At 51.4% G+C, this 120,962-nt stretch overlaps 1 protein-coding gene across 3 annotated transcripts; it reads right to left on the bottom strand.

Annotated features, from left to right (window-relative positions):
* Positions 1-1,016: 1,016 nt before the first annotated feature.
* On the bottom strand, positions 1,017-54,009 carry RBM19 (RNA binding motif protein 19). Of its 3 annotated transcripts, none has more exons than XM_066562408.1 (25): positions 53,912-54,009; positions 53,090-53,272; positions 52,572-52,694; positions 52,321-52,359; positions 51,566-51,770; positions 50,156-50,412; positions 49,623-49,697; positions 49,306-49,384; positions 48,577-48,648; positions 47,433-47,633; positions 46,758-46,888; positions 46,291-46,412; positions 45,483-45,579; positions 44,956-45,066; positions 43,904-44,104; positions 43,189-43,306; positions 42,825-42,961; positions 41,771-41,831; positions 39,838-39,917; positions 39,400-39,455; positions 38,001-38,117; positions 19,744-19,849; positions 14,114-14,234; positions 8,195-8,308; positions 1,017-1,380 (listed from the first exon to the last, which is right to left on the bottom strand). In XM_066562408.1, the coding sequence occupies exons 1-24, from the start codon at positions 53,945-53,947 to the stop codon at positions 8,217-8,219; spliced, it is 2,820 nt and encodes a 939-aa protein (XP_066418505.1). In that variant the 5' UTR covers positions 53,948-54,009; the 3' UTR covers positions 1,017-1,380; positions 8,195-8,216. The 3 variants fall into 3 exon arrangements, with proteins under 3 accessions (XP_066418505.1, XP_066418504.1, XP_066418503.1); XM_066562407.1 differs by having other exon boundaries at positions 8,200-8,308; positions 51,560-51,770; XM_066562406.1 differs by having other exon boundaries at positions 51,560-51,770.
* Between the last annotated feature and the right edge of the window lie 66,953 nt (positions 54,010-120,962).

A 120,962-nucleotide genomic window follows, 5' to 3' on the forward strand; every position in this document is an offset into this window, starting at 1 on the left:
TGGAGCTTGGCTCTCAGCATCATCACTCTGAGTCCCCCTGACCTCCAGGGATGCTGCATTTTTGGATGCTGAGGGCTCCTAAAATCTCCCCCCTCCCAAACCCTGAGCCAGCCCATCTGATGTGCTCAGCCCTGATGGAATCAGTGACATTTTCATGGATTCAGGCTCAAATTAACCTCAGTGAGAAAACCAATCTGGCCAGAGGCACCACCCAGAGGAGTCTGATGCCACCAGCAGATCCCAGCACCGGGCTGCTCCTGGGGGCTGGAGGCAAAAGGCAGAGCTCCTCCTGGCACTGCAGAGATAGAGATTTTTTTTTTTTTTTAAGAAAAAAAAAAGGGGGGGGGAAGGGGGTAAAAAAAGGCCCCGTGTTTGCAGCCAACACGTGTAATCTGTTGCAGCCCTTGTCAGACAAAACAGTTTTGCCGTAAGACAGCGATTCCCAGAGGGGAAAGGGGCGAAGTGAAAATACTTTATCAGCTGCCTACATATGTAAAGCAGTACCCTGGTTGAAAAGCAAAGCCTCTTTCCCTTTGAAAGCTGGGAAGGGAGAGACGGGAGGCGACTGCCTGGGAGCGGGGACAGAAATGACACAGGCACAAAGCCCAGCACAGCAGAGCCCAGGCCTCCCTCCTAAACTGCTCTTATCTCCCTATCGGCCCCAAAAACTACCTGGCTGTGGAGAAGAAACAAAGGCAAACAAAACCCAGATGTGGCTCAGCTGGGGAAATTAAAAATATGGTTTGTAATGTACAGGAATTATTGCTCTTATTTCCCTATCGGCCCCAAAACTGCTCTTATCTCTCTATCGGCCCCAAAACCTACCTGGCTGTGGGGAAGAAACAAAGCCAACCAAAACTCTGACGTGGCTCAGTTTGGGTAATTAAAAATATGGATTTTAATGTACAGAATGTGGTTTTTAATGTACAGGAATTATTGCTCTTATCTCTCTATCGGTCCCAAAAAATGACCTGGCTGTGGGGAAGAAACAAAGCCAACCAAAACTCTGACGTGGCTCAGTTTGGGTAATTAAAAATATGGTTTTTAATGTACAGAATGTGGTTTTTAATGTACAGGAATTATTTAATTCAGATATTAAGAGAAGGTTCTGTCAGTCCCCAGGTCAGCAGGGAAGTGTCCATTGCTCCAGGTTCCTCTTCCCCCAGGTTGGGCTGAGATGAAGGGAATCAATCCCTGCCTGATTTAAGAAGTGATGCTCAGGAGCTGCCAGCAGACAAGGGTTTTCTTTCCTCTCTGAATTTCAAAGGCTGGGAATCCCAGGACCTGGACACAGGGCATAAATCAGCCCTGGATTCCACTGGCAACAAGTGGGCTGGCTCCTCACGGAGGCTTCTCCTGCTCCATCCATCAGCCACAGACCTGAGAAGGTGAGGAAAAAAAAAAAAGAATTCCATGTAGCAGCTCCCTCAGCAGGACAGAGAGGGGACAGGGGGGACACTGAGCTGGGCTGGAGAGCCCAGGAGGGGCTGAGATCCCGGGGCACTTCATGGATGGGGATGCACAGAGGCAGGAGGGAGATAAGGAATGGGACTGGGGGAGGAAGGAGGGCAAAGGAAGGAGGGAAGCAGGAGAAGGGCAGGCAGGGAGGCAGAGGGGGGAGAGGGAAGGAGCCTGCACTGCCCATCTGGGCCATGCATCACATTGAAATTGTCCCGCATTAAAAATTCACCAGCCAGTGAATTTTCAAGGGATTTGTAGTAATTAGATGACAAAATGCTGGCAAATCTCAGGCTTGCCAAAGATGTTACTCAGGGGTCAAAGACTCGACACTTTTGGCTGGGTAATTTGTAAGTGTCAATCACACTCAGGCATCAGAGGGAAAGGAGAGCTCCAAGGGCTGAATCCTAACGAAGCCCAAGGCTCCTGCCTGCTGAGCCCCCTCCTGCTGCCACCCAGGCCTCAGACCCCCAGCTGAAACCACACTGGGCTGGTTTGGCTTCTTCATTTTTTTAAATTAAAAGAAGAAACTTGCCAGGTTTTGCTTTTCTGCAGCTGCCTGGGGTGATGTGCCTGTCCTGTTCATCTTGCTGGGGGCAGGATGGGCTGTGACTGCCCCTCTGCAGCCCTGCACCAGCTCTCCTGCCACCTGGCTGGAATTGCTCCTGGGCCACTCCAGCCTGCTGCTTCCTGGGGCTGACACACTGTGCTGAGCTGGGCTGGAAATGGAATTAAAGCATCTCCTGCCTTGTTCCCAGGGTGTCACAGAGACTTTGGGGCCACCAGAGCAGCCCCATGGGCTGTGTGTGCCTGTGCTGGCCCTGCTGGAAAACCCAGGCTCATTCAGATCCTCCCAGCCCTGGGCTGGAGGGGGGGCCCATCTCAGGCTGAGCCCATGGCAGCAGCTCATCCCACACACCCACCCAGAGCCTGGGGGAACAATTTAAAAGTTTTCTACATCATCAGCTTAAAACCAAACCACAAAATGCAAAAATGAATGCTTTGTCCAAAACACCAGGGGAGACCCCTGTCCCAGCCAGGTGTGAAGCTCCAGTGTGGGCTCAGCCTTGCTGGGGCTGAGGTTAAGCCTGGGCTTTGCTGCTGGGTTTTGGGGGCAGAGGATGGCTCAGAGGGGTGGCTGCCTAGCCCCAGATCTCTCCTGGAGAGATTTTTGCCTTTTGTGGTCTGCTTTCTAAGCTGATGAAGTAGAAAAACCCTGGATTTCTCAGCCCCACCAGCACCAGGGGAATGGCTGTTACCAGGGGCTACACTTACCTCCAAAAAAGATTTGGGATCAGCACACGTGGGAGAGGCAGGACCCTGCTTTAGTCTCCATCTCTCCTCGCTTACAAAGCTGTCCTTGTTTACCCCTGCCAAAGCCCACCTCCAGTTCCGGGTGTGAGGGATGACTGAATCTCTAAGGGAGGCATGGGGAGCTCCTGGCCATCAGCTCTGAGGTGCTGAGGCATCACACAGCACCCATCACCCCAAAGGAGAAGCACTGCACACCCCAAACCCCCTTGCAGAGGAAAGGAAGTCCCAGAGCAAAGGAAGCTGAAGGAGGTTTGTTGGCTCCATCCCTCCCAGTGTGCTGGATTTGGGGAATGCTCTTAATCCAGTGTGTGAGGAGGGAGAGATGGGAAAGGGAGGGAAAGGGCAGGAGGGAAATCCCCTCTGGACAGAGCTGCTGTGGGTTAGGTGGTGGATGCAGAGCCATTCTTGCTGCAGGCCAGCAGCACTGGGACAGCTGGAAAAGGAGGCAAGCAGGGTGGTGTGCCCCAGACAGGGGAGCTGAGGGGACTGGGAACGTGGCTGGAGGCTCCTCCTCAGTTTCAAAAGTCACTCAGCAGCTGCAAAACACCTTGCAGGGGCAGCCTTCCTCCAGCTCCTCATCAGCTGCACTTCCAGCTCCTACTCCACGTATTTAAATAGCCCAAATCATGGGCTGAGGTCTGCAGGGAGGCTGGGCTGAGGGGTTTTTCCATGGTTTTATCTTCACTTGATCTAAGAGTGCCTTCAGATGCTGCTGGAAGGGTATTTGCAGGGAAGGACTCTGCCTGTCCCTGCTCTGTCCAGTGTCAGGAGCCATTCCCTGCTCACAGGGGGTGTCCCTGGGATGTTTCCTGCCTGTCAGAGCCTGCTGCTGGCAGTTGGAGACCCCCCAGGCCCACCCCACTGCAGCTGAACACAGCTCCTACCACTACCCTGCTTGCTCCTGTAGGAGAAAACGAACCAGAAAATGCCAAATTTTAGTTGAGGGAACACGAAGAAAACCTTTTCCCCCCCCAGATCACCTCTCCTGACACACTCCACAGCCCTTAGTGCCCTCCCACCACTCTGTCCCAGCAGCTTTGCTGTACCCTGAGCTGGGGATGATGTCACATGTGGGGACATGGTGACACTGGTTCTGTACCCCCCTGGTCCACAGCAGCCCACCATGGTCCCGGGGCTTGAACAGAGAGACAAACCTAATTACCAGGCACTAATTACAGCCTGTGGAACGCAGGGACTGTGCTCCTGCAGCTCCCAGGGAGGTGAGACCCTCCCTTCTCCAGGATCCTGCCCACCTCCCTGCTCCTGTGCTGCCATCACTTCCTGCACACCCCCAGCTCTGCTCTGCTCTGCCTCCCTCCCCAGCTCCAGTTTGGGGTGAAAGCCTCCCTGATTAGCCAATTTGGATCCCTATTTACTGTGAATTACTGAGCCTGATTATTATTCATGGCTGGCGAAGGCTGAGCTCTCAAGCCCGGCCATGCGGTTTCTCTTCCTCTCCAATGCACACATTTAGGGAAAACAGGAGGCAGAGTGCCTCACTCAGGGAAGCTGCCTCCTCCTCCTCCTCCTCCTGCTGTTTTTTCCTGCTGAGGAAGGTGCTGGTGGAAGCTGGGATGTGATGCCAAACACTGGTGGTGCTGTGACCCAGGGTGAAGTCCAGATGTGTTGGAATATTGGTCCCTTCCAACTCGGCTTCTCCTGGGACTCTGGGATTAAGGAGAAGCTCCCCAAATCTTCCAGCCAGCATCCAAGTCAACTCTCTCAATCTGCATTTGCAAATTCTTCCTGAAGTCCAACCTGAACCTCCCCCTGGAGATTCCAGAGCTCCAGGAGGCAGCAGCTGGGCTGGAAGGCAGCAGGCAGGACCCATCTTCCTGCAAAGGGTGAGTGAGTGGCACTTACTGTGCCTGCTTGGCCTTGAAGTGCTCCCCAGACCTCATTCCATGGGACACACCTGGGAGGAAGGCCAGGGAAGATGGGCCTGAAGGGCTGAGAAGAGCTGGAATTCCTGACTTACTGCAGGAGCAGAGCAGTGGTGATGACAAGAAACCACCAAGAGCTCACAGATGCTGCCTGCCTGTCCCTGACAGCTCTCCTGTGGCACAGAGAGGAAAACACAGATGGTGGTCAGGAGTTTTCCAAAGGAGGGGGTCACTTTGGGCACTCCCAGGGCACTGTGGCACAACTGAGGGGCTGGCAGTGCCCAGCAGAGCCAGGCTCCCTGGCTCTCTCTGTTCCTTGCCTTGCTTTGCTGCCTGTCCCCATAAGGAGATAAAAGCCCACACAGGCCTCTGGCAACAGGCAGCAATGAGGGAGAGCTGCTTCTATTAAAACCCCTTAACCCTCTCATTCAGTAAAAAAGCTGCATTTGAATAATATCCTAATCCAATTGCAGAGCTGCCCTGGGGAGGGGGATCTGCAGCGTGCCTGGGGAGCAGCTGCAGCCAGCACAGCTCCTGCTCCTGTCCAGCTCGCCAGGGTCTCACCCTGGATGAAGCTGTCACAACCTGACACACACCCACTGGCCAAGGCACAGGGCTTCAAGCCCCCAGGGACCCTGCAGTGCATCCCAGCAGCCAGAACTGAGTGTCAAGCACTCTTTTGGGTTCTCTGATGGGAGAGCAGAGGCTGAGCACAGCCCAGAGAGCCCATGTGGGGTGGCTGTACCCAGCTCTCACCTGCACAGCCAGGGCTGATGGGTGAGCTGGAGCTTGGAGCTGCTCATCTTCTCTGCCACCAGCACAGCCTGGCTCCAGCCCTCACACCCCAACAAGGAGCACCACACCCCCCCTGTGCCCAGCTGTGCCCAGGGAGCACAGGGCAGCTGAGGGGTGACAGGCACACACGGTGACACTGACCCTGGGCTGTCAAGAGCCAGCAGAACGAGGGGGACAGGGCTGCAGCTCATCCCAGCCCAGTCACAACCGTCAGTGTGCAGTCATTTGGTACAGACAAAACCTTCCTGAATAATAGAACAGGAACTGTTCCCCCTCCCAAAGCAAACAAGAGCATTGCAGCAGCACTGCTGAGGTTAAGGACCAGGGGGAGGCTGTTGCCTGCTTTAGCTCCGTGGACAGGTAACAGAGTTTGCATTATTTTATCATTAGGATTGCTTCAGATCAGGGGGAAAAAAGAAAAACAGTCAGTGGGGAGTGCTGAATTTCTGCAGACCTACTTAAGTGATCATTTTAATTCAGGTGTAGGCTCGTTTTTAGAAAATTCCTGCTGTAATTTTAGGGGTGCAACGTGTGGGATTCTCAGTACGTAACAAAGAAGTGGAGCAGGAATTAACTCCAACTGTTCTCCAGAGCTGTGATCAGCACTTCCATAATTAATGTCCAGGCACATATATATCTGTGTACACATACACAGCCCCCCCCTGCTCACATCAAACAGATTTCCTTGATACCAAATTGCCTGAAAAATTAACTAATGTCAAACTGCTCCACAAGATAAGTATCATTAAGGGAAAAAGAAAATCTTCATTATGTTTGAAGGTACAGGGGAAAAAAAAAACCCTCATGAATGTTTTCCAGCCTGTTCCCAGCCTGGGAAATAACATGTTTTAAAACATATCAAAGGGTTAAATTAATTTTCATTAAAATTTAAATTTGAGAAGGCTCCCTCTCTTCTTTCCTCCCTCCTCCCCCTTTGAACGTTTGACTGGCAACCATTTCATATTTCAATCTCGGCAGAACAAATTGAATTAGATGTTGAAACCAAACTCTGCTCTGTTCTCTAAAGCCTACATGCTCTGCTTGTGCTAATCCTTTTCGTCGCTGCTGCAGACCTCAGAGACACTCAGCAAGAAACCTGCCCTGCCACAAAAGACAATGAAGGGAAAGAGGGAAAAAAAAAAAAAGAAAAAACAGGAAAAAAAAACCCCACAGGAAAATCCAAGCCCAACCTGCAATGCTGCAGAGCTTTGGGAAATCATGTGCTGGGTGATGCATGTGCCTGGAGAGGAGCCTGCCCAGCTTCTCTGTCCTCTGTGCTGGACTTGGGCTGGTCCTGCCCAGGCAGGATGGTCAAACATCCCTGCTGGACTGAAATTAAACTTAGCTAGGGCTGAGATTTCACTGCAGTGACCCCCTGGTGCAGAGCTGTGCCAGTGCTGGGGCAGGTGCTGCAGGCAGTGGGGAACAGGGACAGGAATGCCACTCATCAATGCCAAGCAAAAAAAGGGGAATCAAGCTTGTCACCACTTCAGGTGACACTGCCACCCCCTCTGACAGCACTGCTTCCACACCTGTGCCTCAGTTTCCCCACTTGCTGTTCCAGAATGAGGTTTCACACCACAGCCCTGAGACATCCCAAGGGGCTATTCCTGAATTTTGGTCTGTCCCTTGAGCCAGGTCCTGGCAGGGGTGGCTGCTGTGAGGTTTGGGAAGCTCTCAGTGGCAGCAGCAGGGCTCTGGAGCTGCAGCACAGTTTGGGGGACCAGCAAGGGGTGTCACAGCACTGGAGCTCAACCTGGGACTGCAGCTCAGCAATGAGCCCTGTTCTGGGAATTTTGCAGAAAAGCTGGGACAGGACATGTCTGTAAGCACAGAGCTGGGCTCTGAGCAGCACAGCACACACACCTGGAGGCACCCAAAATCAGAGCTGGACAGATGTCACCCCAAAGCCCTACAGATGTCACCCCAAAGCCCTGGCACTCCTGCAGTGGCCCTGCATGGAGCAGGCAGTGTGGTTTAACCCAGCTCAGCTGCTGTGAACAGGCTCCCATCAGATACTCAGGGTTTCCACTGTGGCCACACACACACAGAGGACACCACGAGCCCACCTTACCTCTCCTGAGCCCACACAGGGTGAGCCTGGGGGTCTCAGAAGGATCAGAGGGGCTGGCAGGACTGCAGGGTTTGACCTCAGGGAGCCATTTCATCCTGACTCCCTCCTGCCATCCCTAATTTTCCAGCCTTGAGACGCTGCCCCAAGACACACCAAGGAGGAGTGATGGCAGCCAGGACTCACTTGGGGTGTGCTGCTTTTGGAGGGAGAGAAGTTGTGGAGATTTTTGTGCTGGCAGGGAAAAGGCCTTTGCCAAACTGTCTGTGCCATGGTGGCAGCTGCAGGTTGGTGTCCAAACAGGGATTTTGATTTTTTGGCAGCCCATCTGTTCTCCCCCAGCCACAGGGAGGGACAATTCACACTCTGACAGCAGAAATTCTGCTGCCTTTCCCTGGAGGATGCCAACAGCCAGGGGAGCACACAGAACACACCCAGGGCATGCACTCACTTCAACACTGGGTTCAAACTGAGCCAAATCTGGGCTGTAACCCCTGGGACCACAGACAGGAGCCTCTGGGGTTGCAGAGGGACAGGCAAAGGGTGGGATTCCTGCTTGGAGGCTGCCGAGCCTTTGGAATTCCACCTTCTCCTGCTCCTGGTGCTACTGACCCTGCAGCAAGGACACTGTGACTTTTAGGGCCAGCTGTGCCCACCCTGCCCCAGTACCCACCTCACCAGAGCCCAGGCAGCTGTTAGATATCCTCATCCTTGTTAGTGTCCTCCTCTTCCAGGTGCTCCATGATTTCATTCAAAAGCTCCGATCGTTTTTTCTTCTTTGGGGAGTCTGTCCAGGCCAGGGTGGGAGCAAAGGGGGGGGAGAGAAAAGCAAAAATTACAACCTGGACCCACCTTAGGAGGGGCTGAGGGGGCAGGATATCCTTCCAGGTGAAGGTCATCATCACCTACTTCTCCTCCCCAGGCAGGTCCTGGAAGGAGCTGGGATTCCAAAACCTTCCACCCGTGCTTTAGTTCACTGGCTGGGAGCAAACAGCACCCAAACAGATGATGGTGATGCCAACCCTTCCTGCTGACCCCAATTCACTGTGAAATTCACCATCTCCCTGTGGAAAAGTGGCTGCAAGCCTCAGCAGGAGCTCATCAGGGCTCTTGGCAGGACACAGCCCCACCAACACCCTGGCTGAGACCACCCCATCCCAGCAGCACATCCCTCACCTGGGGGGGACCATGTCCCTGCTCTGCCCCTCCTGCCCTGGCACTGCCTGTGGCACACAGCGCCCTGCACACATCCCTCCCAATGCCTGCAGCACAGGGGGGAACCCTGGGGGGCTGCTAGCACCTGAGGGAACAGCCCAGCCCTGGCTCTGAGGTGACAAAGCCATTTGGTCCCTGATGTGAGGCTGACAGCCTCCTTTCTGCTGGGCAGGCAGTGCCCTCCCGGCAGGAGCTGTGGTACAGCCCCCTCTCCCCCCCTGGCTCCCCAGCTCGCTCGCAGCACATGGAGAACAGCTGTTTAAATCCTGCTTTCAGACATCAAAAGCCTCGCTGGGTTTCTCAAACAAACAAACATACCATAGGACTAAAGAAAAGGTGTAAAATAAATAAATGGAACAAGCTGTGCATTTTCTTTTAGTATTACAGCTGCTGCGGGAGATAAACAACAAGTAAATGTCACAAAACATCAATACAGAAGAAATTAACCTGACAAAAGCTCACATCCCCCCCCCGCCTCCCCCCAACTCCCAACAATTTTTGCATTTCTGGAGTTCCCATCTAATGATTTTATTTTTCAATTAATTCTTTGACAGAGAGCCAGAACCTGCCTCCCTTCTCCCTGGGGGCTGTGGGGACAGGAGGGGGACGAGGGTGCTGATGGACCCCGCTGCCCTCCCAGCATCCACCTCAGGGGAGCCATGGGGGCCACAAGGTGCCACCCCCAGACCCTCCAGCAGCTCTTCCCAGTGCAATCACCCAAAGGCACCAGGGATAACCCACCCTGGAGGAAGGTGCCAGCTCAGTAGTTCTCCCTCTCTACTCTGCTCCCAGCTCTCCTCCTTTGGAATGGCATCAAATGTGGTCTCATCTCCCAAATCCGCTGTAGGAGCATGTCCTGTACCTGCCACCCCTTCCCAACCAGAGCCTCATGGAGATCCCACAATGCTGAGGCTGCACAGCAGAGGAAAAGCTGGATATGGGATGCTGGGGGCCCAGGGAACATCCCTCAGCAGAGCAGCACCTGGCAGGGCTCGGGCAGGGCAATCCCCCACTGCACCCCCCAGATTCACCAGCTCAGCCACGGGCAGCACCAGCAGCATCCCCCTCTTGCCTAACAAGGGGAAAATAAAAACCCAGGAGGGTGGGGGAGCGAATTGGTTGGGCTTCCTTCCGTTCTGCTGCTCCAAGCTGGTTAAGGTTTGCCCGCTAACGATCCCATTTGCTTCCTTTAAACAATGGGCAAAGCCGGCGGGGGTGGGCCAGGAGGGGGATTACCACGGGATTAGAACGTGGCAGGGTTGTGGATGCCACGCTAATCCTGCAGGGTTTTACTCCCCGGCTCCGGCATGTGTTTGCATTAGTTACAGATGCTCTCGAGAAAAAAAAAATTAAGGAAAAAAAAAAGAAATAGGAAAGGACAAAGGAGAAAAAAAGGGAGCCCAGCGGTTGGGAGGTGAGGGAAAAGGAAACCTGGGGGATGGAGGCCAAAGGAGGAGCGATCTGGCACAGGGGATGGAGGCAGGAAGACTTTCCCAGCCCAGCAGGAGGATCAGGACCGTGCCTTCCCTGGCTACCCCTGCATCCAGGCACAGCTGTAAATAACCAGGGATGAGCCACAGCGGGGCTCGGCTGCTCTACAGCCACCCCAGCTGAACCCCCGCCTCACACACCATCGTAACCCCCCCACAAGTCATTGCTTCCCCTCCCGGCGTGGTGAAATTCCCCATCTGTCAATTTAATGCTTTGATCGATGGCAAGGAGCAGGAAAGCGGCCCGGCACAGCTGGCTGCCCCCGTTAGGCCTGGCGGGAGAGCGGCGGGGCGGGCTCAGGAGCAGAGATTGGCCTTTGGTGGGATTGGGAACAGAGCCCTCCTTGCACCAGGAGCACCAGGAATTGGCCTTTAGTGGGATTGGGAACAGAGCCCTCCCTGCACCAGGAATTGGCCTTTAGTGGGATTGGGAACTGAGCCCTCCCTGCACCAGGAATTGGCCTTTGGTGGGATTGGGAACTGAGCCCTCCCTGCACCAGGAGCACCAGGAATTGGCCTTTAGTGGGATTGGCAACAGAGCCCTCCCTGCACAGCCCGGGTTGAAGGATTGGTGTTTAGTGGGATTGGGAACAGAGCCTTCCCTGGGCTGAGGGAGGGATTATAATTTAGTGGGATTGGGAGCCAGAGCCTTCCCTGCACAGCTGGGATTGGCATTCCCTGCACAGGAGCAGAGGGATTGCCATTTAGCGGGATTGGGAACAGAGCCTTCCCCACGTGGCCTGGGCCGAGGAGCTCGAGGCATTAGGAGCCAGAGCCTTCCCTGCATGGCCTGGGCTGAGGAATTCTCACTTATTGGGACTGGGAGCCAGAGCCTTCCCTTCCATGCATGCTTGGTCTGAGGAGCACAAGGAATGGGCATTTAGTGGGACTGGGAGCCAGAGCCCTCCCTGCACAGCCCTGGGAGAGAGCAGAGCACACTGAGGGGTGGGCAGTGCTTGCCAAGCTCCCCTCAGGATGGAGCTGGGGGAGGAAGGGGTTGGAGCTGCTCCCAGCCCTTTGGAGCGGTGGCTCCGTCATTTGGGGATGCAGGGATGAGTCTGGAGTGTTCCCCCTGCACAGGGCACACATCCATGGCTGCCCCTTGCCCCAGTGAGATCCCTTGGTCCCAGAGCCAGGACAGCCACCCTGCTGGTTTCCAAAGCTTCAGTGATCCTTCTTTTCCAAAGGGAAGATCCCCCTGCCCAAGCTAGGCCGAGCTGCTGCTGCTGGCAGTGTTTGTCACCTGTCCCTGCCCTGCTGCGGCATTTGTCACAGCCCTGCTGCAGGTTATGGCTGCACTAGAGGGTCCAGGGATAACTGTTGGCCAAGCTTTCCCTAGCTGCTCCTTCCCACGTTAAGAGTCACTGATTTTATCCACACAGCCTGTCCCTGGCCAGGCCCTCAGGCCCTCCAGCCACCTTACAACAATTAAAATTGCCCCCAGATTAATAGTGGGGTGCAAACAAAACTCAGTGTCTTTTTTTTTTCTCTAAGTGCCTTCTGCCCCAGGATGAAGAGCAGATCCTCAGAAATGAGCAAAAAGCCTGAAGCCCCTCCCAGACTGTGCTGGGAGCCAGCAGGGCTAAGGTGCCAGGCCTCAGGGCTGGGCTGTGGCTTCACTCCTGACAGAACCACTGAAACCACCCGTGGCAGTCAGTGACCACTCCTGGGCTCCTCACTTTCTCCTGGAACATTACAAAGCCTCAGAACAAGCCATAAAGAATGACCTGAAAACTACACAAAATGGGAAGGAAGCCTATTCCATTTTATTGCATCTATTAGACCTATTGAAAAGTCGGCTCAGAAGTGGTTTGATTGCCATGACAAATGCCTGCATGGAGAAAAGATTTGGGAGACCAGACCTCTCCTTCACAAATAACAGCAGAGACCTGGAACTGGAAGCCCAATCTCTCTAAATGATCTCTAGAAATAAGGTGTGTAATGGTAGCAGGGAGCAGAGTGGTAGGACACGTCTGTCACAGCCCAGGTCAGGACCTTGAAATACTAAGACAAAGATGATGAGGGTGACATTAGAGCTGGGGACACCACAGACCTCAGTCCTGATCGTTTCCTGAGGCTTGAGGACCTGAAAGGATCTTTTCTTTCCTATTCCCAGCTCGGGATGGGGACCTGGCCACTGCAGCTGTGGGAAGACCCTCACAGTTCACCCACACTGTGCTGGCAGAGGAAAACTCATGGGACACACAGCACAGGAATGTCTGAGCTGCTCCTGTGCCCTATGGGGAGAGGAGGAGGCTTGGGGAAATGGGGATCAGTAGGAAAAATCCTGGTTTCTGGGCTGAACCACCAGTGAAAAGAGATGCACGGTGTCAGCCTGGCTGTTGGGTGCTGTGTGTGCTCTGCATCCTCTCCATCCCTGCTCCATGTGGGAAAAGCAGCCTCTAGCCCCACCAGGGAGGAAAGCTGAAGGAGCATCCCCGTTCCAGAGGGGTGCAGGCAGAGTGGGGCCAGCCTTTTTTCCCCTCTTTATCACCCACAGAGGGACAGGGTGTAGCTTCCTCCTCACCTCAGAGCCACTGGGCACCCCACAGTGCCTTGAAATCAGGAGCAGGCACTTCCCAAGGGAATAAAATCCCACCCCTGACCCTCCAGTGTGTCACAGAGAGGTTGAGACCTGGTCCCGGGCACCAGCCAGACCCTGGTGCCTATGGGTGTGCCCCAGCCTGGCTTTCCTGGCACAGATCCCTCCTGGCACACCCTGCTCTGCCACAGCATTAGCCACTGGCAGTTTGGAGTCACTGGATGTTCCTGAGACAGGCTGGAGCACAGCAGGGATTGTGCTGCCATCCTGTTTCCCATCCCTAAAGATGGGGAGTGGCAGCCTTGCTCCTGTTTCTCAGCTGAGACCCTGGAACCACTTCAGCTCCAAGGCTGCATTCCTGCTGGGATGTGAAAATGCTCTTCCTGCTGCCCTCCCCAGGGCCCCAGCTCGGTGAGGAAGAGCCCAGACAAGGAGGCTGGAGCAAAGACAGGCAAAAACTGGGGATAAGCAGAGCTTGGGGGAGGTGGCAGAGCTCACAGCCACATCTGCTGAGAGTCTGCAAGGATCCTAAAGCCAAGACTGCTTATTTCCCCTTACACTGAGCAGAGTGGAAAGGGGGGAAGGAGATCCTGAAGATAAAACTGGGTGCTTGAAACATCTCACCTGCTGTTTTCTCCACATGCACAACATGTCCCCACTCCACTGCTGGGTTCTGGGTGGGCACATCCACCCCTCAGCCCTGCCACCACCAAACTGCAGCTTGCCCAGCCTGGAATGAGCAGCCCTGAACCATTTCAACATGGGGATCACTGGATCAGTCAGGATCACTGAATAACTGAGGTGTGCTGCTCTCCCCTCAGCAGGGATGTGCAGCCCCACAGCTGCTGCCAAACCCCCGGGCCATGGGCATGTGGTGATGGAGAGGGGAAGCAGGGAGGGGATGCAGGAGGAGGAGCATTGATCTCCAGCTTAGCCCTGCAGCCCAGGGGAGCCCTTCCTACATAAATATTTGCCAAGCAATGCATTTGTGCCTGTCGATGGCTGTCAATAGGAGCCTGCAGTGCTGTCATCTGCAGAGCTGTCACTCCCAGCAGCCTGAGCCAAGCAGCCCCTTCTGCATCCCATCACCACACAGTTTTCCCTTTTAACTCCACGTGCTGCATGCACAGAGCCTGTCCCCACCTCGGGAGCAGCCAGGGGAGGGAGCAAAGGCGCTGTGGCTGCCAGGTGGCACCGCGGTGCCCGGGCACACGCAGAGTTAACAGCTCACAGGCAGAGCTGCCAGACAAAGGCCTGGCCTGGCTGCCTCCCCCAGCGTGCTGAGGCTGCAGCAGGGAGCTGGCAGCCCCCAGCAGGGTGGCAGTGGCAGCAGAGCAGGGGTTACCGTGGAAGTGCTGGGCGGTTTTGCGGCGCAGGGCTTCCAGCGTCTCCTCCGTGTCCGCCCACTCCAGCACCAGCCTGCGGCCGTACAGATGGGTGCTGTGGCACAGGGCCTGGAAGGCTTTCTGCACAATTCAAAGAGAGAGAGAGAAAAAAAAAGAAATTAAAGGAGAAAATAAGAACAGGCTCACAGGAGGGAAAGGCAGAAATGTTGCTCCCTCTGCCCCGGGGTGGAAAGGCCACCAGAGAACATCGTACTGGGAGTGCTTTGCTCTGATGGGGCAGGATCCATCTCCATCAGAGGCTCTGACTTGGTCATTTATCTTCCCTGCACTTGCAGCAGAGCACATTCCCATCACCACTGCTGCTGGCTCTGCTCCTGGGGGGCAGGCTGGAACCCAGCACAGGGTGGGACCCCCCTGAGCCGGGAATGCTGCAGCCTCTGCAGCTCTGGGTGGGACCCTGTGACTGCCCAGCACCCTGTTCTCTGCTGGAACACAGGGAAGCACAGCTCAGCTGTGACAGAGGAGTTCCTTTCTGCTCTGGAAGCAAGATGGAAAACTGCCTTTCTCCTGCCAACCATTTGGTGACTTGGCCGTGGTGGCAGCACATGTGGCAGAGCAGAAGCCAGCACAGAAGCCCTCTGCTCTTTATGCCTGTGGTGGTTTGCTCTGATGCAGAAATCCAGAGGTTTCCTGGTGTTAGGTCCTGTTTGGTAACACCCATACAGCTGGAATCTCTTGCTGATGTTGAATACAAACATGCCAGCCAGCCCAGAGCTCAGATGGCTTTCTCTGCCCCTAGCCAACCAGCAGAGACACCCAGAAAGCACTGACTCAGTCTAGGGAAGTTTGATTTTGTCTTTATTTCCCACAGAATTTCAAGGAAATTCAGGACTGAGCAGGACTGGGCCCACAATGCAAATACACAAACACACTGGCCAAATATTTTTATCCCCAGGGGCCCACAAAGTGCTCCACAGTAAAGGCTGGGCACGGAGGGAGAGAAATGCCCCAAATGCTTTTTCAAAAACTCCAGCTAAGGCTGAGATTAGCTCAGGTTTTGAGCTCTGCAAATCTCTGGAACAAAAATGGCATCTGTAGGATCAGACAGACATCCTGCTGTCCAGCAGGGCCTTGCGCTCCCATCTGGAGGCCCCAAACCAGCCCCCAAGCTGTCCTGTAGAAGTCCACACCTCCCCTCTGAGCCACCTGCTAAAAGCAGCTCTGAACCACTGCAGCTGTCCCCAAATGCCACATCTCTGGGCAGAGGGGCTTGTCCTGCTTTGCTGCCCACAGGGTCCTCAGGACCCTCCTTGAGCTGCTGGGTTATGAAACTCATTTAAAAAATCCCATTTTCCAGTAATCTGAGCTTTCCTCTCTTTCCACAGTCCTTTCACTCATATAACCCTCATGTGCTGTAAAGCAGTGATGAAGAGCACCAGCTCCACCATGGCATGGGTGAATCTCCCATTGTCCCAGCACCCCCAGGGTGATCCTGGCAGGGCAGAGTGCCCCCTTTTCCAGGGGCACATTCCTCCTGGAAGAGCTGCAAGCTCCAGCTGTTTTTATTTGCTGCTGCTGTGTTTTCAAGGCCTGTCTCCCAATTAGCAGAGCAATGTGTTGGCTTAAACAAACATTGTGGGGAGGTGGTGGGAGGGAGTTGTGAGGGCTGTTTGTGTTGGCACCAGGAGCCTTTTCCAAAGCCTGGCACACAACCCATGGCTCTAAACACTGCATTTCCTTTGTTAATTCCTATTTTTGGATTGCTCCTTCCCACAGCACAAGGAAGAGGGAAGTTGGGTGACAGCACACAGCCCATCTGTGCTCCACAGGTCATGGAGGAGGGCAGGCCATGATGAACGTGGCATGTGGTGGGCTCTGCTCCACTGAGCCACTTCTCTGCCCCCACCTCCTCCTCCTCCTCCTCCTCCTCATGGGATTGCCATCCTCTAGTTTTGCTGGGAAAGGTCATGGAGCAACACAGAAGGCAGATGCTGCCATCAGGTTGTGTTATGTGCAGGAAATCCGCTGCAGACGAGACACATCTGCCACCAGCCTGGTGACATGGGCCCTTCCTGGCCAAACACATCCCCAAAATGAGTTGGTTTGCACCCATGATGAAGAAAGCTCCAGCCTGTACTGGGGTCTCTGCTCCCTGTCTTCCAGATGGGCTCCAGGAGCTGGGAATGCAGAAGAGAAGCTGCACATTTCAGGTGACAAACACACGGATGTCACTTCTTTGGAAATGAGCTAAAAGACAAAACTAGCTGTTCAGTGCTCTGAGAGGAATTAAGACTTTTTCAGGGAAAAAAAAAGAGAAGGCACTGATGATTTAAAAGACAAAGGGATGAAGGGGAGAAATGCCATCCCCATACATCCACACTGCTGGAAATCTTCCAGGGAGAGGAGGAAATCTGCCACTGCTGCTATTCCAAATGAAGAGATAGGTAGGAAAAAAATATATTTTAATTAGGTGACAAGTATGAAAGGAGAAGCAGGCTGGCTTTCAGAGAAAGCAGGAGCTATTTTAGGGGTGCAGCTCCTCTGTGTGAGCATCTGCCTTCCCAGGACAGCTCTCTGGAGGAACAAAGAAGGGCCAGAGGTTTGTGGAGTTGTATCCAAATGAGGGAAAAAGGCAGGTGTGGTGACTGCTCATCCAAGAGAGAGACTCACCAAAAAAGCCCTCTAATTCTCAGGGCTTTGTATCTTCCTACAGCTTTAAGGAGAGCCTTTGCCACAAAAAGCTCCTTTGGAAATGCCCAAACCCGATTCTGCTGCATTTGGTAACACACCCTCTGCCAGGCCACCCAAAGCCTGCAGATCCCTGGCAAACCTTTTCCCAGGCCTCATTTGCTTTCCAGATGCTTTAGGGTTGCATGGAAACACTATGGGCTTCTCCTCCTTGAGAATAGGATGTGAGCATGATTTAAAATGCCATTTCTGAGCATTTTTTGCAAAGTTTGGTTCAAGCTTAACATTATGGCTCAGCATGGCGGGAAAAAGCAGGGAGAGGAAAGGGAGAGGCTGGAACAGCAGCTTAAAAACGTCTGTGGGATTCAGAAAGAGAATTTCCAAGTGAAGAGGTGGCTGCTAACCCCCCAGGAAGGGCAGGCTGCTGGGATGAGGCAGGCAGAGCTCTGGAGCAGAGCCTGCTGTGCTGGGAGGGCCGGGAGCAGAGGCAGGAGCGCAGCGTCTGTCACCCACGGGTGTGACAGCGCCAGCCCTGACTGCTGCACTCATTTGGAGGACAGTGCTGCTCTGCCTCCAGATTCCCCCTTGCCCTATTAAATACTCAAGCCAAAGAGCCTCCAGGCTGGAATCATTAGAGGGACAAAGGGTCAACAACATTAGGAGATTGATAAATATCCCTCCCTTGCAAGAGCCGGTCCCAACTGAGGATGCTCTCCGCGATGCCAGCTGCACACAAGGATTTTTCCTTCCGTGTGTGTGCATTTTGAAAGCATTGGCTGTCTCTCCCAAATGGGCAATTTCTATTTGGAGACCAGATGTATTTTTATATCAACAGGGGAGAAAAGTGGGAACTCGGCTTCCCAGTTAATAGTTCAAAAATAAAAACAATTCTGCAACGATTCTGCACAGGGAACGTCAGGAAATGTTTAGTGCTTCCTTAACTGGAGTTAATTTGGTATTGCCAGCGCATCAGAGTTGCAGGGGAGGCTGAGGAGATCAAGCCAAGCCTGATGGGGCAGAGCTGCAGGCACAGCATCGGGGAGCTGGGAGGAGGAGCCCCCGTGTCTGCGCTGGCTGTGGAAAATCTCCATGTGCGCTCCCACAGCAGCCGTGCTTGTTCAGAGAAAAAGACAAACACGGGAGGTCACAGGCTTTAAATGCCCAACAAAGGCAGCCTAACTATTCTATTACAAACCCATCATGTTTTAGAAGATGCTTATAAGCAATTTCCAGATTACCACTCTGAGCAAAAGCGTCACTGACAGTCAGAGCTATTCAGCTCAGAGGTCTCCAGGCCCACTCCCCTCCTCTCTCATTTCACTCAGCAATAAACTCTAAGCCAATTATGAGCATGTTTACAATATTCAGGATCCTATTCATCAATACACTGTGCATCCTCTTCCAGACGGCCAATGGAGTGTACTTGATGTGCCACTTGTGAGACAATTAAATCCCTCAAAGAGATGAGGGTGGAAAAAAAATATGAAGAAGGAAGAAGAGCTGCTTTGCTGGGAAAGAAGAAAACCCTGCTGAGAGTTGTTCCACAGGGCAGCTCTCTCCCTGCATGCTCCCCTCCATGAGCTTTGGGAGCTGTGCCCTGGGCCAGAGCCTGCCTGGCTCTCTCCCCTCACCATAGATGGGCTGCCTATCACTGAGATGCCCATTTGTCCAGTGCAGCTGGAATCAGCCCCTGAGAGGATGAAAAGGGATGGGAAGCAAACACTGAGCTGTGCCTGCTTCCCCCAGAGAGCAGCAGTAAAGAACCAGTCAGGTCTCTCTCTGTACCTTTCCATCCAAAGCCTAAAGTTTCCCTGGGAAAAAGATTAATTCAAACCCCAGGAACAAAGCCTGAGTGACTGTGCAGTGAAGCAGAGGTGAAAGCAAAGCTGCTTTGAGCAGAGCCACAGGCACAGCTCAAGGTGCAGGGAGAGGAACCAGGCTCCTGGGGGGATCCCCTGCACCCCCAGCTGACCCCCAAGGGGAGGAGGGAAGCTGAGCAGAGGGAAGTTTGAGTTAGGATCAATACAGGACTAACAAAGAAACTCCATGTACTGTGTTATACAGGAGGTCAGGCTGGAAGGGATGATCTAATAGTCCCTTGTGATCCTGGATCAATGAATGCTGTCTAAAAACATAAACACAGGCTCTGGCTGGCTCCCCCCTCCTCTCTCCTTCATCTGCACTCACAGTCTGGAAAATCTGGAGTTTTGGGGGCTCATGTGGTCCCTTCCCTCCAGCAATAACATCCCGTGGGTTGTGCTTACAGCCACTCCCTTCCAGACCCTGCCCAAACCACCAGGAATCAGCAGCAGGATGAAATCCACCCTGCTCCAGAACCTCTGGCAAATGATGAGAGCAGGATACCATCATCAGACAGGCTGCAATCCCCTTGTTTCTGCTAAAAGCATGGAACTTAAAGATACAGGAAAGCTTTCAAAAAATAAATGAACTAGGCCAATTCATAACTACTGATCCTCTGGCACAGTCACTGGGAAAGCAGCAGGGTAAGGCTGCTCACAGGGGGCTCTCAAAACACACAGAAGAACTGGTGAACACAAGCCTTGCATGGGTTACAAATTAGGGAACAGCCACAATATCCAAAACTCCCCTAAAATCAAGGTGGTGCTGGAGGTGGGACATGTGCAGAAGTTTCCTGATGTGTTAATGTTGGGTTAAAACCATCCTGTCTCACCTTGCTGCTGGCAAACCTGAAAAATAAGCTCCTGTCCTTCCATATTACAAGAATTTTGAGTTATTTTATCAGTTGCACCAAAATTATTCCTTTTAGGGGTTGGCTTGTAGGTTTTGTTGCTGCCCGCATGGGGGTTTCAGCCTGAGTGCAGCTTTCCTGGGCAATGCTACCAGCCCAAACCTGGGCAGTGGGACAGAGCCTCCAGGCTGCCCTCCCCACCTGGGGCAGTGCCAGAAGGGCACAGCTCACCTTGGCATCCTGCTTGGTGACGAAATCCACAAAGCCAAAGCCCCGGTGGGATCCTGTTCCTGCCATTTTCTTGGGCAGCCGGACGGTCTTGAGCTCTCCAAAGGTGCTGGCAATGCAAGGAAAAGCAGGGACAGCATGAGATGAAGGCAAGAGTCACCCCTTCCCCACAAACCCTGGCAGTGCCAGCTGCACACCCACACTGAGTGGTGTCCTGCAGCCACTCTGCTGCCCTGCAAGCCCCATTTCCAAAGCAAATACCAGTTAAAAAACTCAGCTTGCATTTGAAGGATAATTCTGGATATAAAACTTAACAATACAAAAAACTTCTTTAATGTAACTGCTTTGTTCCTCCTTCCCTCAGGAGATCCAGCCAGAATGCCATGCCCTGCTCAGGGTGGGCAAAGCATCTCCAGGTCAGCAGGGCTGCTCCAGATGCCACCAAAACAGATTTATTTGCACCTTTAAAGAGGGGCTGGAGTGCACAGGATACAGGCAGGACACAGAGCATGGCCCCACAGGGAATTATTCTGTTTCCAGAACAGCTCCTCCATCCCCAGAGGTGTCATCCCTCCAACTCCAGGGATCCTGGGCATTTTTTATGATTGGATTTCCTCGCTCTAACCCTTCAGCCTCTGCCATCCTGCAGCTTCTGTGCTGGAAAAAACTGGTTTTATCTAAGCTTTCTGGATGTAGAAAGGGAAACAGGCGAATCCAGCAGACCACAACAACCTCCATATCCAACAGCATTTCAGACAAGTTTTGCAGTGTCAATGGAAAGCCAAGAATGGGAGATAAGGGGGTTCCTGTCCCACAGAAGGAACCTGTGGCTTGAGCAGCAAAGCATGCAGCCATCCCACTTTGTCCAAAAACCCTAAAAAAGTTTTTTAGCCCCAAAGGCAGCACGTGCTGGACACCCCTCTCCAGTGCCATCCCCTGGAGAAATTCCAGGACAAAGCCAATGCTTTCCCTGCTGCCAAGCTCCCTCTTCCCCTTCTCCTCCCCTCCCCTCACACCCATTTATATCAAACACATATGCACAAACTGCAGGCAATAAATATTTAATGTGGCCCAGGTCTGAAGAGATGTGTTATTTTATTTGAAAATCTCCACACAGGCGTGCATACACAAAAGGAGCCTGGGATACAGCAGTGCCAAAGAGCACCTGGGAATAAACACAGTAAAGGCCATAAACGCTCTCGTGAAATGATATAAGCTAAATCCTGGGAGTTAACCTGCTGCACTGGCAGCATGACCAGGCATTCATCCACCCAATTTCCTTAGGCAACGTGGTGTGTAAATGCACCATTATGAAGCTTCAAAATGAATCCGCACGTCTCGCGCTCGGTGCTTTCCCTCCCTCTCCCTGCTGCCCCCTCTGAGCTGGAGCCATGCAAACAAACAAACAAACCCCAGCACAGCAGAGGGAGCAGCCTCAGCTGCCGGAGGGCTCGGATCCTGGGGGTTCCAGAGGTCCTCCTGCAACGGGGTGGGGGTGACAGGGACTCCCAGGATGCCTGGAGCAACTCAAATGCTGCAGTTGGGTGAAGGGAGAGGCAAGGGGACAGCTCCTGAGCCATGGAAATGCCCATCTAGCTAGGAAAAATGGGAGGCAAAGCCCATGGGCACGCTCTAGTCTCTCTCTCTCTCCATGAAAAATATCAAGGACATTGCCTGGGGGCAGCAGAATATTTGCTGAAGGAACAGGAGCAGAGTATTTGCTCAAAGGGAGGTCTCAGACAATGTTCAGTCTGTGCACTGAAACACCAACGTGTCCTTTGGACACCAAAACCCAGCACTCAGGGTGGCCAGGGGGTACCCACAGGAGCAGGATGGCTCTGGATTCAGGGTGCCAGCTATGCTGACCCACATCAGCCTGGGCAGAAATTGGCCCTTCCTTCCTCCCCAGCTCAGAGCAGTCCAGGCCACCCACACGTGGAGAGGAGCGGAGGGGACACCCGCTCCAGATCCACAGCAGGGCTGGCCAGGAGCTTTCCCTGGGCACTGGGAGCCAGCAGGGGCTTCCAGGGAGATGGATCCAGGGAACAGGCGAGGTGCAGGGGTGAGGGAAGCCGAGGGGACAGGGCTGACCCCAGTGGGGCCGTGCAGGGGAGCAGCATCCCCCCCACTGCGGCGCTAATTAGAAAACACAACACAGCAATTACCGGCGGGAGCTGCGAATGAGGCACAGCTCCGGCCTTTAATGTTCTCCTCTCTGGTGCCAGGCACAGACTCACACCTCTCCTTTCCAATTATTTCTGCTGGATTTGGGGGGAGAGAGAGGCAGAGGCAGAAGGAAACCCAATTACCCCCTGCAGTGGCAGGCTCCCTGCCCAGGGAAGCCAGAGGGAAGCCAGGTGCTGATGGGTTTGCTCCCACTGCGGCTCATCCAGGATGGCCAGGCAGGGACTGTGCCATGGGCAGAGGCATGGGGATGGGCATGGGAGGAGGAAAAGCATGGAGCACATCACCCAAGTGACAGCAGAGCATAATGGCAAGGGAAGGAAGAAACCTTTTCCATTAGATGTCATGGAGCTGTTTGAAAATGTGCTCCCAGGGGCTGGGATGGCTGTGGAGTCACAGCAAATCAGACACGGTGGCACTGCCAGCTCCTTCCCCTTCCAGCACAGATGGAGTGAAAAAACCCACAGGCAGCCCAGGGTGGGGGTTCCTCTGGGTGCTGGTGCCTCTCTCCTCTCCAGGTGGGCAGAGATCAGCAATCCTGCTGCCAGCACAGACCACAGCACCAGGCCAGGCTCCTTCCCTCGAGCAGCATGGTTTACAGGGAGGTTTCCAGCATCAGTGAGTGTGAAACCAGAGCAGTTTCTGGATTTATACTCACCCAGCCATCCATGCCTTCTCCAAGTGCTGCTGAGCCCCCAAGTGCTCCAGGGCTGGTGGTTGTGGGAGCAAAGCCCTTTCAGGCTTGAGACATTGCCTTGTTTGCAGTCAGCCGGGCTTAACTCTGCACAAGACTTGAACCTCAGTCCTGAAGAGCCCACCAGCCCCCCGTGCCTGGCCTGGAGCTGGATTTCTGACAGGACACTGGGGTGTGTGGCCAAGGTGTGCAGCAATCCCCAATCTCTTGTGAAACCTCCATGGAGCTGCTCACAATTAATACAGAGAGGTTTGGGGGCCAAAAGCAAAGAGTTTTTGCTGCAGAGGCAGCAGGATGGCAGAGCCTCTGGTGACCAGCCATGCACACTGCCGGTCCTGGCTTCCTTTCCACAGGTCTATAGACAATAGTGTCCAACAGCTACTCTCTGAAATCCCAAGTGGAATCAGGAGCAGGAGGGGAGGGCAGAGGTGGGGAGGATGTGGCTCTGCCTGGGCTCCCCTGTCCCTGCAGGCCCTGCCAGCCAGGCTGGCAGATCTGGCCTCACACCTCGCTCTCCCAGGCTTGGCACATTTTCCTGCTGCTGGCTGGGAGGGATGACAGCCTCCACAAACACTGCAACTCCTATTTCCTAAATGAGAACCTTTGTTTTGTGCCCATCCAGATTTGTGGGAAACCAGAAAAAGCCTGTGCTGGCCCTGGCTGAGCCTCAATCCACAGGGCTGCAGAACAGAGACAGCCACGAGCTCTCCTGTGACAAGTCACCCCTTCCAAGCTCAGCAGGAACACAGGGTGCATCCCAGGGATGCCAGCAGGGACATCCCCTCCCTCCCACCCACAAGAGGTGCAGCATTTCTCCATGGCAGTGCTGGCTATCAGCTGCTCTCCTGCTGCTTTGGCAGCTCTTCCAGCTGCCATCCTGCTTCCCTGGCTGAACACAGGCAGGAAAAGGAGATTTCTCCTCCTCACTGCAAGCTGGCTGCAGGTCAGAGGAACATCACTCCTTGGGATTGTAATTATATCCTTCTGGCACAGGCCAGCTGGGAGGCAAGTCCTTTGCCTGCTAATTATAGGACATTATATTGCTATTAACCAGCACATTGCAGCTCAGGAGACAACCCACAGCTCACCTGGCTTTGCCTGGTCACCACAAGGAGCCTGCACATCCTTCACCAACACAGCCCAGAGGCCATGGGACAGAGGAGAATGGGCAGGTGAGCTCCTCTTCCCTCCCCTTCCTCACTCCCTGCTCTCCAGAAAACCCCACAGCTTCAGGCAGCAGTGAAGGCTGCTCGTTCATGGGACAGGTACCTGCAGATCAGGGTGAACCTGGAATCAGAGTGGTTTACCTTAAAGCCCATTCTGTTCCACCCCCTGCCATGGGCAGGGACTCCTTCCACTGTCCCAGGTGGCTCCAAGCCCTGTCCAGCCTGGCTTTGGGCACTGCCAGGGATCCAGGGGCAGCCACAGCTGCTCTGGGCACCTGTGCCAGGGCCTGCCCACCTGCCCAGGGAACAGCTTCTTCCAAAGGAATTATAAACATCTCTCCAGCTGGGAAGTTTTCCCTCCATTTCAACCCCTTCCCTGTCTAAAAGAGCAGCACTTAAACTGCAAAATCCTTGGGACAGGCCAGACTGTCCATCCCTGATGGGCATTTTCAAGTCCCAGACACAGAGATGTGTTCATCTGACTTGATCTTGGTGCACCCCAAGCCATGAGCTGGTCAAGGACTCTTGGGTTGCCAAGTACAACAGACACCATGAATCTGTCCACTGCCAAAACCACAGAACATCTTGGAAAACAACCACAAAAATCACCCTGAGTCTTCTGCAGATGTGTACAGACGTCCCACTGCACAGAGCAGTCCTAAATCCCCCTCTCTGGTTTATACCCCTTCAAGAAAAACAAAACAGCAAAACCACACTGAAAAACTGATTAGGAAAACCTTTCTCAAGGCTGCCAACCTTCTCCTGGGTTGCCACCATCTCCTCCTCCTGTCCTCTCGCTGCCTTGCTCTCGCCAGCCCTGCCCATCTCCCCCTGGTGACTGCTGGCAGCCCCAGGCCGGAGCTCAGGCAGGCAGCGTGACCGCTCATCCCAAACAGCTCTGGGCAGGGATGAGGAGTCCAAAAGAGACACAAGTCCTTCCCTCCCCTCCCTGCACAGCCTCAGTCCCAGGAGCAGGCTGCAGCCACATGGAATTCACTCAATCCCTTCTTTTTTTCTCCCCCCAAACAGGACCTTCCCCCTCCGGAAGGCCCTGCCACACTCTGCCTCTGCATTTGCTGATTAAAAGGGGAAGAGAAAAAAAAATACAGTAATGGTCCTTTTTTTCTTTCTTCCTCCTGGAGGAAGGCAGGACCCTGGCAAATGGTTTTGCCCCTGGGCTGAGCCATGGCCAGTTGCACCCCCTGCATGAGGGAGTTAATGGAATACGCAGCAGAAGGGCCCTCCCGCCTCCCGCTCCAGGACTTCAGCTGACTCCAGGATGGCTAATCCCATTACAAGAAAATAACGTGGATAATTCAAGCTAATGAAATCGTTACAAGAATGTGGACAGCCAGGGGTGGACATTCAGAGCCAATTTAACACTCCTTGGTGTTGTTATCCCCGGCACAGGAAATATCTGAAAAGGAGGAAAGGAAAGGGAAGGAGGGAAGAAAAAAGCCTTCCTCTCTTGTTAGCTTAAATCCTGTTAGAGAGTTCAGGAATTATCTGGCACCCATCTCCCCTATTACCATTATCAGCAGCAGCATCAATAATGTCTCCTTCACCTCTGGAAGCCAGCAAATGAAGGCACAGGAAGACAAGGTGGGAGGGAACCTCTGGGTGCTGGAGCTCAGTCAAACTGTGGCTCCCTCCAGCTCTGGTGGAGGGGTTTGGCAGCAGAGCAGGGGAGCAGTGTCCCCCTGGCCCACAGCAGGAAGCAGGTCCCCAGTGCAAAGCTGATCCTTCATTCATGTCCTGCTGGATAATCAAAGCTCCTGCAAAATCCGTGTGAAAAGCCAGCGGGACAGGGGACAGCCACGTCTGCACCTTGCTCTTTACCATGGATCATCAGTTTTTCCAGCTTCCTCTTTGCCCAGGAGCATCATCTTTGTTTGGAGGCCCTTGATCTGCTGCTGCAGCACAACTGGGTTTTGCTTTATGTGATTCCTCTTCTTTCTTGTGCTGCTGCCTGTCCAGGCTCAGCTGCTCCATGGATCCCTTCCTGAGCCCGGTGTTTTGGGCAGACCTGTCCTTGAGGCTCCTGGGGCAGGGCCAAAGCCAGGCTCCCCTCACTGCAGCATCTCACACACTCCCTGGAATAACACTGCTGCTGGTCCCACCTCTGGACTTCCCTCCTCATGGAGGAAGTCCATGAGATCCACTAAAAAACAGTCCTGGGGAAGCTGCTGCAGCTTTTGGATTGCCTTCACTCCCTTGGTGCCTGTGGAAAGCTCCAAGTTTAGTTCTTCCTGGATTTATCTAGTTTTGGCACAGATCTTCAAGAATTATTTAGAAGCCCAACACCACAACTACTGCAAGTGCCAGGGACCATGTGGCTTCTTCCAAGGAGCTGGGAATTGACCCACAAATCCCATTTTTAGTGGACAGTGGCAGCAGCCTCTCTTGGAGCTCATGGCAAAGCAGGATCAGGAACACAACAGCTTTGGCCCAGAGCAGGAGGCAGCCAGGGGATGGATCTTCCCTCTCCTCAAGATGCTGGATCAAGAGGCAGTAGCTGCTTCTGTGGCTTAACTGGCTTGTTTAAAACCACAGCAAAACATTTTATCCCTTCTCGATTTATTTTCCTTAACAGTTGCTTATGAGGGACCTTATCAAAAGCGTTCTGAAATTCCAAGCAAATTAGTCATTAGGCAGGTTTTCAGAACAGTAATTAGGCCACTCCATGCCCCTGATGTATTATTTACCTGAGAAGATCTACATAATTAGGGCTCTTCTTTATAACTGGTATTACACACACTAAATTCTACTCCAGTCTATCGTGTAATTACGCAATTAGGCCGCACGCTAAACAGAAACCAATCCTGAAAACCAAGCAGAAGGAAAAAAAAAAAAACCACCCAACAGTAATTATTATTTTTTTTTAAATCCTCCATCAGCAGCACAGCAGCAAGTCTTAAAATTTTAATATCCCTTCACTTAAGTCATTTCTAAGCAGGTGCTGCAACCAGGTTTGGTTTCTTAATTTTGCTGTGTTTAATCCGACTTTGGGAGGTTTTAACATCGGGAGAGATCGGCTTTAAAGGCTGTGGGAAAAGGGGCCTTTCCCTTGCCTGGATTTGCTGTGCTGGTGGCAGCAGCATCATGTCCCTGCAGCCTCCCTTTGCAGCTCCTCAGCCCCCTGCTCCTCCCAATGCAGGCTGATTTTCCAGGTCCAGCTGCTCTGGTGTGACTGTCACAGTCGTTCTGCCCTCCAGAGCTGGCTCCCACGCTGGAATTTTAGTGTGGAAAAAAGGAATGAGAGCCCTGGAGCCCCTGCAGCAGGAGCTGGGACGTGCAGAGCCTCACCCAGCAGCCTCACACACCTTTAGGATGCAGGGATGGACGTGGGCATCTCCTCTGATTTCTTCCCCTCTTTCTGACTGCAAAGCAAGATCCCAAGATGTCCCTTCCCAACCTGTGCCTGCCCATGGGGTACTGCACATGTCCTGCTTTGTTTCCTGCTCCTTGCTGATGGAAAAGCCTGCACCACTGGGGTGGGAAGTAGTTTTTAAATCCACTTCTTGCCATAAATCTATTTTAGACTTGGTGACATCAAGGAGAAGCAGCCAGGACTCACTGACACCTCCAGGAGAAGACACCTGCCTATTCTCCACATTTATTTCTGTGCTTTAAAGACAATGATGATTCACTGTCTGATGAAAGCAGAACAGATTTCCTCCTGAAATTTCACACCTCAATGCCTACAATTCCAGTTCCTAAGGGCCAGGGGAAGGGGCAGAGCTGGCACAGGGAACACCACAAGCTTTAGGAAGCCCTGGGTTCAAGCAGCACTGCTCAATTTGAACACTGACAAGAGTTGGGGAGTTCAAAGCCACCCCAAAAGAGTTTGAAGATTTTAAGATAACTGGTGGGTGTGTGATGGAAGAGGTCACCCCAAACCAGGATGGAGGTGGAAAATCCCACTTTAATATTATTCGGGTTTTGTTGTTGCTTCTCTTCTCTTGGGCAATCTTACAGAGCTCTGAGCTGGTTCTGGTCACAGCAGGGCTCTTGTCCCCTCTGCTGTCACTCTCAAATTCCCTCATTTCACCTATCCAACATCTTCCTTCTTAATCCTACTAGTAATACTAGTAATTCCTAATACTAATTACTTTTTTTTATTTTAATTTTTTGCTGGGGGAGACAAAAATATTCAAGCCTGGTGGAGAAAGGACCTGCTCTATCAGGACATCTTCCCCCACATCACCTCCCTGGAGCACACCAGGGCCAAACCCTGCTCCCCTGGCAGCTGAGATGTACAAATGCAGCAGTCACCTATAGACCCCTCTATCCCAGCCCTCAGGGAATCTCAATCCCTGCACAGCCTCCAACAAGAGCCTCCAATGCCTGCAAAGCCTTTCTCAGAGCTCACACTCCTAAGCCACAATTCTCCCAGCACGCAGCACCTTGCAGGACCAGGGCTTAGGAGCCACCAAGTCACTGCCCTAATCACCAGAGGGTCAGGATTTCAAAGGAACCTGCAGCTCCCACAGAGCTAAGATTTGGGGATTTATCTCTCCTGGGCTCTTTTGAAAATCCTGATCAGAGTGCAGCTCTGGTCAAAAAAAAAAAAAAAAAAGTTATGCTAAAAATAGTGCTCACAGGAGGGTCTGGTGCAAATCTCTGCTCCTGGAGGATTCTTATGAGTCAGCTCCTTTCAAAGACAAGAGGAAATTTGTACAACTAGCAACTAGGAAACACAGAAGAAACCCAAAGGTGTACCCAGGGCATCCTTTGGAGAAGGCAGCCTCGCTGTTAAGGTACCAGCTACATCAACAATCCAAAAAATAAAGAAATATCTTATATTCAGCTGTAGAACCTCCTGCACTGAGCTGGGGAATAAATATAGAAGCAATGAGATATTTATAGACACACAGCTATTTTAACACAGCTCTGCTTTAAAGAGAATCCTTATTTAAGTCTCATCCCTGTAAAGCTGCAGGATGACTTAGAAAAATAACCTGATTAATTATTTTCATCGAGGGAACAGAGAAACACAGAGGGGAGATCAAATGCACGCAGGCGCCGTGGGAACGCGGAGCTGAGCTGGAGGCTCAAACACAACCAGGCTGTGAGGTCTCCCGAGCTCAGGATTGTCCCCAGAGCCCAGGCTGGCCACATGTGACACCTGCCAGGGCTCAGAACAAGGCAAAGCATTAAAAGCAGGCACAGAGCAGCTCCTTGGTGAGGCAGGCTGGGAGCCACCACGCTCCAGACACAGCACATCCCATTTTCTGCTCCCTGGGAGCAGAGGTGGCTTTTCACTGCAAACAGTCCAATTTACCCATCCTGTGCCCAAAACTGGAGGTGTGGCTCCTGCCCAAGCTACAATGGTGGCTCTCCTCCTGCTCCAGGACTTTGGTCACCCCTTGCCAACCTGCCATGGCCACAGCAAAGCTCAGAGGCCACTTTGCACAGTGGGATTTGTCTTTACAGGTCACCTGGAAAAGTCCCAAAAGACAGGGAGTGATTGGTGCAAGCACTACCTGAGCCACCATGGGGTTCAGTGATGATGTTCCCACTCCATTTCATGGAAAGCTCATTGCTCTCCACCCATCTCAGAAAGTGCAGGATGAAGAGGACACAGATATCCCTGGATAGTTTGGGTTGGAGATCATCTAAGTCCAATCCCCCTGCCAAGAGCTCCAAGAAGTGTGGCCATAATGAGAGAAAAGGGGAAGGGATCATCCTTCAACCACAACCACAACCACAACAAAAATGCAAGCACACACGTGGAACAAAGGTAAGAACAATCCAAATGGCAGGGACAGAGCAGAATGTCTGCCATGGAGAGTGAGCTTCAGCTAGGATGGGCTCAGCAATGCTGAGCTTGTGTGGGAGCTGTCAGAGGCCCTGCTGATGGCAGTAAGTCCTTGCAGAGGTGACAGCTCTGGCAGATGCACTGAGCAAACAGCAGAAGAGGGGGAGAAATCAGACAGGAGGCAAAGGCAGCTCCATCTTTACAGGCAGAGCTGGGCTGTGCTCGCTGGCGTTAGGAAAGGGAGGCAAGCGGTTAAAAAGCAACTTTTAAGCAGCATCCTTGCTGAGCACAGGTAGGGCAGGGCAGACTGGCAGCTCCCCTCCCTCCCTCCCTCCCTCCTCCAGACCTCCCTGCTGCAGCAGACCCAATTTCATGGGGTTTTTGCACAAGCAGCGGGGTGGAAAATGATCATCGGGAGGCAGCGCACGGCGCTCCCCACATCCCCCTGCAAGGTGAGCGGCCCCAGCCCCACCTGGGCGGGCACCTGGGTGAGGAAAGAGGCACCAGAGAGCTCCCAGAAAGGCAGCCATGGTGGGGATGAGGGGCAGCCACGCTCCCCCCAGCCCTGTCACCCTCCTGGCTGCTGCCGGCAGAGACAGCGCAGTCCTGCGTGACAGCGTGAAATTAATATGATTTTGGGGGAAGCTGGCAGTGAGTAATGAGCAGCTGAAACACCTCATCCCCACCCCCTCACCCCCCCCCCCAGACTCTTTTAACCCCTCAGCTGCTGGCATGGCATCAAAGAGTGGGAAGAGCAAGAGCTGGGTTAAAGAGGAGTAGAGAAGGGCCATGGAGAACACCTGAAATGGGATTTGCAGGGTGGATTTTGGCACAAATCTCAGTGGTGCTGCCTGTGAGAAGCCCCAGCCTGTTGAGATGCTGAGATTGGCACTCCTGGGTTTGGAAAAGTCAATATCGCTGCTTTTTCAATTGAGGTTTCACAAAGAGATTTCCAAAAAAATGAGGGGCTGAAGGAGACCCAAGGCTGTCCTTCAAACAGCCCTGGGCAAGGGCCAGAGTCCACCCACGAGGGGACAGCCTGATGTGCAGAGATCACTGATGGGGAGCAGAACAAAAAGTGGTTTTCCAGGCTCCCCTGGTACCTAATAAATGGGAATATGGGCAGAAAAACCATCCCATCTTCACAGGCAGCTGATGTGAATCCCTGGATGCCTGGTAAGGGTCAGTCCCACAACAGCACCTTCCTCAGAGGATGAGGCTCAGCAGCTTCTCCCTGGACTTAATTGTAGCAAATTTAAGATCTCCTGTCCTGTGCCAGATGCCTGGAAGTGCTCAGGACACTGCTGGGGGAGGAGGAAAGAGAGGTGAGAAGACAGATGGTCATCCTGATCTGCCTTAACTTGATTTCTTCAGGAAAAACAAGGTGCAGACAGAAATGCTGCTGGTGCCAGCAGCTGCAGAAGCCAGCAGAGTTCAAAGGCCTTGGGCACAGGCACTGCCCCAGGGGAGGTGAGAGACTCTGGAATGGAAGGGCTTTAATTGCAATCACATCCCAAGGCTGAAAATCTCCCAGATTGGGAGAGGGAGAAAGGCTGCAGCAGGCATGAGGTTAAAAAAATAATGATGCAAACAGAGATGCAAATAAAGGACACGATGTCATCGTGAGGAGAAAGCTGTGATTCATTAGAGGCTTGTTCAGGACCTTCTCGTGAAGTGAGACTGAAAAATACCCACACAAGTGAAAGGCAGGGGGGGATGGATGGATCAGCATCACCAGCAAAGAACTGCAGTTAACAAATCCAACAGGCAGAGGAATTTTAAGAGCAAGGAGATAATCATCTTGACTGTACCTTGATGAAAGGCTGAGACACAAGCTCAAAAGTCAGTCCAGTGGAATTTCAATGGTATAGATTGTGCAGTGCCCCAGCTGCCAGCCCCCAAAGGGCCAACTCTGAGAATGAACAAGAACTGGCCACAATATAAGGCAAAAAAAGAGAAATCCAGTGTTTTTCCTTTCTTAGACACACACATACTCTTCTTAAGTCAGACAAAAAGACACCTTGTAACCCTAAGAACCCTGAGTGGGTTATTTCCAGGACACAGCACAAGCAAGCTTTAGTTTTCTTCCTATGGAGAACCACCTGCCCACATCTGAAATTTTTTTGCACTGCAAAAATGGCAAAAAGCCCAAAGCAGAACCCCAGAGTGGCATTTGAACAAGACATTCCAAAAGCAGCCCCTTCCCCAGCTCACTCCACCTCCCTGAGCCCCTCCACGCTGCTGAGCTGAGGAATTTGTGTGGAAAACTAATTAAAGTTCCCTTGGGAAGCTCGGCTGGATGCCCTGGAAAGAGGTGGCAGGAGTCAGGAGAGAGCAGCCCAGAAATTCCCTTCATTTGCACAGGACAAAATCCAGGTGTTGGGTGGGCAGAAAACGGACCTGGAGTATGTGGAGAGCAGAAAAGGGGGAAAAATAAATATAAAAATCAAATATGTAATGAATATTCAAACCCGGGAAAGGGATGTGCTGAAAAAAGAAAATCTTCCTTCTGCTCTTGGGAAGAGCCACCTTTTAAAGCAACTTTGCCAAGATAACACAGAGTTAAACATTTCCTTATCTATGTTAAACACCTTTATGATTCAAACTGAAAAACAGCACTGCAAACCCATTTCCCTCTCCCCCACCCCATGGCTCTCTTTGGAGAGTGGCCAAATTAAAGTGGCCACTTCCATTTCTGGGCTCTGAATATCAGCCCAATTCTGCTGTGTTTGGGTTTCCAGCACACAAGGAGAAGATTTGAAGAAGAGGGAGGGGAAAAAAAAATAAAATAAAAGAGTTTAATTTATGCTGTTTGAAACAGAGAAATAAAGCAGCCCAGCAGATCCCTGCATTCCTGGTGCACATTCCTGCAAGCTGCCTCCCAAAAAGCTCCTGCACTCTGTAATTTCCTGTGCAACACATCCAGGGCACACAGCCCACGGGGCTGGAAGAGCAGAGGGTGGCTCAGGGGCAGCCTGTGCCAGGGGATTCTCACCCTCATGGGGGAATTCTTTCCCAAGATCCCATCCAGCCCTGCCCTCTGGCAGTGGGAGCCATTCCCTGGGTCCTGTCCCTGTGTCCCTTGTCCCAAATCCCTCTCCGGCTCTCCTGGAGCCCCTTCAGGCACTGCAAGGGGCTCTGAGGTGTCACTGAACCTTCTCTCCTGCATCTCCCAGCCTGGCTCCAGCCCCTCCATCAGCTCTGGGGCCTCCTCTGGACTCTCTCCAACAGCCCCACATGTGCTGTGTTCCCCTGGCAGAGCAAAGACAGACTGACAGCCAACAGTGGGGCTGAGCCCTTCAGCCAGGACACAGGGAGCCATCAACCAGGCTCCTTTTATCCAAAACTAAACTCAAACACATCCAAAGGTGCAATCCTTGTGAGAACCTTCACACAGCAAGGGTGGGACCCCACAGCCCATGGGTGACAGAGGAGGAAAAGCCCCAGTCCAGGGGAGCATCCTGCACCCCCAGAGGCACCAGGCAGACACTGAGCAGCCCAGCACAGCCCTGGCATTCCAAGGAGGAGCTGGATGTGAACACAGGCACCACATCCCCTGTGCCAGCAGCCTCAGGAGCAGCCCTGGCCCAGAGCTCCCAGCATGGGCAGCCCTGAAACGTTGCTATCCCCAAAGGACAGGCCAAAACAAGGCTTGGGAACTCAGCCCTGTGCTGGAAACCCCAGAGCACATCCCAGGTGTGCTGGGATGCCAAGCAGCACATGGTGACCCCTGGCATTGGAGCAGGGGCCTGGGGAGGCTTTGGAGAGCTCATGGCCCCACCAATTTCCTGGAGAACATGATGTGGTGACCCACTCAGCACCACATCAAACTCAGAGGCACCTTCCAGCTGCCACTACACCTCTGAAACACCTTCTGCTCCCTGCTGCCAGTGCTGTTTGTGCAGGTTTCCAGCTCAGCCCGTGCCCTCCAATTCCTCCTGCAATTCCAGAGCCCTTCCAGTCCTCAGGGGAGGCCAGCAAGGAGGGACCCAAGCCCTGGTCTGCTTCCCCAGGGGTTTCTGCTTCTCCAAAGTTCATTTCTGGGCACTCCCTTCTGGCAAGCAGAGCACCCTGGGACAAGCAGAGGTGTCAGCACTGCAGGGGAGCTCAGGGATTCATTCCCCTGCTCCTTCTGCCACAGCAGCAGCTCTGTCCTGCCCCAGATGTGCCAGCACCAACCACCTGCAGCCCCTCACAGCCCCCAGGGACTTCTGCAGCTGTCCCCAAGCCCTTGGGCCACTGCCTGCAGGGGACAGCGTGGAGACAAAATTCAAGCAGCTAAGAAGCAGCAGCAATCAGTTTTGAGCCATTTCTAGCACAACATTTGAGGTTTTAAAAGTGAAACCCAGCAATCCTGGCAGCACTGGACATTCTGTTTGCATGGAATGCTCTAATTAACTCTGCCCAACACTTGCTTAACAAACTCACATGTTTTTCCTCAATTTTTTTTTTCCTCTTATGTCTTTCACCAGCACAGATTTTCCACATCTTCAACAGGGGAAGGAGAAATTGTCTCCAGTCATGTAGACTCCATTACTGGGAGAAAGGTGTGAACAGCAAGCATGTCTGGCAGAAGGATTCATTATCCCACCGTGTCCTTTATAATGGGAAATGAAAAGCCCATTCTGGTAACTACACTTTATTATAATAGGTCAGAAGAAGTGAAAGGCATCATCTTATAAAATTAACTTCATAAAGACTGCCTTAAAAAAAATAATAAAAAAAACCTCTCTGCCAGTTTATCCACTGCATCTCCCTGCAGAGACTTTTTCCTTCTCTCAGAAGGGGCTGACTCCCAAGTCTTGTCCCACTTCACTTTTCCCCTCCATCAGAAGGAATAGTTCTTTTTCCTCCTCATCAGGCCCAGACATTTGCTTTGCCAGATGCAATAAATGCCATGTCTTTGTCAAAACAAAGAAAACAGTCAGCAAAGGAATTAAAATTAAAAGAGACACCCACCCCCAAGGTCTTTGCAAGAAGCAGTGTTACTTTCTGTGTAGGAAAGTCAGGCTGTGCAGATGAGTGCCCCTGATAACCTGTTCTTTGCCCTGCAATACCTTTCAATTGCTCTTCTGCTCACTGCTTCTTTAGGCAAACTAAAGCCCAGCCTCCCAGATGATGAGAATTTTGTGATTTAACAGCTTTGTGCAATGTGTTTGACTGCAGTTCCTGCAGGTGCAGGCAAGGGATGGCCAGAGGGATGATAAACTACCTTCCACACTGAGTCCTGATCTCCTCAGCTAACTGGCAGGGCAGGGCTGGAACTCACAATTGCTGCAAATTCCAGAGAAATCAAAGATAAAACCAAAATTCTAAGTTCTCAAATATATCCTGCAAAAAAAAAAGAAGAAACAACTTCATCCCCCAAACACACAACTCCAAAAACTCCATCCTTTGGTGGGATGAGCAGCAGCTCTGCCAAATTCCAAGCACACCCTGGACTGAGTCCATCCCCCAGCTTGCCTTGGATTGGGCAGGAATCCTTTAAGAAGTGTTTTTCTACATTTTATCATTCCCTTTTGGAGGAAAATGAAACCCCCATCTCCTAAAACATTATAAACCACTTGCAAAACAGCCTGATTTTCCATTTTCATGGAGTTGGTGCAGCCAGAGGGGAGGAGGGTGCAAGGGGATGCTCTGAAACAAAGAGTTAATTGGAACTCCCAATGAAGGCTGCATGGATCTCATGTGATAGATTCTTAAAGGAGCCCAATTTTCAGAAATTGCCAGGGCTCCAATCTGTGAAAATGTGGCCTTTCACAGATCTCCAATTCAGCTTGCCACGTCTAGAGTTCCTTTTGAAAAAAAAAAAAAAAAAGTCTTGCCATAAAAGCCCCACAGTTTGGTAGGAAAAATTAGAATTAGCAGCCTTCATGGGATAGCAATCCCTTTGTCTCTCCTCCCCTAACTGTGGCTCTTTGCAAAGAACTAAGCACCATTTACCTTTTGTTATTTTTCCAGGTAGTAAAGAGAAGAGTAGGATCTAATCAAGAACAAAAATGGGTGAAAAAAACACACCCACAAAAGCTAAATCTTCACACCTCGCCCAAAAGCAGCCCCTATAATTGAACAGCAGTTCTCCCTCTGAAGAAGATAGGTGTTATCTTAAAAAAAAAAAAAAAGATAAATAAATCCCTTGAGGGTGCAAAGAAGCCAGAACCTCCAGGAGAACGTGGCAGGACATGCTCTGAGCCAGTGTCACCCCCCAGCAAAGCCACGGGGCTGAGCAGGGAGCAGGGAGCACCTGAGGCCTGTGGAACTGCTAAAATAGGATTATTTTGCAGGCAGAGGATCTGAGACGTTGATCAGAGCATTCCTGGCTCCCCTCAAACACCCTAATTAAGCACCACCTTCCTCCAGTCCAGGGAACAGAGCCTGCTGTCCCCAGATTCCAGAATGAAGTTCCTCCAGGCTGCTGTAGGAACACGGGCAGTGGTGCAGGGCAAGGCTGAAAATTTCAGTGATGGATTCATAAAAAAACAAGATCCAAAAGTGTAAAACCAGCCAGGGCAGGGATCCCTGAACTGCCAGAGCTGGGCAGGTACAGCAGCTTGAAAAATCCACTCTCCAGAACACCCAGCTCGCTTGGGTTGCTGTTCCAGTGCCACCTAAACCTCCTGTGGGGCTGTTTGAGAATGGGGACTGAGCTCCTTGAAAAAGCTCAAAACATGGAAATATTTGTTTTGGGGGGAAAATAAATATATCTAACCACATATAATGTGTTATAGATATTTTTTGAACAATATTGGCATGATCTGTGTATTTTTCTGGGGTAATGCATACATATATATAGATTCTGTGTGGATATAGATAATGTGTGTGTACAGAAAATAAAACCACACACTTATAAATTAATATTTATTCCTAATTTAATATTTATTTTAAAATTAATATTTATTTATTTTGAAATTAATATTTCTTGATGTTTCTCCTGCTGCGGGGCTGGAAGGTGGCTCTGGAGCAGGGGAAGCAATAGGGAAGGTGCTCATCCTGTAAAACCTGGGGCCTGGGGCTGTCACCCTGTGTGGTGATGCCTGGCTGAGTGGCCTGGTGGTCCCCAGGCTGGCTTTCCTGGGCAGGCTAAGAGTGCCCCCTGCAGCCCTGCCAGCCCTTCCACTGCCAAAGGACTGCTTGCCATTGCCAATCAATCCCTAACAAAAGCCAAACTGAGGCAGGTTCCTAAATGCAGAGCAAGCCCAAAGCTCCAGAGCAAAGGCAGCTGATTGAAGGGCACAAACAAAGCAATCCAGGAGGGTGAAGTGCTGGGCACTGCTCTGGTGTGCCTGGTTTGGGCTGCTCCAGAGGACAGGAGGGATGGCAGGAGAGAAAGGAATGTCCCCCCCAAGCTGCAGGTTTTTGTTTTGAGGATAAACCCAGCTCTGAACATCCCAGGTGAATGAAAGGGATGCTCTGAGAGCGCTGTCACCAGCTGGAAGCTGCAAAATCAATCAGATGTTCCCCTGCCCCTCCTCTCCACAGCTCTGAGGTGCCAGACAAGACAGGAGGGAAAAATCCCACACCAAAAACCCCCCACAGGCTCTGTGCTTGTGATGTACAAACCCTCCCAGTGCCTTGAACTTCACCTCAGCCCCGGCTTTGCTGGCTCCAGCTTTACGAGGGTCACAGCTCTGGCTGGGAGTGTTGGGATTTAAATTAGCAGAGCTCCACGTGCTGAGGAAACTCAGCATGGCACTGGCAGCCCAGGGGCTCTGCCTGAATCTCTCAGGGCAGAATTGAAGCAAAATGCTTCAAGAGAAACCTTTTGCTCTTCTAGAGGCATCTCGTCGTTGTGACCATCATCACACCCCTGTCCAACAGCCAAGTCATGCTTTGCCTTTAGTGAAATCCCTGGAATTCATCCCAAATGAATCCCTGGAATTCATCCCTCACAGCCTGCAAGGGAGCAGCCTCCCAGCCACACAGGAGCCACATCTTCACACAAATAAAGGAGGTGCAATTCCATCAACACAGGGAAACACAAAAATCCCTGCCAGGGGCTTTGTATGCATGGTCTGAGCAGGTTTTAAAGGGTTAAGGAAAGAAATGCCCCAGAAATGTGACAAAAGCACCCAACTTCTGCTAAGACAAGCCCACAGAGGCCACCTCCCACCCAACACAGCACCCTGTGGCAGAAGAATCAACAATTCCTGCACACCAAGAGCAGAGCAGGGACCATGGCCTGGGGCAGTGAGCAAAACATTCTTGTCCTGGGAGCAGCAAAGATGATTTTCCTTTTACAAAGTTCCACTTATTTTTCAGGATAGAACAAGGCTTAAATCACAGCACAAAAGGCTGAGGACACAGAGAACACAGAGGGGATCCCAAAATCCCCGTTTTCTTCCACAAAGACAAGAAAAAGTTCACAATATTCACAAAGTGAGAAATTCCCCGTATATGAAAATCCCAGCAGCTCCACCCCAGAGTGACCCACAGACCCAACAAAGCACTTTCCTACCTGAAGAGCTCCCTGATTTCCTTGACAGTGGCCTGGAAGGGGATGTTTCTGACCAGGATCTTGGAAGTTTTCTGCTTCTTGGCAGTCTGTTTCTTCCTGGCTGATTTCACAGCAGGCCTGGAAGCCAACAGGAAGGGCAGGTGAAGAGCAGGGAGCAGCAAAGCCCCTTTGAACTGTGGCTCCCTCAGGATTTGGAACGTGGAAAATTGAGAAACCAGCTCACATTGGCATCCTGGGTTGTGCCAGTGGCAATGCCACACAGGACACCAAGAAGGATCAAATTTCAAACACCCTAAAATCCTACATCCGGAAATGAAATAGCGCATCTTGCTCCAGTTGAAGTCCTCATCTCACATTTGCCACTAACTTGGGTTTTGTCACCAAATCTTACCCTTTAATTGTTAGGAGAATGCACTAATGAATATATTTTAAAAAATTAGCTTAATGTAAGCTAATTTTGATTATTTTTCTTCCTTGCTTATAAAACAGTACATTAAATTTTGTAGCAGACTATTAATTTTTTTTTTTTACCTCTGGAATTGTATTCAATTTGGACAAGGTCAGAATTTACCTAACACAAAACACAGCAGCTTATTCCATAAAGCAAAGCACTTCCCATTGTGGCCTGGATACCTGCTGAAGGGATTTTCAAAATCAAACTGGATAAAAATGGTTTATGAAAGAATTGAAATACAAAGTGCAGACACAGGAGCTGTCACACTGCCTATGGTCCCCAGGAACCAGATTTTCAAACAAATTTTGATGTCTAACAGATGTCACTTCCAGTAGGGTTTCCAGAGTGTCTGAAGCACAGGGTTTAGGTGCCAACATTCAAATACCTGGATTAATTTGCAGCTTTACAGTTAGAATATTCTGTGCTGAGTAAGAACTAGGAAGGAATCCCTAAGAACTGAGGCTAATTCCAAGTAAATTCACCCACAGGTAACCTTCTCCTCTGTGCCTGATTGCCCAGAGCAAAGGAGCTAAATCCAAACTTTTATTTCAAGCAAGAAACTTGGTTTTGTCTTGATTTGATCAGAATATTATTCTTAAGCTTTTTTTCTCAGATGAGCAGATAGAATACTTCAAAGATTTCTTTCCAAGAACTTTTTAAACGCTTTGGAAATCACAGTGCTGCCTGAACTGCCACCAAAGCAGAGGATTTTTCCTTGAGCAGGGAAGAAAACTCTGCCTGGTTCTCACTTTGGACTCATTTTTGGGGCCCCACTTCAGCTCAGTCCCCTTTTTATTTTTTCCTTTCAAGCAAAACTGAGTCAGTAAAGCAGAGCAAAGGCTGATGTGTTCAACAGCTGGAGCCCTCCTGGATGCAGGTGCTGGGGAAGAAGCTCCCAAGGATTATTGCAGCTGAAATGTCACTGAGGGGAGAGGTGAGCCTCACCTGACAGCTCTCTCTGACAGCTTCACTTCCAGCTTATGGCCATCCACAGTGCAGCCCTGGGAGTGCAAACAAAGAAACAGCAGGAAAAAAATTATATATAATTAATAGAAATAAATATATAGAAGAATTAGAAGTCAAAGCAGCACTAAATTAATATTAATCAGTATTTGTTCTGTGAAGGGATATCTGGGTCTGCACCTGACAGGAAAACTCATGAAAATTCAATTCTTGTACATTTTCTGAATTTCCACCTTGGATCAGCATTAAGAAACACACTTCTCTTTTTACAAAGCTTCTTCCCTCCAAACCCTGGCCCATTTTAGAGGCTCCTCCACCTGTGCAGTGCAGCCCTCAGCCCTGACATCCCCAGGTGCATTTGGCAGTGCCAGGCTGAAGCAAATCTCTGGAGAGAACTGCAGGGGGGCAGCTCAGGCTCACCTGGAGCTGGCGCAGGGCTCTCTGGGCACTCTCTGGCTTCTTGTACTCCACAAAGCCAAAGCCCATGGAAAGCAAGGTGCCTGGCAGGAGAGACAGGGGGCTTGGTAAGAAAGCAGTGATGATATAAGATATAAAAACAAACCAGGAGCAAGCACTGATTGCCAAAACTGGGGGGGACAAAAGCTTAACATCCCATGCAAAGGGCCAGCCTGTCCATGGCTGGTCTCATCAGCACCCCTGGCTGAGTTTTTTAGCAAGGCTCTGCTCTGGACTATCATCAGCTGGGGTCTGTGTACAGATCACAAACGGGACAGGACTGCCAGGAACTGCCTTGAGCTGTTTTATTTTCCAGCATCACTCTCATTCCATGGTTATGACAATGGGAAGATGCCAGCAGCTCACATCCCAGGCAGCAGACCAAGAGCTTAATGTTACCACTCACTTTATAAGTTTTTTGCCCAATCACACAAAGCAAAAGCACATTGACAGTAGTTCCATCCAAACACTATAAGCACAGGTACCTTTGGTTAAAACAATTCTTGCTTATTTCAAATACAATACCTGCTTGTAAGCCTTAAAACACAATGCACAGAGCTCCATTATTAAGCTTAAAACTTCCTAATATATCTCTAGATAAACTTTTCTGTAGCTTAGGGAGTTATTCAGACAAGAATTAATACACAGGCCATTGTTCTATTTGTCCTTACTTTTCTACTTTTTAAATCATTTTTCTGCTGCCCAATCTCATGGCTACTGCTTAGCTCCAATCACAGTTCTGCTGTCTCTGAGGGCTGCCTTCTGCAGCTTTCCCAAAACCCTCTGATTTTGTGGATTCCCACACTGGACCAGCTGGTTTTGGTGCTGATGCAAAGAGGGGATAACAGATACTGCACACAAAACCAACGTTTTGCTTTGCATCATTTCAGTGCAACTTCCTTAAACAAAAGACTGCAAAGCAACTGCTGGTCACAATCAGGGGAAGAGATCCTGTTGTGGGACAGACATCCCATTAACTGGAGTGAGTGGGCAGCTGCCACTTGCACAACAAAGGAGAACCATCCTTCCCCATCCTTCCCCTGCCCAGCAAAGGTCTGCAGTCCCACCACACCCCTGAGCAACATGCTGCCCAACACAGCAGCCATAATTAAGGGACAATTAATAATGAGGAGAGAAAACAACACCCCATTTTCCATTTCAGAGCCTCAGCAGTGGCAGAGCGTAGAGATGACCCCCAGTGCCTGAAGGGATCAGGTGCTACAAGATCAGCACACACTTGGTGCTGCCTGCTCAGACCCATGAGCAGAACTCAGAAGAATTCACTTCATTTTTTTATCTCCCAGCAGATCTGAGTTTTTAAATATCACATCAAGGAAGCTCTGTCAAGGGGAAATGCCACAAAGCTCCCAGGGAGAAGCCCCAGCCCCTCCAGCCAGTGCTTGCTTCAATCCAACTCCTTGGGAAGGGAGAGCAGCCAACAACAGGCACAGCCACTCATCCCTGCAGCCTGGGGGGGCTCAGGGCTGGCAGGGAGAAGGCAAACCCAGCCCACTCAGCACAGCTCTCAGCCAGGCATCCTTGAGGATCTGGCCATTTGCAGGATAATGCAGGACTTAATCGTCACAGGGCACTGGCTCCTGTCAGCCTGCATCCCACTCTCCTCTGTGATCCTGAAGGAGTTTGGCTTCTCCCATCTCAAGATCTCAAGAGAAGGCCACATCTCCACAAATCCCACAATGGAGTTTAACCTTCTAGACCCAAGCCTGGGGGAAGCTTTGGCTGCTGCTTGCAGCCATTTCCACAGGAACACTTCTGGAAGCACTGAGGATTTGCCAGCAGGAACACAAATGCTCAGCCAGATGAGTGCTGAAGCAATGCCACACCTGAGCCCTCAGCTCAGCAGAGGGAAGGAATTGAACAGCAACATCTAGAGTACCTGCTTTGTCTTTCTTCTTGGATATTGTGCAGCTCTTCAGGGCTCCCACTTTGGAGAATGTCTGCAAGGAATTTGGACACGTGATTCAGTTCCCTTTGTCACAGGCTTGTAACTCAACTGCCAGCGTGGCACTCTGCCACACAGCCCCACCTCCCCCAGCACTGCAGCTGAGCCTTTCCCCATCAAATTATTCCTGTACAAATACACACACACACAGAGTTTGAAAGGTATCAAGATAGGTGTTCCCAGAACTCCTCCACAGCCCCTCAGAAAGTGCAGAGATCTGAGGGGGCTCTGGAGGAACACTCTGGATTACAAGATGCCCTCAGCCAAATAGAGCCCTTAAGGGTGGGTGCTGCCTGTGATGTCCCTAGAACACAGCTCTTCCCAAAAATGGGGGCTAGAGGGTAGCAAACTATTTGTTTGACTCCCTTGTAAAGCCAGAAAAAGAAAAGGGGACAAGTCCCAGCCCTGCTCTGGGTATTTATTTGTCCACAGCTGGAGCAGAGTCTCCACACACACTCACAGGTCCAGGATGCTTGGCCATGGAATGTGGCATTTTACACAGCTACAAGAAGTGCCAGAGATGGGAAATTCCAGCTGCTTTTCCGTATTTTGGTATTACCACCCCACATAACTCCAGGAATGCCACTCTCTCTCCCAAGTGCTTATTGAGGTGAAGCAGCACAAGGCAGCACTGTCAGCAGAAGCTGAGAGGAAAAGCACATTCAGAAATCATCATTTATTTATTCATTCACTGCCTCTCACACACCAAGCAGTGGCAGAGCTGCAGCAGTGCCTGTCCCAAGGAGGAGCATTACAGAAAACATGGCAAATCAGAAAATTCAGTAGATTTCTGTTAGAAGATTTCCTACTGCCTCCACCTGTCTCTAGGTGGAATTAAACCCCACAAAACCAGCTCCAGATGCATTTGTCTTATCTGACACCTGGAGTGATGTTCCCAGTCCCAGTAGAACCCAGTGCTCTCTCATCTCCCACCAGATCACACTGGCTGCAGCTGAAATCCTTTAAACACTGTGTCCTTATTGCTCACCTCATTCAGTGTGTCTTCTGTGGTGGCAAAGTTCAGGTTTTTGATGAACAAGGTACACCCAGGAATATTTTCTTCTTCTTCCTCCTCCTCCTCTTCTTCCTCTGCTGCTGCTTCCTCTGAGTCTTTTATAGCTTCACCTGAACCAAGAAGAATAAACCCAACTTTGTAAGATGCGACAAAGCCAAATTTTGGGGGACCTTACCACTCAAACTGTGGGGGAGTTTTGGGATGGGGAGAAAGGTGGTGTATTTAGGGAGGAAAGATCAGCCCTCACAGTGGAAGGTCACCCAGACAAAACATTCCTGGGGCTTGACACAACCCCAGAGAAACACAGAGACCCCAGCAAGTCAGTCAGAGTTCTTACCTGGTACCAGCCCTGCTTCACCCTCCTTTCCTGGAACCACAGCTTTTTTTTTCTGAGGGGTTGGGCTGAGGAAAACCCCCATTGGAGCCCACTCCAGATACAAGGGCACAGAATGAAACTGTGAAAGGAAGACAGGAGAGAAATGAGGAGTGGAGGGCAAGGCCTGAAGGAAAAACTCTGCTTTAACAGCAGTGGAAAAGCTGAGTAACCTTTGCAAGTGGCTAAACTCTGTCAGAAAAGGATCCAGCCTTACAAGATGCAGCCTAAACTCTCTGCCACAGAAGGATCCAGCCTTACAGGGACAGAGCCTAAACCCTCTATCACAAAAGGATCCAGCCTTACAGGACCAGAGCCTAAACTCTCTGTCAGGTAAGGATCCAGCCTAAACTCTCTGTCACAAAAGGATCCAGCCTTAGAGGACCAGAGCCTAAACCCTCTGTTACAAAAGGACCCAGCCTTATATGGGTCACTCCTGGATTGCAAAAGGGAAAAGAAACCCTCCAGCTGTATGACAGCCCCCTTCTCCAGCATCCTCTGCAGGCTGAGCCCTGCTCTGCTGTACCAGGCACCTCCCTAAATCCAAAGGGTACAGCTTGGAAGGTGAGTCCCTCTGGGATAACACCTTTTCACACTCCCTGAGCCCCTCACACTCATAGAGAGCCCTCCTGCAGCTCCCCAGCTCACCAAACCCCCCTTCCCCAGGCAGTGCTCCCACCTTGGAGTAGGCCAGCCTGGTGAAGGCTTGCTTGGCCTCTGTAGGCTCCAGGAACTCCACGATGGCTGTGATGCCTCCCTCTGGCAGCAGCACCCGGCCCAGGTCCCCATGCTGGCCAAAGAGCTCCTCCAGCTCCAGGGCACTGGTGCCAGCTGGCAGGTTCTTCACCAGGATCACTGTCCTGCTCCTCTCACCAGCAGCCTGACACAGCCAGCAGGGAAAGAAAGGAAGAATATGGCATGGAAGAGAGAAAATCCAGCAGTTTTCCAACTGGAGATTTTCAGATCTCCAAAGCTCTGCTCTCCCTCTCTCTGTGTCACTCCTCTCCCCAGTGCAAAAGGACTGACAGACATTTAGGGAACACTCCCTGGAAAATCCACACCTCATGGATGGAGGTGTCAGCTGCAGATCCACAGGGCTCCTTCCCTGCCCACCATCCTAATGCCATCATATTATGAATTTCACTCATCCTGAGAGCCACTGCCTTTTCAAATGGATACATTTCCTGTCACATTCAAATTTTCTGAAAAATCCCTTTGCCCAGGATTTTTCTCCTGGGAAGCTGAGAAGCCTCAGAGAAAAGGAAAACAATTCTAATCTCATTTGCTTCTCCTGTGTTGTGCTCACATGTGGAATGTGTTTGGAGATTGTTTAACCACAGGTGATTGTTCCACTGGTTTCTGGTGTGAGTTGTTTTCATTCTTTGGCCAATTGGGGCCAAGCTGTGTTGGGACTCTGGAAAGAGTCAGGAGTTTTCATTATTATCTTTTTAGCCTTCTGTAAGTATCCTTTCTGTATTCTTTAGTTAGTTAGTTTAGTATTCCTTAATATAATATTATAAAATAATAAATTAGCCTTCTGAGAACATGGAGTCACATTCATCATTCCTGCCTGCCATGGGGCACCCCGCAAATACAATAATTTCCTAACTCATCAGGGAGGGTTCAATCCTGCAAGATGCTGAGGATTTAATTACCAATTTCCAAGAGAGCTGAGAACACCAGGACTAGAAGAGGTGGATCCCCATTGGTGCCTCCAGCTGGGCCTCTCACCTGGCTGAAGGAATCCAGGCTGACTCCATTTTCCACGAGGAACCGGCGGATTTCCTGGACCAGCTCCGTTTCTCCCAGAGCCACTCTCACTGCCACGCTGTCTTTGCTCTCCTGCAGGCAAGAATTCAGTCACCTGCTGCTCTCAGAAGCACATGCAAAGGGAATGTGGCAGGCAGCTGGAGGGTAAAATGCTCCAGCTCCTCTGCAGCTGTTGGAAATTGTGCTGCTGGAATTCAAACACGTCCCAGAGTAAAATGAAATTTCCAGGAAGGATCTGAGCTTTAGGGTGTAAATTCCCACCAAGTTCTAGTTATGTAGAAATGCAAAATTCAGCCACAGGAAAGCAGAGTGGGAAGGAAGGGATCAATAGGCTCAGACCCCACAGAATGCCATGGAATGTGGCCTCAGCCTGTGTGGTACCCATGGATGCATGGAGGCTTTTCCTGTGCAAGACAAGGCCCTGGCCACAAAGAAACAGGCAGGAAAGTGATGTCCCACCCCAGCTGATCCATCCCAACCCAACTCACAGCATCCAGCACTTGGCTTTTGGTAGCATTGTACTTGTGGGCCATGGCATCAGCCACAGCGTTTGTCCCCACGAACAGAGCATTCCAGTTGTGGGAGCTGGCAAGAGAAAACACAGCCAGGGTCAGTCATGGGCCCTCCAGCCAATAATCCTGGGAAAAAAACAGCTCTGAGCACCAGCACGAGCAGGCAGGGTGAAGGGAGAGGGAAAGAAGGGTGGAAATTCCCTAGGGAAGGGACAGGATGAGGGAGATGTGACTGGAGAGCAAACAGAAGCAGTGCAGGCAGTGAGCTCTGCTTCCCCAGACCTCACTGGTCACAGCTCTGCAGCTGAAGCTCAGGTACTGCCTCAGAGGAACACACCTTTCCAACTGGTTTCCTAAACCCACAAACCCCATACAAGCAAGGTTGCACCCTTTTCTCTTCAAGACAGAAAGTATCAGCCATTTCTTTTTTATTTTTCTTTTGAAACTGATTTGTCACACAGCAAGAAAAAGCCTCTACAAGCTCTAGAATTACAGGTGGCCAATCAGAGGAGAAGAAAGGCCCAATTGATCTGAAACCACCCCTCTGAAGAACTACATAACCAGACTAACTCTTATTAGAGAAGGAACTCACACCAAAGCCATTCAAACCTCTCAATTTCTGCTGCTCACTGAGCTACTGCAGCTACTTGAGCAGAGGAGCTGGGGAGGTGAGAGATAAAGGAAACAGAGCTGCACAGCAAATGCTTCATCAGCTCTGGGAATCTCCACAGCCCCTGTGAAGATCCCACATGCATTCCTGGGAATCTGGCAGCTTGTGTTGTACCTGGCACTGTTGGCTTTGTCCTTGGCCTCTTTGTTCTTTTTGTAGGAAGAAGATTCTTCTGCATCTCCATCTTCCACTTTTTCCTTTTTGATGGTGGAGGGTAAAAGATGCATCATTCTGCCCTACAAGACAGGAAGGAGAGATCCAGCAGCTCTGGAATAATCCACATGGAGGAAATTTCCTGGCACCTTTCCCAGTCAATGAAAGGAGGGAATTTTCCTTCCCAAAGGAGCCACAACTGCAAGTCAAAGTGGGACACAGCATGAGACACTCAGAGCTCCTTCCCCAGCTCCACCAGGATTCTGGTGTCTGCAAAGCTGCTCAAACCAAGCTACTCTACCAAAAGAACCTGCAGAAAACCCTCAAAGCCTTTTTAACAAAGCCCAGAAGCAAACTCTCAGCCCCATTCCCACCAAGCATTCCCAGCAGCTGCAGTCCAATGCAGAGGAAAAGCATCAGAGCTGTACCTGGAACACCTGCCCATCCAGCTCTGCCAGGGCCTTCACAGCATGCTCAGGGATCATGTAGGTGATGAAAGCAAATCCTTTGGGTTTCTTGGTGAGTTTGTCAATGGGGAAGTGGATCTCTGAGAGGGGTCCTGCAGGAGGCAAGGCTCAGTGGTCACAGATGTCCCTGAACTGGCACCTCCCAGACACAATCAAGGATGAGGGGAGCAGCTCTGGATGGGTGGGGAGACACCATCCTGGGCCAGGAGTTGCAGAGGGACAAGGAGGGCCCAACACAAGCAGCCCAAAGGCTCTGACAGGTGACACAAACCAGGCAAGCTCTGAGCAGCTGCCTTCACCTTCAGTCAGGGATAAACACATCCAAGCCTCACCCTTTCTGCCCCAGGATGCCAAGAGAACCTTTAATGTGTTTAATTTGGAGGTAAAAGAGGGAAACTTCAAATTTACACCCCAAGTTTGGGATGTCAAGTGGATCTGAAGGGTTCACCTCTAACCTGCAGGGAGCCTCCTGCCAAGCAGGCTCACATAATCACACCAGAAAATAAAGATGTGGGAGCTGGGCCATGTCCAAGAGATGTGGGACACAGAGCTTTGACCATTCCCACCCAGCAGGAACACCTCTGGACAAAGGAAAGACATTGCCCTGCAAGTTCCAGTCCCGTGGCAAACACTCACCATACTTTGAAAAGATCTTCTCCAAGTCCTCCTCAGTGCTGGTGAAAGGCAGATTCCTGACAAAGAGTCTCCCTGATTCAGACAAGTCCTCTTCCTCCTCATCATCTCTCAGTGTCCTTTGCCAGGGCTGGTGCTCAGGTTTTGCTGGAACTGTTTCTTTTGGGGTGTTCCTGCATTGGGACACCTCCACACAGCGTCCACCTGACCCCAAAGAACACAGAGGGATGTTCAAGGCCATGAGCAAACAACACCCACGTGCAAATGACACCTTGAGAGGCTGCCCAAAACACAGGCTAGGCAGTGTTAAAGGAATAAAGCAGGTATTTATTTAAAAGGCCTTCAAAGGATACACCTTGGGCTGTGCAAGAGCTTGGCCAAGGCTCCAAGCTCAGGTCATGAGGTTTCACACTTTTATAGGTTTTGGTGCATTTACATATTGGGGTTAATTGGCCATTTACAGCTTCAGGTTATGAAATCCCATCCTCCCAGATTGTTCTCCTCAATTTGCTGCTGTTTATACTTTTTGGGCCTGAACTGGAAAAGGATTGTTTTGTCTGACTAAACTGTGAGGAGAACTTGTTAACACTTGATATGAAGTTCAGAGTTATATACTAATGCAGTACAGAATTTAAATAATGTGAAAGCTAAAACTTAAGGCATCCCAGAGAGCCCAGGGTTAGACACAATTACAGCCCCACAGGCTCTGAGCAGGACTCAAAAATAAGGGGGAGGTGGGAGCTGTAAGAGTCAGTCTTCATAAAAATCAGGGTATCAACCCCAGCCCCCCTTTCCTTTCAGAGAGCCCCAGCTGTCTGTGCCAGCCCACACAATATTTGCAAACAGAATTTCAGGAGTTACTCCAAGGGTTAGGTCAAGCCAAGGGCTCCAGCCCAGCCTTGCATCACTGTCTGTACAAAGCTGGACTCCAGCACTGTTATTTTTACCCCAACAAGAGCCGCCTCAAGCACACGGCAAAACACGAGGGCCCCAAAACCCCACTCCTGTCACAGCACCTGGTTTATCACAAGGAACAACCCCCCCATGTGCCTGGGAAAAACTCCAATCACAGGAGCTACTTGTGCAGGGAACACTTGAGCAGCTGAGCTCCCAGGCTGGAACAAGGAGAAGAACAAACAGCCCTTACCCAGGAATTCTTTTTTCCGCTTCAAGGCCCTTTGCATTTCTGCTTCACTCTTCAAGTCAACAAAGATGTAACCTTGGAGGAAGGGAAGGTTGAACTGAGCATCATGTGGGGAACACACACAGCCACTAATTGGGTAATTAAGGGTGAATTGGGTTTGCTTTAATATAGATTCCTATAGGTAGAGCATTCAGCTGCCATGGAAAGTTTCAGCCTGGAGATGATGATGTCAGACTGGAAAGCTGCCTTTTCAAAGCTTATTCTTTAAATACAAATCACAAAAACTTTACTTAGCAGCTGGAGAAGGCTTTCACAGGTGCCTCTGAGAGCAAATAAAAGGTGAATGTTGGACTATTAAAGGAAAAGAGCACAGAGCAAAGCTCCAAGGACCTGCTCCCACAAATCAGCACAGTGCCCTGGGCTGCCGCAGCTATCCCAGGGGAACAGGCTTTTCCTTGGCATGGTTTGGGGTGTTTAGAATAAAGTTCTGGATGCAGCTCAATAAAAAAAAAAAGATCCTGCTGCTACTCCAAAGGGAGCACAGCCAACATTACCCTGCCCACGGCATCCTGTGGCCAGCAAGTAGGGCAGGAGAGCTGCAAAGTCACAGAAAGGTCTCCAAGAATCAGGCCATGAGCCAGGGATGTGGAAATGCAGGCTAAAAGAGCAGAGGGGTGACCAAGAGGTCCCCTAACTCACAGATCCCACCCCCCTTTCACACACAGTTCTTACCTGAATTCTTCCCCTGGCCCTTTTTCCCCATCCGGATTGCCACTGGCTTCAGAGGGAAGAAAAATTCCCGAATTTTTTGCTGTGGGAAGAATCAGAATTGTTTGAATAATTCTCAGATACAGGAAGCAGCAAGTTGTAGGCTTAGATTTTTATAACTAAAACACCCAGATCTCTGCACAAAGACAGTTCAGAAGTTGCCCTGATCACCCACAAAGCCCTCAAAGGAGTGAGAAGTGAAAGGTCTCTGCAAACATCTTGCAGAGGAACACTCTGGGACAACCCTGAGCCTCCCTTCCCAGCTGGGAAACCAAACTCGCCTCAGTGATGTTGGAGGGAGCCCCACGAAGTTTCACTGTGAATGGAGTGCTGGCTTCCCCTGAGCTGGCCTGGCTCTGCACAGAGGAGGGGGAAAAAGGGAGAAAAAGCTGAATGAAAGAACAGAAATCACAGCACAACCAGCTGGGCTCGGCCAACAAACAGGAGGCTGAAGAGTGGGAGGGAATATCAGGAGATTCCCACAGCTGCAGCAGCCTGGGGCAGGAGGTGCCATCTGAAGGTGCACTGCCATGAAAAACTGAGTGCTGCTGTTGCCAGGACAGCATTTCCTGGAAAAAAGCCTCTGAGAAGGGCACCAGCAGCACTTATCTGGAAGCCCCATCTTTGGGAATTTAGTCAGCCCTGAGGGGATTCAGTGAAATTTGTAAATGGGTCACACCAAGGAGGCCAAGAGAGCTGGTACCCAGTGGGGCCTGCAGCCTTGCCAGGCTGTCAGCTCATTCTGCAGGACTGACAGACACCTGCTATCCACAAAGCTGCTGCTTCAAAGAAGACAAATCTAGTCCAGCTGTACCTCTAGTGTGGATCCTTTTTTCTTCTTCCCCACTGGTGTTTTTTGCTCTGTTTGTTTGGCTTTTGGCTTCCCCTTTTTCTCCGGGTGAGTTTCTGCAATGCCTGAATCCTCCTCAGTCTCACTTTCCTCCTCTTCTTCAGTCTCTGTTTCTTCCTCTGTACTGGATGAGGAGGAAGAATCCTTCACCACTTTAGATTTCAGGTAATCCATATCTGAGAGGTCTTTGCTGGTAGCTGCCTTCTTCCCTTCTTTCTTTCCTGGCAGAGAGGAGAGAACAGAGAAGATTTTTTCACACAGATGCTGCTGCTCTCCCCCCAAGCCAGGAAAAAGCTGAGAACTGACACAATCATGGCCATCACCTCCTTATTCTCTACCTCTTCCATGGGAAAACAGCAGAGCAATTTGATCTTGGCACGCCTAGACTGACAGCCTGGATTTCAAAGCAACAGTTCATGTATAAAAAGGGTTTGAAGTACTCCAGGATGAAGTATTTTGTCACAATTTTAACTAAATACCCCGAGCAGGCCTCAGAGAAGGGTTTGTAGTGTTTAGTTTTAGAGGGAAAAGGACACAAGCACACCTGGATTTGAGTTACCCAAGGAGAGATGAGGAGCAGCAGGGAAAACACCACTCACTCCACCAGAACAGATAAGAAAATCCCATGTAGAGATGGAGGGAGAGAGATAAAAAAATCTTTATTTTCTGGTGTGATTATGTGAGCCTCCTTGGCAAGAGGCTTCCTGCAGGTTAGAGGTGAACCCTACAGATCCACTTGACATCCCAAACTTGGGGTGTAAATTTGAAGTTTCCCTCTTCTGCCTCCAAATTAAACACATTTAAGGTTCTCTTTCTCCCTCTGTGGGAGGGAGAAAAGCTCCAAACCCACACTCATCCCTACTGCAGGGACATTGCATCCTAAATTACACACACCAGGCTGTGAGTCTTCAGAGTGAAGCCACTACTCCAGATTTGCTCTCAGGAGCCAAGGCACTGAACCTTGCCCCTTTTCCCCAACCCTGGCAGGCCCAATTTCCAGAAACATCCATCAAAGGCACACCAGATGAGTTCCCAGCCACCCACAGGTGCCTAAAGCACAGAAACCACATCCAGCCCCGGAAATCCTGGAGATGAAAGGGGTGCCAGAAGGAAAGCACTTCAAGGAAAGCTGCAACTGTTTGTCCTGTTACTCCTCTCTAATGACACAGGGGAAGCACAATGGCAGCCCCAGATATCAGACACTCCATCTGCCACAGTTCCCCAAATCTGGGGAAACAACCAGGCATTCCCAGCACACAGAAAGGTGACAGCCCACCCTCCTGGTGACACTGAGTCCAATGCTGTCACTCCCTGTGACAGGAGCCACTGTGACTGACACAAGCAAAGGGTGACAGCTCCCTCAGGTACCTTTACCCTCCTCCTCATCTTCAGAGGGTTCATCCCCACCCTCACTCAGCTCCTCAGACTCATCTGAATCAAAGTTCAGGTAATCAGATGCTGCTGTGGCTGATTTTCCCTTCTTGGGCTCCTCTGCCAAAGTGTCATTAGCCCAAGTGGCCACCTGGGACCTCTTCTGGTGAACCACCAAGAACTCCTGGAATGTTTTATCTTCCTTCAGCTGTGGGGAAAAAAAAAGACAAACTGTGGAGAGAGACTCATAGTGAATCTAAGATATCACCTCATTTCCAGCAGTGTGAAACCAAAATTCCCTTAAGGGGAGCTCAATTTACAAACTTACACTGACAAGGTGATTAAAGTCTTCTCAAGGTGTTTCATTCCTATTCTTTTTTTTAATTGGTGTTTAGAAAGTACTTTAAAGAATAAAACAAAGCTGAAAAAAGAGGGGAAAAATAGGGGGGAAAAAAGGAAAAAAGAGAGAAAAAAAAGAGAAAAAAAAAAGAGGGAAAAAAAAAAAGAGGAAAAAAAAGAAAGTTAAATGTGACACAACTCAGCTATGGTTAAACCCCAGAACTGCTGAAACAGAGCAGACCTGGGTGCAGTGTGTGCTCACAGGAGAAGCTGACCATAAAATCCCATGTTGGAGTTGTTAAAATAATTTTTACAACAGAACTGGCCTGTCCCAGCCTGAATTAACAGCATGGGAAGCAGGACAGAAAGGAACCATTCAGCAGCAAGAATGCAGGGACAGCAATCCAACCTCAACTCACCTCCTTTAAGTTATCCACTGGATCTTTCTTCTTTTTATCCTTGGGGGAAAAAACCCAGAAGGGTTTATTAGAAGCACAGGCAATTCCAGATAACCCAGCAGCACAGGGAACAGAGACCCTGAGGCAGAAAACACCAGCACCAGGACTCCAGAATCTGGTGGCCCAGCTGCTCTGTGCCCTTCCCCACAGCCCAGGCCCCCCTTCTGTGGCACTGATACAGAGCAGAGCCCCAGGAATCAGGCAGGACTCACCTTCTTTGTGGCTGCACTTGCCAAGGGCTCCTTGCTCTGCTTTTCTGGGGCAGGGCCCTTCTGAGAGTGCTTGCTCCAGGCTTTGGGTTTTGTAGGGTCACCAAAAGACTTGCACAGCTCCACCTGGAATGAGCCAGGTCTGTAATTAAGCACAGGGCTGTAACTGCTGGGTGATTTCACTCAGGAGTTACTGAAACCCTGGTGGGATGGAGGGAGGGTGCAGGAACAGCTTTTAAAAGCACAGAGCCACACATTCAGCCACCATGGGAGAGTCAGGAGTGCACAGGCACACAAACCCAGGATGGCAAGGGGCCTTAAAATGCCACCCCCTGCCATGGGCAGGGACACCTTCCACCATCCCAGGCTGCTCCCACCCCCATCCAGCCTGACCTTGGGCACTGCCAGGGATCCAGAGGCAAGCCCAGCTGCTCTGGGCACCCTGTGCCAGGGCCTGCCCACCCTCCCTGAGATCCCATTCCTTAGGAATTTCAGGGAGATATTTCTGGAGATCAGCTCACTGTGACTCTGGAAGTGTCTATGAAGCTTTTGTTGAAGTGGTTCAGGGCTGTTTGAGCCTCATCCTCAGACTTGTAGCCAATGAAGCCAAATTTCCGGAACCTTCCATCCTTGGTGTACTTGAGGCAGCAGTCAGTGAGCGTGCCAAATGCAGCAAAGAGCTTCCTGAAACGCTCCTCCTTCATCTGGGAAAGGAGGGAGGGCAGCAGAAGGGAAATCAGCCCCAGGGAGCCTCTGAGGACAAGTCCAACCCAACATATTCTGTCTCAAAGAGCTTCTGGAAGGCTGCAGGAAGCACATCGTGAACCAAATCCCCACTTCAGCCACCACACCCATTCATGTTCCCCCCGAGTCCACGCGTGGGGATGGGGAGCACGCGGGATCCTGCCGGGCACAGCAGCACCGAGGGCACCGGCATCCAACCCCGGACACGAGAGGGGCAGAGTGACCACAGCGATCCACTGCCCACCCTGAGGGGGTGTCACCTGCCAGGCCATGCCCCTCACGCTGCTTCCTGCCCCTTCCTGGCTGCTCCAGGAGCTCTCCCACCATTCTCCCCCCGAAGTGTCCGCATGTTCCACATCCCAGTACTGACCGCGACCCCTCATAGCCCCTTCCCCCGGGACACCTCACCGCTCCCCGTCCAAAACCTCCTCTTCCCACCACTTGAAACCTCTCCCGGGAGTGGTGTCCCCGCTCTCCCCCATCCCCACCATACGCTCCCCCCTCCCGATGCCTCTCCCTGCCCCGCATCCCGCTCTCCCCGCAGCGCCCTCAGACCCATCCTAGGCCCAGCACGCCCCCTGCACCGCACAGAGCCTCACCCCGTTGGGGAGATTCTTCACGATAAGTCGCGACATGGCAGCGACAGAGGCCAAGCAAAGAGCGCTCAGCGCCGCGCACGCCGCCCCATGGGCGCCGCCATATTACCCGGGTCACGTGGTCCGAGGGCGGCATCGCGCATGCGCAGGGCGGGACCCGGATGTTGGTCCTTAGCAACGGCCCCTTAGCAACGGGGCCTGCGGGGCTGGGGGCGGCGGGAGCATCCATGGGGCACCGGGGACAGGGACTGGCGGGGAGGAGAGGCGGGCAGGGTAGGCGGGCAGGGTGAGGAGGGGGTGAGCACCCCCGGGTTTCCCCGCAGAGCCGGCTGCAGCCTCCCGGCCCGCCCGCGCTGCTCGGTCGGGGCCGCAGGAGGGAGCTCCGCGCCCGCCGCTCCCGGCTCCAGGCGGCCGCTGAGCCAAAGGCTCTCCAGAGGTGTCGAGTTTGTGGGGGGATGGCGCAGAGAGCATCGATGTCACACCTAAAAGTCATGCGGAAGGGGGACAGAGGGTCTAGTCCAGGGAAACTCTGGATCCCTGGATGTATTCAAGGTGCCAGGTTGGACGGGCTTGGAGCAACCTGGGATAGTGAAAGGTGTCCCTGTCATGGCAGGGAATGGAGTGAGATGAGCTTTAAGGTCCCTTCAAATTCAAACCATTCTGTGATTCTGTGAATAAAGATTCCCTCCAAGGAACAGCTAAATAAACCCACAGCTAGAGGAGGCTGGGCTGTGAGAGCTCCAAAGGTTCAAAGAGAGCAAAAGTCACGGCATAAAACAATCCCTGCAAGGTTACTGAACACTGCAGGATGAACAACACCCAGAGCTTCCTCATGAGGGACAGCTCCAATGTCTGCTGTGCCCGAGGGAACAGCTGCAGCTATGCCAGGGGAAAATCAGGTTGGATGTTGGGATGTTGTTCTTCCCCTCAGAGAGGGACCAGCAGATGGACTCTGTGATCCTTGTAGATCCCTTCCAACTCAGTATTTTATGCTTCTACGATCCATTGCTGGAGGCTGAGCATATCAGGGAGGGGAGCAGAACTGTTGTTCTTCAAGCATCTTCTCCTGCTCACAGCCCTCAGCCCCTCAGCCCTTACACCAGCTGGAAATCCAAATTACACCCTTATTCCCAGAGGAAGATGCTGGGGACAGCTCTAAGCTCCAGCACCAGCCCTCAGCCTCTCTCCCCACGGTCTGGAGCTACCCCAGGGATAACTGGAGCAATCCCAGCCTCTCCTGACGCCCTTGGAGGCTGCTCTGGCTGGCTGAGCCCATCCCAAAGGCTGAAGGCAGCAGAGATTCAGGGCAGGAACAGTCTGGGGGAGGACACACAGTGTCCTGGCAGGACTGGGGTGCAGCCCCTGCTCTTCTGGGTGAACAGCAAGGGAAATGCATTTTCCAGGAGGCAGAGCAGAGCCGAGGCCAGGCTCGGGGTAGGGGGAGCAGGAGGCGGCATGTCACTGTGATATTTTATCAAAAATCCCTTCACCAGGATTTCTTCTCCTGGGAAGCTGGGAAGCTTCAGCTTCTCCATGTTTTCCTGCTCTGGAATGTGATTTGGAGAATTGTTTACCCATCATGCGAATTGTTTTAACATAATGACCAATCCCAGTCCGGCTGTGTGGGGACTCTGGTCAGTCACAGGTTTTTATTATTCATTCTTTGCCAGCCTTTTGATGTCTCCTTCCTCTTTCTTTAGTATAGTTGTATATAATTTCATATAGTATAATATAATAAATATAATATAGTATAATTAATATATAATATAATATAATATAATATAATATAATATAATATAATATAATATAATATAATATAATATAATATAATATAATATAATATAATATAATATAATATAATATAATATAATATAATATACCAGCCTTCTGAGAACTTGGAGTCAAATTCTCATCTCTCACCTCGTCCTGGGGACCTCACAACACCACAGCAGTGGGAATGCCATCAGTACCCTGCTCAGAGTGCACCCCACAGCCCTGATGGGGGCTGGCAGGGGAGCTGCTCCTTTGTCCCCTCACAGGGCTGTCCCTGAGGTGTCACAGCACAGGGACACAGGTCCCTCCCCCCTTGCCCTCTGCTCCTGCCTCGTCCTTGGCCATCAGGGCTGTCAGGGCTGTCACTTGCCACGAAGGCTGGCACTGACAGGACCCTCACGCCATCACGAACGCATCCAGACCTTGCCCTTGTCACTGCTGTCCTCTCTGAGACACTTGTCCCCTGTCACCCTGCCCGTGTCCTGTTCACCTGCTGTGTGCAGCTGGCAGCAGTGCCCACACTGCCCAGACAGGGCTGCCCTTGCCTGTTCTGCCTCCTGAGGGGCTGGGCAGGGATGGATCCTGCCTGTGTGTGACCCCTCTGCTCTGGGCAGGTCCCCACCTCCCACCACAGCTGCACCTGCAGCCCCCTTGTTGCCCTTTCTGCCATCAGGGGTGATTTTGCCCACGTGGAATTTTGCCCACAGTTGCTGCATCTGTGAGCCCTAAGGATGCCTGGGATCAGAAAGAGATCTCTCTCTCCTCTCAGGGAGTTTGGGGGAGCAGTGCTTACCTGAGACCAGGCCAGCTACCCACTGACTCCTGATTCCAGTGGCTATGCAGGAATGTGGCCAATCCTGGTCTCACTTAATTGAAAACAACTGATTTTATCCCTCCCCTGTACATGCAAAGCTGCAGTACAGAAGCGCAAGATTTACACATGCCAAATTCATTTTTGATTTCCTTTGTGGGTTCTGCTCTTCAGGGTGGGTCAAGATTTTAAGTTTGCAAATTTAAGAGTGGGAACATCCTTTTTCTGGAGAGCTGGGGATTTTAAGGGGATCAGAGAGATCTGCCCCTTCAGCAGGTGGTTGTGCTGCACCATGGAAGGTCCTTCCCCAAGGCAGGCTCAGTTCCAGCCTGAGATCCCAGCCCTGGGAATGAGGGAAACTGAGGCCCTGTCCTGAGAAAGCTCAAAGGGGATTTTGGAAAATTCCCATTGCTTGAATGGCTGCTCTGAAAATCATCCTTAACCCTTCTGCTGCTGGCACAGAAGGGGGCCAGACCAGGCACTATAGAGCCTGTGTGCATGGTTCACTGGGGCACGTCACCCACACGTGCTCTGAAACAGAGGCAGGGAAGAGTCCAAATCAGTTATTTGGGATGTTTTTCCCCATGGGAACGATTGTCTTTGATGGTGGCAGTGTGAGACACTGTGTCCCAGTGTGTCACCTGTCCCCACAGCAGTGCTGGGGTGGCTGCAGGTGGCACCTGGGTGGGCAGGGAAGGAAAGAGCTGTGCCAGGCTTTTTTCCCTGGAGCTCCTGAGAGCAGCAAGAGGCAGAGGGTGACTGGGAGGTGACAGGCCCAGCAAAGGTGACACATCCCCCACAGCTGGGTGCTGTCCAGAGAGAGCCCCACGTCTGTCTGCTGTCCCCCTCTCCATGCTGGGGTGCCCACAGACTGGTGGCAGGATCCAGGTGACAAATGTCCCCTCTCCCTCGCTCTGCAAACCCACGCTGAGCACAGAGGGGCACCAGGGCAGTATCAGACAGGGCCTTGACACATTCCCCCTGCCAAAGAGCAGGGGTCAGCTGGCTGTGAGGGGCTATTATGGGCTGCCTGCAGCCAAGGAACTGAACTTTGCAAAGCAGGGCACCACGGGGTCAGGGCCATCTCTCTGTGGGGAGAGGGACAAAGGGACCTTGTGCTCCGGGTTTGAGGGCACCAGGGGGAAAACTGCTACTGAGGAGGAGAGGAAGAAGAGAAAGGAGCTGCTGCAGAGCCTTTCTACCCCTGGGTGGGAGAAGACAGAGGTCAGATGGAAAGGCTGCTGTGGTGTTTGGAGAGCTTCTCTCGCTCTGCGCCCAAAGGGGCACCGGAGGTTCCCTCTGTGCCACTCATGCCATGGCAGGCAGCAGAGCTGTGACCCCAAGCCAGAGCAGCCCCTGTGCTGTGCTGTGGTGTCCTGCCCTGGCCACCCTGGCACTGCCAGCCCTGTGAGAAGGACGAGCACAGCCCCGGGGTGCCCTTCATGCCTGTCGGATCGGGAGCGCCTCGGCCACCGCTGGACGCGTCTGGAGGTGGACAGGGAAGGTAAAAATGCCTCTGAGCTGGGGTCACCTTGGCTGTGACAGACTCCCCCACGCCAGGCAGCCTCTCTGGTGCTCACAGGATGCAGCTGAGCAGCTCTGGGGGCTCTGGGGGGTACCCACACCCCTCCGTGGCAGAAAGCACGGGAGGTGCTCGGTTTCCTTGGCACACGGACCTTGAGTCCTCTTTTCTTTGAGATGGGGGAAATGAGTGAAATTCTGCCTTGGGGGTTACTGCAGAGGGCTGTCACCTGGCTGAGGACCTCCTACTGACTAAATTCACCCACAGACAGCAGCAAGGACAGGGATGAATGGGATCAGCAACACTCACAGCCTGCTTTTGGTGTGCTGGCCCTGCTTCAGTGGGTAACATTATTTTAATAACAGCATCCTAGGAAATGCTGCCTGAACCTCCTCAGTTTTGCTGCTGGAGACATTAAATTTTGAGAAGGGAGATGGCCAGAGCCTCCTTCTTTGAGCAAATTGTCCTGACAGTCCTGAAGGAGATAAAAAGCTGCTTTTAAAGATGGAGCTGGTGCTTGGAAAGGCAGTGCCTGGGACACTTGTCCCTGCTGTGTGCTGCACAATGGGATGGAGCCAAGGGAGGAGGAGGAGAAATTGCCCTTCTGAAGGGCTTCATCCCTGGGAGTTTGTCCAGCCTGGCCTGCCAGACCCTCTGCTAGAGGGACAGGATGCTGCAAGGATGCTGTCCTTGCCTGGGGGTGTGACTGCTGCAGTGTCACTGTGGGCAGCGCAATTTGGCTTCCAAGCGCACCTGCACTCACCTGAACCTGCAGCCAAGGGGACAGGCTGGGAGTGTGTCCATGCTCCTGCTCTCTGCCCTCCTTTTACCTGCAGGTTTTTGGTGGAGATTGTGCCAATCTCTCTTTGCAAAGCCTTGCAGCCAAACTGCAATGCTGAGATCAGCAGATGGGGGAGAGGATGAGGAAGGGCAAGAGGGATCTTCCCCCTCACATCAGGCACAAACAAGCTGCTGATGCCACCTCCATGGAGGAGCATTCACAAAGGACTTGGAAATGCAGATAATCCAAGTGCTTTGCCTTACAGCAGCTGGGGAGCAGAGGTTAAACCCTGTCCATGAGCAATAATTAATTCATCTGCCAGAACAGCTAATGGGACCACACCTGCCTGGGAGAGGAGCCACCAGCAGAGCAGGTCTTGGACCTTCCTCCTCTCCCTCTGGAGCAGTGGGTGGTGGTGGCTGGCAGAGCTGAAGGAGGTGATCCACGAGGTCAAATCCCTCCTGGCATCACTCTCCCCATCACGTCTTCCAGCAAAGCCTCCATGGTTCTCCAGAGGGGATGGGCTGGATTTGGCACTGAGCACACACAAACTGCCAAGATTGGGGTGGGATTACAGCAGAGCTCGATCCAGGCTCTCTCCTGACCCCTAAAGCTGGGGAGATGTTGGCTGTGCTCTGCCACAGCTGCAGCTGGCCCAGGCTGCTGCTGTCACCCACCCAGCACAGTTTTCTCCAGCTGACAGATAAGGTCCAGCTCATTTTCCAAGCTGCCCCAAGCAGGAGTTCCCTTCAGACCTTGACAGACTCCCCACCAGCCTTGCTGAGGGGTGTGGATGGGACCCTCCATGAGGAGCCCAGGGAGAGGGATCTTCCTGCTGCTGCCCTTGCCTGCTTTCTCCTTCATCCATCACCCCTTCCACCGCCCTGAGTCTCCTTTATTTCTGTATTTTCGGGTGTGTGTGTGTGCAAATGGGCTCAGGGGAGGGTCCAGGCAACAGCTGCCTTTGATCAGCACAACATGTGGGAGATGGAGCACTCCAGGAATGCCGACTCCTGATCAAAGGTGGGAATGCGGTGACAGCCGGGACTTGGCAAAAACCCATCCCAGCTAATCCCTGCTGGGGAGCTGGGGGTGGCCCAGGGACCCCCACAGGCAGAGCCCCCAGCCCAGCAGAGGGATGGAGAGGGGAGCAGGGCTGCTCCCTCAGCCCCAGGGCTCTGTCCCGAGCAGGGCATTATCCTCTCTGCAACAAGAAATGGGATTCCCTTCTCTTCCTTGGTTCCCCATTGTGGAAGGGGTTTTACAGCAAGTTCTGTGAGCCAGAGAGAAGTTTGAGAGGAGGATCCATGTTTACTCCTGAAGGAATTTTCTACCAAGGCTGTTGACATAGAAACCAAGAAAAAAAGAAGGATAAATAAGAGAAACCTGCAACTGTCTATTCCAATCAGCACTTTGTCTTTAGTGACCAGTGAGTCAAGTGTAAACTTAGGAGTTTTGTAAGAATGTATAAAAAGCTGCAGGTGATTTTCTCCAAGGATGCTCCACACAGGTGGATCAGCCCACAGGGAGAAGCTCCTGTGGTCCCTGAGCTCCTGCCTAGAAAGTGTTTGGATGCATGCTATAATAAAAATGGGTCTGAAGCCTTCTGAAAATGGAGAGTTGCTTTGTATTGTCTCCATCCCAACTACAACACTCCATCATCCCTGCTCCCACAAACCCTGCAGCTCCTCCCTGGAGAGGCAGCTGAAGGAAAAGAAGGGCAGTCTCAGTGACTGAGACTTTTATCACCTCCAAAAAGATGGATGGAAGGGTCATTTGCTCTAAAAACAGCTGGGAGGAAAAGAGACGACAAATCGGCCCCTCCTGTCAGACAGGAAGGCTGTGGGGACAGCAGGGACAGAGCTCCCAGCCCTGCTCCGTGCCAGGTGGGTGGGTGGCAGTGCAGGACACACACACAGGAGAGTGGGGACACAGCTCCCAGCCCTGCTCCATGCCAGGTGGGTGGGTGGCAGTGCAGGACACACACATAGGAGAGTGGGGACACAGCTCCCAGCCCTGCTCCGTGCTAGGTGTGGGGTGGCAGTGCAGGACACACACACACACACACACACACACACACACACACACACAGGACAGGGGGACACAGCTCCCAGCCCTGCTCCATGCTAGGTGTGGGGTGGCAGTGCAGGACACGCACACACACACACACACACACACACACACAGGACAGGGGGACACAGCTCCCAGCCCTGCTCCGTGCCAGGTGGGTGGGTGGCAGTGCAGGACACACACATAGGAGAGTGGGGACACAGCTCCCAGCCCTGCTCTGTGCCAAGTGTGGGGTGGCAGTGCAGGACACACACACACACACACACACAGGACAGGGGGACACAGCTCCCAGCCCTGCTCCGTGCCAGGTGGGTGGGTGGCAGTGCAGGACAGCCCCGATGTGTGGGCTGTGCCCCGGTGCCAAGGATGTCCCGTGTCACCTTCCCCCGCGGCCGCTCTTATCTCCCTCTGATAACACCGGTGGGATCCCTGTCTGGAGGAGCAGGTGGACTCAGGCAAGGCGTTTGTCAGACCCAGCCCCTGTCCACTGCAGCACTCAGCTCTTCCCAAGCCCAGGAACACTCTCCATCCCCAGCAGGAATAATCCCACCCCGTGCCTGATGCTTCCTGCATCCCTCATCCTGCCTGCTCACACCTTCCTCCTCCCTCCCCGTGGCTATTGGGGCTCGGCCGGGGCTCCTGTGTCATGTTAAAAAGGGAAGAAAGGGAAGCTTTTCCCCAGGGCCGATAAGGGCGGCTCCCTCGGGCTCACCCCGTGTCCCCGGGCGGGGTCACAGGTCGCTTCCTCGCCGGGCAGTGCCTGATAATGAGTCCATCACAGCCGGGGCCACGGAGACAGCATTTATCAGCAAAGCCTGGGAAAATAAAGACATGAAAATGCTCCTGCACCAGGCTGGGAATCTGGCAGGGATGAGGCTTTTTTTGGGTGGATGGAGAGTTTGGGGTTTGAGAGTTGATGGAGGTGGCTCAGAGGAATTGGGGAGCAGGGAGCAGTGGAGGGTTGGGATCCCCCATGACCTGAGGGCTCCTGAGAGGCTGCCAGGGTGAGAGGGGGTGCCTGAGCTCATGGGGTCGTTCAGATTGGAAAAACCCTGCAAGATTATCAGGCCCAACCACATCCTTCAGTGCCACATTCACCCATTTTTTAAATTCCTCCAGCTTTGGGACTCCACCACTGCCCTGAACCAGTGCTTGGCAACTCTTCCCAGGAAGAAATTTTCCTTAATATCCAAACTAAATCTCCTCCAGTGCAACTTCAGGCTGTTTCCTCTCTGTCAGTCATTACCTGGGAGAAAAGACCAACCTCCACCTGGCTCCAGGCTCTGCTCAGGGAGCTGTGGAGAGCAGGAAGCTCCTCCTGAGGCTCCTTTTCCCCAGGATGAGTCCCCCCAGCTGCAGGTGGCCCATTCCAGACCAGGATAAGCAGCAGGCAGGGAATGAATAGGGTGCCCCCGTGCCAGACCCACTGAATATGGGGCTGAGGAGGTGCTGGGTCTTTTCAAGTGAACCTGAAGGCTCCTTGGAAAGATTTGCCAGAAAAAAATGAGGTTCAATAAGGCAGGAGGGATGGTGTGATCAGCACTGCCATGTCCCCACAGTCAAGTCCCAGCTCAAAGGGTTCACCTGCCAAAATATCCCCCACAAACCAAGATCCACAGCCCCCACCACGGCCACATCCTGCACCAAAGAGCAGGGAAGGAAACTGAGGCACAGAGAAAAGCCTGGTGACACTGCCAGGTGACACAGCCAGGGTGCCACCACAGCCTCCCCTTGCCACACCTGCACTATTTGTGCTCCAGCACTAGGGACAACCCAAGGACCCTCACTTTTGTGGGGCTTCTGGAAGTGGCCAGAGGCTTCCCAAGCTGTGAAATCAACCCTTGGCACAGGGATGCAGCTGCTCCATCCCCATCCCAATCCCATCTCCATCCCAATCCCATCGATGGAGGGGAGGTTTGGAGAGGCAGCAGTGAGGGACAGACAGCTGTGGCAGGGGAGGGGACAGCACAGGGCACTGCTCTGAGGCAGCACAGGGTGACAGGCCACCACTGACACCTCAGGAGGGCCACCCTCAGTGACAGCAGCATGGGGAGGGCCCAATGTGACAGGGACAGCTGTGACATGAGGCCACGGGGCAGCCCCCACCAAGGACTTGTCACCTACCCCAGCTGAGCTCCCTCCTCCTCCAGATGAATCTCACAAATGCTTTTCCCTCTCAGAGAGGCTGGGCAGGGGAATATTGGCAGCACCTGCCTGCCTTGGCTGGGAATCAAAGCCTGTGCTGGCATCCCTGCACAGAGCAGTGATCCTGGGAAGTGCCACGTGAGGGAATGCAGGGCACTCTCTCTCCTCAGTGACCCTCCCTGGGAGCAGCACACAATTAAAACAAGCAAGGCCAGATGGTTTGTTAGCAATTACAGAGCTGGGAGCTGCCACTTCTCTGGTTCCAGCCCCAAGGGATCAGGAATGGCCCCATCTCAGAGTGTTTCACACACAGTCCCTGGCACTGGGGTGGGAGAGGTTGGATTTATTTGGGAATGCAGCACTCTGATACCACAGCAGTGAGTTTGGAGAGTGGACAGATGGGACTGGAGCAGATTGTGGCATTTAGGAGGCAGATAAGGGAGAAATAGAAATTGTCACCTGGCTTAACAGTCATTTGTTTGGAATTATGGAATCATTAAGGTGGGAAAAGGCCTCCAAGATCATCAAATCCAGCCTTCAAGCAAGCCAGCCCTGGAATTCCAGCAGTTTTGGGGGCTCTGTTCTCTTTGTCCAGACCAGCATGGTCAGGTACCACATTGCATCTCCCTTAGCATGGGTTTGGTGAGAGCAAAGAGGACTTAGCAGCAAGTACCCCAGGGGAGGAGAAACCTTCATTGGTGCCTCAAAACATGCAAACCTAGGGCTGCCATGTCACCTGGAAGATGATGATGATGAAGTCCAGCTCTGCAGAGGGATTTGCCAGGCCCCCACGTTTGCAAACAGAGCTGAATTCTCTGCATTTTTGTGCCTGTTCCTCTCAGATCTCTGCACCAGCACTGGGAGGTGACCTTGGACTTGATAGGACCCACACAGGGACACCCTCCAAGCTGGAGAGCCCAGCAGGACCCATAGGGGACTCCCAGTCTCCAGCTCATCCCTGTCAGCACCCATGTGAGCCCCCAGTCCCTCCTGGGGAGGGTGCTGCCCCCTGGGCACGGGGCAGGGTCCGGGGGAGCAGCAGCCATCACCTCCTCTGCTGTGCCACACACACCTGCAGGGACATTGTGGTGGAAGAGGAGCTGATATCACCTCTGGGCAGAGTGGAACAGCACTGTTCTCCCTCTCTTTCCCTTTACCTTCATGCCCCCACACCAGAGCACCCACCTGAGCTGGCAGGGCTGCCCCCACAGTGTTCCATCCTCCCCATGAGCCTCTCCCTGGACACCTCTGGCCCTTTATATCCATGCTGGAATTCCTCACCGCTGGCAGGGGGAATTTGAGTGTCCTTTTGTGTTGGGTGAAGCATTGCAGCAGAACAAGCTGTTCCAGCAGTAGGGAGAGCTCCAGCCCTCCTCCTCCTCCTCCTGGGCTTGGCAGGCTCCTGCTCCATCCCCAGATGGTGACAGGTGGCACCAAGCTCCCTGCCAAGCCCAGCATCCCTCTGGGGGCTGCAGAGGAGGCTCCCCACCCTGCCCTGGGCAGAACAAAGGCGTTGATTTGGTGAGGTTTGCTCCAAGGATGCTCCACACGGGTGGATCAGCCCATAGGGAGAAGCTCCTGTGGTCCCTGAGCTCCTGCCTAGAAAGGGTTTGGAATTCCTGGAAGCAAGTGCTGGATTTGGGAGAGCACTGTGTGTTCTGTGCCCTCAGGCTGTTCTCTCTAAACAAATCCCTTGGTTCCAGCAGTGGTGCTCAGTTGCTCCTCACTTCCATGTGTCTGGCAGGAGCAAAGAGCCTTCCCCAAGCCCAGATTCCCCACTGCAGGAGGAGCCTCTGAGCCTGCAGCAAAGCCTGGCCAGGAAACGAGCAGAGCCACCAAACCTCACTTTTAAAGTTCTTTTCTATTTTATTTTACTTAAGGGTGGTGCTGCAACTGCAGCTTTGCCTCCTGCAAAGTTTATTTTTCTGCTGGCAAGGCTGGGTGCTGGAAGCTGCCAGGCAAAGGGGCTCTCCAAGCAAGGAACTACAAAGCAGGCTGACACCTCTAATGAATTACAGTAATACCAGCTCGGGGTGAACTCTGAAGTGCCTGTTTACACAATCACTGACCTCTCCTCACCCCCTCCCTGGGGCCAGGCCCCCCCTCCTTGATGGATCACAGCTGAATGGAGGCAGCCCCCGGTGTTTATCATCTCCCAGCTCTGGGAAGGGAAGGAATAGCAGCGTTTCCTGGCCACCACTGACAATTCAATACCCAACCAACACTTGCTCTGAAATACCCCTGCATCTTCCTTTGAAAATCCCAATGTTGGTGGGAGGGCTCTGCCACAGGGATGAGGCTTTGGCAGCATCAGGCACTGGGACACACAGGCAAGGACACTCATGGAGCAGGGACAACCCCTGTGCCCTGCAGGGATGCTGCTCTTGGCCAGGAGATCCTATTCAGGGTGTTATTCTGATTTTTTGCCATTTTGGCACAGGAATTTTTTCCATTTTTCCCGGTCTCCTGGTGCTCAAAAGCTGCCACCTCCTGGGTCCCATGGGATTGCTCCCTGTGACAGGAGGGATCTGGCAGGAGCAGTGCCAAGCTGGAGGGAACAGGTTCCTCAGGGAGCCCTGGGTTCCTGAGGTGTTTAGATCAAGTGGGGTGAGACAAAAAACACCAAAAAAGCCAAAAAAGCAGCAGGTTCCTCCTGTCCCACCTGCAGCACTTCCAGCCAGAGCTCCCCATGGCCACCACAGGCATCTCCTTCTGTCCAAACAAAATCTGATCTGTGAGGGGCTGGAGATGTGTCCCCAGCCCTTGGGTGTCCCCAGCTCTGCTCAGATCTGAGCCTGGTGAACACCACAGCCCTTCCCAGCCTTGGGGAATGCCACCCTTCATCTCCAGGACACACCCATGGGCAAGGAGCAGCACATCCGTGGATAAGGGACCACATCCATGGATAAGGGACACAAGATGCGACCACATCCCTGGATAAGGGACACAAAAACCCCTCAGTGCCCTCTCCTGCCCTGTGCCAGGGTCACAGCAGTGTTGGGGGTGGGAAGCAGCTGCAGCATCACCAGAGACAAGGCAAGGACAGGGGCCATGGCTGTCACAGACACATTTTATGAAAAATCCTTTTGCTAGGATTTTTTCTCCTGAGAAGCTGAGAAGCCTCAGAGGAAAAGAAAACCAATAATTCTCTGCTGCTGTGGAATGCAACAGGTGCATCTGTGATTGGTCCATGTTGGTTGTTTCTAATTAATGGCCAATCACAGTCAGCTGGCTTGGACTCTCAGAAAGTCAGAGCTTTTGTTATCATTCCATTCTTTCCTTTCCTTGCTAGCCTTCTGATGAATCCTTTCTCTATTCTTTTAGTATAGTTTTAATATATCATTTACTTTTAATACAATATATGTCATAAAATAATAAATCAGCTCTCTGAAACATAGAGTCAGATCCTCATCTCTTCCCCCATCCTGATTCCCCTGTGCACCCCACCACACCATGGCCACATCCCAGCGTGTCCCAGCCCTGAGCAGCTGGAAAAGAAGAGTTTGTTGGGAGGATGCTGAGCTTGGAACATGCAGTGGAGGAAGGGCAGCGCTGTGCCCTGTGCCACCATCCCCTGCTGCTCTCACACATGCCTGTTTTAGCTCTGCAGCTGGGGACTGGCTTTAATACAGCCAAGCTTTCCTGCTAGGAGGGTGAGAACTCCAGGGCTGCTCCCTGGAGAAGGCACTTCTCCCTTTCCCTGCTTGCCCTCTGCCCTCTTCATTTTGTTCCAGAGTTATTTTTGGATGTAAAAGCTTTTTTCCTTGCCCTTCCTCTGGCCCCCATCTCTCTGCCAGCCAAAGTGGCATTTTAAGCCTCCTGCCCACCCAAGCAGAAAAATGGTGGCTGAGGCAGGGTAGAGTTAAACCTTTCCATCCTTCTCGAATCATTAACTGCCCATCAACTCAGCTGCCCAGAGAGGAGCTCTCAAAAGCCTCTGTGGGGACAACCTGCCCCCCACCAGGGGTTCATGAGGCCAAGGAGAACCACAACCCCCAAAGTGGGGTCTCACTCTACATCTCCTTCTCTCCAGCACTACAAAATCCACTTGACTGATTCAGCACTGAAGTACCTACAGCTGTAATCCCCCATCAAATATAAAATCCCAGCTGCACTCCAAGTCCTGCTCCCACCCAGAGCTGGGTGAACCAAGAAGGTCCCACCACAAAAAGTGACACAAACCAGGGACTTTGTGTCACCAAACTCACACACACAGAGCAGGAGAGGGTCCTGCTGGTAGCCAGGCAGCCAAAGAGCAGGAGCCCAGTGACCTCCAGGCACCAAACCCCCCAGGCCTCTTTATTCCTTGATTGCTGCTGGAATTCTCTGCAGCTGGAGGGATGGACAGCAGGAATTGCTGGCTGCTGCCTCAGCATCCCAGAGGAGGCAGGTCCCTGTCACTCACGGGGACCAGGACAGTGGCAGGAGGGTGCTGGGAGCCAGGAGCCAAACCACACTCAAGGGGAATAAGAAAATCCCAGTCCCAAGCAGGGATGAGCCTTTTCCTGCACAGGACAGGCCATCCACTTCCAAACCTCCCCATTTCCCAGGAAAGCAGGGTGCCTGTCTGTCACAGACATCTTTTATGAAAAATCCTTTCCTCAGGATTTTTCCTCCTGAGAAGCTGAGAGGCCTCAGGAACAAAATGTAACCAATGGTTATCTGCTGCTGTGGAATGCAACAGGTGCATCTGGGATGGGTCTCATGTGGTTGTTTCTAATTAATGGCCAATCACAGCCCAGCTGGCTTGGACTCTCTGTCTGAGCCACAAGCCTTTGTTATCATTCCTTCTTTTTCTATTTGTAGCTAGCCTTCTGATGAAATCCTTTCCTCTATTCTTTTAGCATAGTTTTAATATAATATATATCATAAAATAATAAATCAGCCTTCTGAAACATGGAGTCAGATCCATGTCTCTTCCCTCATCCTCGGACCCCTGTGAACACGGTCACACCCGTCCCTCCTCTCCATGATGGAGCACAGGGAAGGAACTGCCTGCAGTTTGAGGAATTTTCAGAGCTCTAATGGTTTATCTCAGCATCTGGGAGTGAAACAGATTCCCAAAAGACACAAAGCCCATAAAAACCAGCAGGAAGAGGTGAGCACCCAGAGAGCTGAGCACCCTCCTCACACCAGCCAGCATCAGGAAACAACACACACCCAGAGTTATTCCAGAGTTATTGCTGCTGCTGACCCAGGGACACCTCCTCCCCATTACCTCCAAGCCCTGGTGTTTAACATCCCCTGGCAGACTGCCCTCTGCCTCCTGAGGGTTTCCAGAGCCTGATATTGCTGCCTTCCCTGGCATCCCACAGCAGTGATTCCCACTGGGTCCCAGAGCCACCCCAGGTTTGTACCCAGTGTGTAGGAACAGGACGGGCCAAACTGAGCACCCCGTGTTCCCAGCCAGGCAGGACCCCAGGAAAACCCATCCACAGCCCTGCTGTTTAGGGGGGCTGACATTTTCACTCGCTGGCACAGATCCCAACTGGCACAAAGGGGAGAAAAAATGGCTTTTAGCCTCCTGCAGGACCCCGGGGCTTCCTGCCTTAGCTCCATCCCGAGCTGTGCGGGCTCTTCAGGCAGGGAAGCTCCCAGGCAACGTCTCCCCATGGCTGCCGCCGGGATTGGAGCAGAACGGCCCGGCAGGCTCTGCTCTGGTGGCACAGCCCCGGCCAGGAGCCGCCACCACAAGGTGTCACCCGCCCCCTTCGCCCCGCGGCCGCCGCTCCGGAGGGGCTGGGGCAGCGCCCCGAGGGGTCCCCGGCCGCTCTGGGGGTCCCCGGCCACGTCCCCTCCTCCCCGCAAACATCGGTGGCCACCAAATCGCATCCCGGGCTCGCTGTTGTCCCGTTTCCATGGCGACCCCCGGCTGCAGCATCCCTCAGTGACCAGCGCTGGACCGCGGGATGCTCGGCACAGCCCAGCCCTGAACCCCATAACGAACGGGAATTATTCCTCCCTAAACACAGAGAACTGCGACCCAGAATCTTTAGATAAAAATTAAGTTGTTTTCAGAGCCATAATTTTAAGCTTTCTACCTCAGGAATGCAATAGAGTCATGGAATGGTTTAGGTTGGAAGGGACCTTAAATATCTCATTCCAATTCCTGCCATGGACAGGGACCTTCCACTATCCCAGGGTGCTCCAAGCCCTGTCCAACCTGGCTTTGGACACTGCCAGGGATGGGACAATAGCAGGTACCTGTACAGGAAAATATGCAGCTGAATTATCACAATTTACACCAGAACATACTAGCCTTGCAAGTAAATAAATCAGAAATGAATTTAAAGTACAGACTCAAGCTGTTTTGCTCTGAAGTAATTAAATTGGTTTAAACAAAACCCCTCAAAATCAAATGACAAGGTTGCTCCAAAGCAGACAAATGACAGGACAATTCTGCAAACACTAGAGGTGAACAGCTGGAATTCAAGCAGAAATTTACTTTTCTCCAGCAATATGCTACAGCCTGGAGCTCCCACAGCATGCTCAGGTTGTCAGATCTCTATTTTTTCCTACTAAAAACACTGATGAAAACTGCAACCCAGCCTTGGTGTTAGCCCACAGTCCTTGGGCATTGTCTAACAACTCCTTTCCCTCCCCCAGCCTTGGCAGGCAGAAAAGGAGCTGCCAACAGGTAAAAGCCTCCAAGTGAAACACTGAAAGCGCTGGGGAAGGACAAGAAGACACAGGTCCTCTCAGATGACATGAAGATGTTCAGCTCAAGTGACAGCAGCTGAGAACCAAGGGCAGCCCCTGCAGAGGAAGGACAGCAGAGGGTTCAGCCAGGCCAAATTTAATAATTTCATGTGAAAAGGGGTGGTTTGTTTGTTTTTGCTGCCCCCCACTAAGTCCATGTCGGTTTTGTCCCAGGCAGGTGATCTCCAGGGCCAGCAGGCTCAGCACTGCAGGGTTTCCACGCTGCTGCCTCGGAGGGGAAGGGCTGGAGCTGAGGGAGGAATTTCAGTGCTCTGGGTGGCTGTTTCTTGGGAAAACACCAGCAGGTGAACAAGGCAGGGCGTGCCTGTGCCCTTGGCACACAGGGAGGGCAGCTGGGGATTGTAAAAACCAAATGCTTAATCCCTTTTTCTCCCCTTTTCCCTGTCCCCACCCCTCACAGCGCCAACAGCACCATGGAGTCAGAGTCCCTCACTTGATGTTGGGAGGCCACAGCTCTTCCTTCTCCTGCAGCTCAAAAGAGAAAGAATAGACCCCCCAGCAATCCCACACTGTCCAAACACTCCTGGAGCTCTGGCAGCCTGGGGCTGTGCCCATTCCCTGGGGAGCCTGGGCAGTGCCAGCACCCTCTGGGGGAAGAACCTTCTCCTGAAATCCACTTAAACCTCCCCTGACACAGCCCCAGCCTTTCCCTGGGTCCTGCCACATCTCCTGGACTGCACCCCAAGACTCAGGAAGAGAAGCCTCAGCAAGGATCCCAAAGTCCCACACACACACACCAGGCTTGGCTCATGAACAGAACCAGCAGCGTTTTGGCCAACTGCTCCTGTAGCAACAACCAAACCCTGAGGAAAACTCCCAACGTGGCCCTTTCCACACTTGACCTTCCCTTCAGCAGCACATTAGCCTCAGTGCCCAGGCTGTTTGCTGCTGGGATCCTGAGAGGGATGCAGCTGAGTTGATTACAGGAGCAGAGGCCTTGGCTCAGCAGCATCCCCGGGGCTCCATCCCCTGCTGCTCTTTAGCTCTGCCTGCTGTGTTTAATGGACTGGGCTACAAAAAGCTCAGCTGTTGGGAGCCCCCAGTGTGGCTTGTAAAAGGCAGCCCCAACAATGAGCTGCAAACTGGGCTGTGTGGCTTCCCTGCTCTGCTTCCCAAGCAGGTTATTGCTTGTAAAAGCTTTCCCTGGAAGCAGCAGCGCTCCAAGGGCCAGGCAATGAAGGCTTTGGAGATGTTCAATAAAAAGGCCCCCACACTTGATTCCTTTCCCAAGGAATATTTGATATTTGTTGCTCTGGGGTGCCTAGAAAGGAAGAAAATTACTGGCCCATTAACAACTGCCCCTTGGCCTGTTTTCCCAGATTTAAAACAATGCACTCCAAATTGGCAGTTGAGGCAGCCTTAAACATTTGTTTTGCCTCAGATTATTTGCAACACCCTGTAAACTCAGGGGCTTTTCACTCCCTGGCTGAGGGGATTTCTCCTATGCATTTTTCCATGTGTCTCCAACATATGGAACAATAAAAAAAAAAAAAAGAAAAAAAAGAAAAATCAAGCTCATAGCTGGTGTCACGAAATATTTTAGGGGTGGGGAGGCCTTGGGGAGGTGGTGTGGGACTTGGATCAGTGTGACCTGGCAGAGACCTGGGCCTGAAGGAAGCTCATGTTTTTATGAGCCAGGAAATTGCAGGCTCAGCTTGGGCTGTGCCAGTTGTCCAGAAGTGTTCAAGTTTCACATCATAACTCGGGTCTCAGTGGAGGTGAGGAGGGGTGGAGGGAGATGTGGCAGCTGCAGGGGAAGGTGGGCACCAAGAGATGCAGGGATGGCTACAAGACATCGAGGTGGTGCTTGGGGAAAACCTCTAAGAGCCTGTGAAGGGAGAAAAAATTCCTCCAGTTCCCACTTCCACCTACAAACGCCCAAAAGCTGATGAGTTGGGCAACTGAGAGTCCCCAATAGCCAGGGGCACAGGGGGAGCATTGTTGGGGCCATCCTGTGTAGGGCCAGGAGCTGGACTTTAAGATCCTTGTGCATCCCATTAGCACCTGATATTCTTTATGAGCATTCTTTTAAGGGAAGAGAGGGCAGGCAGAGGAGGAAGGGTGTGGGACCAAACTGTGGAGAGCCAGAGAACCAGGGAAGAGAGGAACATCAACCCACAGAGCAGAGACAGGAGATGCCTGAAGAGCACTGAAATCCTTTCCCTCTGTCCATCAGCAAGAGAAGAGTTCAGCTATGCCCGAGTTTCTCAAAAACCATTTTTTTCTGCTTCTATCTGAAGATGTTTCCATGCTCAGGGGTTTTTGGAGGAGTCCCTGGCTGCCTTGAGGTGCCCAGTGCCCAGCTGGGTGCTGCAGCATTGTTGGCAGTGAGGAGCCAAACACACTGAGGAGTGCCAGACACATTGGACTTTGGGCAGAGCTGGTGTTCCCCAGGGCACAGCAGTCACACACTCAGCCACATCTTGTTCTCTAGGGAATCCTGCTGGGAAAATGGGAATAATATGGGAAACTTTGGGGAGAGGCTCAGTAGCCACAGAAAAGAGTGAAGAGACCCCCATGAGCACTGTGACATCCAGGTGCTCCCTCTGCTCCTATCCACAGCCTGTTCCCTCTGAACTCCAGGGCTGAGAGTTCACTTTTCCAGCAGTGGGTGGGCATCCCACAGTGCAGGCAAGCAGCCAGAAAATCCCAGCTGCTCCCAGCACCCCTCAGCCAGGGGCTGTGAGCAGCCCTTTCACACCAAACACAACACAAACATCACTGCAGCACCCCCAGGCATCTGTCAGAGAAACCCTCTGCAGGCCACCACCATCCAAGGGAGTGGGTGTATTTAACCTCCTATTTAAGTAAAAGGCAGAAAATTCATCAAGCAACCCAAATTGTGGTGTTTCCCAGCTTTCTTCATTTGTCACTTCAGCTGTGCTCTTTCAGTGCAGCTTTTAGTGGTGGCTTGGACAGGCCAGCAGCAGCACCAGGGCTCTTGGCAGGCCCAGCAGAGCAGAGAGGGAATTCCCAGCTCTGGGGCCTCTCAGCCCTGTTCCTCTCACCCAGGCTGCCCCAGCTCCTCAGGGCAGTGCCCACAGCAACCCCATGGAGCCAGGCAAATCCCCTTGGGCCCCCAGAGCCAGGTCTGCCCAGGGCAAAACACATCCAGGGGCAGCTTTGGAGCTGGAGCCTCATCCAGAAACTTCCAGCTCAACCCTTCCTGTGTAAGGAGGAGATGAGTGGATTTTCCAGAAACTTCCAGCTCAAACCTTCCTGTGTAAGGAGGAGATGAGTGGATTTTCCAGAAACTTCCAGCTCATACCTTCCTGTGTAAGGTGGAGTGTGACCGTGTTCACAGAGGTCTTAGGATGAGGGAAGAGATGAGGATCTGACTCCATGTTTCAGAAGGCTTGATTCATTATTTTATGATATATGTTATATTAAAACTATGCTAAAAGAATAGAGGAAAGGATTTCATCAGAAGGCTAGCTACAAATAGAAAAAAAAAGAATGATAACAAAAGGGTCGTGTGTCAGACAGAGAGTCCGAGCCAGCTGGACTGTGATTGGCCATTAATTAGAAACAACCACATGAGCCCAATCCCAGATGCACCTGTTGCATTCCACAGCAGCAGATAACCATTGTCTACATTTTGTTCCTGAGGCCTCTCAGCTTCTCAGGAGGAAAAAATCCTAAGGAAAGGGGTTTTTCATAAAAGATGTCTGTAACAGAGGAGATGAGTGGGTTTTCCAGAAACTTCCAGCTCAAACCTTCCTCTGTAAGGAGGAGATGAGTGGGTTTTCTGCTTGGCTTCACTCCTTGCTCTGGGCAGACAGAGGGTGGTAAAACCCCATTGTTCTTTCAGGAAAATCCCCTTTACCTTCTCTTCCTGCCTTCAGCTGCCCCATTTGTCCCACTGTGCTGCTGGTGGGATCCAGGCACCCATCCCATGGGGACAGCCCCTATCCAAGGTCCAAAAGGGCCTTGGGCCATGGCTCAGGGTGGGCACTACATCCAGATAACCCCACACACCAAGGGGAGCACAGCTCTCCCCCTGAGCTCTGGGTGAGCTGGGCTGGAGTTTGTAACCTCCAGCTGTCATCGCTGGCATTTGTCAAATGAAGTGACCACTCTTGGGACAGGTACTATTTCAAAAGTGGACATCACTTTAAAAAAGTGCTAATGTACAAGGCTGTCAGGTCCTGGCCTCAGGAGCAAGATCAGATGTTTGGGGGAGAGATAAGGCACCACTCCCCACCCAGGCCTGGGCTCTTTCTGAGAGTCACTCAGCAGAGTGCTCAGTGAGCTGCTCCTTCCCAGATGTTGGATCAGCAGCCTCCTCCTCCTCCTCCTCAGGCTGCTGCTCCAAGAGCCTAAATGAGGGATGTGGGACTCCAGGAGCTCTCCAAAATGCAGTTTATTCCATCCTAGAGGTTACAGCAGTCCAGGGTCGTGGGTGACAGAGCCTGTGCCTACAGCTGTCAGCCCCAGCTGCAGGCAGGCCTGGAGACCTTTGGTTTTGGTTACATTGCATTATTTACTTTTCTTTTGGTTACATTGCATTATTTACTTTTCTTTGCTGAGCATCTTAATACAGCAGAACCAATCTATACCTTAACTATTATCTCTAGCCTATCATAGCTACTGTAATTACCATATTCATGTCACTGTTCTCCAATCACTCAAAGTCAGTACATTACAGTTTAAGCTTGAAGTGGTTTTTCAGTTTTCCTGCAGTGGAAAATTCTGAGACCTTTTTTCTACTTGCAGCTTTGCTGCCTTGTTTGCCTGTGCTCTCTTTGTGCTTGGTAAAAACATCTTCTTGTTTGGGGTGGGTTTATCCTTTGCTCTAAGCCATAAAAACCCCTTCTAACTCACACACCCTTTGCCTCCTTGGTTATCCAGTGAGACTGGCCCAGCAATTCTTTTCTTCCATATCAAAACTTGCTTCCATCTCTACTCTTCATCAGACTCAACATTTAAAAATCTTTCTGCTAAGCATACATATCTGTGGGACTTTCTTGTCAAGCTTTCATCCTTCCCAACCAGAGGGAGCTCCAGCCTGTTCAGCTGGTCCCCAGCATCTCCAGAGCTTCACCTCCATCTGTGTGCTGGAGGCTGAAAATCAGGAGCAGCAAAGGTTCAGTGAGATCCAGGGGGTTAAAGCACAGAAAAATCCTTCCAGAGTTAAAACCTGCCAGGATTTAAGTCACTTCCCAAGAAATCTGTGCTGGAGGATTTATTTGATAGAGCAGGCAGTGGCTTCTGCTGCTGCCCCTGAGTGCCCTGCTTCATGCAAAGAGTTTGGGGCTTTTCCCAAAACCAAGGGGTCTCTGAAGGTGGGGAGGGAAGGTAAAACCTTCACCATGGTGTCTGTCACCCTGTGTCCCCAGCAGGGCTCAGGGACACACCAGACTCAGCTGAGCCTCTGGGGCAGAATTCAGGAGAACAAGGAAACAAATATCCCAAAACCAGAGCTCAGCACATCCACCTTGCCTTCCTGCTTGCAGTTCTGGAGCCAGCCAAGCCCCAAGCCAGAGACTCTCAGGATTTTTAGGGATTATCCAGCTGGAACAGGAGCCTCTGCCTGAGGAGGGGACAATGGAATCACTCAACAGGACAAGGAGTGACTTAACTCTGTCCCTAGGTCCAGCCCAGAGCATTTCCTGCAGCCAGCTCTCTAAATGCTGCTCCCCAAACACCAGCAGCACCCAGGGCAGGAGATTTCTGCCCCCAAAAATAACACAAACAAGCAAACAACACCTTCCCCATGTAGGAAAGAATTCCACCTACCCCAGGGAATGCTTACCTGGCAGCACCCACTGCAGCATTCCAGCAGTCCCAGGGCTTTATAAAGGATTTACCACCCCAGGGAGGGAAAGTCCTGCCCTTTCTCTGATTACTGGCAGCTAATTAATCCTCTCTCCTTCCCTCCTGGGTGTTTTACCAGCTGGGCTCATCAGGACATCCCATTGTTTGTTAAAATCAGAGTGGAGATCAATTTCCTCGTGCCTCTCCAGTGTGTGGAGTTGTACAGTTGGTCTGTGGTGCATGGCTGGAGATAAAATGACATTTTAAAACTATTTTCCCCAAATGATGTTGTATTTACCGTGGAAACCTGGACAAGTGAAACCCAAAGAACAAAAATAGTGCCACAAAAACACAGAGGGCACCTCCCTGATTTCGATTTTTGGGTGGTTTGTGCAAATGATCATTTTAGGGAAATCCAGTGTCAGGAGAAATCTATTTAAATGAGAACTTTTTTTTTTTTTTAAATGCCAAAATTCCTATTCATGGGTAAGGAAATATATCTATTTATTTAAATTAGAATGACAATTCTTTCTTCCTTATTAATAAATTATTACTAACAACTTATTGTTAATTATTAATTATTAATTATAATTAATAACGATAATTAATAATTATTACTAATTATTAATAACATTTTAATTATTTATAATATGACATTCAGTAATAATATGATAATATAATAATATAATAATAATGTAGTTATTAACAATAATTTGTATTATTATCTTAATAAAAGGATAACTCTGTACTCTCTGATGGGAGTACAGGGTTTTGTATTGAGCTGTAGAAAAAAAGTGAATTAATCAAACATCCAAGATAAGCAGCCCAGAAAATCTGTCCAAGCCCTTGCTCAGGGTGTCAGGTAAGGAAGGTTCTGTGATTCTGCAAGGAAAAAAAAAAATTAAAAAATATCCAAAGCTGAAGCCCTGCAAATTCCAAGCAAAGGCAAGGCACACATGTTGAAGTGAGGGTGATTAACTCTGGCACAGCTCTCCATGGGAAGTGATGGATTTGCCATCCCTGGATGTCTTCAAAGCACATCTGGATGATTCCAGGGGCTGGATGTGACCTTCCCTGGCACTGGAATTGCTACTGTTCACCTTGCAGCTCCACAAAAAATGCTTGGAGAGACCAAATTTCTCCTCCCAGCTTTGCTTCCAACCTGCTCTGGGCTCTTATTGGAGTTATTTCTTCTCCTTGTGAGTTTTGCTATCAGTTCTTCCCCCTTGCTGGGAGTGTTAAGGGCAGGAGTGCCCTGCATGGTGCTCAGCAGCATCAGTCAGGCTGATTTTAGGGTTTTTTGGCATTGGTTTTGTAGGAATTTTCACAGGTTGGGTAGTTTTTGGTGAGGATAAGAAGTCTGGGGGGATTTCACTGCCAGCAGGTACCATGAGCACACTGACTGTACAAAAATCCTTACAATTTTTCATGCAAAAACTTCTTTTTGTAGCTAGCAAAAATAGGGAATTGAATAAAGGAAAGGATGAGAGGATTTTGCAAAAGGGAATGGATGAGTGAACACTTTATCAATGTAAACACCTTAAAATACAAATCACCAAAGGTGGAGCATCAATTTTTAAGTTATCCTCTTCTGGAAAAAGGATGAGTTCATTTAGGGCCAAAGAGCCCAAGGGGAGCCATTGCCATTGCTGAGACCTCTCCAGGGGATGGAAAATCAGGAATGATTGACCAGAACAGCACCACAGGCATGAAGAAATAAAAAGGGAGGGAACATCTGACCAAGCTGGGCTTGAATCAGAAATGTCCTTTATTTCACAGGGATTTTAAGGAAAATTGTTAATATTAAGTGTGATGTAGAAGCAGAAGTTGTAACCAGCTGGGCTGGGAGACAGGAGGTGTCAAAGCAGAGTTGTCAGGATTTTTTTTAATGCACCTTTTGTCAACCCAGTGGCCAAGGCACTGTGAATTTTGGCTTTGAGTTGTAGGAAACAGGGGATGCATCAACCCAGGGGTTTGTGGGGTGGGACAGAGGATGGAGCAGCAGGGATGTGTCCAGGGGGGTTGTTACATCTCCTGAGAGCTCCTTCCAGCCTGAGCCACACCATTTTGAAGGGTAGGAGTTTGCAGCAGGCCCATGGAGTGGTTTGGATGGATTATCAAGCAGAGAGAGACAAAAATTCAGGTTTTTAAAGGACATCTTCACCTGGGCACTGAGAGCTCCCTGAGTCATTCCATTTTGCTGCCTTTTCCTGCAATTTGGGCCTTCCTAGACCTGAATTTCAGCGCTGAGCTGAGCCTAAGGTGCATCAGGCAATATTTTGGTGTCCCCTCCTTGCAAGCATCATCCCAGTGGCCCTGAGGAGGATGAATCCCACCACACCCCATCCCTGCTGCCCATCCATCCCCTCACCATCCCAACCTCTCTCTGCTCCTCCCAAACCCCACCTTTATTCCTCTTCTGCTGCAGGGAAATATCAGAGGCACCCATGTGGCTCAGAAAGGAGGCACTGGCCGTGGCAGAAACACCCAATTATTTAGCAGCTGTCAAGGTTAAGCTGAATAACCCCGGCATGGGGAAGGCTGGGCTTTGGGAGAGGCACAAAAATCATCTTCCTCAAGGGGAAGAACATCCCAGGGAGGCAGAGCAGAGCCCGCGGGGCTCTCCAGGAATGAAAGGAAGCCGTGATGTCCCGGGGCAGGGCTGGGCAGAGAGCTCTGCCCATCCATCAGGCTCCCCTGGCCATGGGATAAATCAAACCCAGAGGGGAAGGGGGAAAAAAAGTGTCCGAGGGGGAGCTGGGGGGAGAAGAGGGAACGAAAAGGCAGCACGAGGGAGAGGAAAAGCCAGATCAAAGGCAGAAATTCATCAGAGATAACGGAATTATTTATTTTTCCTGCTGCTAGTGGGGATTTTTTTTCTTTTTTTTTTCCCCTTTGAGGCCCCCCAGGCCTTCTGGGCTGCTCCGTCTCCAGCCAGTCTGTTATTCTCAGGCATCCCATCACCCCAGCCCAGGCACAAAGCAACATGTTCACTTCATCACACGGCTCTGCTCGGCACAGAGAGACCTTTTGATCTCCATCTCTGCTGTGTTTATATGTGACAGTGCAAGAAATGTATTTACAGTACACGGGGCTCTGTTAGACACTGCCTGCCTTCATTTGAACATTAATATTGGCAGCAGGGGAGAGGAGGGGGGGAGCAGCTCTCCTTTAATACCCCCCTCATTTATTAAAATGTTTATTTGGAAATCCTCAGGCCCATTTATCTGGTTATTACTCAGAGCAGGATCAAATAATAACTCAGGTTCTCTGTGTCACACAAGACAAACCAAATATACGCTGGATGAGGGCTTTCAATGGCCCTTGGATCCATCCTCATCCTGGCACTGGGCCGGCTGCAGGGCCCTGGGTGGGCTCCCTGGACCTGTAAGGCAGCTTTTTACCCCTGGTTCCACTCAGGATCCACACAGGATCCAGCCTGAGCCTGTTGCTACTGCTGGAGGTGCCCCCAAAAGCCCCTCGATAGCAGGGGGAGCCTCACTGGTCAAGGGGGATTCCAGCAGAGCTTCTCCCCAGCTCTGCCTGACTCAGGCTCTGCTTTTCAAACCATCTCACTCCATGTGCATCACCTTTCCCAGGAGTGTGGGAGCTCAGTGCATCCCTCCAGGTGTCCAGAGCTGCCAAGGACCCCACCAGGGGGCTCAGGGACCCTGGCACGCAGCCCAGAACACCTGGGGAGTTGATTGTGACCCTTGGAGCAAGTTGCCAGCTTTGTATGAGGATGTGAAAGTCACAGAGGTTTGAATAGTGTAATAACAAAATGATCACAGGGTGAAAATGTAGATTTTAGGATTTTTGGTATGGAGGTTATGAGGACAAGATGGAGGAATCTGGGCGTGTCCAGCCTTTCTTCTTCTTGTTCTTGTTCTCCATCTTCTGCAGTGATGTTGGCACTTTGGGATTGGTTTAGAGTGGAAGTTCACTGTCTACCATAGGTGATAGGTATTGGGAATTAAGTGTAAATATGTTATATGTAGTTTGGAGTATAAAAGGACAACACCGTCTCAGGGGCGGTCAGAGTGCCTGTGGCTGCCCTGCTGAGCAGATCTCTGCTGGGCAGAAAGAAAATTTTATAGATAAGAATTAATAAACAACCTCAAGACTGAAAAGTGAAGAGTCCAGACTCGTTCTTCAGCTGCGCGGGCCAAAGCAGAGACACCCTGCACATCTCAGGGCAGCAAATATCAACCAAAACCCGAGGCAGGAGGAGATGGGGGTGTGCAGGACCACCTCAGTACCAACAGCTGAAAGCAGTCAGGGAGCACAAAGATCCTGCCCTCAGACCCAAACTCTGGGCTGTTCTGGGCTCAGGCTGGTGGTTCTGCTCTCCTTCCTCTCTGTCTCCTTCCAACCTTCACTCCCCATCCCATCTTCTACTCCACTCGGGGTTTGCCAGCCATATTTTGAAAAACACCAATTTCAAGCTCTCAGCAGGTCTAGGCCACATTCAGAGGGTGTAAGAAGCCCTGGCACGTTTCTGGTGAGCAGCTCTTGGTCTTCAGAGGCTCAGAAAACATTGGAAGCACTTCTAGGTGGAGCTTGCTCTGAATTCTTGAGCAAAGGGCCTTTGGCATTGAGATGGCAAAGGAAAGGTGAATGTGGCTCATTGCAGGTGATCACAAAGAGCCAGCAGAGCTGGGCAGGAGCACTCCCAGGTCCAGAAAGGGAGGCTGGAGGTGCCAACCTGCAAAACACTTGGGAAAACATCAGTGCTGGAGGAAAGGAGTAATTCCAGACACTGCCTGGTGCAAGGAATGGTAAGTTCAGTAAATGAGAGTGGGCACGTGGGATCTTTGCATTTCACATCCCTCTCACTCTTGACTGCAGAGGTTGAGCAACCATCAAATCCCAGCTCTTCTCAGCTTCATGAAGGGCTTCCCATCAGCAGCTGCTTGCAAATTTGGGGTTAAAAAGTCCTGATTTGTGCTCTGAGAGCTTCTGCATCCCACCCAGCTCCTGACCCACAGCTCTGCTGCCCCACACTCTCTCTGGGGTCTTTGGAGGTGTCACAGCTGGTTTGTCCCACCCTTGGAAGTGTCCAAGGCCAGGCTGGATGGGGCTTGGAGCAGCCTGGGATAGCAGGAGGTGTCCCTGCCATGGCAGGGGTGGAACGAGATGGGTTTTAAAGTCCCTTTAAGTCCAAACAATTCTGTGCTTCTAGGGTTTAACCATGAGGTGACCCTGCCTTGGTGGGTCCCAATGCTCCCAGTGCAGGGTGATCCCAGTGAGAGCTCCCAAACACAAACACCCATGGCATTCACCCCAAAAGCCTGCAGGGAGCTGGGCTCACCCACCCTGGAGTGGGATATTCTGGAAGCTGGCACTGCCACATGAGCCCTTGGGAATCATCCCTGCTGCTGGAATCCTCCTGCCCCAGAGTCACCACTGGTGCTCCTCAGGCTTTACAAATGCTCATTTTTAGTGCCTCCTTTCCCCACACGTGGGTTTAAGGTGCCCAGGATGAGGTGTCACAAAAATCTCTGAGGAGCCAGGAAACCCTGAGCTGCTGCTCCCCCTCTGTCCTGACACCATTTGGAGACTTGGCTTGGGGAAATCTGGGATTCTGGCACAGGATTTGCTGGTGGCAGGAGCACAGAGCCACTGTCACCTCCTGGGAGCCTTCAGAGCCCTGGGCTGGGGCATCAGGCCCAGCAAACACAGGCTGGTTCCCAGTGGAGCTGTGATCACACTGATGAAAATGGCATTTTATGTAAAATCATATAAACTGGGGGAAAATTTGCTTTAAAAAAAAGCATATTCACATTTTCAGTGAATATGAAAATATTCACTGAATACCTGGGTATCAGTTTTATATGTCCTTTGTGTCTCATAATGGGTTTATTTTAGTTATTTAGATTTATAGCTATATATTTATCCATTAGATATGGATTTATTTAGTTATTTATACAGTTATTGCAGGGAGGGAAAAGGCAGTTTCAGTTCCAAGGATTTGCTACATGAGTTTATCTACATTATACTCAAATAAAATGTTTTGACTATATATTAAATCATTACCATGACTTCCCCTTTCCTGCCTTATCTTTTGTTAAAAACCTTTGAATTTTGGCCTTTCATTTACCATAATTTTATTTCTTCCTACCTCCTCTTTCCAAGGCCAGCCATTCATTTTGTAGCTCTTACTACTGAAATCTTTTAGTGCTTTTAATCCTTCCTGAGCTCACACACCCAAAACTCCCTGACAAAGAGGCTCAAAAATAAAACTCAGTAATTGACCACTTGGAAAACGTTTATTTTTAATTTTTTTTCTTACTTTTTTTTTTTTTTTCACTCCTAACTGCAGAGAAGGGGTGAGTCACAGCTTTGAAATCTGCACTGGATGCCAGCTGAAAACAGAGGCTTTACACGATCAAATTGACAGATGATTCCAAGGCAGCCCTGCTCCACACAGACCCATCCATATTCCCAGTTAAAAGAAATATTGCATTTTTAAGGGTAAAGAAACATATTTAAGAGATAAAGGAAAAGAAAAGTTTGCTGGTCATCAATTATCATAATAAAACAGAGCAGTGGTGAGGGGGGGGGGATGAAATTCACTTTAAAGACATGTTAAAGCCCCCTAATCTTCAAAGAGATAAAGGCTGCCCCTGAGAGAGCCACTTTGCCAGGAGGCAGCCACGGGCCTGGCCTCAGGGGAGGCTGATCCAGCTCCAAAATAAACTTGGGACCAACTTGAACCCAGCGTGGGGTCCAGGGATGATGGAGGAGGAGGAGAAGGGGCAGGGGAGGACACAGAGAGGCCGGGGCTGGGAGCTGGTGTGGGGACAGCCTGTGCTTTGTGGTGGCAGCAGGGCACACAGAGGGATCCCTGGTGGTGTTCTTGTCCCTCCAAGCCCTGCTGGTCCTTGCAGAGCAGCTGGAAATGTGACAGAAATGCCGAGAGGCCAGGCCCAGGCGCGGCTGGGCCCACGGGGCCGAGCTCAGCCCTGGTGCAGCCCTCAGGGAATCCCTGCTGGGGAGGGCACACCAGGCTCAGCTGGGGCTGCTCCTGTGCTCCTGAGCTCAACATGGGCCTGCAAAGCCCACGCCTGTGCTACAGCTGTGTTGCCACATTTGTCTTCACAGAGAAAAGCAAGGCACAATTCTTCCCAAGAATATTTCTGGGTTTCATATTCTCTGAACCTCAGAGAAAGAAAAAAAACCAGTTCTTATCTCATTTACTCCTCCTGTGTTTTTCACAAGTAGAGTCCATCATAGAAGGTTGTTTACCTGAAAAGAATTGATACTTGGATTCTGCTGTGGGTGTTTTGATTCACTGACCTATTGAATGCAGGTCTGTGTGTGTCGGGACTGTTGGCAGTCACAAAATTCTGTGCACTGAAGGGCAGTTCAGTGCTTAGCAGATTCAGTTGAGATGGAATGTAATATAGTGCAATATAATATAGAAAAAAAGAGTATAACAAAGTAATTAACTCACCTTCTAATATCAATAGAGTCCTCTTTGTCATTTCTCTCCTTCATCAGGGGTGAAAATAACCACTACAGAGGTGGGGACAGGGCTCTGCTGTCCTTGGGCCTTGCAATGGCTGCTGGCAAAGGCCAAGAGCATGGAAATATCTGGATTCTTACAGGTTTGGCCAACTCCCTTTGCTCCTCCAGCATGGGCCAGCCCCGAGGAGGAGAGTGTCCAAAGCTTGGAGAGCTTGGATCCTCCAGCAATGAGGGCTCATCACGCCCCAAAACACACCCAGGCCTCTTATTTCAGCCCTAATGCTCACTCACCTCGTGCTGTGCCAACCTCTCACCCTCCTGGGTCTTGGAGGCTTTAAAAAATTGTTTCCAACCTGAGATGGAGGAGAGTTTATCACCAAGTTCAGTACCAGACTTTTTCTGCAGCTCGCAAGCCAAAACTAACACAAACAGCAGGCTCCTCATTCATTATTCTAATTCCACCATAAAACATTCCCAAGCCAGCTCTGACTGAGGGTTTTAGCTGATTTACTGCCTTTTCAACAGGCAGTGTCTATGAACTGGGTGAGCTCGTGGGTCAGATTTACACCGAGGAGCAGCTGAAGGGAGCTCACCCTCAGAGCACCTCTCCATGCCCAGGGCAGCAGGAGCACTGATGGCCTGCTGGAAAATTCCCAAAACATTCCTGTTTCCCACCACACAGAAGTGGCTACCTCCAAAATTTTTTCTCAAAGAGAAAGGGAAAGGAGAACATGGGGCTTGGAAGAGTTATTGACTTGGACTCAACAGTGCCTTGAGGTGGGGATTAAGGAGAGTGGCTCATCCCATCCCTGGAAACATCCAGCAACATCCAAGCCAGGCTGGATGGGGCTCTGAGGCTGAAGATGGCCCTGCCCATGGCAGGGGATTGGATTTAAAAGTCTTTTAAAAGTCCCTTCCAACCTGAATTCTTTTATCCAAGCCACCATGCATGGAACAAGAGGCTCTGGCATGTGGCACTCCCTGAGGACACCCACACCACACCAGCACCACATCACGGGTCTTGGGTGGCCAGGGAGGTGTCAGTGACAGCCATTCCTTGTGCTTCTGGCCACTGCAGAGAGCTGGAGCCAACACTCAGCCTGGATGCACTTCCACAAATCCACTGCTCCTCCTGGATCCCCTTTTTCCTCCCTTCTGATGGAGGAAGCATTCCCAGCTTCAGCTTTGACAGGTGCCACACATTGCTCTGAGAAGTTTCATCTGACCAAGTGACTCCAATATGTGCTTTATCAAAAAGATTCCCAGCCAGCTCTGCTTCCAGTGGCTCCAAAATCCCCTTGCAAGGTCTGTTCCAATGACTGGGACAGCAGTGCCACAGCACAGCCTGGTTTGCCTCCAGCTGTCCCCACCAGAGCCCCATGAGGAATGGTGCTGCCTCTGGATGCTTCTTAATCCAAATAAAATGTAAATCCTTTGCCATTTTCCCATTTTGCTGTATCAGGTTATAAACCAGATTCCCAGGGAAGCTGGTGCAAGGAAAGAGGAGCTCAGTGAAGCATTAACCCTTTGGTTGTTGTATTTGGGTTAAAATACCCACAGCAGGTATTTTGGAGTTCTTTCAGGAATCCTTTTTATCTTTGAGATGTTGCAATTTTAATCATGGCCAAGCTCCCAGGTAACGACTCCTGAGCAGCATTTTCCCAGCAATGAATCCAGCAGCATTCCAAGGGTGTGGAGATCTCTTGGGAGCAAACAGGAAGTCCCAGATCCAGCAGATCCCAGTTCCAGGCACAGTGCAGTGATGCCTCATTGCTCCCTCAGCCTCAACGAGCTCTGATACCAGCCAGATGCTTTTCCTTCCTCCAGCTGAGCCAGCTGAGTGAGCCACATCCCTGGGGACTTTGGGAATTGGATAAACCCCTGCTCAAGCTGCTGGGGATGAAGCCTGAGAGCCATGCTGCTAACAGGGCAGTGATGCACTGTCACAGACATCTTTTATGAAAAATCCTTTCCTTAGGATTTTTCCTCCTGAGAAGCCGAGAGGCCTCAGGAACAAAATGCAAACAATGATTATCTGCTGCTGTGGAATGCAACAGGTGCATCTGGGATGGGTCTCATGTTGGATGTTTGTAATTAATGGCCAATCACAGCCCAGCTGGCTCAGACAGAGAGCTGAGCCACAAGCCTTTGTTATCATTCTTTCCTATTCTATTCTTAGCTTAGCCAGCCTTCTGGTGAAAGCTTTTCTTGTATTCTTTTAGTACAGTTTTAATATAATATAGATCATAAGATAATAAATCAGCCTTCTGAAACATGGAGTCAGATCCTTGTCTCTTCCCTCATCCTCGGACCCCTGTGAACACGGCCACACCCCCCAAAGGCTCCCCAGCCACACTGTGCACCCCAGCCTGGTTCCCTGCAGCCCCCCAGGCCCTGGCTGTGCTGGACACAGCTGGCAGGGCTTGTGCCTGCTTGGCTTTCCCCTGGAGGCACCAGGAGCTGCAGATGTGTGCAGGGGAGGCAACCTGGCTTTCACATCAGGGCTGTGTGACGAGGGAATTTTGGTGTTTCAGCTCCCTTTGGCACAGGGGAAAATGCATTTCCCCTCCTTCTGCGGGCTGGGCTCTTTAACAGCACAGCCACCTTCATGTTTCAGTCAGGATTTTTCTTATTCCTGCTGCATGGAACAAAACCAGTCTAACACTAAGAGCAGGAATTTGGGTCCTTCTTGACTCTCTGGAGTGCTGGAAGGTGCAGCTTTCTCCAATCATCTCCAGGCTGCTTGGGAGGAGATGCAAAGAAGAGAAGGAAAACAAGGCATTATCTCAGTGCCAGTGTTGTTCAGGCTTGGCTAAAATCAGATATAAAACCAGCTCAAGGCTGGGAATGAGGAGCTCCTGTGGATTTAGCTGTTAAAATTAGGGGCAGCCACACTGTCAGCCTTATGGCTGGGACCATGCATCTGCATGGTGACTCTTCAGCTGACCAAGCCATTTTCACATCGGCCAAGAGCAGGACAAAAGCCTGGGAAGCCCTTTCTCCCATCCTACAGCCAGCCAGAAAACCACCATTCATCTGGACATCAGCACTCCCAAATCTTCCTCTGGCATCAAGCAGCTTTAGGGCACCTTGCCTTGCTTATCTGCCCAGGTAGCCACACTTCTCACTAAATAAAAAATAATTGAGGATGATTTCTTGCCTGTCTGTGGCAACAATGGGGTGAGGATTTGCAGGATTTTCAGGATTTGCATTTTTCTGTGGGTAAAGGGCAAAGGCCCACCTCTCTGCCAGGAAGGGACCATTCTGCATTGCTTGCACACAAAATCCCAGCTCCTCCAGCATGAGCCAGGCCCTGGGTTTTCTCTGCCTTCTCCCTTATCAGAGGTGAGAGTTGCCAGTAGCTCAGCACGGTGCTGCCCAGGAGCCTGGGGAGGGCTGCAAGCCCTGAGTGCAGCCATGCCCCAGCCCCACCAGCTCTGTGTCACAGCAGCCACAGCAGAGCAACCAGAGCAACCAGCTCCTCCAGCAGCAGAGCTGACCCAAGCCCCTCCATCCCCGCCTGCCGCTGTCCCTGCAGGGGAGGGGATCCCGGTGAGCTCGTTAACCAGGTGACATTCGAATCCTCCCCCTAGGCACAGCCCCTGCAATTCAAATCACATCCAGGGCTAGGATTTAGAGGGCTGCTGGGAGCAAACTCGGCGCCCAGATTGCCAGATCTGGAAGAGCTCTGTCCTTTGTGAGTTGTGTTATGAGACAAAGGTGGAAGAAAACACCTGGAGCACTGAGGCCGGGCTGGGGGCGGGAGATGTGGCTGCTTGCAGGATTTGGGCCAGATTTGTAGAGGTCTGTCACCCTGATTTTTTAAGTTTTTCTAAGCCTTCTGATATTTACATTCTTGTAGCAAACTTTCTCACACCCTTTCTGTAAATAACTCATTGTTTTGCATTCTTTTATGGACGAGGAGAAATTTGATGGGCTGTTGGTTTGTCCAGCGTCATTGGAGAGGTGGCACTGTCACCCTCCAATCCACTGTCACTCTTGGAAATCCATAAATGTTGGAGTCAGAAAATAAACTTCCCCTTTTTCTTCACCTTGAGAGCAGCAGTGTGTGCACTTGTGTTGTTTCGTGTCCTACAGTGACAGAGGTCCTTGGAGATCAGCAAGCTCTGCCAGAGGGACTGTGCAGCAGCTCAGAGAAGTACCTTAGTGCCCAGAGATGTGGGTCAGGGCTTGCTCTGGATGCCCAAAGTCCTGGCCCATCCTCCCTGAACATTCCCAGAGCAGCTCTGCTGCATCCCAGAGGCACCAACCTGCTCCAGACGTCAGGCAGAGCCAATCTCTGCCTGGGATGTGCTGGATTTGCTGCACACACTCAGGCAGGACCACCTCCTTTCCCATGTGTTGACAGGGCTGTACTCAAGCACCTAAAGACATAAAAATGTGCCTGGTGGGCTGGAGCATGAGGCCGAGCCAGCTCCTCCTGAACTGACAGCTTGCACCTTCCAGAGCTGCTCCCTGCTCCTCTCAGCCTCTCCTCATCCTCCCAAAAACTGTGGCACCCTTTTCTGGAACTCTACCAGCAAGTTCTAACAAACTTCAGCTCTTCTCTGCATGCAGGACGCTGTGGAAGAGGTTTTACAGCAATTTCTGTGAGCAGAGAGAAGTTTGAGAAGAGGATCCATGTTTACCCTGAAAGAATTTTCTACCAAGTTCGTTGACACAGAAACCAAGAAGGAAAGGATAAATAAGAAAAACCTGCAACTGCCTATTCCAATAAACACTTTGTTTGTCTGTCCTGACCAATGAGTAAAGTGTAAACTTAGGGGTTTTGTAAGAATGTATAAAAAACATGCATGCTGTAATAAAACAGGGTTTGAAACCTTCTGAAAATGGAGAGTTGCTTTGTATTGTCTCCATCTCAACTATGACACAACACCGCACAAACCTTTTGCAGCCAAGAGAGGGATGTAACAGCCCAGGGCAGGGAGGAAAGGCAGACAAAGCCTCTCCCTCGGCTTTTCACGGGAAATCCTCCTGGCATGTGTGAAGAGAGGCTGAGAGCTTTGTAGGACACTGATAACGATCTCCACACCCTCCCTTCAGCGTCTGCAGCATCGCAGATGGTGAAGGAGAAAGTTGGAGATGCAGAGACAACAAGTGTCCCCACAGTGTCCCCACAGTGTCCCCCTGCATCCCTGACAGCGTCACTGCCCCACAGCCCGGTTTGGGGGCTCCAGAGAACGAGCTGCAGAGCTCAGGCTCCCTCCCTTCCTAGCGGGAGGAAGGGAAAGCCCCATAAATAAAGGGCAATAGGAAAGAGATTGCAGGTCCTGCAGCAGCGCCTGGAAGCCGCCTCGGAGGCGAGGCGGGGGGAGGAAGGGAGCCTGACTGACAGCCTGATTTAAGACCTGCCTGAAAAGCAAACAAAAGCAATTGAAAACTGCATCATCTAGGAAAACTTAGTAGGTTGTATTTTCACAAGTGAGGACTGATGGTAAGACCAGCTTAATCCCCCCGTGGACTTTCCACACCTCGGCAGGGGCCAGCTGGTTTGTCTTGCAGCTGATTGCTGAAATGAGAGCGGTGGGCTGGGGGCTGGAACAGGACACAGCAGAGGTCTTGGAAGAAATGTGTGTGTTTTCCAAAGCCTCCTTCTCCCTGTCAGAGCCAGTGGCACCTCCTGGGCTTTGCAGCAGGGAGCGAGGATGCTCCAGCCTGGCAGAGCCTCTGCTCGCAGGCAACTGGAGAAAAATCCCTGGAGGTTCTTCCTCCTCCCTGTTTCCAGCTGGTTTGGGGGGAGCAGGAAACACAGCCAAGAGGTAAAGACATAACTTAGGGCCTTATCTTTGCTTCCCAGGGACTGAGCTGGGACACAACGAGCTGAACATGAGCTACAGAACAGCGCTGGGGCCACAGCGGGCTCACCAAGGGCCTGACACAGACAAGTGTTAAAAGATGACATCATGTGCAGGCAGACAAAAAACCCCAATCCACAGCATTCTGAAGCCTTCTATAGATAATATTTCCATTTAGGTTTGGCTTGAACAAAACTGCAGTTTCCTTCTGCAGAATCCAAATGAAGTCGGAAAAAGAGAGAGAAAAATGCCCCTTTGCCCGAGCCAGGTGATGTTCTGTGCCCTGATTCCCTTCTATCCCCTCCCTGAAATGATGAACCAGGATGACATTTCCTTTCCCAACATCAGCCTTGTTAACAGAAAACCACAGGTTTAAGTGGCCCAACACAGCCCTGAGCAGATCAGACATGCAAGCAGCAGATGTACGAGCCCCCCGTACTGAGCCTTTTTGTCAGCTTGTGGTTTCCAGCCCAGACCTGATGGCTGGAGAACAAAAGGCAAAGCAAACTCTCCTCAATCCTTTCCTTTCCAAGCCATCTATTTTCCCCTACAAGCTGGGAGACTGGAAATATCTGTAGGAGTGGAGATAGATAATTAAATGAAGATGGGAGGTGCCTCACCTGGGATGTTGGAACATTGAGGGCTGACAGCCTAACAAGTTCCTGCAGGGGAATAAACCCAAGCCTGGCATCTGGGAGCTCAGGGCATGTCCAGATGATTAAAGGCAGCTGAGGGAGATTTGGTAGCTGGGTTTTAATGACCGTGGTGTGAAGTTTCTCTCCTTCAGCTTTTGGCCAGAGGAAGAATTTAAATAACATTTCATGTTTGCAATGGGTTACATCCATCAGTGATGGGTGGTACCTCCAGCAGGATGCTCCAGAGGGTGGAGCAGCTCTGGTGTCCCCAGGGATGTGCTGCTGTTATCAGGAGCTCTTGGTGCTCTCCAGATCCAAGGGCTCTGCTGAGACTCAGCAGCCCAGGTACTGCCACACATCTGGAATCCAGACCAGGCAGGGAATTTGCTCCTCTCCTTGCCTGAAGGAGAAGATGAATGAAGCTGCCTGGCTGACCTGGGCTTGTTCAAAGGGACAGATGATGTATCAGGGTCTCTCCCTCTGCCAGCACCTATGCAGGGAAATGGACCTGGCCTCAAGGCCATCAGTCCCCTTCTCTGTCCCCTTTCCTGCCCTCACTGTGGCATTTCTCCTCCCCACTATTTGGGCTCAATGACTGTGCTTGCTGACCCAAGTAGCCATTTAAGACCTGATATTTTGGCTCAGGCAGTTTTTGCTTTATGAAAACATGACATTACAGCCCAGGCCACTGGATATTCTGATCTTTTCAAAGCAGAAAGCTTGTTGAAATCCAATTTCTTGGTGGTGTTTGAGCTCTTAAACTCATCTCCATCTTTGCAAAGATGTAGTTCGGCCCTTCCTGATTAAGCCAGTGCCCCCCCCAGCCTGCAGGGAAGGGGATGGATGGCTCCAGCCACTTCCATCTGCAGCCCCAGCCATGCTGGGCATGGATGAGTGGGTTCAGGTCCTTAATGCTGCCTTTCCTTGCAGCTCCCATGTGGCCCTGCCCTGCACCAAACCAGGCAGCTTTCCCCCTAAGAGTGTTGGCTTTCCCTAAGCTCTGTCACCCAGCCATTGGAAAGTGAAAGCTCTCATCCAGAAGCCTAAAAGTGCTTTCCTCTTCAAATTAATTATTAATTTTCAGCTTTCCAATTAAAAGAAAAAAAAAGCAGATTTTTTTTTCTCTGTGATGGACATCAGGGAAAGGGATTTTTTTCCCCTACCACAGCTGTAACTGCAACACATTTATCCATGTTTTCCCAGTGTTGGTAATGCCCCAAAGCTGTTATTTCACCCAGGTTTTCCTGGTGTTGTGAGTACCCCAAAACTGTTATTTTGTCCAGGTTTTCCCTGTGTTGTGAGAGCCCCAAAGCTGTTACCTGCTGTCCCTTGTCCCCAGTGCTACCAAGGGGACAGCAAGAGCCACCAGGTCCCCAGCAGCAGCACCTCTGACCTGGCCTTTTGAGCAAGGAAATATCCCCAGAGCCATTAACTCCCCCATTTCCTTCCAGCCAGCATCCTGCCTCCCCAGATCCATGCTAGCAATTCCTGGACAAAGATTTATGCTAGAGCATGACTTTTAAGCTGGGATGCTCCTGAGGAGGACACCATGCCATGAAATGGTGGGATTTGGGCTGAAGTTATCCTGTATCAGCTCCTGAAACCATCCAGCCACACCTGAGGCTCCATGGCAGAGCAGTGCAATGAGCATTCTCTCTCTGATCCATGAAGGAGGAATTGGTTTTCCTCCCAATCCCTTTCCCAGGGCAGCTATAAACTGTTCCAGCACGCAAAAAAATTCCAAGAAAATTCCCTGCAACCATTGCAATCAGCCTGTTCAATCCATTCTCACCCCCTGGGGGCTGTTTTGTGTGGCTCAGTGTCTCCTCCCCACCTCCAGAGCATCAGCAATTCCCTTGGCATCCCAGGAAATGGAGTTCCTGGTCAGGTCCCAGGGCTGGAATCTGGAATCCTGCCACAAGTAACCATCCCTGCAAATGGTTCCCTTTGTTTGGGCACCTCTCCCTGGGAGCAGACTGGGCAAGAGCCACTGCAGCACTTCAAAAGGAGAGTTCACGCATGGGTAAAGGTCATTTAAAATGGGATTAAAAATTCACATTTTTGTCCTGCATTTTTTTGATGTTTCTAATCAAACCTATCCTGAGACAGAGAGGAGGACAGGCTGAACTTGCTGTTTTTCAGTGATAAGACACAGGGGGGTTTTGATGGGTATTTCTAATCAGCTTTTTATTTTTTTCCTAAAAATAAAACCCCTTGTCTGAAGCACTTACCTGAACTCCAAAAGGTGCCATTGAAAACTTAAAGATTTTTATTTAAAAACAAATTTAAAATAGATGTATATGCAGCATTTTCTCCACCATGTTACTCTTGCTACATTTTCACCAGGCTGGCTACACCAACAATTTTCTGTTCCCACCAAATCCTAACCAAAACCTGGCCAGGTTTAACACTCCAAAATCTTGTTTTAGATCTGGCCATGATGCCCAAAACCTCAAGGGTCTCCTCTGTGCCTTCCTGCCCTGTTGAAGCAGATCCTTGGGTTGCTCTGCCTGCTGGAATGGTCCTTTCCAGAGGGGTAAAGCCTCATTCCAGCGTGCCAGCCCAAGGGATTTGTGCTCAGCAGCAGGTAAATGGCCTTTGATCCCACGGGGCAGCAGGGCTGGTGGATAAGAGCCCAGGGAGACAGACTCCCCAGCCATCCCTCCTTCCCTAATTCCCTTCTGAAGTGCTGGAGCCACTGTCAGCTCTCATTAAAAGAAGGGAATGCCCCTGGTTTAATTCCCAACCAGAGCCAACCGGATAATGATATTAACCCCAGCAGGGGGTGGCAGGAGAAGGCACCTCCTCGCTTCAAATGTTTGGACAAAAAATTTGTTCTCATTAGGGCACAAGCCCAGGAGATGTCGCCTTTGTAGGGCGGGGGGACGGGGCTTTGTTGGGTCTGAATGTCCCCTCTGGGAGCGCCCCAGGCTGTAATTGGGGCTGGGCCAGGCTGGGGGAAGAGAGGCAGAGACAAAAAAGGGCAAGGGAAGCGTCAGATCTCCTCTAAAATTCCATATTCTGCTGCAAAATGTGCTCCTGGAAGTGGGTCCCTGAAATGAGGAGCAAGGTGGGGACCATGGATGGCCTGGGGGCAGGATGGTCCCACTGCTCTGGGAGAGGGGCTGAGGAAAGGCCAGTCCTGAGGGCAAAGAGATTCATTCAGCTTAAAATATCAGAGCTGGAAGGGGAAATCCATGGCAGGGACCCAGAGGGGTCCTTTCCACCAAGAAATGGGGAGGGAAAACCAGCCCCTAACTGAGCACAGCGTTCCTGCTTCTCCCCAGGCACAGAAACACTGTTCCCATCATTTTCAGGAGGTTTCCCATATTTGCAGGGACAGAGATGCTGCAAACCAGGGAGGAACAGAACTGGGGAATTCCCAGTGCCAGGGACACCTAAAGGGGAGGGAAAAGCTCATTTTCCCACCGCTGCAGATATTTTTCTGTAGCTGGAGACACATCCCCTGGGAAAAGGAGGTTCACTTACAGTTTACCTGCTCTCAGGGATTCCAGCACCTCTCTGAAGTCACTCCAGACCTGGAGTATCCAAAGGCTTGAGATGGGAAACTCTCCTAAATCCACGATCCAGCCCATGGTCTGCAGGTGCTGCACAGGATGTGACACCAAGGAACTGAACTGACTGAGTGAAGCTGTGGCTGCTCCATCCCTGGAAGTGCCCAAGGCCAGCTTGGATGAGGATTGGAGCAACCTGGGGGAGTGAAAACCGGCAGGGGGTTGGAACAAAACAAGTTCTGAGGTCCCTTCCTGTCACATTCACATTTTCTGAAATACCCCTTCTCCCAGGAAATTTCTCCTGGGAAGCTGAGAAGCCTCAGAGAAAAGGAAAACAAATCTTATCTCATTTGCTTCTCCTGTGTTGTGCTCATGTGGAATGTGTTTGGAGATTGCTCACCCACAGGTGATTGTTCCATTGCATTTTGCTGTGAGTTGTCTTGGCTCTTTGGCCAATCAGGGCCAGGCTGTGTCAGGACTCTGGAGAGAGTCAGGAGTTTTCATTATTATCTTTTTAGCCTTCTGTAAGTATCCTTTCTGTATTCTTTAGTATGGTTTAGTTTAGTATTCTTTAATATAATATAGTATTATAAATAATAAATTAGCCTTCTGAGAACATGGAGTCAGATTCATCATTCCTGCCTTCACTGGGACATTCCCAGCAAATACAATACCTTCCCACCCAAACTCCATCCTGGAATTCTGGGATTGACTAAATATGGCCACTCCCTGGTACCACTGACATCTTTTCCACAGACATTGTCCCAAATCTTCCTCCCAGCTCACCGTGCTTGGAAAAAGAGAAGATCTGGTGGGAAAAGAGGAAAAAGAACTGGTAAAAACCACCCAAATCAAGCAGAAAATGATGGAAACCCCAACCAAGAGGGAAAAATTGCCACCAGGGTCCTTTCCTGCAATGGGAAGCACGTTGTCAAAGGGATCTGAGTTTGGCTCAGTCCTGGGCAAAGAGGGGGGAAATGAAAAACAAGTGTTCAATTAATTCCTCATTTGTGGCCGAGGAGCCCGTTTATTGCTTCCCTCATTGCAGCTCAGCCACTGTCAGAGCCTCTGGAAACAGGCTGGAAATGAGGGCTGTCCCTGTCACAGGCCATCAGGGATCTCTTTGGAGGGTCCCTTTTGCAGGGTTTTGCTGTAATTCCAGCTGGGTGGAACCTCAGGGCTGCCCTGGTTGTTGCCATTTCTGGGAGCTGTGGATCAGATCCTCCTGAGGACAGCTGGGACGCTGAAGGTTTGGGAAGGGACAAATTCCCACTCATCAGTGGAATGGGAACACGACTCCAGCACATCCAGCAGCAGGAGTGGGGCTTGGAAAAGGACAAAAAATTGCAGAAATATTTGAATTTACCCGGCCTTGTGGAGACTTCCTCCTGTTGGTTTCTCCAAGGAGAGGAACAGACCCTGGAATCCAGAAAGTGGGACCTTATCCTGCTCCAGGACCTTAATTCCAGCTCATCTCAAACCTCCACCAGAGTTTTGGGTCAAAGGGCCTCATGCCGCAAGGGTAAAGCTGCTGTGATTAACTGTAATTTGGAAATTGTATTTATTTTATTATATTTATTATCAATTTCAAGCTAAAGCTGGCTGATTAGAGACCTTTCTTTAGCATGCAAAGAACTCACACATCAATATCTTGGTAATTAAAACTTGTTACCATTAAAAACCCCTGATAGATGCCAATTCATAAGGTTATTTATTTTCAATAGGAATTCAGGGGAAAAAAATTCATCATGTTCCTAATGTTCCCTTTCAGCCTGAACCAGTTTTTAACACTTTAATATTAAAAAAAAACCCAGTTTATTCAATCACTCTTGAGTCTTCCCAAGGACTTCAGAGGTTCCTCCAGGGGAAACCAGGCACTTTAAAAATAAAAAAGAAACAGGTTTTAACTCTCAAATCTGGTTGTAGATCTGTTGAGGGTGACTTGATGGGACACAGCCTGACTGTGATGGGACAAACGACACTTGTCATGTTGTTTTCAGGAAGCTTCTCCTAAAATCAGGATCAAGGAGAGCCTGAGGAAACGGGACACAACCTTCATTCAACCCTGAGCAGCTCAGACACGGTTCCAGTTTGCAGCAAATAAACAGAAAAGTGGGGAATATTCAGGGAATTCTTGGTGGGAGCAGCTCCTTGGCGAGGAGGTTAGGCTGGGAAATGGCAAAATCCAACTGGGAAATGGCAAAATTCAACTGGGAAATGGCAAAAATTCAATCTGGAAATGGCAAAATCAAACTGGGAAATGGCAAAATCAAACTGGGAAATGGCAAAAATTTCACTGAGAAATGGCAAAATTCAACTGAGAAATGACAAAATTCAACTGGGAAATGGCAAAAATTCAATCTAAAAATGGCAAAATTCAATCTGGAAGTGGCAAAAATTCAATCGGGAAAATTCAAAAATCCAACTGGGAAGTGGCAAAAATCTATTGGGAAATGACAAATTCAGACTGGGAAATGGTAAAAATTCAAACTGGGAAATGACAAATTCAAACTGGGAAATGGCAAAAATTCAATCTGGAAATGGCAAAAATCAAACTGAGAAATGACAAAATTAAATTGTGACATTGAAAAATCCAGCTGGGAAATGGCAATAACACAGTTTTACACACAGTTGCAGTGTGTAAAAATCCCAGTTTATTTGGGATGCAGCACAGCAAAACCCCCAAAAGTGGATTTACCAGGGAGGTTGATTCCCACAGTCCTTCCCACAGCCCCTAATGCAGAACGTTCCTCCTCTGGGCCTGGAGGAGCATCCACGTTGTGGGAGGCACCGAGCTGGCCACTAAACGTTGGCTTTCCCTCCAGCTCTCCCTAAAACTTGGCTTCCTGGGCAGTAAAATGAGGATAATGACCAATTTTGCCTTTCCTTCTGGAGGGATGAGATAATTTGATTAAAGGAAATGACAAAAAAAGCACATTTTGGAGTTCCAAGTGCAACTAGAGAGCCATGGATCCAAAGGAGTTGATCAAAGAGTTCCTGGAAGTGAAGTTCTTGCTCCTTCCAAACCCACACTTGGATCAAAATCAGAATATTTTGCAAGAACTTCTCCATTTCTCTGAAATTTTTGAAGAGGGACAAAGTTTTTCCTCAGTTTTCCAGAGGCACTGATGGAATATTTCATTTCACTCTGGGCATTATTTCCCTGGACCATTTTGTTTAAAGAATATTAAAATATATAATGACATATTATTATATATTAAATGTCATAACGCATTCTGATGCTGGTAAATGTCAACTATGTATACAAAAATCCAAACAAAACATTTTCTCCTAATAAAATGGCAGATTTTTATTGAAACAAATTATTTTAAAAAATAAATCTAAAAAGTCAGGAAGCATTTTAAATTTCCGCCACACTTAACTGCTTTTCTCCCATTTTTCTGCATGAAAAATGCTGGTTTCTAATTGCTTTGCAGAAGGGGAAAATTTCATTTTGTGTTTTCAAACTAAAAGACTGCAGTTTTCAGTCAGCTCTCAAGGCACTGGCATTCCTCAGCTTGTATTTTTCCCACAGAAGGAAAAGAGAAGGAAAAGATTTTTCCACCAAGATTTTTGAGTTCTGTCTTAAACAAAGACTTGATAGAAAAGACTCTGCTCCTGTCAGTTGAAATGGTGACAAAGGTTTTGTCCTGAAAAGCCCCAAATTTGCAAACAGACCTGGATCCTGTGGAATATCAAAGCCATTTTACCTTTCTGGGATGGCATTTCAAACATCTTGGTCCTCCCTCATTACTTGGCAAATCCTGTTGATGTGGAAGGGGAAAAAAAGAAAAGTTTTCTTTGTTGGGTGTTTCTCTTAAGCTTGGGGAAAAGAAAAAGAGGAAAAGGGAAAAGAAAAAGAGGAAAAGAGAAAAGAAAGAAAAAGGAAAGAAAAGAAAGAAAAAGAAAGAAAAGAAAAGAAAAGAAAAGAAAAGAAAAGAAAAGAAAAGAAAAGAAAAGAAAAGAAAAGAAAAGAAAAGAAAAGAAAAGAAAAGAAAAGAAAAGAAAAGAAAAGAAAAGAAAAGAAAAGACAAACTCGTGCTGTAATTTCCCAGCATTTTCTTCTGTTTCTGTGGGGAGAAGAACAGGAGCTGTTCTTCTGCTCTTCTTCCAATTTTGAGTTGGAATTCTCTGCACAGCCACAGAAATTATTGTTGACATGACTCACGTGGTGGTGAAAGTCCTCCCACAAAACTCTGTCTGCAGGATCATGGTGCTGGATCAATCCCTTATTTAGTGCTGAGGAAAGAGAGAAAACCCCATGGAACAACCAGTGCATGGTACTGGTGGGAGTGGTTTCCTCGTGGATGAGAGTTCCTGGAAAAGAGAGGCAACTTGTGCTCCTAAACACCCCAAAAGGCACCAAATTCCTGTGGAGGCACAGTTCAGGAGGATCCTTGGGAGGTTTCAAGTCCAGCCTGGTGCCCAAGGTCCCCACTGAGCTCAAACTGGGTCGCTCCTGGCTGTGTCCAAAGGGCAGGACAGTCACATCCCTGTGCTCCCAGGGAGCTCCCTGAGCTGTTCTTCCCAGGTTCCTCTGGGAAGAAAAGCTCCTTGCTGCCTGGAAAAGCAGTGGATGGAGGTGTGGAGGCCAGGAGAAGGAGAAGCAAGGAAAAGCCAAGTGCTCTCAGCCTCTCCATTCTGGGATTCCACATCTCTCAGGCTCCAGTTCCTGGAGCCCTGTTAATAAAGGGGAGATTATCATCCCAAACTTTTCACAAGATGCTCCACCTTAAATGCAGGGAATAAAAGAGGAGTCAGAGAATATCCTGAGCCGGAAGGGACCACCAAAACCCAGCTCATTGACTAGGAAGCTTTTACTGAATGGGTTTGGAGTGCAGACCTCTCCAATAGTTCCCAGGCCTTGAAAGTCCCCCAGGTGAGCTGGGGGTGAGCAGAGTACAGGGAACCCCTCACCCCAAGGAAAAGCTGCTTTTCCCAGGATCCTGGAGGCAGAAAGAGCAGCATTCAGGTCCTGGGGATGGGGTGGGAGAGTGGAACTGACACTGGATCTAAATGATCCCCACAGTTTGGGGCTGGAGGATTGATTCCCTGACAGTCCTGCCCTACCTATGGCTGGGGTTCTTGACTGTTTTCATTATATTTTCATTTGTGATTTCATTTCAGAATGGTAACAAGACACCCCTGGGCAATGTGTTTCCAGGGGATTATTGCCTCCAGCTCTTTGCTTTATGACACATGCCATAATCACCAAGAAATGTACAGCCTGCCACAGCTCATTACTTAAGCCTGGCTTACACAGCCATGTATTAGGCATGATGGATAGACCAGAGCCATAAAATTATATGGACATTTGGTGGCAAAAGTAGCTTTGTGCTGAGAATGGCTTACAGCTGGGCCAGCTGTGCTCGGAGCCATCCCCAACTTCAGAGCTCTCACCAGTTGGTTTTGCCCTCACTCTGCCCACAGAAAGTGCCTGAACTAATTCCATGGCTTCTCACTCCTCTGCTGACCCTCTCAGCTTGGCAAGGCTCACCCACCTGCAGCCACCAGCAAGAAACACCTTCCAGGCAAGCTGAACCTCACAGGACTCCCCTGAGGCCTTGCAAAAGCCAGTCCCAGGTCAGGCTCCTTCTCCCTTTCAGTGCCCATAAATCCCCAGCACGAGATTTCCTGGAGAGCAGCGAGGCAGAGGAGGGAAAAGGGAGAGCAGGGAACGTGGGGCATGAGCTGCTTTCCTCCGGGGAATGGTGTCAGCCTGGCTTTGTTTTACAGTTTCAGGCAGTCTGGGCAGCAGACTGGTACAGGAAGCCAAATGTCTGAAAGCAAGGGGCAAAGGGATACCCTGGGTTTTGGGGGCAAAGGGAGTTTGGGCAGCAGCCAGGGGCCAGGAGAGCAGCAGGGAGCTGGTGACCCCCAGGGAATGTTCTTGGCCAGCAGGGCTGGGGAGATGGGCAGGACCCACATGCAGAGCTGTAGTCATGATATTTTCTGAAAAATCCTTTCCTTAGGACTTTTCCTCCTGAGAAGCTGAGAGGCCTCAGGAACAAACTGTAACCAATGGTGATCTGCTGCTGTGGAATGCAACAGGTGCATCTGGGATTGGCCTCATGTGGTTGTTTCTAATTAATGGCCAATCACAGCCCAGCTGGCTTGGACTCTCTGTCTGAGCCACAAGCCTTTGTTATCATTCCTTCTTTTTCTATTCTTAGCCAGCCTTCTGATGAAATCCTTTCCTCTATTCTTTTAGCATAGTTTTAATATAATATATATAATAAAATAATAAATCAAGCCTTCTGAAACATGGAGTCAGATCCTCATCTCTTCCCTCATCCTGAGACCCCTGTGAACACGGTCACACAGAGCAGCCCCACAGAGTCCCCCAGCACTGCAGGATGTTTAACCAGAGCTGTTCCATCACTGCCAGGACAGCTGGTGCTTCCAAGGTTTTCCCTGGAGCCCCCAGGGATTCAGACAGGAGGCCTTTCATGGGGATCCCATCACTCCCAGCTGCTGGGCTGGCTCTGGCTCCCAGAGCTGTGTCACTCACAGGGACAGCATGGACAGGCTGGGATTCCTTCCCTCCACAGAGCCCAGGGCTGAGGTTACAGCTGGAGAATGTCAGCACTGGGCCAGGCAGGCAATGAGGCAGAAGAAGAGCACTTTTGTACAGCTCCAACACACAAACACTCTTCAGAGCAGAGGGCCCTGAGCCACCACCTTGAAGAACCAGCAGGATGAAGCTGAAGACAATGGAGAACCAGCAGGATGAAGCTGAAGGCAATGGAGAACCAGCAGGATGAAGCTGAAGGCAATGGAGAACCAGCAGGATGAAGCTGAAGACAGTGGAGAACCAGCAGGATGAAGCTGAAGACAGTGGAGAACCAGCAGGATGAAGCTGAAGGCAATGGAGAACCAGCAGGATGAAGCTGAAGGCAGTGGAGAACCAGCAGGATGAAGCTGAAGACAAGAAGAACCAGCAGGATGAAGCTGAAGGCAATGGAGAACCAGCAGGATGAAGCTGAAGGCAGTGAAGAACCAGCAGGATGAAGCTGAAGGCAATGGAGAACCAGCAGGATGAAGGTGAAGGCAGTGAAGAACCAGCAGGATGAAGCTGAAGGCAATGGAGAACCAGCAGGATGAAGGTGAAGGCAGTGAAGAACCAGCAGGATGAAGGTGAAGGCAGTGAAGAACCAGCAGGATGAAGGTGAAGGCAGTGAAGAACCAGCAGGATGAAGCTGAAGGCAGTGAAGAACCAGCAGGATGAAGCTGAAGGCAGTGGAGAACCAGCAGGACAGAGGGATCTGCACTGTGGGAGACTCTCTTGGTGTGACTCTGGCCAAAGGCACCCACAGGGGTCCTTCATTCACCCTTTCCTGCTGAGGTTAGGCAGAGGAGAGGGAACAAATTAATGAAGGGGTCATGAGTGGAGATCAGGACTGGGAGAAAAACACTATGAGGGCAAAATAGGTTCAAATTTAAAGGAATGAAGCCTAAGCAAGCAGGAGGATCCCCCCACACAGATGTGTCAGAGTTACAGGATGCTGTAGGAAAGCCTCCTGAGCCTTCCTGGGCTGGGAACGCTCACAATGAGGCTCTGAGAGCTGGACCACCAGGACAGGCATTCCCAGAGGGCAGCTGAGATCCAGGGCTTGCCTGGCAGGCTCCTGGCTCTCAAAGGCAGGTCTGTGCTAGCCTGGCCAGCACCACCACCACCCTCCTGGCCATGTCCCAGCCCCACAGCAGGCTCAGGCCCTGCTCAGCCAGGCCAGGGTGGAGATTGATTCTGTTCTTTGGCTGGGGACAGCCTGCCCTTAACCACAAGGCCTGAAAGAAGCCAGGGCCCAGCCTTTGCAGGGAATAAATTCACAGCAAGGCTTTTCATCCCCAGGGAAGTTACCTGAGTCCTGGGACAATGCCACAGGGATAGAGCCTTCCTTTCTCCAGGGAGAGGCTTTTCCACGTTCTGTGCCTTTAAGCTCACCCTACTTCTGCCCCTCTTTCCAAACAGCCACCTTTTTGTTCTCCAGCTCAGATGCATGCACCATGCCCCCTTTCCCTGAGATTTTTGGGTTTTTTCATCCTTCTTGCTGTTCTCCATGATCTAAAGTTAAAGACATTCAGGTTAAAGACTTGTGGCTGAGGTGTTTTTTTCCAGACCCCCTCAGGAACCAAAAGCTGAGCAGGATCAGCCTCCCACAGGTGACAAAAGTGATTTAGGAGGACAAAAACTGCAGTTGTGCACAGTGAATTGCTCCTCTTGGCTATATGGAGACGAATCCCCTTTGCCCACATCCCTTCTGCCATACCTGCTCCCACTCAAGATTCCCTTTATTCCTGAGAGCAGCTTAACCTAAATCCCAGCCATCCCAGGAGCTTCTAAAGGCTTTTTTCTCCCTGCCAAGTTTCCTGTAGCTCTTGGAGGGCAAGCAGCAGCCACACAGCCCCTTTTGTGCTCCAGGGCTTGGCTCCTGGTCCCCCCTGGGCTGGTGGGCAGGAGAGGTGCCCTGAGCCACGCTCAGAGGGCTGGCATAGCATCACAGCAGGCTTTGAGCAGCAGCTGCTGCTGCCTGGCCATGGAAAGGGCACCTCATCAGCCCAGGAGGGCACAGGAGGAGGGATCTGCAGGGCAGAGTACGGGGGGACTGGGTTTGGGGGCTGGAAGCCTGCAGGGAGGATGATGCTGGTCAGGGAAGGAGAGGTCAGCCTCAGAGGGAGAGCTGGGTTACCCAGATTTCAGTTTGGAAGGCACAAAATACAGCACTGAGTGTCACTGGGTCACTGAGGGACAAAATTCAGAGCCTGCAGGCTCAGAAATGAGACCTCCTCACCCCTGGTCTCCCTGGGAGAGAAAAATCCCAAAACAGGCACAGGGTTCAGCTCATCAGTACCTCCCCTCTGCCTGTGGGAAGGGACACAAGAGATTCCTGCATGGCAAAATCAGCTTTCAGGGGTGTTCTTTGTCCTGCTCTGCAGGGTCAGCAGCTTCCAGGGGAGGAATGGAAACACCACCCAGGACCCTGCAACACCACCTGAGCACCCCCAGCTCTGGCCCTGCAGCCTGGGGAGCCACGAGGGCCCCTGTGCTGGTGTGGCTTGGGGACAGCTGTGCCTGCTGGAGCACTGGCTCTGAGTGGTGATCTCCTCTGGGGCCTGTCCTGAGCCATAAAACCCCTGAGGGGTCACACAGTGAGTTAATGAAACCCTACAGTCACCCAGGGAGAGATTCAGGTAATGGAGGACATAAAATCCTCCAGGTGAGAACAATAAACCCTCTGCAAGGGCTTCACTTCCTTTTGCTTGCTTCCAACCATTTCCTCTCCCCCATTATTGCTCTGGGGTTGGTTTTTTTCCCCCACATGGTTTTCTGACTTTCTACATCACTTCCTCAGTCTCTCCTTTTGTTTTTTTTTTTCCCCTGCCCTTGTGTTTTTCTGTGCAATCCACAGCTCAAGTTTGATTTATCCCTCAGCTGGCACCTGTGGTGCAGTTTGTGTACAGTGTCACAGTGTGGGCTGTGGTTTGCATGCATTGGTGATGTGCTCCCAGACCTTCTCTACCCTTGTTTCTTGAAAAAAAGAAAAATAAAAATCTATGATTTTCTTTAGTGGGAGCTTTATAGAAAAACTTCCACATACTTTAAAGTCTCCCATAATGCCCTCTCCCTTTTCCATGTCAGGCAGTGGGACACACCAGGACCATGATCCCAGTGCTGCCCATCCCTGTCCTCCATAAACCAGGGCTGGAGGAAGAGCCCAAAATCTCAAACCTCTCCAGAAACACCTGCAGAGGATGGGATGACACCACATTTCACCCTCTCCTGCAGCATCTTCTCCCCTTGCCCAGCCCTTTGGGACCACCCCAGGGAGGAAATGTTCCTTTAGACTTCCCCCATGTCTCCAGCCCTGCCAGGATCACATTTATTTATTTATAAATGAGAAAATTATTTATTTATAAATGAGAACTGAGGCTGTGATCTCATGTCTGGGGTGAAGCAGGTCCTGACAAGTCACACAAAGGGTTCCTGTTACTGCAGGGACCAGAATAGCAACATCCGGCCCCAGCAGAGGAGGGATTTGTTCAGAACAACACTTTGGGAACAGAACTCTGGCAAGAGCAGGATGTTTTTGCTCTCCAAAAGGTCCTTATGTGTTGAGATGAAGGGGGAGGGTGAATATGGGCAAAATGTGCCGTGCATGGCTCTTCCAGCACTCTTGAAAATCCGTGGTGATTCTCCAGCCTCTCCCTCCCTGCATCCACATCTTTCACCAATCTTTCCCTCAATCCCAGGAGTTACACAAAGCCCATTCCCTCTGCAAACTTCCCTCCTTCCCTGAGTTTACCTCTCCATTTCCTCTGTTTCTGGTGTTGGGGTCTCTGTTGGATCCCATGTGGGAACTGGGGATCCCTCTTGGCCACACTGTCAGCAGCAGCAGAAGCCACTTTCTTATCTCAAATAAATTAAAATGTCATTGCGTTCTCCCAGCTAACAACCATCAGGAGGAGAGGAAACAGCCCCAGTTGTGCCAGGGGAGGTTCAGGTTGGATGTTAAGGAAAATTTCTTCACCAGAGGGATTATCAAGCACTGGAAGCTGTGGGGTCACCATTCCTGGAGGGCTGTGGTGACCTGGGCAGTGCTGGGGGAATGGTTGGGCTCAATAATCCTAAAGGGTTTTTCCAGCCTTAATAATTCTATGATTCTACAAAAACACACTTCAAATAAAGCCAGGGAGGACTCCAAACTGAATTCCCTGTTCCAACCACCCTCCAGAACCTCAACTCTGAGATTCCCTGCGTGGGGGAACCTCCCCAAAGGACAGGGTAGGGGCACAACAGCCGTGCTGGGGCTGCAGCCAGGTGTGGGACACCGACCCTGGGACACGCTCAGAGCCTGGCACGGCCTGGGGACAGCAGTGGGGGACAGGGAGCAGCTGTGTGTGGCTGGCACAGCCCAGGGGATAGCAATGGGGGACAGGGAGCAGCTGTGTGTGGCTGGCACAGCCCAGGGGACACACGGGGGACAGAGACTGGGTGCTGCGTTACTGGCACAGCTCAGGGGACACGGAGTGGGTGCTCTGATCCTGTCACAATCCAGAGAACACCCAGGGGACAGAGACAGGGTCCAGGGGGACACAAGGGGACAGGGAACAGCGGTGTATGGCTGTCACAGCCCAGGGGACAAGGAGCGGGTGCTCTGCTCCTGTCACAGCCCAGGGGGACACGAGGGGACAGGGACCGGTGTGTGTCACTGTCACAGCCCAGGGGACAGGGACCGGTGTGTGTCACTGTCACAGCCCAGGGGACAGGGACCAGGGGTGTGTGTGTCACTGTCAGAGCCCAGGGGACAGGAACCAGGTGTGTGTGTGTCACTGTCACAGCCCAGGGGACAGGGACCAGGTGTGTGTCACTGTCACAGCCCAGGGGACAGGGACTGGGTGTGCGTGTCACTGTCAGAGCCCAGGGGACAGGGACTGGGTGTGCGTGTCACTGTCACAGCCCAGGGGACAGGGACCAGGTGTGTGTGTGTCACTGTCACAGCCCAGGGGACAGGGACCGGGTGTGCGTGTCACTGTCACAGCCCAGGGGACAGGGACCAGGTGTGTGTCACTGTCACAGCCCAGGGGACAGGAACCAGGTGTGTGTGTGTCACTGTCACAGCCCAGGGGACAGGGACCGGGTGTGCGTGTCACTGTCACAGCCCAGGGGACAGGGACCAGGTGTGTACGGCTGTCACAGCCCAGGGGACACGCTGGAACAGGGAGCGGGTGCTGGCGCCCCGGGCGAGCTGGGCTGAGGCAGCCGAGGTCCGGGCTGGGGGCACAGGGGGGGCTGGCAGGGGCACAGGGGGGGCTGGCAGGGGACCCCCGGGGCCGGGAGCGCCCCTTCTCCGGGCCGGGGGCCACTAGAGGGCAATCGTGGAGTGTCCCACGCCCGCAGCGGCGCCAGGGCTGCTCGGGGACCCCAAGGACACGGCAGGACACCTGGCCAGCCTAAAGGTAAAAATACCTGAGCGTTCTCTAACCCTGCAGGTGGATAAGGGGGATGGATATAAGGTTATAAGGGGGATGGATGTACCTGTAGGATTCACGCCGACACTCACAGGTTGCTGCAGCCCAGCCCCGGCACAAAGCAGAGGGTGCAGCCCAGCTGAGCTGCGTTTTATGCCCAGCTCATTAAGTTAATTTAGGGAAAACCTGTTCCTAAGGCAGGCAGGTGTCAGCTGTTGGTTTCCTTGATAGCAATATTGGAGCTGCCCACTATGGTGAGGTCAGACCCTTCCCCCGAGTAACGGGACAAGAGGAAACATCCTCAGGTCTCACCGGGGGAGGTTTAGATTGGATAAAAGGGAAATTTTCTTCACCGAGGGGTGTCAAGCCCAGGCAGTGGTGGCGGAGCCCCCATCCCTGGAGAGATTTAAAAGCCCTGTGGATGTGACACTTGGGGACATGGCTTCGTGGTGGCCTTGGCTGTGCTGGGATCACTTGATGATCTCACATAAATGATCTGTGATTCCAGGGCATGCCTCTAATTCTCCCAGGGATGCATTTCCTTGCCCCCACACCCCCTCACCCCTCCATGAGATGTTCCCAGATTGCTCTGAGGGATCCTTTGGGAAAGGCTCTGCTCCTTCTCTCCAGCACATCCTCGGTGACACACAGGGGCTCCCTGCACAAGTCCCCAGCCCTGCTGGCTTTCCTTGGCCGGTCCTCAGCTCCATCCCCTGCTCCGGGCGCTTCCCCCGGGTGCCAGCAGCCCCTCCCTTTATCAGCCTGGCCCGGTGGGAGATAGGCAGCGAGGCTGATAAGCCCTCAAGTGGCAGCGTGCTGTAAACATTCCCACTGGTGCTGTTAGATTAGAGCGCTGGGAAAATGCCTGCAGCCCCCGGGCCACCAGCGCAGCCGGCTGGGGCTGCTCGCAACACCGAGGGAGGAGCTGCGCAGGAGCTGAAGGGCTCCAGGGCAGGCTGGGTGCTGCTCCCAGGGAAGCAGGGGCTCCCCAGGATTCCTGGGAGGGCTCATTTGGCATCCGAGCCTGCAGTCAGTTCCGTCTGCATCCATGGGCGTCGCTGCCTTTTTTGTCCAGATGGAGGAGAACTCACTGCTGCCTCCACCCCTCCATCTCCCAGGCTTTGGTATCCAGAGGGCTCAGCTGGAAGCTCCCATTGGGGGTTTTCACATCTACCTGGAGGATGGCACAGAGTTAAAGGCTGTGCTCCTCCTTCCAGAGTAACCTAAACCCATTTTCCACAGTAAAACCAACCCATCCTAGAGAAGCTCCAGAAGATTACCTCCTCTAATTTGGAGTGGGCTGAGGAGGGCAAACCCCTCAAGCCACTTGTCCTCGAGGCCAAGTCTCGGGTTTTGGTTGATAATTGCTGCCCTGAGATGTGCAGGGTGTCTCTGCTTTGGCCTGCGCAGCTGAAGAACAAGTCTGGACTCTTCACTTTTCGGTCTTGAGGTTGTTTATTAATTCTCATCTATAAAATTTTCTTTCTGCCCAGCAGAGATCTGCTCAGCAGGGCAGCCACAGGCACTCTGACCGCCCCCGAGGCGGTGTTGTCCTTTTATACTACAAACTATGTATAACATATGGACACTTAATTCCCAATACCTATCACCTATGTTAGACACTGCACTTCTACTCTAAACCAATCCCAAAGTGCCAACAGCACTGCAGAAAATGGAGAACAAGAAGAAGAAGAAGAAGAAAGGCTGGACATGCCCTGATTCCTCCATCTTGTCCCCATAACCTCCATACCAAAAATCCCAAAATCTACATTTTCACCCTGTGATCATTTTGTTATCACATTATTCAAACCTGTATGACTTTTAGGTCCTTATACAAAGCTGGCAACTTGCTCCAAGGGTCACAATCAAATCCCCAGGTGTTCTGGGCTGTGTGCCAGGGTCTGAGCCCCCCGGTGGGGTCCTGGGCAGCTCTGGACACCCGGAGGGATGCACTGAGCTCCGACAGCCAAGGGGCTCTGTCCGTGCAGGAGCTCCTGTGCACGGGCTCAGCTGGAGCTGGGACCCTGCCACCCCTGAAACGTGTCAGGATTCAGGTGTGGAGATGCTGTCAGGGCTCCTTGGGTCGGCTCTGACGCCAGTGCCCCCACCGGCGGTGACAGCGTGGCCCAGGGTCGGTGTGGGGCGCAGGGGCAGCCCCTCGGGAGGGGGGGACGTGGTTCCAGCATTCCCAGGAGAGCTGGGCACGGCAGGAAGCAGCAATCCCCCTCTCAATCCCTCTCTCAATCCCTCCTGACCTGCCCAGCATCAGCACCACCCTGCCCCTCCAGCTCCACCCTGGCTGATGGAAGCTCCCCATCCTCCTTTTCCTGTGACCCGGAGAAGGAATTTCTCCGTTTCTCGGGAATTTCCAGGGCTCCGGGAGCTCGGTGCTCGGCAGAGCGGTCGCAGCTGCCTTGCAGAGCCACTCGGAGGCAATCTTCCCTCCTCTCGCACTGCCAGCAGCTTCCAGAGCTCACAGCCAGGCAACGCCGAGCCCTGGGAACCTCCCACTCCCACTTTCTCCCTAATATTTCCACAGTGAGTAAATCTCCATCCTTTTAGGGCTCTCAAATCTATTATTTTTACATTTGCAGTGGATTCCCTGGCCCTGTTATTAATGAAAACCTCCAGGAAAGCTCCTCAAATACAGCTTTGACTTTCTGCCCAGGACCTGTGGACAAGGAGAAAAAAAAAATATCAGGCAACATTAATAAAGCAGGAGGTTTCTATTAAGTCTGAGGGACTGGACTCTCTGGCTTTCTTGGATGCTGAAATCCTCTAGTGCAGGATAAATCTTATACACTTCATTTTCCCAATCTCTCCTTCAATATATTTTAAGAGAATGCTGCAATATCGGGGTAAATAATGTCCCAACTGCAGCGTGGGGTCTGCAGAGTGGCCCGGGGTCAGCCTGTGGGCTGGGGCATCCTCCACTCCGGCTGCTCGTGGGCTCAGCCTCCTCTCCCTGATCCCCTGATCTAGGGGAGGTTTTAATTAGCTGTGAAAACAAATAACGAGCAATCCCTGCGAGGCTGGGGAAGGAAGTGGGTGAGTGGATGTGCATGAAGTCACTAAATATGCAAATCTCTGCAGCCAGCACCTCCTCGGTGGGAGCAAACCTCCCCCAGGTCTCTTCCCTAGGAGCAGGACTCGTTTCCCATCTGCCTGTGAGGGAGTTTTCCATTTGTGGGCTCCGCTGCTGCCTTTGCACAGCACCTGCTCCTCCTAAACCACTGCGTTTTCATGGACAAAGCTGTTACCTGGAAGCGTGTGCTGAGCAGAACAGGGAGCAAGTCCACGGGGTGCTGCGAGCCCCAGGTCAGGCTGGGAGATGATTTCCCTCTGCTTTCATCCCTCCCTGAACGTGAGTTCATGCAGCATCTCCAGCAGGGGCAGGGCAGGGGCTGCCTTTGGCCCCCAGAGCTCCCACACAGTTCTGGGATGGAGCTCCAGGGATGGAGCTGGAGCAGGGCTTTGGATTTGGATCCCGGCACCTCTTTCCCCTTGGACTGCTGGGGATGGAGCTGCTGTGCTGGCAGAATGCACAGGGAGCAGGCTGCTGCTTCAAGGGATAAATACAAAGGAAAACTCTCTCCTTCATTAAAGCAGGAGCTTGAGTGTTCAGAGTCGCTCGTGACTCCTGGGGGTTGTTGCAATGATGGTGCCAGAGCAGCAGAACAACCTTTTTCCTGCCTGGAAAGAAAAAAAAAAAATTAAAAATCCAGGCCAATCCTAATGTGCAGAGGCAGCAGAGTTGAGGCAGTCCAAGGCAGGAGCCTGGAGCTCTGAGCACCCTGGTGCTGACACACCCATGAGCAATCCCTCAGTCAGTGGCCACTGAGAGCAGGGGGTGGCACAGGTTCAAGTTAATAAGGCCCAGTGCAGCTCACAAGGCAGTTCTGGGGCTTGGGAAGCCAGCAGTGAAGGGCTGTGGCCCAGAGCTGGGAATGTAGGGCTGGAAAGCACCATTTGGGTTATAGAATATCCTGAGTTGGAAGGGACCCGCAGGGATCATTGATCCTGAGCCTGTCTCCTGCACAGACACCCCAGCAATCCCACCCTCTTCCTGGGAGTGGTGTCCAAATTCCCCTGGAGCTCTGGCAGCCTCAGGGCTGTGCCCAGCACCCTCTGGGGGAGGAACCTTTCCCTGATATCCACCCCACAACTGGCCTGGCACAGCTGCAGCCTTGCCTTTGTGTGCTGTCACTGGTCCCCAGAGAGCAGAGATCAGGGCCTGGCTGACAGGCTCCAATCCACTGGCTCTGTTTTCATCCAGCCTGGAAATCCAAACTGGAAATCTGAACTGGAAATCCAAACTGGAAATCTGAATTTGTCCTCCCATCGATGAAGTGCATCCTCACAATGCTGGTCCTCTTTGTCCTGCACCTTTCTGGGTCATCACAGGGGAAATCATCATCAGCCCTGCCTGGGGAAATCCATGTCCTGCTCCTGTGGGAGATGCAGCTCTGAGGGTGATGACAGGCTGGCAGCTGGGGCTGGAGGGGAGCAGCTTGAGTGGAGACCTCAGAACAGCCTTCCAGCATCTGAAGGGCTGCAAGGAAACCAGAGAGGGACTGTTCACCAGGAACTGGAGTGGCAGAACAAGGGGAAATGGCTTCAAAGTGACAGAAAACAGGTTTAGATGGGAGATTGGGAATCAGGAATTGTTCCCTGGTAGGGTGGGCAGGCCCTGGCACAGGTGCCCAGAGCAGCTGTGGCTGCCCCTGCATCCCTGGCAGTGCCCAAGGCCAGGCTGGACAGGGCTTGGAGCCACCTGGGACAGGGAAAGGTGTCCCTGCCATGGCAGGGGTGGCACTTTAAGGTCCCTGCCAACCCATTCTGGGATGCTGGGAACAGCTCCCATCCGTGGCAGGTGAGGCATGGGATGAGTCCCTGAGCAGAGGAAGGACCAGAGGTGTTTCCCCTCCTCAGGCTGTGCTCTGGAAGCTCTGCAAGGAGCTGGGGACCAGATCCCTCTGGCTCCAGCCCCTCTCCGTGGTTTTACAGGTCCTGGCAGCCCTCAGGGCAAACTCACTGCAGTGAATTTAGGAGAGGGGGCAGAGAGAGAACTCCCTGAGTGGCCAAGTGTAATAAACACAGTTACCAGGCACTGGTCAGGATACACACAGAATAATGTGTGGAAATTATAATTTTACCAGCCCGTGGGATGTTGGCAAATAAATCAAATTTCCCTACCCTGACCCAAATAAATGTCCTGGAGTGGAAATAACAGATTTCCTTTGCCTGAAATCACCATGTGCTCATGCCAAGGGGATATCAGTGAGCAATCCTCACTTCTCTGGACCACTTGCAGCTTCCTCCCTTCTCCCTGAGCTCTGGGAGGACCCACTCCCATTGGGCCTAATCCACATTCCACCAAAGCTGGGGGTAAATCTCCATCTGTTTCACATGTTTTCAACAATTCCTCAGCCATTAAAATGCTGAAAAGGACGGGGTGGGCAGAGTCCAAACTTTTCTGATCCTCCTTGCCCACATTCCAGCCCCAGTTCCTGAAATTCCCCTCCATTAGGAAGACACAGAGGAGCAATCCCCAGGAAAGGAATCCTCACCCCACACCCCCCAACCCCCAGCCTCTTCCTCCTCTTCCTCCCATGGTAGGATACCTTTGAGGCCATGTTCTTATTAAGATTTTCCCTCTTGCTCCCTTCCATGTTTTCTGGAGCCACCAAACCACAAAGCTGCAGCAGAATCACTTCTCATCCTGTCCTGCTTGTCCAACCAAGCTCCTCCCTGGTGCTTTTGGAGGGGACATCTCATTCCTGTCCAGGATATGGCTTTAGTAGGATGACCAATGTCAATTTAAAGACTAAAGTTAAGCTCCCAGGGATAAAAGTTGCCTCCTGTTGATACCTCAGGCATCCTTTAAGCTTTGCAGGTTTCAGGGCCCTCGGTGTGGTCAGAGGCCAAGGATTAAAGAACTGAAGTGGTTTCCTCTGTGCAGACCTCAGATGGTTCATGTGGGGCTGGTGTCCCCTGGCCCTGCAGGGGCTGCTCAGGGGTCATTGTCTCAGTTCAGGCTCCGTGGCTCTGACACCAGGAACAGCTGTCAGCCCCTCTCGTGCCCGTGATCAATAACGCCCCAATCTCGCCGTTCGATGGCATCAATTATTTATCTCTAATTGGATTGGATTCTTCCTCGCTCCTGGTGAATCAATTAATGAGGATTTGCCACCAGAGCTCCTGGTGGCCTCCAGAGAGGCTTGTCACAGCAGCACCAGTGGAAACTGGGGTGGGGGAGGTTGGGAGGAGCAGAAGGGAAATCTCCTGGGGCTCCTTTCTCTGCAGGACAGGCTGAGCAGCCGTGGCAGCTGAGCTGGGAGAGGGGCTGCACAAAACCTTTGTTCTCATTGCAAGACCTTTCCTTGAAAACTAAAGCTCCTTGAGGTCCATGTGGAATGGGGAGAAGTCCTAAGCCACACAGTCCCAGAGTGGTTTGGGATAGGAGGGATCTTAAAGCTCATCTCATCTCATCTCATCTCATCTCATCTCATCTCATCTCATCTCATCTCATCTCATCTCATCTCATCTCATCCCACCCCTGCCATGGGCAGGGACACCCTCCACTATCCCAGGCTGCTCCAGCCCTGTCCAGCCTGGCCTTGGGCACTGCAGGGATCCAGGGGCAGCCACAGCTTCTGTGCCAGGACCTGCCCACCTTCCCAGGGAATGATTCTTTCCCAATCTCCCATCTAACCCTGCCCTCTGGCAATGGGAAGCCATTCCCTGTGTCCTGTCCCTTCAGGCTCTTGTAAAAATTCCCTCCCCATCTTTTCTTTGTAGATTCCCTTCACATCCTGGAAGTCATCGTTGTCCACTCTGCATTTCCACCACTTTCCTCTTCTGCCTGTGAACAGTTCCCCACCCCTGCTGTTGTAACCTCCAGCTCCTTTTCCAGGACAGCAGCCTTCATTCCTATAACTGTAGGATCCCTGCCAGGACACTCTCCCATGGATGCACAGTTGGGCAGCAGGGATCCCCTGCACGCCAGCAGCTGTCTTTGATAATGAAGGAACTTTGGGAACTTAAACGTTCTCCTTCTGAGCTCTGACAATATTTAAGCATGTGTTAACAGTTTAAAGAAGCAACCCACTAGAGGAAGTCTCATTTGTCAGGAGCAGTTGCTCGAAATTTCATCATAACTGAATTAAGGCAGCCCAGAATGGAGCGGGTTAGAGCGAAGACAGGAGCACTGATGGATGGTTCACACCAGCTGCTGAAATGGTCCTTTGAAAGCTCCTCGAGCTGAGGTTCTGCAGATCAGCGGCCCTGGCTCCTGAGAGAAGGCTGGATGGGATTTCTGAGCCCTCGTGCAGAGCCACACATCAGCACAATGCCTGCCAGCAGTGCTCCTCATCCTCCTCATCATCCCTGGGAAATCAAAGCGTGGCTGCCGTGGATTGTGGTGCCTGGGGAGGCTCAGAAATCACCTTCAGACTTTGGAGAGAAGAAAATCCACCATGGCTCAGAAATCACCTTCAGACTTTGGAGAAAAGAAAATCCACCATGGCTCAGAAATCACCTTCAGACTTTGGAGAGAAGAAAATCCACCATGGCTCAGAAATCACCTACAGACTTTGGAGAGAAGAAAATCCACCATGGCTCAGAAATCACCTTCAGACTTTGGAGAAAAGAAAATCCACCATGGCAGGTCCAGGAGATCCTCGCAGTTCAGAGCCTGTTCTGCATTTTTAGCCACAAGGCCATGAAATACCTTGGAGCCTTAATGTTCCTGATCCCTTGTTCTCTGGGTGGCTAAAATTGCTTGGAAAAGCCAAGGAGTGGTCCTAAAGAATGGTTTAAATCTTGCTGCAAGTGCTGAACCTCAGAATCAGCAAATTCTTCTGCAAGGGGTTTTCCTCCAGCCCATAAACCAGGAGGGCCATGGAGTTTGGCTGCTCAGCAGGCCAGGCAGGAAACAAAATCAGGAAGTCCTTCCTGAAGTTGTCCACGAGTTTAGTTCACCTGTCAGAGGAATATGAGAAAGCTGAAGGCTTTTTGGGGTGGCACTCGGGACAGGTCTCTGTGCAAGGCAGGACAAATGGCAGAAAGTTCCTTTATCACTGTGGGTTTGTCATGAACCAAAGTTTTCTTGTATGACTGCATTGAGACCAAGAATCTTTGAGAACCTCAAGATGCAGGACACGGGATCTTCATCCCATGGTGTGACAGTGAAGGGTGACGTGGGTTAAACCTGATGTGCCATGCAAAGAGCTGTGCCAGGATAGAAGAGACCACTTGGAACAGGCAGGGAGAAAGGAAGAGCCCCATGGGTGGGCAGGCTGGGACCTGCTGCTCTCAGTGTCCCCTGTCCCCAGCAGCTCAGTCCAAGGCTGCCCCACGCGTTTATGGCTCATCAGCACTGAGGGCCATTATTCTCCCTTTTGGGGGAGTATTCTCTCTGTGCCATCCTGAAGCTTTTTAGCACCCTCAGCAGCCTTCCCCACGCTGATTTCCAGCAGATGTGGTGCTAATGAATAACACTGTAATCTCAGTGCCTTAATATAGTGCTGGGGGGTGATAAGTCAGAAATTGCTGTCATCGTCGGGGCGAGGACGATCTGGTCATTGTTCAGAACTGTCCTCCTCTGATGATTACATCAAGGGCAATGCATTTTCTCCCATCTACTCCCACTCTGCTTCCAAATTTAAAGCTATTCAAGCATCAGACACTTCTATTTTTCTAAGGGCTTAATAAGAGGCCGGGATGCAGATGTTCAGATAAAGCCCTGACAAATTGCAAGTGCAGGAGCCACGTTAAACTTGACCAATTACGGGATGCAGGGCAGGGAAGGGCCCCAGCAGCTCTGCTAAACCAGCTGCCACCTCCATGTGGAGAGGGCAGAGATGGCGCAGAGCCCAAGCAAATATTGCCACTTAAAGCTGAGAGCTGGAGATTAAATACAGGACTTGGGGGGGAGCAGATGGGTGAGGAGATGTCCTGGTCCCTGCATCTGGAATAGAACCACACTGAGATCACAGGATTTCATCAGCAAGGCCCAGGAGAAGCTCCCTGGTTGGGCAGGGGGGACATCACAACGGGGCTGTGGAGCTCCCAGCTTTGGAAAGGTTGGGAAGGGATGCTCCAGGCAGCTCTCACTGTCAGCACTGCCAGGGTGGGCCTGGGGACACCACAAAGCCCAGCTGAGGATTGTAAACTCCATCCTGCTTTTAAAGGGTCTCAGGAACATTCCACATGCCCACAGAATCACGGGATTTTTGTGATCCTAAAGCCCTCAGGGATCATCACATCCAACCTTCCCCAAGCACTAAGGCCACCACAATCCTTGTCCCCAAGTGCCACATCCACACAGCTTTTAAATCCCTGGTGACCCCACCACTGCCCTGGGCAGCCTGGCCAGTGCCTGACCACCCTTTCAGGGAAGAAATATTTCCTAATATCCAACCTGGGTGTGCTCAGGAAGGGAACAGTGGAACTGAAATAGGACAAGGAATGACAGCCAAGCATGGGGAGGAGAGAAGGGGTGAGACACAAGAGGGAGCTTTTCCTAGGAGAGAGGATAAGGGGTGGGAGCAACAAAACTTCACAGAGTTCTGCTTTGGAAGAAGGTTGGACAAGTTGGGGGCAGAGCAGGAGAGAGGGCAGGGGTGAAGTGCCAGGTGTGAAACCATTCAAGCAAAAGGAAACATCCCTACACCAGTCTTGGTGACTGCAGGAAGCTGCACCTCTCAGGACATTTAATTCCAGCATTTGGAGAAGCACATAGCTGGGAGGGACCTCTGGAGATCTCCAGTCCAACACCTGGCAGCTTGTCCAGCTTCCAACATCCCCATTTCATCCTCCCAGAGAGCCTCAGGAGGAGAAATCTGTGGTTGTGTTCACAGGGGTCCCAGGATGAGGGAAGAGACGAGGATCTGACTCCATGTTTCAGAAGGCTGATTTATTATTTTATGATATATATATTATATTAAAACTATACTAAAAGAATAGAAGAAAGGATTTCATCAGAAGGCCAGCAAGCAAAGGAGAAAGAATGGAATGATTACAAAAGTTTGTGACTGACCGAGACAGTCTGAGCCAGCTGACTGTGATTGGCCATTACTTAGGAACAACCACATGAGACCAGTCACAGATGCACCTGTTGCATCCCACAGCAGCAGATAACCATTGGTTACATTTTGTTCCTGAGGCCTCTCAGCTTCTCAGGAGGAAAAAATCCTAAGGAAAGGATTTTTCATAAAACATGTCTGTGACAGAAATCCACCAGCAGGGAGCTTGAAGGGAGATCTCCTCTCTTCTGCATCTTCATGTCTACGTCACCACAGCAAGTCCTGAGCCCAGATTGGTTCTCTTGCCATTTCTACATCACCACAGCAAGTCCTGAGCCCAGATTGGTTCTCTTGCCATTTCTACATCACCCCAGCAAGTCCTGAGCCCAGATTGGTTCTCTTGCCATTTCTACATCACCCCAGCAAGTCCTGAGCCCAGATTGGTTCTCTTGCCATTTCTACATCACCACAGCAAGACTGATCCTCTTGCCAAACTCCAGAGTGATTCTGGGACCCAGCTATTGCAGTCTCCCTGTGCAGCTGCCCAGGGAGTGGTCCCAGCCCCATGTCTGGAAATGTTGGGACAACACTCTCAGGGACATGCTGGGATTGTGGGGTTGTCCTGTGCAGAGCCAGGAGATGGATTTCAGAGGTCCTCGTGGATCCCTCCCCATTTAGGACATTTCATAATTCCATGCTGGCAAAGCTGGTAAAAGCAGGATGATGGAGAAGTGAGCAAACACAACTTAAAAATGCCTCTGTTACCTGGGGACCAGAGAAGAGTGGAGATGCAGCTAACTCCCCCAGTCCTGGGGAAATGCTGGCTGTGCTCCTTTCCCTGGGCTCTGCAGGACAGCTAAATCCCACCCTAAGCTGATGAAATATCGCCTGCTCTGTCTGCCTGGATCTGCTGGATTTGCTGATGGCCAGAGCCGGCATCTCCGTGGCTCCTCTTCCCAATCCCGTGCTCTTTGGAGCTGAGAAAGCCCTGCTGGAGCAGCTGCAAATGCAGGGCTAAATCAATCTCGTTTGCCTGGTGTCAAATGTAATAAAAAGGGGGCCCAGAGCCCGAGCCTGAGGCTGTAAATTTTCCAGCAGCACCGAGCCTGCTGTCCTGCTCAGGCATTTCTCCTGCTCTGCCTGCTCCCAGCACTGGGACTGTGCTGTCACTGTGCCCTGCTGAGCCAGGCCTTTCTAAGGAGCTGATTTAAGGAGCCTCAGTTGCACTGATAGCCTGGCAAGGGCAGGGTGGCTGAAGGGAAAGGCAGGGAAAATAAGATAGTCTTTGCTTTTGCCTGAGAAAGAGGGAGGGAGGGATGTTTGATAGAGAGGGAGGAGGCAGAGCCTGGCAGCTCCCAGCCCTGCCTTGGAACAGCATGGGAAACACCACCAGAAGCAGCTAATTATTGTATCTTAATGAATGGCTTCATTACATACCAGGGAATAAAGAGGCAGAGGTGTCACACACTGTACCAGCCTCTGTCTCTCTCCCAGGGCTGCTTTTCCACCAGGATATGAAGGCAGGGATGTGAACTCCAAGCCTCACCTGCTGCCAGCCCCAGGCTCTTCCCTTGCTGTCCATTTTCAGCTCCCTTGTGCAGAACAAATCCATCCCAGCTTGGGTCACACCTTGTGCTCAGAAGGGAGGGAGCTCAGGGGTTGGGATATCCCAGCTCAGCGTCCAGGATGGACAAAAAGGCTCCTCCCTTGGGAATATGGGCTGCAGCTCCAGGTGGGATGCAGGTTTTGCAGCAAACTCTCCCCAAATGTGTTGTTGCAGCAAAGATTTTCATCTCCAAGTAAAGAAAAAAGATCTTGTGGAAAGGCCCACAGTTTTTATCTAGAACAGATTTTTTTTTGGTTGTTTGAAGTTTTCCTGGTGAACCCAGCCAGGGAAGGCAGATGAGGAGGACTCTGCCCAGTTCAGTCACCCCAGTATCACAGCAGAGGAGTTCAGGGCTGGGGGAGCCTGGATGGATAAAGGGGGCAGAGATAGAGGCTCCAGAGCTCCAGAAATCCCACAGGCAGAGCTTCCCTAGCAGCCCCCTCTCCCAGGGACCCCATCCTGCACCCCTGGGAGCCAGAGGAGTCTTCCAGAGGAGGGGGACACCTCTCCCTCCCCTCCCTCCTCACCATCCCACGCTGCCCCCAGAGCTCAGATTCCTGCCTTGGCTTACCCAAACCCTGCACATCCCTGGCTGCAAATGGTGCTCAGAGCCAGGAGCTGCCCCATCTCCAGCCCAGGAAGGGGAGGAAACACAGCCCTCCTCCTCCTCCTCCTCCTCCTCAGCTCCCTCTCCCCCATCCGAGCTCTCCTGCAGCCGTGGCAGAGCTCCAGGGCTGGGATGCTCCACCCGTGCCTCTGGCATCCTCCCATCATTATCCTCCCTGCAATTAGGGAGGGAGCAGGGAGATTGGATGTCCCAAATCACATCATCTCTATTGCTTTGTGTTCAAACATCCCATGACACGCTGCAATAAACAGACAGACAAATAGCTGGGTTAAAATGTGATCCCCACGAGCTGCTTTGGGCAGGAATTATCTCAGCAGAGTTCTCCTTGATACTCACCCTCCCTCTGCTTGCCTGGAAATAAAGGAAAAGCCCTGAGCCAGCAGCTCCTGATTCATGGTGCTCAGTGACAGAGTTATTGGGGGAGCTGATTGAAACCCTTCCTTAATAGAGACACAGATGGCAACGAGGGCTCAGCCCCAGATTTGACCTCCAGCTCCAGGAAAATGATATTCCAGGGTCCAACATCTTCCTCCAGAGCCTAAATACCTGTCAGCACCTGGACATGCACAGGTTGCTCATGGAGTGGGATAAAGAGGCACATTCCAGCACCAGCATCTGCTGCAGGAAAACCTGCAATCCCAGAAATGAACACCTGTGCTGCCTCCACGAGGTTTCCCTGGTCCCAGATATTGGCACAGCTTTGAATTCCTAAAAGCAATGCTGCTTTGTCAGCCAAAGGGCTGGAAAGCAGGAGTTTGGCTTCCCAAGGGTGGCTAAAACAGGAGTTTGGCTTCCAAGGGACAGGTAAAATAGGAGTTTGGCTCCCAAAGGGATTGAGAAAACAAGAGTTTGGCTTCCAAGGGATTGGTAAAACAGGAATTTGACTTCCATAGGGCTGCTAAAACTGGAGGTTGGCTTCCAAGGGATTGGTAAAACAGGAGCTGGACTTCAAGAGAGCAACATTTGGGCCTCCCTCCATCCCTAGAGCCAGTCCCAGCTCCCACAGAGCCAGCAATGGGTGCAGAGCAGCTCGTATCCGGCCTCTGGAAGCCCATTACAGTTTTATGGAGGTCACCCTCACCTAATTGTGCCACTGTTCCTGTCAGCCCCTCCTGGGCACTGAGCATGGCCCTGGGGCTGTGGGGCAGCAGGCCCTGGGCTGCTGCAGCCCTGGGGAACTTTGACCTCGGTTGTTTTTTTCTTTTTCTTTTAATGGAAATTAATGAAAATTAATGGAAATTAAGACATTCCCCCCACTCATTTCTTTCAAAATACCTCCCACTAAAATTGCCCTGAGTGCTGACACCCTGTGCCACAATCCCCATCAACGGGAGCAACATTTGAGGCTCTCTCCATGCCTAGAGCCACTCCCAGCTCCCACAGAGCCAGCAATGGGTGCAGAGCAGCTCGTGTCCAGCCTCTGGAAGCCCATTACAGTTTTATGGAGGTCACCCTCACCTAATTATGCCACTGTTCCTGCCAGCCCTGCCTGACCCCCGTGATCCCTGCAGGATTAACATGTCCTGGGCACCAGGGCCGTGGGGCAGCAGGCCCTGGGCTGCTGCAGCCCTGGGGAATTCTGACCTCGGTTGTTTTTTTCCTTGGCCAGCCCTTGGAGGAGCTGTTGAATGGGGCTTTCATTTGGCTGACCCCCGGGGTCAGCTGTTTTCAGAGCATGAAATATGGCAGTGGCTGGACAGGAGGGAAGAGATAAACTCGGCTGAGGAGCCTTAACAGGCCAATGAGCCGTGACTAATGATGATTGGGGTTTGTCTTTCCAGGCCCTAATTTATTGGGCTGCTGACCACTTAGTGCACTCCTCGGGGAATTAACTCCTTCAGGGGCAGCAGCTCTGCCCCTCTGGGGTTTGTCTGCTCCTGGTTTGATGCCTTGTGAATTCCTGGTGCCTGGATGTTCCTCTGCTCTGCTCCAGGGCGTTTCCAGATGCCTTCTGTCCCAGCAGAGCCACCAGAAACTGATGCCTTGGGAAGGCTGACCTAAAACAGGTGCAAGACAGGGTTCAAGAATAAAGCAGAGATTTATTTAAAGACTCAATGGATCCACCTTGGGCAGCACAAGAGCCCAGCCAGGGCTGCACCCAAGGTGAACCAAAATGGTCACAAAATGCACTGGTTATGGGGTCTCTCACTTTGATCAGTTCTGCTCCATTTGCATATTGCAGTTAAGTGTCCAGTTACAGCTTTATGTTATGAAGTACAATCCTTCTTGTTTTTCTCTCTTCAGCCCATATTGTTTGTGCTCTTGGGCCTGAGGTTTGGATCATTTGTCCTTGGTCCCCAGCTAGAGAAGGAATTGTTTTGTCTCGCTACTCAACATCCCTTAATATAAAGCTCAGACCCACACACTAAAGTAGCACAGAATCTGGAAAACAGAAAAGCTAAAACTTGAGGCTTCTTCCTTCCCCACTTTGGCAGGGTGAGCAAACATTTCTCCCTGCACCTTTCCCTGCTGTTACACACCCTGGTTATTTTCTGATCTTTTTACCCCATGTCCCCCCAAAAAATGCTTCTTGAAGCTTTTCTCTGGGCAGGTTTCCTATTGGCCCAGCTTTTTGTGTAGGCAGAGAAAAGTCCCTGTGACCCTTTTGGGCAGGAGCGTGGTGGCTCCTGCGTGGCAGGCGGGTGGCACGAGCCACCAGCGCCCCAACAAAAGAGCTGGCGTGTCAAACAGGCTCTTACATCTTCATCAGGGGCTCCTTAAGCCTCCAGCTTTCTCCTGGGAGGACAGCCCCAGCCTGAGAGCACGTTCCCAGCAGCACCATCATCCATCTCTGTCACTGCTGGGCAGATGGAGATGGACCGGGGTTCTCTGGGATGGCTGCTGTGGCAGCAGCCCCTGCTCAGCAAAATGAAGGCTCAGCACTCTGAGATCCAAGCCCCAGTTTGGCCTTTTTGTCTCCTTTAACATTCAATTTTCGAAGGGTTTAATTGCCAGGATTTGGATTTCTTGCTGTTTAGCTGGCAGAAGTGTTGACAGCACAAGGAACTCCTTGGCAATGTTATTTCATTTTGTGGAGGGACCTGTGTCTTCTCCAACATCCTAAAAACTGGGTGATACAATTCAGATTTATTTTAATGGGTAAATTCTGCCTTTGATGCCCTGTGTGTGTTTAAGGAGGCTCATTTTGTTTACAAGTGCCTCAGTTTCTCCACCTGAAAATAAGATTTGGGGAGAGAGAGAGAGGAGGCAGCCACTGACATTGCATGGGGTGTGCTTGGGGAGCAGCAGGGGGAAAAATGCAGCAGGGGCTGGGGGAAGGATTTGGAGCAGGGAATGTTGCTCACCTTTCCTTGTCACCCCACACATGCATGGGTCCTGTGTTTTGGGGTGCTCAGAGCCATCAGTGCTGAGGAGAAATCACAGCATTGGGGAGAGCCCTGAAAAAGCCATTTTCAAACCAGCCACAAACTGAATCAATTAATTGAATTATCAGTCAAGCCCTATTTAAACACTGATCCCATAAATTGAAAGGAGAGTGGCCTCCTTTGAATAATTCCCTTAAAAGCACAGAAAAAAAAAAAATCAGCATTCCTAGGGGGAGACTGGAAGAACTCCCCAGGGGCTTGCATGGGCCCAAATCTCTTTCTGCCTTTAAAAAGCTGTAATTATTCCCACATTAAGAGCCATTCTGGCAGAGCAATTCCACAGGAGCTATTCCTGAAGGAGAAATTCCCATCAGGAGGGTCCTCCAGGACAGAGGGGCTCAGCAGGGCCACCAGATGTCCCCAGGAGCTCCCTGGCAGGTGCAGCTGGCAGGAGACCCAGCCACAGGTGCCTGCCCATCCC

Source organism: Molothrus aeneus, chromosome 18 (assembly GCF_037042795.1).
Source record: "Molothrus aeneus isolate 106 chromosome 18, BPBGC_Maene_1.0, whole genome shotgun sequence".
Classification (NCBI taxonomy): Eukaryota; Metazoa; Chordata; class Aves; order Passeriformes; family Icteridae; genus Molothrus; species Molothrus aeneus.

What these genes read in the sequence shown, in the direction of transcription:
- RBM19 (XM_066562407.1), bottom strand. Translation starts at nt 53,947, where the DNA reads ATGTCGCGACTTATCGTGAAGAATCTCCCCAACGGG. An exon ending in CAGTGGATAACTTAAAGGAG is followed by an intron (nt 51,771 to 52,320) that starts GTGAGTTGAGGT and finishes TTTTCCCCACAG; the next exon opens with CTGAAGGAAGATAAAACATT. An exon ending in CTCCCTCCAACATCACTGAG is followed by an intron (nt 49,385 to 49,622) that starts GCGAGTTTGGTT and finishes TTCTTCCCACAG; the next exon opens with CAAAAAATTCGGGAATTTTT.